Source organism: Archocentrus centrarchus, chromosome 2, assembly GCF_007364275.1.
Source record: "Archocentrus centrarchus isolate MPI-CPG fArcCen1 chromosome 2, fArcCen1, whole genome shotgun sequence".
Lineage (NCBI taxonomy): Eukaryota > Metazoa > Chordata > Actinopteri > Cichliformes > Cichlidae > Archocentrus > Archocentrus centrarchus.
In genome coordinates, this window is record NC_044347.1 from 3945722 (window position 1) to 4089267 (window position 143546).

Consider the following 143546-nt stretch of genomic DNA (forward strand, 5'->3'; position numbering starts at 1 on the left):
CCAAAAACCATGTTAGACAGAAGATGTTCTACCTTTAAATAAGAGCTGACATCAAAAATAAAACCGTTACCTTAAAAGTGAAGGAAGGCATGGTGCTTATATTTTAATATTTTTATATTTTATTTTCAGATTTATATATTTTTTTCATATTTATTTGTCATTCTGTGTTTGTTTGTTTGTGTAGTTTTTGTATTGTGGACTTTCATGCTGTAATTTTGTGTATCTGCTGTTGGAGCTGTTGACAGCGACTGCAGATGGAAAGTAGCCTTTCTGCTAATTCTGGTACATGTACATTCAGACGATCGTTAATATGCACCGTCCCTTTTAAACCAATAAATTAAAATAAGAGAAAATTTAATATTTAACAAGACTCATATTTTATTTCATCAAACCAACTGAACATGATGCAGAGAGGGCACACACGCCTGCTGTATAACACAAAGTGATACCTGAACCATGAGCTACATCTACTTTATTTATCCTAAAATATTTAATTCTCTAATCTGTGTGTTGCATCATGAAGGAATTTGATTTTGAATTTTAATATCAGGGTCGTCATTTTGAAGATTTCCATAATATGATATCACGTCGGCACTCATACAACAGTGAAAAATTATGACAAACCGCACGATCAGTGGACAGTGCAATAAAAACTAGGCTCAGACACGTGTTTATTGATTTATAGAACAGATGTATGGTTTCCTTTTATTATCTTTCTTTAAAATGATATTTGGATCTCATCAAACATTCGATCAGCGTCAGTCGTTACTTTAACTTTAATTTGATTCTGTTTCTTGTGCTTTGCTGCAAAGTGAAACATAAACACACCAACATTTGCTCGTACACTTATTTGGGAATGTTGCACTAAAGCGCGATCAACACTTTTTTATAATAAAACATTTTTTATAAATGATGAAATATCTACCAGCTTCTTCAGATTCAGCTTTTAATATGGAAAGAACAAAAACAAAGCACAAACAAACCCCACACTGTTACTGCTTTTGAGATAAGCGAAGAAGAAGAAGCTGCTTGTCAGTCAGCTGCTTGCTTGCAGCTGTTTCTGAAGCGCCTGAGCAGAGAGACCCCACAGCAGTACACCAGACTCTTCACAATCAGCACTGTGTACACCAGGCAGAGCAGTCTCACTTGGTTTGGAGATGGAGGAAGCTCCAATGGTGGACGCTCTGCTGCAGTTTGATTGGTGGAGAGAGTAACTGATGGAAGTTCAGTTGGTGGATGTTTAGAAACCCCTGAAACAGAAAAGTCACATTTGAGTTGCAGTGAAAAAAAAATCTGCTGAATTCCTGCAGAAACCTCACCAAGCTTTCATTACCGTCCTCTACTGTGGCCTCCACGGTCTCCCTCTCGTGTTTCACAGAACAGCCATATGTATACGAGCTGCCGTCTGGCTGATGGAGCAGCAGGATGCTGGCAGTGCCGCTCGACGCTCTGAGGTCCAGCTGCTCTACGTCAGCAGTGGGCAGCTCCTCTGGAGGTCCGTCTTGCTTTTGCCTTTTCCAGGAGATCTTGACCAGAGGAGGAACCATGTGCGAGGCCACACAGAGCAGAGATCTCCTGCCCTTTGGATCAGCGGAGGATGCTGCAGGGTACACGCTCACCACCGGCTTCTCTGTCGGCTTGTCTGAAGTTTGACAGCAGACACAGAAATTCATTCAAAGTGACCTGAACGGCTCGGCTGTGACAGGATATATTTCACATTTAATGTGTAATGCTTTGTGTTTTAAACACTTAATAATATTCCATGATTTATATTTGTAATATACAACATAATACATATTAATTTCATTACCATAAAATATTAAATAACCTTATAACGTGTACAAGTAAAAAAAAAAACATCTTTCAGATTATTGCTGCAATTAAGTAGAAATAAGCTACTTTATAAATTATATTTAATGTGCATATTTGTAGGATCATATTGTTGAGCGTCGCAAACAATTTACATTTACACTAAACGTGTTATTTTCAAATTTCACATTATAAGAATATTTGTGTATCATCTCTTGCAACATGTTGAAATTTCAATATACATTTATAGTCACTGTGTTTTTATAATTAGCGTCTGTTTATTCCTTTAAAATATAATCACTGTATATGAATTTAGTGATTTCTTCACAATGCTTTTACAATGAAATATTTGTACATGCGAAAACTGTTTGTCTCTATTAGGATTCTCATAAAAATAAATATTCTTACACTGACATAAAAACTATACAGTGTGTACTGCGTATATATATTTACATCTCTGCATCAGTAGATAACATTTTTCACTGCGTTTGCATTTATTCCCGTCATACTTTTTTGCACGCGTTTACACAATACCAATTATTCAGATACATCAAATATAACTTAATAACCCTACGCAATAAAATCTTTGTAACACACTGTACTAAAATAAATACTAAATTGTAGAACATACTATTTATTTTCACAAATCATCTTACTGTATGATCTGAAACATAAAATACTTTTATATTTGAGATCATGTTAAGTCAGCAGTATTCAGCGTGTTTTCCTCAAACCTGCCTTAAGACGTAAATAAAAGCAGTATTTTTTTTTCAGGTTTACCACATCATATGTGCACAATGCTTAATAATTTACAACTCCCAATGAATTATCTGTTCATTATGAGTTTGCAAACCAAGTACATTAATACATAAAGCAAATTTGTTACAGGATTAGCGGCTCTTATCAGATCTTTGGCACTTTTCAATAACTTACGCATGCAGAGATTAAAATTTTTTTCTACTTAATAAAATCATATTTAAAGCTTACACTGGATTTGAATGCATTTTTCATCCTAAGCATCTTGAGGACAATGAATTCAGTTGTTCTTACCTGTTACAAGCAGTTTAGCTCCAGGGCCAAAGATCCTGTCTCCTTCACACTGTGACACACACCCATACAAAAACCCGTCTGCTGCTCAGTGTGGCAGCTGAGGGGGGGGCAGTTTCAGCTCCATGATTTGTTCCTTCAATCTCCACATCAGTCTTCTGCTTTCTGCTTCAGTCGTGGTGAATTGGTCCCCAAACAGTTGGCTCCCTGAACGGACATCTGATTCACAGGTTTCCTGTTGCCCCACCAGCAGGTTTTCGTGCCAAGTGAAATGTCCCAGTGACATTTGGATGGAGTGGGATTGTAAAGGGATTCCTATGCAGGATGAACTTTGGTAATCATGTGGTTTCTCTTCTCAGACTGAATGAATGAATAAATCCTGAAAATGGCTTCTTCTGCAGTTTGTTCAGGATCACAATGAAACTGTTTTCACATATAGAGACTTGCTGCATGTTTTATATTTTTCTGGCATCTGCCTGAAATTTTAAACATGTTTATTTTTTCAGGGGTCCTCAAAGTTTTCTGATGCTACTTTCCCACCACCGAGGAACCGGTTCGCGTGCCGGTGCTGCTGCTGGTTTCAATGAACCGGCGAAACGCTTAAGAACGGGCCCGCGTTCCCACCGCGTTTCTGTGAACTGCTCCTTTACGTACGAGTGTGGGCGGGTCCTCGTCTGGACACGAAGCCGAAGCGCACAAACGTGGGAGAACACGCTCCCCTTTCTGTGCTGCAAATACGTTTTAGGGTCCAAACCAAACTACAGCAGCATCTGTGTGCAGCACAGACAGCGATTAGAGCAAGACGACAAGTACGCACTTTGTGTCCTTTTATCTGTGATATGAACTGATACAAAGCAGCAAGTTCAGCCTTAGAGCCCAACCTAATTCACAGCCGTGAAAATCGCTTCGCTTTTCTCATGTAATACACATGTAATATGGTAGAAAACTTGATGTTGAGATGGCAGAGTCACGCTGTTGCCAACTCCTCAGCAAGGAAAGTAGCTATTGGCTGTCCTAAAAGTCGCTAGAAGTCGCTATATGACGGTATCGTCTAATTTGCATAATTGGTTATTTGCATGTAGTTGCAATCCAGGATGCAGGAGAGAGGAATCACATCTTTAGAGAGACAAAAAGTGAAGAAAAACACCCCAAATATGTTTAGAACTACTAGGGCTGGGCGATATGGACCAAAATAATATCTCAATATTTTTTAGCTGAATGGTGATTTATGAAATATATCTTGCTATTTTTTCTTCCCAAAGGTATAAACAAAAAGGCACCTCTGAGTCAAAGCTACATGTCCCAAATGTCACAAAGACACTTTCATTAACATTCAGCTGTAGATGTACATGAGAAATTGCTCAAAAATAAACCACTGGCATATTTAAATAACAAAAGACTCACAGCTGTGCTATTAAAATGTAAACAGAAAAGATACCGAAATATATAAAATAGCAAAAGGCTGACTGATTCTTTACAAAGCCAGTCTGCAGTGAAGTAGACTTCACCAAAGAGCTTCCTCCTGTGTAAGATAAACATGTAACCAGATTGAATGAACAAACTTCCATCCTTCAGTCAGCAGGATTTGTAAATCCATAGACATATATGCTGACGTATCACAGCAACATGCCCCACCCGCTCAATGCGGCGTCGTATCCGCCGCCTGCATCACGAGGACACGAACAGACCCACTTCCGCTATTAAGGTCACGTGACTTACGGTACATGCCAACAGCCAGGTACTCTTGGGGGTCCAGGCGATGCAAAGCATCTGAACGGAAGCAGTACGAAGGTTGTATGTACACAAAACACGGTGACAGCGCAGGATTTCAGGTTAACAAAAAGCTCTCCAAAAGTTGCTGACGTCACCGTGAAAACTCGCTAAATTTGTTGCTAGTTGCTTTTTGGAAAAAAAAGTCGCTAAGGGGGTCTGAAAAACCGCTAAATATAGCTACAAAGTCGCCAAGTTGGCAACACTGCAGACTCACGCCCTTCTGTCACTTTCGTCACGCGTTCTTGGTTCGAGACCAGCTAGCTTGTGGGACCGGAGTCGAACCCGTTTTTCAGCCGAGCACCGAGTGCTTCCGCGGTGGAAAACCTGCCTAACGGTTCACCGGCTCCGGAAGCCTGTTGGTGGGAAAGAGGCTTGAGTGGTAATTTAGAGAACCAACAAATGAACCAACGATGTAACACTCTTTGATTTGATTCTTGTTGGTTGGTGGGTTTGAGGGCTTCATAAAAAGCCCATTACGCTTGTTGTATTTGCTCATCTTCAACCTGTATGATCTGGCCACACCACCTGTGCAAGGTTACAGAATTAAAGGTGGGTGATCAGCTGAGACAACACCAAAGAACAGATGTGACCCAACTTTTTGTTTGGGCTGCCATTCGTGAGGACAGCTATAATGTTACCCAGTGATGTCACCCAGCTGGCTATACTTTGAGAATCCTGCATGGAGACAGTCCTTTTTTTTTGAGTATCATTTGTTGAAACAACTAGTGTATGTTTCCTGGTTTCTGGAGTTGTGATCACCATTGTGGTGTGTTGTTTTCCCTGTCAGAGCAGGTGCTCTTGCAGAGGTATGTCACTTCTACAAGAAATGTAGACGCTTTTCTCTTGGATGTATGTCAGGAGAAGGTAAAATATTTGGATGTTTTGTATCTGCACAAGTTTTTTAAAACAAAAAACTATAAAATTATTGATGGGAACTTCTGTAATCTTCTTGGCTCTTCTTGAATTTGTTTTGGTCTTCATCACGTTGTCTTCTCTTAGAAATAGAATACAAACTAGTTATTACAGCAGTGCCGATGACGCCTCCTTCAGTTCAGTGTGACTCAGGCTCTGTTTGTGGGATGTGTGAACCTGGGCTGTGGTCTGTTGCTGTTCCTCTGATGGTTTTTGTTCAGCTGCCGGGGATCATTCCTCACTGTGAGAGCTTTTAGCACAGGAGCAGAAGTAAGCAGCTGAATGAGCACCACTAACTGCTTTTATCTCCAGCTCACAGTTAGTCTGGTTTTTTGAAGCTGAGAAATCATTTTGCTGAGGATGGTTGTACTCACGACTGACTTCACCAGTGCGTTTATTAATATGAAGAATCACTCTGAATTTATCATCATCTTTCCTCTGGTACCAGTGTACGTAACTGCCACTGCACTGGTCAATTCCCCCACAGCTGATGGAGACACTTTTTCCGGGCGTCCTGGTCAAAGTCAAGTCATTCTGGATCAGGTCCGCGGCCATGGTAACCAGCGCTGTGGAGACAGAGACAGAAGAAGGTCGGTGTGACGCTGTTTGTTACAGATGTGTTTGTTGGCTGGAAACACTCACCTGAGTGCAGGCAGCATAGAGCAGCAGCTGGGAGGAAAAGCATTGTGTGCAGCGGTGTTTCCTCTGGTGAACCGGGGAAAAGCGATGCTTCGATAGAACTGAGGCCAAACAAGGACAATTTATATGATTATACGAGGACCACGTGGTTTCTGACGAGACCTCAAACTTCCCATCAGCCCCTGCAGCTGCCTGATAATACTGCTGCTGACTGACAGCTGGAGCTGTGTTGTAGGTCTCCACTAAGTTTGAGGTTTCAAAAGAATTACCCCTCAAATATAGGAGATAATTTATTTGCTATTTCAACCATTTCTTTTTTTGACTTTCTATGATGGGATATTTCTTTCAGTTCATTAAAACATTTGCGTATTTCAGTTTAAATCAGTCATACTTCAGATTCTGCTGTTATATTACCCAGCTGAGTGCCAAAGCTAAAACACTGTCATGGTCCTGGGGTTGACCCGGCGTTGTGTTTTTTTTTTTTGACTTCCAAGTTTTGGTGTCAGATTTCTTCAGCTTGTTCCTTAAATTATTTTTATTGTTCTAGGCTGCTTTAAGTTTGTTGTGCTGTGCTTCTTCGTTATGGCTTTCTGTGTCCTGGAGTTCAGGTTTCCTTTTCCTGTTTTCTTATTGTCTGGTTCTATTCCTTGATCAGGTGTCTTGTCTGCTCTTGGTCTTTGCTACAGTAGGTGTTCACCTACGTCATGTTCTGTTTCCATGTTCAGTTCATGTGTTATAGTCTGTGAATGTGCTTCCTCATGTTTTGTCTAGTCTGTGTTTGTGTCATAGTTGGTCACTTCCTGTTTTATTTTGACAGTCCTGTGTCACGTGTGCTTTGTGTTCTGTTTTGCTTCCCTTGTGTCGTTAGTCTCATTTGGTTCACCTGTTCTACCCTGCTGTCTCCACTCTCCCTAATTACCTTGTGTGTATTTAAACCCTCAGTTCTGCGCTGTTCTTTGTTGTGTTGTCCATGGTGATTTGCTCGTCATGTGTTGCTTGTTATTTCTAAGAAATCCTAGTGATTGTATTTTTCTGGATCACAGCCAGCCCAGTCTTTTGTAATGTGAATCCTGAGTTTATCATCAATAAAGCTGTGACAGTGCCAAGCTACGTACTGCCCCGTGAGTCCTTCATTGGTGTCCTAACTTGATCACACACAGAGTGCTCTGTGACAACCACAGACTTCAGTGTTTGGACCTTGATGTACTTCATAGTAGTTGTTGAGACACTGATAAAAAAATCTGAAGCATCTGCACATTCTGAGGAGTCCTCATGTAGTTTCCATCAGAGATCAGAAAAGACCAGATACTAACTGGTACCGGACTTTTCAGACAGATACAACTACTCATTTCACCCTTTGATGACATGAAGAGTTTATTGCTATAACTTGTGAACCATGTGAACCTGGGCTGGGGTTTCCTGCTGTTCCTCTGGTGGTTTTTGTTCAGCCTGCAGGGATCATTTGTCACTGTGCGAGCTTTTAGAGCAGGAGCAGTAGTAGGTGGCTGAATGAACATCCTTAACCGTCTTTACCTCCAACTCCCAGCTGTCCTGCTTTTTCACAGCTGTGAAATCATCCTCCTCGGGGTGGTTGTAGCCTCGATTGACTGCTCCATTGTTCAAACTAATAGAGAGAAGCATTCTGAATGTATCTCTTGTGTCTGTCTTCTGGTACCAGAGTACAACATTACTGCTGCACTGGTCCGTCCCCCCACAGCTGAAGGAGACTCTTTCTCCAGCTCTCCTGGTCAAAGTTAATTCTTCTTGTATCAGCTCTGCAGCCATGGTGACCATTGCTGTAGAGACACACACAGGTTAGTACAGCAGTGTTTGTTACAGGTGGAGTGCTCCTCACTCCTCACTCACCTGAGCAGAGACAGCACAGAGCAGCAGCTGGGAGGAAAAGCATTGTGTGCGGTGGAGTTTCCTCTGGTGACCCTGGAGAGCAGCAGAGCTCTGATAGAGCTGAGGACAAACAAGGATGACTTATAAGCTACAGTTTGAAACCACGTGAGGAGGGTCACATGATTTCAAACAGGTCCTCAAACCTCCCATCAGCCCCTGCAGCTGAGAAACAGCTGAAGCTCTTTCCTACATTTCTCTTGAGTCTGAGGTTTGAAGAACATTCCCCTTCAAATGTTTGCTTGATGAAGGTCATATATTTGCTATTTCAGCTGTTTATTGTTCCTTTAAAGATATGGAGATATGATTTTAACTTTGGAAAATGTCGCTTCAGTTCATTAGTTCAGTCGTGTTCAGGTTCCTGTGATCATACTTCCAGTTTTTGTGTCGCACTGAGAGGAAAAGTTAAAAACTGGTTTCACTGTTTGGATCTTGGGATTCTTCATATCATAATTTGTTGTTCAGATGGAAGGTCTGAATAAATGACATTCGTGTGTCGACACGTTCTGATGATTGCAGGAGTATTTATCTGCTTTGTTCAGCACGGATCAGAAAAGAAAGAAGAACTGTTAGAATTCTGATTTAAATCTTGAGTTAGGTTACATGTAACAGAAAGGGACCTGATGGTGTCTGAAAGCTGCTTCTTCAGCTGTTTGTGTGTAAACCAGTGTCCTCACAAACATTTTTTCACACTCAGTAACATGATTGTAGAAAAGGTTTCATTTCTCCTTTATGCCCTTCACATATATGGAAACTCTTTCCTGCTCTCTGTGGGTTTTAGAGGTGATTAACAAAGATTAGCAGATGTTACTTTGACATTTCAGAATGAAATCCACTAAACACCTGCATCTTTGTCTCTCTTTGTTTTTAAGACAGTAAAAAAATTGAGCATTAACTGCTTTTATTTAGTGCAAATGTACTAGACTGGAAAACCTGCCAGTGCTTCCAGTCAGCCTTGATCACAGTTAGTCGTTCACTCTTTGTTTATATGAAGATTTTTGATTTGTGCAGATTTAAATGCTGAAACTGTCTTTAGCTCTTGTGACTGTGCCTCAGACTGAGGTGGGGGTGAACCATATGAACCTGGGCTGGGGTTTCCTGCTGTTCCTCTGGTGGTTTTTGTTCAGCCTGCAGGGATCATTTGTCACTGTGCGAGCTTTTAGAGCAGGAGCAGTAGTAGGTGGCTGAATGAACTTTCTTAACCGTCTTTATCTCCAACTCCCAGCTGTCCTGCTTTTTCACAGCTGTGAAATCATCCTCCTCAGGGTGGTTGTAGCCTTTAGTAATTGCACCATTTTTCTTGTTGATATAGAGAAGCATTCTGAATGTATCTCTTGTGCCTGTCTTCTGGTACCAGTCTACAACAGTACCGCTGCACTGGTCCGTCCCCCCACAGCTGAAGGAGACTCTTTCTCCAGCTCTCCTGGTCAGAGTTAATTCTTCTTGTATCAGCTCTGCAGCCATGGTGACCATTGCTGTAGAGACACACACAGGTTAGTACAGCAGTGTTTGTTACAGGTGGAGTGCTCCTCACTCCTCACTCACCTGAGCAGAGGCAGCACAGAGCAGCAGCTGGGAGGAAAAGCATTGTGTGCGGTGGAGTTTCCTCTGGTGACCCTGGAGAGCAGCAGAGCTCTGATAGAGCTGAGGACAAACAAGGATGAGTTATTGATGGACCACATGGTTTCTAACACGCCCCCAAACCTCCCATCAGCCCCTGCAGCTGACACAGATTTACAGCTGAAGTTGCAGAGAAAGAAATTTATTTGATCCTCATTGTCAGATTATTCTTGTGTTGTAATAAGGCAGAGTAGAGATACTGTTTCTAATAGTGTCGATTCTTTGCTTCACTGTATTCTGCTACTTTATGTGGAGTCTGACTCTTTATTGATGGTGAACTGTCCCCACCTGCTGGTGAAAGATTAAGTTTTACAAAGACACAATCATGATGGTCTCCATGAGTCACAGTCAGTCACTACATTCAGCACAGAGGTGCAGATTTTCACAGGTTTAGAAACTAGAAAAAATGCTAGAAACATGAACTGAAATGGTAAACAGAACAATTTGATAGTCTTTTTACTGTAGAGTATTTAATAAAGGCATATAAAGGCCTTAGTATTTAAGGATGGGTCTAAATCCTGGAGCTTTTAATATGACTCATTTCTCCAGCACATGTGATCCCTGATAGATTAGATTAGATTAGATTAGATTAGATTAGATTAGATTAGATTAGATTAGAATAGATTAGATTCAACTTTAATATCATTGTACACAAGTATACAATGAAAGTACGTTCCAGAACACCCATCCAAGAGATAAGTGTTCTGTGGCCTTGCTGCCGTCACAGGTGCTGCCACAGAACCTCATAGAACTGGAGCCTGTTACCTACCAGTACTCTTATCCTTTTGTTCAGTGACATTTTATATGTGTTAAGCTCTGAGGACGCCTGACACACATGCAGAGTGTAGGATAAGAAGGAATTTATTAATAAGCGTCTTTTGGTCAAACAGTCTTTGGAATTGGTCCATGAGCCATCCTCAGAAACAGCTCTCTCCAGAGTCCGTCTGGTTCTTAGGACAGAAGGACTGAGTGGAAACATTGTTAGCCTAATGGCCACCTCTGAGGAGGTAACCACTGAGTATAGAGGCACAGGCCAGTCTTTAAATACTGCAGGACTGATGAGCTGATGCAGAGCCAGGAAAACCAGAGGGCAAACTCTGAGAGGCAGCCCACTGCTCCACCTGAGAGGTGACAGAGCGAGGTCAAAGAGAGAGACAGGAAGGACGACAAACCCAGGACCACAGCATTCCCTCTAATAAATGCTGTTAATATGGGAAATGCACACATTTCATACAGGAGTCAAATATACCCAAACAATTTCATTTTCAAAATGTAAAACTTAATGAACAGATGATTCCAGTTCAGTTTGTTTGCTGTCAGTTTGTTTTATTTTCATTTTAATTTCAGCCTGGAAGAAACATCACTCACATACTGTTATACAACCAATGCTGTAAATTAATAAAACTATGAAATTATGCTACAATTGTAATATATGGATAATTCATCTAGACATTTGTACACAATTAAGTATAAAGTAAAAAAAACTACAGTTAACCAGATTTAAGCTGTTTTTCCTCCCCTTTTGAACATCTAGAGTATTTCTTTTACTCGTATACTGCATTTAGCAGTCTTCATTGTAGCTTATACATGTTGAATGTTTCAGTCTTTTACATGATATTTTTCCACTTTATAAACAATGAAACTCTCAGAAAGTCTGCTGGTGTTCATCTGTTTAAATCACATAGCTGTAGAACATGGTGAAGACCATGAAACAACAGTGGAAACTAGTTCATTAAAAGTAGTAACTATATTCTGATTGTTCGGAAAGGCCAGAGGGACAAAGATGGTTACTAACTGAGAGGGTCCCCCCAAGACTTATGACAGCCTCATCCAAGGTGTTAGTCAGAGACTTGGTCATCAGTCACACTGCCAGAAATCAGATAACTCACCCCATGAATGATCATGAGTGAAAAACAGAAGATACATATTGGAGAAAAAATATTTTTAACCACAGGAGGCATACATGTGACTATAACTGCAACTTATAGCAAACTGTACTGAGACTGGGCTCACTGTCACACTTACAGAAGACTGCACTAATGTGCACTGTGACCACCATAATATTTATGATAAGCATTCTCCCAACGTGTGCACATTAAAGGGGATTCTCTACACTAAACTCTGCACAGAATCACTGAGGAATCAGGCCAGAGTCTAAACCCAGGATAAAGATGTTCAGTGAATGTGGTGTTGTAGGTGTGGAGGTGGATCAGAGTGTCAGAGGAGATGTTATAGAAGGACACGGTGGCAGCAGGACTGTCCACATACACTCCTACTCTGTAATATGCAGAGGAGGAGACAGTGAAGGTGGGAGAGGGGAAGGAGGACAAGAAGCAGCATACCTTTCCATTATTGCGCAAGACACCATAATCATCAATAATGCAGTCCAAACTCCAAGACTGATCATTTTCTGCAACTTCACAGTCAGCTCTGATTCCACTCATTTTGATTCCTCTGTAATTCACAGATATTTCAAGGCATCCACTCCACTCGACTTCCCAGTAACAGCGACCACTCAGAACATTGCTACACAGCAGCTGAAGAGAGTTATCATCATCTCTGTATAGTGAGCGAGACCCCATATGTGTCACCTTCCTGTTGTTGTCAGACAGTTTGAGTTTTGTGTTCACTGTGTTTGTGTCGATTGTGAGTTGACAGGAATCTGATGGAGAGAACAAACACAATCCAGCTGCAGTTATTGATCCATCATCTGTTCATTGATTGACACTTTGATGATGACTCCTGACATCAGAGATGTGAATGAGTGATGTGACAGTTTGAAGATGGTTGAATGTGTGCTGCTTTGTTTTCATCAATCACATTAAAAACACACTTACACTTCCTCAGACCTGGGCTCAGCCATCGCACTCCAGCAGGCTCCGCCCTGAAAGGAGGAGGGGGGTCAGAGCAGCACAGTCTCTGTCAGCATGCACACATGGACATTACATCACTCTCAGACACACACTGTTACACACTGATAAAGGAACAGTCCAACACTTATACAGTAATTTTTATATGTTGACAATACACAACACATTTGTAAAAATCATAGTTTCTAGGTTATAAGGGTTTTTTGTTTGTCACTTTCTGACAAATAAATCAATAAGTTGACCTTGATGACCTTGGTGGATGTAAGGTTAAATTTAATGGCTTGTTAAAATGACCCCACTCTGGCCCACTATGAAGTTTTATGAGTATTCATTCTACTTTTCAAGTCATCATGTCCACAGACTGGCTGCCACAGATGCACTACCGAAAACATCACCTCCTTGGTGGCTGTAATTGAACCTTGTTGTGGTGTTTGTTGACCAGGTGATATGAGGTTTTTGTTTGTTTCCTTGTTTATTTTTTTTATTACATAATTGCATGAGACATTTGTATGTAAGAATGTTTAGTCGGATATTAATGAGCATAAGTCATCCGGTCAGTTCCTGGCAGAGAAGGAAATCTATCCTTCATTATAGTTTAGTCCATGATGGATCAGGCTGATAGTCGGCTTACTACAGCACACAGCCGCTAGTAAACCAATGCTGATGAAGCAATAACCTGTTGTGGCATCTCCCTTTAGCATAAAGGCCTACATTCTGTTTTGCAGTCAGATTTGTTTGGTTATAAAAGCATCACAGCCATTTTCAATTAGTCTCTTCAAATCCTCCATGTGTCACTTAGCTATGCCTTCTGAAAATCAGCTGACTCAGCCAGCCTAGGTATTGCTCTTTAAAATACATAAACGCGCTGCTTCACTTCATACCTCATCCATGAAATGTCAGCTGACTCTCCTGCCTGGCCATCTGTATATCTTATGGTTGCACCTCTTCTCTAGAGTGCTCAGTTTAGCCTCGTCAGTGCTGAATCTACTGTTCACACTCATTGGAATGAGTTGTTCTCAGTAAAGCTTGTCCTTTCTGCTCAATAACTGGTAAAGATAGCTACAGTAGCACTAACTAACCAATCTGCTAACTGTTTTTGATTCAATTTATTTCTTTTAATTTGATATCCCACATTAAAATTTATCCGATCAACGAATATCAGTCAACAACAGAAATTAATCTGTCAGCTGTCTACATCTTCCTCTATTAAATGGTGTTTTGTGCTGCAGCAGTTTTTTCCATACCTGAGTGTGTCCAGTCTCCAGTTTACATCCTGCAGCCCAGAATACAGCAGCTTCATTCCTGAGTCTCCTGGATGATTGTAACTTATGTCCAACTCTCTGAGATGGAAAGGATTGGAGCTCAGAGCTGAGGCCAGAGAAGCACAGCCTTCTTCTGTGATCAGGCAGCCTGACAGACTGTGGACACACAAAACATGCACAACAGATAATATGAAAGAACTGTTGTCAGTTATAATAACTGTTTCTGAAGTATTGATATTTAAGTAATTACCACATCCAAATAATCAACTCTTGTGATTTGTGGGTTTGACCTAATTTTTTTAACAAATGTTTAGAATTTTTCATTTTTATTTGACTGTTTTAGCTAATTAGATTTATCTCCAACCTTCCTTACATGTAAAACATTCTCAAATGCGTATTAAAACAGCTATGTGATCATTTGGTGGAGGAATGGTTAAAGTGAGGCAGTGAGAATGCTGGTGTCCTCCGTTTGGCCTCTGACAGTGGACTTTACTTCTCTGCTTGTTCTTTTAGGCATCAGTGCATCATTCACATGCTGATCACAACATTTTACAACAAACTTAAATGTGTGATTGTATTAAAGGAAACAGGCTGTGCTGGTTTGAGGAAAAAAAAAACCACAATTTAGCCATGGAGTTCCACATTTCCATTGATCTCTGTTGGTTATTCATGCCTCCCTTTGGTAACTACTAGAAAATGCTGCATATATTTCAGTTTCTATGCAGATGATTCCCAGTTATATTTATGAAAGCAGATGCACAAATTACTTAAACTAGAGAGCTGTCATAAAGACATTGTTAAATTGTCCTACAATTTTCTACTTCTAAAGTTAAACAAAACTGAAGATATCGTACTTGAACCTAAAAACCTCAAACATGGTATCTAACCAGAATCTGACTCTGGATGGCATTACTCTGGCAACACTGAGGAATCTTGGAGTAATTTTTCTCCCAAATGCATCCTTAAATGAGCACATTAAACAAATATGTAGGACTGCTTTGTTTCATCTGAGCAATAGTTCTAAAATTGGAAACATCCAGTGTGATGTTAAAAGCTTATCATACATGTTTTGTCCAAGGAAGGACTATTGTAATTCATTTTCAATCAGGCTGTTCTAAACACTTCCTGAAAAGCCTTCAATTGATCCAAAATAGGACACAAGAGTACTAACAGGGACTTTCTTCTTTGCTTATCTTTCACCTAAATCCCAACCAGTCACAGTAGATGGCTTCCCCTTAGTGAGCCTGGTCCTGCTAAACGTCTCTTCCTGTCTGGGTGTTGGGGGTTTGTCTCCAATATTGTAAAAATAAATTAATAATAATTCAATTTATTTTTAATTTTACTTTTGAGCTTACCTGAGTGTTTCCATTATACAGCGTGGGTTTGCCAATCCAACTGACAACATCTTCACTCCAGAATCCTTCAGGTCATTGTTACTCAGGTCCAGTTCTGTCAGACTAGAGGACTGGGAGCTGAGAACTGAGGACAGAGCTTCACAGCTTCTCTCTGAGAGGTTACAAAGGCTTAGCCTAAAGAAACAATAATGAACATGAATTTTAAAAAATGGTATTATAATAGTGTTATTAAGTTTCATTATGGTACTGTTAATTATTAGATTTGGTAAATGTATCATTATTTCAATGAATTCAATGATTCAGTGGAATCATTTTGTATCTTAATAATATACCCAGGTTAGAAATATATATAAAAAGCATTATTCAGTGGACACATTTAAATTTACTATATTTTATGCAACAGTTCTTATTGTTTGTTTTTGTAAAATAAAAACATCAAAAAAATAACCTGGGCTGACCTGAGGGTTTCTAGTTTACAGTGTGGACTCTTCAATCCAGCAGAAAGAAGCGTCACTCCTGAATCCTGCAGGTTGTTGTTACTCAGGTCCAGTTCTGTCAGACTGGAAGACTGGGAGCTGAGAACTGAGGACAAAGATTCACAGCCTCTTTCTGAGAGTTTACAGACACTCAGGCTGAAAATAAACAAGTAGACAAATACAATTTACACTACAGCATGATTAAATGTTAAAATGTAATCATGGTGCAGTCATTAGTTGCTAGTTTTTGCAATATTTAATCATCTTCCAGGTACAATGGAAACACAGTATAAAGGTAAAAGTTTATTGATAATAATATAAAAACAGATGGCATACCCTCAGCACTGATTAATTATTCTTGCCTTGCAATTACAAATACAGTTCTTACTGTATTTTTAAAAATATAATAACAAACATTTACAATATAACAGTGGTCTAACCTGAGAGTTTCCAGTTTAGAGTGTGGACTTTGCAGTCCAGCAGAAAGAATCTCCACTCCTGAATCCTGCAGCTCGTTATTAGTCAGGTCCAGCTCTTTCAGGGTAGAGGGCTGGGAGCTGAGAACTGAGGACAGAGCTTCACAGCTTCTCTGTGAGAGGCCACAGTCACTTAATCTAAAGACACCAAAGTTAGGAAACAGGAGTGATTTATTTTTCTCTGCATAAAAGAAACCTAATACCACCAAAGACAGACCTTTATTTACCAATGTCACTGGGGGAGAAAACATTTCAATATTTGAACCCTCTGGAGTGTATGGTATAATTGACTATTTCGGACCACTTTTGATTTTACCAACATATTACACCATAGAAACTGTTTACCTTGCCTATTTTGGCATTTTTTTCAGCACAACCTCACATGTGGGATTTACAGCTATTTATTTGTTTCATTTTGAGATACTGTATTAACATATTTATGTTCTAAAACAAGGATATACTGCCCATTTTCACTCTGTGCCTTCAGCAGTAAGTGTTTCTTTATTATTGGCTAGTAGCAATGAATTAGGAAGATGTAGGTATTGGCTGTTATGCAGGGGTTTGTAGAGCATTTTATAAATGAGGACTGTGTGGCGGAAAGCCTGTTGGTGCACAGGTGGTTCACCGTGAGCACCATGAGCTGGAGTCACACACTATTTGATTTTTCCTCATCGGGTCAGGTGTGCAACTAGTGGAATCAGCTGGGAAACCGGATGTCCTCCAAGTGCGCTCATCACTGTTTCATGCAATAATATAATGGCTTTTCCCAGGCATATCCAAACAGTTTACAATACATAACTAAGTTTCTAACTGAAGCATGAACAGATATCCATCAGTATGACTGCAGGGAAAACAAATAACAAACAATCTCTGTTACACTCTCCTTCACTTATATGTAGGCTTTGCTTTTCCTCACTTCTAGTATAAAATAATCCACTCAGTGAGATAATGTGAGATAAGACCCTCTAAACCAAAACAAGGAAATAAAATCTCTAGAAAGTATGGTATCTCTTCCTCTAAGGCATTTTTTTCCCCTTTGGATCCGTCACAGTCTATTCTGGCCATATCTGGCGATATTCTACCAGGAGAAATTGAAGTTAAATCTATCCCCGTACCTCATTTCGCCTCCTTTGAATGAATCGCCCTAGAGATAAAAGGAGCTATGCCCACACTTTTAGCAGTTTTGTATCGCCCACCTAAAAGAAGCTCGGATTTTATAAATGAACTTTCTGCATGTTTGTCTTCATTATCGACTATGTCACCATATTTTATCTTGCTGGGCGACTTCAGTGTTCATATTGATAATGCTGCTGATCCACTCGCCAGGGACCTTATATCCTGCTTGGACAGTTTTGGTTTGCAACAATGTGTTGACTCTCCTACACATGTTAAAGGCTACATATTGGACTTGGTTTGCTGTTCCGGAATAACTCCCTCCAACTGGACTCTATCAGATCTCACTATATCTGACCATAAACTGGTATCCTTTAATATCAACTTGCTGGTCACTAATGTTAATTTACCTTGCTCTATTCCCTTTTGAAATTTAAAAAATATTGATCATCTGACTTTGCTTGACAGACTTTATAGTCTTCCTAGTAAAGATAATTTATCTACTCTGGATGACCTGGTTACTCATTATAACAGTGAACTGCAGAACATCTTGGAGGATATTGCTCCTGTTAAAACTCAAACTGTATATTTTTCTCATCCTGCACCCTGGTATACTCCAGATCTTCGGCTCCTAAAAGCTAAGGGTCGCCGTCTAGAGCACCTCTTTAGGAAGACTGGACTTATGGTTCATAAAGATATGTATGCCGACCATATTCAGGCCTATAAAAATGCTCTGTCTACAACCAAGGCTGAGTATTATGCGAATCTCTTTACATCTGCTGAAGCAAATTCTAAAATACTGTTCTCTACTTTGAATTCTATACTCAAACCTCCTCAACTGCTATTGTGTGATATGTATACTATTGAGCATTGCAATAATTTTATGAACTTCTTCAACTGTAAAATTGAACAGATCCACCAGCAATTAACCTCTCAGAGCCATTCTGTACCTGCTTCATCCCAAATAGTCTCTTGTAATTCACCAACTGTTACTTTTTCTAGTTTTTTGCTTCCATCCTCTAGTGAAATATCTGCCGTTATTCAGAAATCCAAAGCTTCCACCTGCAAGTTAGATCCTCTGCCGACCTACCTGGTCAAAATCTGCTTATCACCTCTGTCTCCACTTATAACAAATATCATGCACCTCTCTCTTACTTCTGGTCAAGTTCCTTTGCCATTTAAAACAGCTATTATTTCTCCATTGTTAAAGAAGCAGGGGGCTGATCCCAATAATTTGAATAATTTTCTGCCCATCTCTAATCTTCCATTCCTTGCTAAAATTCTTGAACGAATTGTAGCCAACCAGGTTTACAATTACCTCTCTAATAATAATCTTTTCGAGGAATTTCAGTCTGGTTTTCGTCCTCTACACAGCACCGAGTCTGCATTAGTTAAAATCACAAATGACCTTTTAATGGCAGCTGACTCTGGTCTCTTAACCATACTCATTCTTCTCGACCTTAGTGCAGCTTTCGACACTATTTCCCATTCAATCCTCCTTCACAGATTAGCTTCACTAGGTTTTACAGGTATTCCTTTTCTTTGGTTTCAGTCATACTTTTCTGGTCACACCCAATACATTCAGCTCAAAACTGCCAAGTCATCCATCACCCCAGTCTCCTCCTATGTTCCTCAGGGCTCTGTCCTTGGTCCTCTTCTCTTTGTTATTTACTTATTACCTTTAGGACATATTTTTAGGACATTTTTTTTTTGATCCCGATGACACCCAGCTCTATGTCTCTTCTAAACCAAATGCTCTTCTCCCCCTGTCCTCCCTTTCTGACTGTCTTTCTGAAATAAAATCTTGGTTTTCTGACAATCTTCTCAAATTGAATAATGATAAAACAGAAATCCTGCTGATTGGTGCCAAATCCACCCTTGCAAAATCCAATCACTTCACACTCACCATTGATAATTTCACTGTCCCCATCTTCTCCCAAGTTAAGAGTCTGGGTGTCATCCTCGATAGCACTCTTTCTTTTGAGGCTCAAGTCAAAAACCTCACTCGGTCTGCTTATTTTCACTTACATAACATTAATCGTCTCCGTCCTTCTCTTACACCTGCAACTCTTGTCCACGCTCTTGTCACTTCTCGATTGAATTACTGCAATTCACTTCTCGCTGGTCTACCACTCAAACTTCTCTGTAAGTTACAGATGGTTCAAAACTCTGCTGCACGTATCATTACCCGAACCTCCTCTCCTCAACACATCACTCCCATCCTTCAGGACCTACATTGGCTTCCAATTGACTACCGTATCAAATACAAGATTCTTCCTCTCACCTTCACCTTCTCACTCTTCATAACCTTGCTCCCCCCCTACATTGCTGCTCTAATCCATTACTATACTCCCTCACGCCCACTTCATTCTTCTTCGTCACTGCTCCTCACTATACCTTCTGTCCGTTTAGCAACTATGGGGTCTAGAGCCTTTTGTCATACAGCACCCCATCTCTGGAATGCTCTACCGCAACCTTTAAAGGTCACAAACAGCTGATCTCTTTTTAAATCTCGTCTAAAAACCCATCTGTTCAAACAAGCTTTTGGCCTGTGACTGGGTGGGTTCTACGATTTTATCTTGGTCTTAACTACTGTTTTGCTTTTCTTCAATTTTTTGTTTATTGCGTAATTGTGCTTTTGCTGTTTTCATCTTTGATTGTTTTTATTTGTAAGGTGACCTTGAGTGCCCTGAAAGGCGCCTATAAATAAAATGTATTATTATTTTCCCTGCAGACATGTTGGTGGATATTAGGATTCCTGATCATGCTTTGCAAATATAGAGCTGATCACATCTTGCAGACATTTCCCTGCACACCAAACCCAATGAGAAAAAAACAAAACAGACTCCAGCTTTAAAAACACTTTAAACCTGTTTTATTCTTTTTTGTTTAACCAGGCTTTCTGTTGAGACTTTTACTCACAGTAACTACCTTTTACTTTATTCTGTCTTAAGCTGATTTTGTATTACTATTAAGAGCATGATTTTATTTATTTTACTCGATTTTGTTGTAAAGTGCTTTGTGACTGTCTGTGAAAAGTGCAATAGAAAAAACTTATCTTACAGAGCTTTGTTGGACACTTTGAACAGTGGAAGCAGCCCCTGAAAAGCCTCCTCTGAAGCAACATATTTCTTCAGGTCAAACACATCCACATTTTTTTCTGATGACAGTAAGATGAAGACCAGAGCTGACCACTGAGCAGGGGAGAGTTGGTCTGGGTATATAGTTCCTGAATTCAAGCACTTCTGGATCTCCTCCACTACAGAACAATCATTCAGTTCATTCAGACAGTGGAACAGGTTGATGATTTTCTCTGAAGACAGACTCTCATTGATCTTCTCCTTGATGTACTGGACTGTTTCCTGATTGGTCTGTGAGCTACTTTCTGACTTGATCAGTAGACCCTGCAGGAGAGTCTGATTGGCCTGCAGAGAAAGACCCAGGAAGAAACGGAGGAACAAGTCCAGGTGTCCATTTGGATTCTCTAAGGCCTTGTCCACAGCACTCTGGTAGAGGTGTGTTGCACCAGATTCTCTTGCTTTTGACCTCTTGGAGGTTGTTTGTTTTTCCAGCAGATTGAGTCCAGAGTTGATGAAGGTCAGATGGACATGAAGAGCAGCCAGAAACTCCTGAACAGTCAGATGGATGAAGCAGAACACCTTGTCCTGGTACAGCCCTCTCTCCTCTTTAAAGATCTGTGTGAACACTCCTGAGTACACTGAGGCTGCTCTGATATCGATGCCACACTCTGTCAGGTCTGATTCATAGAAGATCAGGTTTCCTTTCTGCAGCTGATCAAAAGCCAGTTTTCCCAGAAACTCAATCATCTTCCTGCTCTCTGGACTCCAGTGTGGATCTGTCTCAGCTCCTCCATCATACTTGACCTTCTTCACTTTGGCCTGAACCACCAGGAAGTGGATGTACATCTCAGTCAGGGTCTTGGGCAGCTCTCCTCTCTCTCTGGTTTTCAGCACATCCTCCAGAACTGTAGCAGTGATCCAGCAGAAGACTGGGATGTGGCACATGATGTGGAGGCTTCGTGATGTCTTGATGTGGGAGATGATCCTGCTGGTCTGTAAATTATCCTTGGATCTTTTCCTGAAGTATTCTTCATTCTGTGGATCAGTGAACCCTCTCACTTCTGTCACCATGTCAACACACCAAGGAGGAATCTGATTGGCTGCTGCAGGTCGTGTGGTTATCCAGAGGCACGCAGAAGGAAGCAGGTTCCCCCTGATGAGGTTAATCAGCAGCACATCCACTGAGGTGGACTTTCTAGGGTCAGTCAGGATTGTAGTTTTGTGGAAGTCCAGAGGAAGTCGACACTCATCCAGACCATCAAAGATGAACACAACCTGGAAGTCTTCAAAGCTGCAGATTCCTGCTTCTTTGGTTTCAGTAAAGAAGTGATGAACAAGTTCCACCAAGCTGAACTTTTCCTCTTTCAGCACATTCAGCTCTCTGAAAGTGAATGGAAACATGAACTGGATGTCCTGGTTGGCTTTGTCTTCAGCCCAGTCCAGAGTGAACTTCTGTGTTAAGAATGTTTTCCCAATGCCAGCCACTCCCTTTGTCAGCACTGTTCTGATTGGTTCATCTCTTCCAGCTGAGCCTTTAAAGATGTCTTCTTGTCTGATTGTTGTTTCTGGTCTGTCTGGTTTTCTGGAGGCCTTTTTAATCTGTCTGACCTCATGTTCATCATTGACCTCTGCAGCCCCTCCCTCTGTGATGTAGAGCTCTGTGTAGATCTGATTCAGGAGGGTTGGGTTTCCTGCTTTAGGAATCCCCTCAAACACACACTGGAACTTCTTCTTCAGAGCAGATTTAAATTTATGCTGACAAACTGCTTCAGAGTTTTCTGAACATAACAGAGAGAGAAAGATTAGAAAATTTCTTATTTATCCAAGAATTTAAGTTTTAAATAATAAAATGATGTCCTCTTACTGCTCTGCAGATGGTCAGCCAAGTCCTCCTGCTTCATTCGCCTAAGGAAATGCAAGGTGATCTTTAAAAATGCCTCTCTGCTATTTCTCCTCTTCTTTTCATCTTCACCCTCCAACAGCCCCTCATCCTCCATCTGACTCTCTGAGCATTCGGGGCAATCAAGACCCAGAAACCTCTTGATCTTCTTCATCTCGTTCTTCACAAAAGTCATGATGTTGTCCTCCAACATCTGGGAATCAACACATGAATCATATCAGACTGAAATGGAGCCAAACATGAGATCCATGTTGGACTCAGTGACAATCCACTCAACTACAAAAGATTATGATGGTTATGGCTAAGAACAGAATAGATGTAAAAGTAATTGCTGTACACGTACAGACCATAAAAATAGAGTCCAGCTGCAGGGCAGATTGACCACTGGGAAACTCTGAGCACTCCTGGTCCAATCTGTGAAGGAATTATGAAGAATTGGCTTACATTATATCCATCCACACAGAGACGAATGCAATGGTCCATGATGTTTGAATATGAAATTTGAATTAGATGACTCTTTACTTTACTATGAAAGGCTTGTAAGTTGTAACTCTCAGAATCAACAGCTTATCCAATTAGTTGCTTAAAAGCTCTGAACAAACAAGAGATCTGGAGTATAGCATTCAGAGTTATTTCAGACTGATTGCATTGGGCAATTTCCTAATGTGATTCACTGGAAAGCAGAGCACGGCTACAAGCAGTCTATGAACCCAGAAATTCTTCACATCAGTCCTGTTAGCATTCTGATATAAAGCTATATTTTACATGTGATTTTGTCCTGATTAATTTGCATCCATCCATCCATTTTCTTCCACTTATCCAGGGCTGGGTAGGTAGGTAGGAACGTAGATTGACCGATAAATAGACAGCTTCACTTTTACACTCAGCTCCCTCTTCACCACGATAGATCAGTGCAGCGTCCGCATCATTGCAGACACAGCCCCAATCCGTATGTCGATCTCCCCTTCCCTTCTCCCATCACTCATGAATAAGACCCAGAGATATTTAAAGTCCTCCACCTGGGGCAGCAACTCGTTCCTGAGTGGGCAATCTTGGAATCTCATCCACCCTAGGGGCCCTGCCACCAAGGAGTTGTTTAACCTCCTCAGTGACCTGACCCCCAGTGATGGGCAAGTCATCCCCCTCACCCCTAGATTCTGCTTCCACTACAGAAAGTGTGTTAGTGGGATTAAGGAGGTCCATGAAGTATTCTTTCCACCACCTGACAATAGCCTCAGTTGAAGTCAGCAGCACCCCACCCACACTATAGACCATGTGAGTAAAGGACCGCTTTCCCCTCCTTAGTCACCTGACAATTTACCAGAATTGCAGTCAGAAAGTTGTTTTCCATGGCCTCACCAAACTCCTCCCACACCCAAGTTTTTGCTCCGGCCTCTGCCCGAGCCGCATTTCAGTTGGCCTGCCGATACGTGTCAGCTGCATCCAGAGTTCCACAGGCTAACCAAGCCTGATAAGACTCCTTCTTCAGCTTGATGCTTCCATTCACCTCCGGTGATTACCACCATGACAGTCATGTTGGAATCTGGTGATTACTACAATGACAGGCACCACTTCACTTCACTTCACTTCACTTCACTTCACTTCACTTCACTTCAATTCAATTTTATTTATATAGCGCCAAATCACAACAAACTTTGTATTGTGGGTAAAGACCCTACAATAAAACAGAGAAAACCCAACAGTCAAAACGACCCCCTATGAGCAAGCACTTGGCGACAGTGGGAAGGAAAAACTCCCTTTAACAGGAAGAAACCTCCATCAGAACCAGGCTCAGGGAGGGGCAGTCATCTGCCGCGACCGGTTGGGCTGAGGGGAGAGAAAGACATGCTGTGGAAGAGAGCCAGAGATTAATATCAATTAATGATTAAATGCAGAGTGGAGGATAAACAAAGTAAATAAGGTGAATGAGAAACAGTGCATTATGTGAACCCCCAGCAGACTAGGCCTATAGCAGCATAACTAAGGGATGGTTCAGGGTCACCTGATCCAGCCTCAACAATAGAGATGCAGAAAATTGTCCATTCGGACTCAATGTCCTCAGCCTCCCTTGGAATGCTATCAAAGTTCTGCCGGAGGTGCAGTTGAAGATGTCATGGACGGGAGCCTCTGTGAGGCATTCCTAGTGCAGCCTCACGATATGTTTAGGTCCACCAGGTCTGTCCAGCATCCTCCCCTGCCACCTGTTCCAACTCATCACCAGGTAGTGATCAGTTGACAGCTCAGCTCCTCTCTTCACCCGAGTGTCCAGAACATACGACCGAAGATCTGATGAAATGATTATGATTGATCTTCAACCTGTGATCTAGGGTGTCCTGGTGCCACATGCACTTATAGACATCTTTATGTAGGGCATGGTGTTCATTATGGACAAACTGTGGATTGCGCAGAAGTCCAATAACAAGACACCATTCAGGTTCAGATCAGGCAGGCCGTTCCTCCCAATCATGCCCCTCCAGGTCTCACGTGCCCATGTGAGCACTGAAGTCTCTCAGCAGGAGGATGCAGACACCGGATGGAGCACCCTTGACCCCGTCCAGAAGGGTGGGTACACTGAACTGTTATTCGCTGCATAAGCACAAATAATAACTGAGGACTTGTTCCGCAGTCTGAAGGCACAGGGAAGCAACCCTCTCATTTACTGATGAAAACTCGGTAGGACTCATCTCAAGGGGAGATGAGGCAGGCTACAGAGAGGAGGTCCTGAAGTTGACAGCCTGGTGTTCAGAGAACAACCTGGCACTGACCACCATTCTGACTCTTGGTCAGATAACATCACAGCTGTTATCAAGAAGGCTCAGCAGTGACTTCACTTCCTGAGGGTCCACAGGAAGAACAACTTGGATTCAAACCTGCTGCTGACCTTCTACCGCTCATCCATTGAGAGCCTGCTGACGTACTGTATCACAGTATGGTACGGCAGCTGCACTGAGACAGACAAGGGGAGGCTTCAGAGGGTAGTCAAGACAGCACAAAGAATTATTGGCTGCCCTCTCCCCTCCCTGATGGACATCCACACCTCCCGCTGCATCAGCAGAGCCAGGAACATCACCAAGGACAGCTCACACCCTGGCTTTGATCTGTTTAACCTGCTGCCCTCTGGCAGGAGCTACAGGAGCATCAAAGCCAGAACAAACAGACTCAGGAACAGTTTCTTCAGCAGAGCAATCACCACCCTGAACTCTCACACTCACCCACTGTAACTGTGCAACACCCACATCTCTGTGCAATATTATATTATTCATACTGAACAATATCTATCACTCCTATATTGTGTAAAATCCAATATTCATTCGACTAAATCTACAGTCGATTCAGTCGACTAAAAAATAAAGGGTGTAAAATGTAAATGCTTTTTCTTTAGTTCCCTTGAATTAGTCATTATACACACTTACACAAAATTAAAAATGTATTAAAAGTTATGGAATATTATTAATGCTTTATTTACCTGAACTTGTTTATTGAGCATAAGAATAAAATATTGATGAGTAGGCCTACTCTGCCTGAAAAATTCACAGGCTAGTTTGGTCTTCCCGGGTTTAGATCAAATTTGTGCAACTGTGCGTTTGATTGGATGTTTTCCCAACTTGTCCCGCCCTGTCACAAAATTCAATCAGTTCTGACTGGATGTCATCCCCGCCAAGCATTTTCCTCTCGTTTTCATTCATTGATGAAAGTGTCAGTAAATTTCGTCATCGTTTTTATATCATTATCATCTTGTTTTCGTCATGAAAAAAAGGGTTGTTGATCAAAACTATGACAAAAATAGTTCGTCACTGAAATTAACACTGCTTAGGGCTCCACTAGCTTCCTGGGTTGGCTCCTTCTTTCTCTCCTTCCCCTCTTTTGTGTGTTTGACTATGTCTAGAGCGCAGGTTTAAGCAATGATGCATGCCTCCCTTCACACCTTGGCACATGTGATTATGCACATGAGCAATAGTGGGTCACAACCACCTCCAGGAGACTACGCCCACTGGGGTTTTAAATACCTGGGTCTTTCCACTTTTTGGTTTGAGAACTGAAGAAGCCTTTTGGATGAGAGGCGAAATGTCTTCAAGAAACAAAAAGAAGTCCAGTCGCCCTTTTTTTAAGCTCCAGAGACGACAATGACGTGGATGACTGAGACCATCTGAGCTGAAGTTCAGCTGCATTATTGTTGTAGTTTTTTGGTTTATTCATCCAAGAATAACAATTAAACAACTAAAAATAAAAGACAGAGTACCTCTCTGTAGCAGCAGGCTGTCCTTTATAATCAGCACCGAGACCCTTTGACCAGCTGCTCTTTAAGGACAAACAACTGGTCTCAAGTTCACGAGAGTCTGGTTTCTGTTGGATGCTGAAAGAAAAAAATATTTTGATTTCTGAAATACTTTAAAATATTTTTATAAAATAAACAGAGCAAAAACAATAGGGCCTTTGCACAGTTCGTGCTCGGGCCCTAATTAGGAGGAAAATTTTAAAATATTAAACTGCTAATATGTTTTTGTGTGATATGTAAATGTGTAAATGTGTGTATTGACATTGATATATATATTTATGTATATGTGTATAGTTTTTTGCTATTTTATTTTATTTTATTGTATTCTATTTTAGTTTTAGTTTAGTTATTTGTTCTTACTCATCCTTTTCATTTTTTCTCTGTACTGAGCTGCTGTAATGCGCAAATTTCCCCGACGTGGGATCATTAAAGTTTTATCTTATCTTATCTTATTTTATCTTTATTAAGTTGCTCATATGTGATGTCAGAAATAATAAATGATCCAAAGCTCAAATACAAGTGGGAGCTACTTACTCTGTCTCAGGGGAATCTCTTTGTTTAAAATTAGGAGCAAAATCCTTTGACTGGTCACTCTGTAAGGACACACAGCTGGGTCCAGGTCCAGGTCCAGGTCCAGGTTCAGGTTCAGGTTCAGGTTCAGGTTCAGGTCCAGGTCCAGGTGGGTTCCTGTGAATAATGATGCAGCAGTGATGTGAGTGCTGAGCTGTGACATGGAGAAGAGTCATGGACAGTTAGAGATGGTCATCTCACCTCTGAGCTTTGGTCTGGCTCTCATGTTCCCCACACAGAGTGGTTTTAGAGGGAGGGACTCCCTCCTCTCTGTCCTCACACTGATCCATGCTGCTGAATTCACATCAGCTCACACACACTTTCTACCTTCACCTGCAGAGGAAACACACATCATTCATGGTCACATCAACTTCATCATGTGTGCTGTTCAAATATCAGCTGCTTCTTTCCTGCTTCATCTCAGTGGCAGAGGAAGCTGCCATGAGCTGCTCTACTTCTTCTATTTTGACCAATTAACCAAACCGACAAACTGCATGCCTTTGGACTGTGGGAGGAAACTGGAGTACCTGGAGGAAACAGACACATGGAGAACATGTAAACTCCACAGAGAGGCCAGATGTTATTCTAGATGTGAGACAATTTAAAATTCTGCTTCTTATACACAAGGTCTTGAATAATCAGGCCCCATCTTATCTCAAAGACCTCATAGTACCATATCACCCCAACAGAGCACTTCACTCTCAGCCTGCTGGCTTACTTGTGGTTCCTAGGATACTTAAGAGTAGAATGGGAGGCAGAGCCTTCAGCTTTCAGGCCCCTCTTCTGTGGAACCAGCTCCCAGCTTGGATTCGGGAGACAGACACCCTCTCTATTTTTAAGATTAGGCTTAAAACTTTCCTTTATGATAAAGCTTATAGTTAGGGCTGGATCAGGTGACCCTGAACCCTCCCTTAGTTATGCTGCTATAGGCCTAGACTGCTGGGGGGTTCACATAATGCACTGTTTCTTTTCATTCACCTTATTTACTCTGTTCATACCCCACTCTGCATTTAATCATTAGTTATTATTAATCTCTGTCTCTCCCCCCTCAGCAGATGACCCCCCCCCCCTGAGCCTGGTTCTGCTGGAGGTTTCTTCCTGTTAAAAGGGAGTTTTTCCTTCCCACTGTCGCCAAATGCTGCTCATCGGGGGTCGTTTTGACTGTTGGGTTTTCTCTGTATTATCTTGCTTACAATAGAAAGCATCCTGAGGTGCGTTGTTATGATTTGGTGGTAACTGAATTGAATTGCTTTCAGTCCACTAGATGGAGACATGAATCTGCAGTCCAGCACACACTCAGTGATTCAGTTTGACTGGAAGCTTCAGTCAAATAAACACATCTGAGCAGCATTTCAGCTGATCTATGATTCAGAGAGGATCAGCAGTTTTATTAAAGCTTCACACTAATTATTACTGCTTAGTCTGAAATAGGAAATACAAGCAGATGTTCCATATCAGCTTCTGCAAGTAGTTTAATAAAAGTCTAAATATTTTTTCCTGCTTCACAGTAAAAACTAAAACTAAACAACACTTTGGTTTAGTTGAAAGGTAGTTCAGACTAAACCCCAAACCAACCATCACCTTCACTGTTATTAAATTATTTTCAGCATTTTATAGTTTGTAGAGTTCCCAGCAGCTGAATGCAGCATCTTCAAATGTTTAGCTTCATCTGAAAATCATCAACATCAAAGATGTTTATCAACATCTCACAGCTGGTGTTGGCGAAAACCACAAATGATTAGCTCATTTTAATTAATTAATACATTATTTAATCAATCATCTGATGGCTGCAGCTCTACAGTCAACAGTCTAAATCTACCTTCAGATATTTCACTAAATGAAAAACTTCCAGTCCCATAAACACTGATATTTTATTTTGAAAGGACAACCAGGAAACAGCAGTACACTGTTGTCATCACGTGTGACTTTAATAGTGAGATGACGGGTTTCTTCCAGGAAATAAAAACAGACCGCACGTTTCCTGAAAATAAATAAAAACATCAGCTGTTCCTCAAACTGATTCCAATCAATCAATAATCTGTAATCATGGATTTATCTTCAAATACAAATCAGAGCTGAACACGTGTCCAAACATCACAGAGCAGAAACAAACTGTAAAGTTCCTCAAACTGTTAAAGGAGGAAACAGCAAACTTACAGTTTCTGCAAACAGAGCAGCAGCAGCAGCAGAAGAAGAAGCTCCGCTCCACAATTCACACAATCCTGTCAAAGAGTTCCTGATTTAAACAGTCTAACAGGCTGTAACAGCTCAGCAGGAAGACTCAGTGCAGCTGTGAGCAGGAAGTGAATGAAAGTGTTTGTCTGATTGAGGAACTGTGGTCACATGACTGCTTTATTTAATGCCAGCTATCTATCTATGCAAGTCACAGACCCAACCACAGAAATGAGCTCCTATTAAGACTGTTGCTCTCTCATGTACTGATTATCTGTCTTTAATAAAGTAGAAGCCATACGCCATCATAAAAGCTGAACTACCTTCACGTCCTGATGAAAACCTGACTTGGATCTAGTTGGTTCTGTTTGGGTGGGAAACTTGGGCCACACAAAACCAGAGGTGGAAACAGCTGCTTAGTAAACTGCAGGTTGCTGGTTTGAGTCTCCAGATACTGGCATCTCTATGATTAGTGTTTGTGTGTAAGGAATGTGAGAAATACATCTAAACTGATTAAACTAATTAAAATAAATCTGGTCCAATGAAGCACAACATTCACTGCACAAATCAACGTCTGCACATGTGTCAGTAAACATTATTTATACCTCCAGAATACCGACTACAGTTACAGTTTCCATAAAAGCAAATACTAATCAGTGAACATATTTAATATTCACTGAAACACACTGTAATCTGTTTAATAATTAATGTCTTCAGAAGAACAAAAAGTTTTGGAGTTTCCTTACAAACACCTTTTAGTTAAAGGATTAGACGCTGCTCAAAAACTTAAAGGAGCATTTTTAATTACAAATCAATTAAACCTCTGGGTTATTGATCTGTCAGTTTATTAGCAGAGGAGTTATTAATGAAATAACAACAGAAATAACAATGGTTTTACAGGTGGGGGTCCTTATTTATTGCCTGATTCATATTTTACAACAATCTAATTCAGCTGATGGGACAGGCCTGCAGACACTCACAGCTGCTCTTTGACTCTTTCGGTTTTCGTAGATTTCTTCAGCATTCAAGTTTTCCATCTTCAGTGTTTCTGCTGATAATTCAGCAAACTTCAGTCTCCGAGCAGGAAGCGAATCCGGCGCTTGTTTTGCAGCCGTGGTTTAACGCAGCAAACGGAGCCTGTCCGAGGCTGCGGCGTCACTGCGTTAAAGGTGAACAGTCACACCGGAGCCTTCCTGCTTTGGGGAACACTTCTTCATTCAGCGGCAGAGACTTTGGGCTTTTTAATCTTCGGCTTTAAAGTTTCCTTTCCTGAACCGCGTGAAGCTCCGTGTGAAGGTAACGTAGCGGTCTGTGATGTTAACATCAGCTGTGTGCAGCTTAGAAACAGCACAAATCTGCCGCTCCACAGTTCACGGTAACGGACTCACAGCTGGACCACCGAGGCTGACCGTTTAACGCCCCCCCGCCGCCAGTGAGCTCATTACCGCCTTTTTTTCCTTTTGTTTACAAACTATTTAGACTTTTTAATGATGAACACGGTGATATTTGCTGATATTTATAAGTAGCGCAGCCAATAAGCCAAGTTATTCTGAGGCTGTTTCCAAACAGAGGCACGTTTCCATTATTCACATGGACAAAGTGATGGTGTCAGCCTGGAGTTAAGAACATGAAGTCAGCTGTGTGATGGTCTCCATCAGCTCTCTCCTCCCTGATGTGACCTAAAGCTCGCTGCTCTCTCATGTTGCTGCCATCTCTGCCTCACCTGCGGAGTTTGGGATCAGCGTTAAAATCAGACTTCTGCAGAGGTGGCAAAAGTACTGACATTCTGTACTTAAGTAGAAGTACAAGTACTTATGTTAAAAAATACTTTAGTAAAAGTTGAAGTACTGGTTCAACTTCTCTACTTAAGTAAAAGTAAAAAAGTACAGGCTCTGAAATGTACTCAAAGTAAGAAAGTAAAAGTAGTTTTTTGGAGGACGTTTCTACCTGCTATTTTTGTGTAAAACAAACCGAACCTCATTATATATTATTGTAATAATATAAAATAGTACATGAGAATACAAATGTTATTCCAATCTAAATTTTAATCCTAATGAATGCACTCAGCTTGAATCTGTTATGTAGGACACAAACTGTGAAAGGGAATTTAAACACAGCTCTGTTCTCTGTGTCCTCCATAGTAGAGGGTGACTGTGCCTCCACCTAAACACCAACATGAGGATACTCAGGGGTTACAGTGGGATTCAGAAGGTGGAGGAACCCTAAGATCAGCTGTAGTGGCTCTGCATGGGGAGAAGAACCACAGCTTTCTATTGTAGCTGCAGTAAATGATGTTGGTGTGCAGGCTGTGATCAGCTGACCTGCTGCTGCTGCTCTGAGGTTTACTGCTCTGTGTGGATGAAGTGAACTCACAAAGATGTAACCCAGTATTTCACAGCTATCTGAGCTGATCTCCATCCCCTACACTGACAGCATACAGGCTGTAGAAATGTTGGATTCAGTGAATGAATCTCAGCATCAGCAGCTTTGATTCAAACTCATGTAACTGCACTGATGTAACCTGTAACTCTGACCATGAACACAAACACTGTGCTCCAGTCCAACACAGAGCTTTACTGTAAATACAGTACAACAAACTAACCTATTTATTACACACTAAACTGCAGCATTTTCATACAATCTTTGAATAACACAAAGTCAGCATACTTCAGTTTATTTTCCAGTCCTTACCTTTAAATCTAACCTCTTCTTCCTCTCCTGTCCTCTTTCTCCATCTCTGAGTGAACTTCTCTCTCTTTGCTCTCCCTGAAATACAGCAGCTCTTCTTTTAGCTAGCAGACACACTGTGTGACAAACTGCACACACTTTGTGTGTTTGCTAATATTTGTTGAGCATTTAGAAACGTTGTATTTCCTGCCACACGTTACTCCCTTCATGCTCGCTCCTCCTCAGTAGCGCTAGCTAAGCTGTTTATGTGCCGCAGCGCAACTTACGGACTCGGTCCGGCCCGATTATAGCGCTATAAATGATACATTAATTATATGGGTTTGCGTATTTAATCCCTTTGTACGAGATAAGCCCCGGTGATGGAGGATACGCAGTACGATTGTCTCTTATATGTTATTATTCCTCCGTTTAGGCTCAGATCGTTTTATGTTTGAAGGCGCACTGACCGGAAATGCAAACTTCTCTCTGACGTGTTAAAAAGTAACGAGTCTGTTTGAAAATGTAAGAAGTAGAAAGTACAGATACTTGTGTAAAAATGTAGGGAGTAAAAGTAAAAAGTAGTCAGAAAAATAAATACTTAAGTAAAGTACAGATACCTGAAAAATCTACTTAAGTACAGTAACGAAGTATTTGTACTTCGTTACTTCCCACCTCTGGACTTCTGATATAAATGATGATATCAGACAGCTCAGGTGGAGGCAGAATCCATCCAGAGGAGAGCAGCTTTATGTAAACCTGACACCTGAGCACCAGCTGACCTGTGCGCTGCACGGGAACACAAACATTAGTTATGGTCCGATTCTGACGCGTTCATCTACTTAAGTTACACAGGAGGAAGTTACAGAATCCACACAGGAAGTGTGCTACGTGTGTAAATGTGCCTATCACTGTTTTACTGTGTCTCACAGGTTTGTACGGTGGCCCTGAAGTGCAAAGCACAACAACATTAACTAATCAGAATCAGAATCTTTATTGTCATTGTACACAGAAGTTGCACAACGAAATTTAAAATGCATTCCTTTCTAGGTGCCTCAGACAATAAATAATAAAATAATAAAAATATGCGTGATAAAAATGATTACTAAAATACAGTGCACAATAGTAAATTAAGACGAATCTAGCCCCAATACACACACCAACGCACGCACACAGTCAGCACTACCACCCCACATCACTGTCCAAACCACACAGAGTTCAGTTCAATGATAGCCCTGGCATAAAAGCTGTTCCTCAGTCTGTTTGTTCTGGCCTTCATTGTCCTGAAACGTCTGCCTGATGGCAGTAGCTGAAACAAGGAGTGTCCAGGGTGTGAGGGGTCCTGGAGGATGTTCTGTGCCCTCCTCTGGCAGCGGGCATTGAACAGTTCCTGGAGGGAGGGCAGGGGACAGCCTATGATCTTTTGAGCCGTGTTGATGATTCGCTGGAGTGTTTTCCTGTCTGCTGCTGTGCAGCTGTTGAACCACACGCACAGACAGTAGGTCAGGATGCTCTCTACAGAGCAACGGTAGAAGGACACCAGCAGATTCTGGGTCAGATAGTTGCTCCTAAGAACCCTCAGGAAATGCAGTCTCTGTTGGGCCTTCCTGACAATGCTGGTCGTATTGATACTCCAGGTCAAATCATCCTGCAGATGTACTCCCAGGAACCTAAAATCTGAAACCAGCTCCACTTCATCCCCCTCGATGAACAGCGGTTGAATGACATGTGTTGTCCTCCTAAAGTCTACTACCATCTCCTTTGTCTTAGTGGTGTTCAGGATCAAGTTATTCTCACTGCACCACCTTGACAGCCGCTGCACCTCGTCCCGGTATGCTGACTCATCCCCGCCTGATATGAGCCCCACCACAGTGGTGTCATCCGCAAACTTAATGATGCAGTTACTGGCATGTATGGAGGTGCAGTCATGTGTGTAGAGGGTGAAGAGTAGGGGACTCAGCACACAGCCCTGTGGAGAGCCGGTGCTGAGGCTGATGGCTGAAGAGAGGTGGGGACCTACTCTTACCCTCTGGGAACGGTCTGTCAGGAAGTCCTTGATCCAAAGACAGGTGGAGCGTGGTATCCCCAGATCTGACAGTTTAGTCACCAGTCTGCCAGGAAGGATGGTGTTAAACGCCGAGCTGAAGTCCACAAAGAGCAGCCGAGCGTAGTTCCCCCCCTGCTCCAGGTGAGAGAAGGCAGAGTGGAGGGCCGTGGCAATGGCGTCCTCTGTGGACCGGTTGGCTCTGTAGGCAAACTGGTGGGGGTCTAGTCTGGGAGAGAGACTGGAGATGACGTGAGCCCGGACAAGCTTTTCAAAGCACTTCATAACAATTGGTGTGAGTGCTACTGGCCTGTAGTCATTCAAACCTCTGATAGTGTTCTTCTTGGGGATGGGGACGATAATGGAGGACTTCAGGCAGGAAGGGACAGCAGCCTGGCTCAGGGACTGGTTAAAAATGCTGGTAAAAATACCAGCCAGCTGAGCCGCACAGACCTTCAGTATCCGTCCAGAGACACCATCGGGCCCCACAGCTTTCCTGGGGTTCACAGTTTCCAGCATACGCCTCACCTCTTGCTCTTGCAGCCTGAGGATGCTGCTGCTGCCTGCTGAGGGATGTTGGATGGCTGTCTCTGATTGCTGTACCTCAAAGCGTGCAAAGAAGCTGTTCAGCTCCTCTGCCAGATTGATGTTACGCTGATCAACTAACAGGCTGGGTTTGTAGTTCAAAATATGCCGAACCCCTTGCCACACCTGCCTGAAGTCGTGGCTCTGGAAACAGTCCTCAATCCTCCTCTTATACACAGCCTTGGCCTCCCTGATGCCCCTCTTCAGGTTGGCTCTGGCAGCGCTGTAAAACGCCCCATCACCAGCTCTGAAGGCGATGTTCCTTTCTCTGAGTAAGCTCTGCACCTTTCCATTCATCCATGGCTTTCTATTTGGAAAAACCCGGATATTCTTGTCCACAGTTACAGTGTCGGTGCAGAACTTGATGTAGTCCAGAACAGCCGAGGTATACTGCTCCAGGTCCTGGTGCTTGAATACGTCCCAGTCAGTTGTTTCAAAGCAGTCCTGCAGCTGTTGAGAGGCACCTTCAGGCCAGGTCTGAACAGTCTTAGATGTAGAAAGAGCAGTTTTGCTGAGGGGGGTGTATGCTGGAATCATAAGCAGGGACAGATGGTCTGACTGGCCCAGATGTGGCAGTGGCACAGCCCTGAAACCCAGCTTGATGTTAGAGTAGACTTTATCCAGTGTGTTGTTCCCTCTTGTAGGGCATTTAACATGCTGATGGAACTTGGGTAGAACAGTCTTTAAATCGACATGGTTAAAGTCTCCTGCAATGATGTGTACAGCCTCAGGATATCTGCTCTGTTGACTGCAAACCGTGTCATGTAAGAGACTAACAGCCGAGTTAGCATTAGCATCAGGGGGAAGATAAACAACAGTGATCAAAACAGCTGTAAACTCACGGGGCAGATAGATGGGCCTGCATTTAACAGTCATGTACTCCAGGTCCGGAGAGCAGTGGCTGTTCACAGTCATACTGTCTGTACACCAGCTGTTGTTTACATACAAGCACACACCCCCTCCTCTGCTCTTACCGGAGGTCCGCATTCTGTCATGCCGGTGCGTTGTCCTGCCGGCTAGCTCGATGGCTGCATCAGGAATGGATGAATGAAGCCAGGTCTCAGTGAACAGCAAAACGCAGCAGTCCTTCACGGTCCTGTTTGTAGCCACCAGCAGTCTCAACTCATCCATTTTATTCGGGAGTGATCTTACATTGGCGAGGAAAACACTGGGTAACGGAGGTCTATGAGGCCGTTTACGTAGCCTCTCCAAAACGCCAGCTCTGCCGCCTCTTTTCTGCCTCCTTTCTCTGCGCCGTCTCCGTCTGCGACCCCCCCTCACAGGGATGATGAACCACAAAGAGCCAGGTGGTCTGGCGATGTCCACCGGGATGTTGTGAGAGTGGAGGAAGTCAGCCATAACCGCCTGCTCACTTTGTGCTCCTATATGTAGGAGTTCGTGCCGTCTGTATGTTATAATGTCCGCCCGACATAATGGTGATGTGTTGAGCCACAGTTGAAGCACACATAACAACATACACAATTTCACAGAGCACCGAAAAGGAGAGCACTGAGCCGCTGCGACTATGCGCGCCGCCATCTTGAAAGATTGACTAAGCACAACTAAGCACAATTACAAATTACGAAAGCACAACAACATTAACGAAAGCACAACAACATTAACGAAAGCACAATTACAAATTAGGAAAGCACAACAACATTAACAAACCGGAAAAGGTAGGTCCCAGTGGGAAAACCTGGGAAATCGCAGATTGGACGACGCCACTTTTGGCTTTTGAACCGGAAGTTATGGCTTTAGCGCGGTTGTTGATAAAATGAATATTACTGGTAATCCAGACGTAGCTACCGCTATCCACGAATATTTTGAGTCAGGACATACATACGAGGTGATACTGGACATGCTCAGGACTAACCACGATGTTTCATTTAGTATGCGTACACTGAAGACGCATTTAAAAGAAGCTGGACTGTACAGACGACGGAACTACTCTCCACTTCCTGAAGTGAGACATGCCATTATGACAGAGCTGAGAGGACCAGGGCAGTTGTTTGGCTATCGGACTATGTGGCAAGTTCTCAAACAAAAACACAAGCTACGTGTCAAACGTGATGGAGTTATGAGACTGTTGAGACAGCTGAATCCTCAAGGAATCGCCATGAGGACTCGCAGGAGGTTTACAAGACGCACGTATCACTCCATGGGGCCCAATTACATATGGCATGTAGATGGTTACGACAAACTGAAGCCATTCGGCTTGGCGCTCTCAGGATGTATAGATGGTTTTTCAAGAAGAATGATGTGGCTTGTTTGTGGAGCAACCAACAACAATCCTTCTGTCATTGCTCTCAATTATATAAACTGTGTCAAGAGTCTTGGAGTGATACCAATGAGACTACGAACAGACCTCGGGACTGAGAATGGGACTTTGGCAGCAATACAGTGTACCCTCCGTCATGCGCACACAGACTATTATGCTGGATCATCAAGCCACAGTTACGGATCATCAACAGGGAATCAACGCATCGAGTCATGGTGGTCTTTTCTCAGAACAGGAAGGTGGGTACATCTGTGTTTGGTAGATGCGATGTACAGTGGAAGCTGCCCAGTATTGATTTTATAACATTTTCTTGTTTTGCCAACTATCATGCCATATTGAGTTTGATCCCCAAATTACTTACCATAAGCAAATGTTTTGTTTTCAAAATTAGTATTTTCCATTGTCTGGTTACAGAAGGTACACCGACATTTTTAAACTACTTGGAAAAGAAACTAATTTTTTGTTTAACATACATTTCTATCATACAATATCAAAATGAGCAGAAATTAACAAGAACAGAACCATTTTGAATTTAATTTATCCCCAGGTCTCAGTTTTGGATGGACTTGTTTGGAGATCTAAGAGACTTCGGAACCTTCAATGGAAGCCATGAACATCAATGCTTGCTGAGATTCTGCTTCAGCAGTGTTCTGCAGACCTGGATGAATGCAAAGACCTCTGGAACAAACACAGGATCCGGCCAAGCAGACTTGCATCATGTCCTGGGGGAATTCCAGATGAACTCTATCTCTTGCCTCACAGGTAATTGTCATCTTCACAGAAAGAAATCACCTTCTGCATTACATATTAATGCAGTATTCTTATAGCACAAGTTGGGAAATATATTTTAATCATTGTACGAGTAAATACAGTTCATTTATGAGCTATCACTTTCTGGTGCTCACTTATACAGATCCATGTAGCCAGCAAACAAATCTGACATATTAAACTATTTGTAGTACATGTAGAAAATATGCTTCACAATTCTATTATTAATTCTATTCTGATTTTGCAGATATGGTTCAAGAGACTGTGGATTTGCTGTTGAGGAGAGGGAACTGGATGTGTTCCCTGAAGCAAGGCAAGCGACTGAATTGTGTGGTGATCAAAACATTGAGGAATACCTACAACTGGCTGTACGACAAAATGGACTACAGCAGCCACAAGACTGGGAATCAGCCACAGAACTGTATTTATTGCTGAAAGATATAGCCAGGTTTTAGACAAACTACCTGAACCCAAATTTTTGATCTTTTGTTTCCTGTTCCTTCTGCTAAAATGAAAAGTAATACATTATTCAAAACATACAAAGCGACAGGTGGATTAAAACATTTAAAATGAACTGTGTATTCAGTCTTAACCCTGAAGACAGACTTGACACATTCTGAATAAAACTCTGTAACAACGTGTTCAGCATGTTTCAACTTGCCTATACTGTAAATTATTTAGCTCTGCGAACCAAAAAACACCAAAAATGTTTAGCAAAACACTAAAGTAGCTTTTCGCTTTAATGTGTTACAAAACTTGCTTACAGTGGTAGTATGCCAACAGCATCTGAACTAGACTGAACAGGAATCAGCAACTGGCATTTGACCTTAGATTTAATGACAGCCGAATCCTGGAGCATTTTGGATCCCAAAGTCCATGTTTGCCTTAAAAACACTGTATGATTCCAAAAGCAGCAGCTTCAGTGTATTTGCACAGGTGTTTGCAACTGGAAAAGGTGAATCACTTAAAAACTCGAGGCGTGGAGGTGGCATTATGCCTGCTGGTGGAAGTGCTGCCAGACCTGTAGCAAACATCAACAGATCTTCCAGAGATACAGCTGTCATTTTTTCTGAAAGAAGAAAGTAAACATTGTAGTTGGATTTTGCATTGAGGAAAATTAATTACCTTATTTCTTCTTTCCTTTCATTATAACTAAAAAAAATAAAATAAATAAATTCTAAACAACACACAATCTGTCCATGCAAACCTTCTGAATCAAGGAGATAATCTGCCCAAAAGCCCAGTGTTTTTCCCTCCTTCTGACGCCTGTTGCTTCCTGTTGCGCTGAGATCTGGTCTGAACATGGTCTCCAAGTCTGAAGCAGTCAGGGCCTTGGCAGAGAAGCATAAGACTGGGGACAGAACACTGGAATGCTGCTGCAGTGCAGGGAGGAAACCAAGACTGGCCAATCCATCTTTGAATCTGTTAAGGATAAATGCATAACAGTGTTAGAATTGATTTAAAGCATAGATATGAACTATTCCATATCCGTCAACATGTGTAAATGCCAATGACAGTTTTAGTTTAATATACCTGGACAAATTTAAAATGAATAGTGTCATACACCAAGTAAAGCTCAGGTGTTTATGTAGGACCACTCATACACAAAACTATTAACAGTGCTCAGAAATCATTAGTAAAAGCAAAAATAAATAATTATGATTTAAGCATTTTTAAAAAAATGTTTTCACACTGTTTGTCAAACAGCTTATTTTTTAGAAATCCCTTTTTAAAAGTAATCATGTAGCATGAATAATGATTCTAAAGCACTTTTAGAGTTATGGTGACAGACAAACTATTATACATACATTTCTTAGTGGATGATAAAAATGGTGAAACTTAAAATTTGGCAAGTATTGATATATTCCTAACATTTTACCTGAAGGGGGCAAAAAGATGGGTTAGCAACTGAAGATAAAAACAAAAAAAATTAAGGAAAGAAGCTTGTTAAATCTGATATGATCAGGTAATTTGTTGTTGCTGATCAGATTGCATGGTTGTTAATTAGCTTTTCATAATAAATAAAGGTCTCATGATATCAGTGGCTGCTGTAAACAACTGGCAATGCTTAATTCATATTAAGTAATGAGCTTAGAACCGCAGATTAGTTTTAAAATATTTTCAGCCATAAATGGCAGACAGGTTATTACTTACCGTTGAATGGCACTGTGGTTTCTGTCAATGATGTACCATCTGAGATACTCCTCCACAAAAGCTTGCTTCTCACATGTCTTCACACTTCTGAGGCATCCAGCAGTTTGGAACATGGTACTGTTTTGCAAAATTACATTTTGCAGAGATTCCTCTGATTCTGCTTCCAGGACCTTATAGAACAAGCAGTTTATTGTAAGGAAAACTACCAAGATATAAATTTGACAACCTTTTTATAATGAAGACAAATACAGGATTAAAATTATTCCATTTGTGACTTCACATTTGTTGAGAGAGGGTGAAATATGCCCTTTCAAAAACAGAAATAATTCGCTCAACCATAATCTTTATCTGAATGTCAAAATAATCTTTACTTGTCCTACAGTAAATCTGTTCCCTGAGCCTAGGTCATTTCCTACCTGCTGCAGAACTTTCCCTATCTCCTCATCTTGCACATCTTCTACAGTTGCGCTGAAACTTGGATTCCCTATCATGTGGTTGACCAGGTTCTTTGAGAGAAAATGTGGTGCTGGTCCCCCGTGTACAATGGATACAGCAATCATCTTTCCTGCTAAAAAATACTCATCTTCCCTGGCAGCTGTTATACAGAGCACATAATTATTGTGGTTATTACTACTTAAATCTGCCTATGATAAAAATATGAGATGTTTCTGAAAATTTTGATTTTAGTAGTACAACCACTTCACTATACCTAAAAAGACTCACCTCTTGAATTGCAGACAAGATAACGGTTTTCTGGGGGTCCATCGAAGATGGGGCGATTTCTCAGATGGCTCATGAGAAGTGTAAGGAATTCACGCCTTGGGCCGCCTGTATCCAACCCTTCTTCAAAGCAGCCAGCATCGTCATTAAACTTGATGAACATGTCATTGTTGTCAGAGTACGTGCTGCGTTGAAATCAGCGAACAGCTCCATCCCATACATCTGACCGACATATATTGAACCTGCTGACCTTCTTGCGGTCAATTGCCAGTGCCAGATGTGCAATAATTTCATGTGCCTGCACATTTGTTTTTCTAGAAAAAAAGAAAATATTTTAAACACAGGATGTACTTCTTTACTGATTTATCAAACTATGCATAATGTAATTATGTGCAGGAACAGATGCTGGTTAATTGAAGACAAAATGTCTAAATTACTAACACAGGCTCTTCTGTAGGCAGCTCTTTCTCTTTGTCATGAGTAAGATCTTCAACATCGTCTTCGTCGTCAATCAGAATGGGTTCAAACAGGTTGGTGTAGTTTCTGCAGACAAAAAACGTGCACACATCATAGATGAAAAAAGAAATACATAAGCCTGCAGTTCCAGCTTTCTAGAACCAAACATTTAATTTATGACACAAGTCAAATATAAAAGATTCAAAGTAAATATATTTATAATCATTATCATTTTGTCTCATCCCCTGTAATAATTACAGGAGATACAACACACCTGTAACAGGAGCTCTGGACAGTGAGACATTCACGGGTGCCTGGATCTTTTCTGTTATCCAAATCTATATCCTGAAAACACAAAAATGAGAATGAGTGAAAATTAATGTTTGGCCAATTTAGAACTATTTTAATATCCTAACAGTTTAAAGGATTGAGAGGAGAATCTGTGGATTGTGGTGCGAGATGAAGGTCAGTCGAAAAAAGTTCACATTCTGCATTTTACGCTGCTCACATCCAAAAATTGCTGTAAATGCTACAAATATAACAAATCTTTCAAAAATAAAAGAGTTAGTACCTGTTGTACTTCATTTGAAAGCACTAGATCCCCAACATCATCCCTTAGAGGGCAAAGAAAAGCATATATCATTGCGTATTATGAAAATATGCAGTCATGGAATTCATTATGAGACTGCCCCGTTTTCTTCAATGTCCTGTTTATTTTATTGCCCTGTAACTCCTCTGTGCATCATGTGACTAAAACAAACAGAAAAAAACATGGAATGCCTAAAAGCGCTGTTTTTGGCAGTATGGTACTATAGCTATTAAAGTGAAGTGATTTTTGTCATTCTCGCAAAGATTTTGTAGAAAATTAATAGATATAAGCTTTCAAAGTAAACTCTTATGAGCTATTTTTGTTGTTATTGTATTTGCCTAAACAAATGTACCTTTACTTGTACCAGACAGTAAAATGAACAAGACATTGAAGAAAGCAAGGGTGGTCTAATAATTATTTCCATGCCTGGATATTTGACATTTCAAAAACAAACAAGCATCCAGAAAATAAACAAGCAATACAAGCACTTTATAGGACATGTAACCACATACAGGACAAATAATCAAAGTAAATGTCATTAATACATACTGTATGCAAATACAGTAAAGGCTAAAATACTTTTGGTACACATGCACATGTCATGCTATGAAATGTTCTTAAAATATAACTTACTCTGTTTCTGCCACTTGTTGTAAAGGACTGCTTTCATCCAGAGGTTCCCATGGCTGACGTAAAGACACACAATGCATTTCACATAAAAACATTTACATAGTTCTATGGAGTTGAGGTAAAAGGTAAATGGTGCTTGTGATGGTCGAACAACCCAAAAAAAAGACAGACTAAATACATTTTAAATTGAACTTACCAGTGTATCAGCAAGATCAAACTCTGAGGATTTTTTAATAACAATCTCTGGGTCAGAGTCAGACAAGTCTGACAAATTTCCAACTGCAAAACATGAAAAACAACTTCAAAATTTATATTTGTTGAAGTTTAGGCGATGTGTGCCAAACTCCACACACAAACACCACAGCTTACCTTCTTCAAAGTCCCTTTTCAAGCAGATGAAAACAGTAATCCTTTGATATGGCTTGCCAACTTCAGCCTTATAAGCACCAAGGGTAAAAGGTCTTTGTGTCCCAGGGATATTAATAACCTCTGTCCCATCTGGATACAGAAGAAGGAAAGGCCCATCTTTTATATCTTTGTTGAAGTCCTTCATTTTTTTAACAGCCTGACTAAGCAGAGTTGTGGCAGAGATGTCTGGGTCTGTTGTAAGGGAAATATTTTTTCCACGTTGTGGCCTTAGACCACCCTTCTGAATGACCATCAAGCCAACATTTATCTGAAAGAAAGAAGATGTGAAAGACTGAGCAATGTTTAAAAATAATTGTCAAACTTGTTCTTTTTGTTTTTAAATCTTGTGTTACATGTTGCAATAACAACCAAATGGACCAATTATTTACTAATATCAGTCAAAGCACAATGATGGAAACCCTTACTTTTAAACCACAGATTTGGATACAAACAGTTCATAATAACGGTTGGTAATTTATTAATCAACAGCTGATTTACTATTTTGAATGATCATGAATTGACAATATGCTATTACTGGTTATCAATTATTCTGCATAGCTTTGTTCCGCTGAACTTTCTTCATAGATAAAAGCTGCTTGTTTTCAGTCGGAGCCATGATGAACCTACCCGAACTTTTATTTTTTCCTTGTGCTTTAACCCCTTTCTCCCTACAGAATACTTTTGCCGCTCCTCGTTTTTCTTTTGTTGATATTCTAGGAAGGTGCTGAAGGCTGGAGTCGGGCAGGGTGGAATAGTCTGTCGTGCTGAAGTCAAGGAAAAAAATGACAAAGTCGCACATCAGAGAGATGCATAGTCCTATAAACGACATGCCATACTAACCAGAGCAACACAGGTTTTCCAGGAAAATAGCGCCCAAGAATGCAACGGACATTTATATTTGATCTATAAATGCTGCTGTATTACTGAAACCTAGGCACACTTTTAATTCAGCATTTGAATTTACAAGGCCCATTTAAATGAGAACGGACACGGTCTGTACACCGCTAATGTTAGCAAGTTACTACATCCATAAGACAAATAAACCATTCTTCATGCTTATGAACTTACTTGAAGGCTGTGGAGTACTTCCGACACATATTTCTTGAATCCTCTTGCCACAGTTGCTGCAAAAGTTTGGTGACAGCTCAACCAGCTCTTTCCCGCAGTTAGGACAATACATAGCGATATGACGGTCTTGCCGCCGAGCGCACGCCATAACTTCCGGTTCAAAAGCCAAAAGTGGCGTCGTCCAATCAGCGATTTCCCAGGTTTTCCCACTGGGACCTACCTTTTCCGGTTTGTTAATGTTGTTGTGCTTTCGTTAATGTTGTTGTGCTTTCGTAATTTGTAATTGTGTTTCGTTAATGTTGTTGTGCTTTCTTTAATGTTGTTGTGCTTTCGTTAATGTTGTTGTGCTTTCGTAATTTGTAATTGTGCTTAGTTAATGTTGTTGTGCTTTGCACTTCAGGGCCACCGTAGGTTTGTATTAAAGTGGAAACACCACACGTGTAAAGGCACATTTACAGCACGGAGCCCTGCTCCAGAAAGGTTTAACTGTCTGTCAAGCTGTTGTTATGAAATGTTCTTTTTAGAGCACGTGTAGCGCCACCTTGTGCCAGCACATAACGTGACGTCACCGATTAACAGCCTTACATTGGTTTATGTTTACCTAGTACCAGAACCAGTAACTCAGTGGAAAACAAAGTCAAAAGCAGCCTAAGGGTCACTTTTGTGGTGCTAAACAAGAATATGTACTGTCCATATTCACTGAAACAGGAGACTGCACCTGTGAGCTGTAATGTTCCGCTTCGTAGAGCGCTTTATATAAATGAGCCTGCAGTCAGGTGCACCGGAGGTTCACCGGAGTCCGGCTTTCCGCAGTCTCGTTTCCCCAGAACATCCCTCCAGTTTACAACATAGCAGGTTACACGCGCACCTCAAACATAACTAAGTTTCATACCACGATCGGAAATCCTAGCATCCATCAGCATTTCCGTAGGGAACCCCCCCCCCCCCCCCCCCCCCCCCCCCCCCCCCCCCACAAAATTAAATAAATAAATAAAAATTTGCGCGTCGTTTTTCCGCTCGTCTAGTGTGACGTAAGAATTTCTAAACCAAAACAAGGACACGGGTCTTCAAAAAGTCTGGCATCTTTTCCTCGGAGGTTTTGTTTGTTTGTTTTTGTCCATCACACATAGTTACAGTCTAGTCACGTTCTGAGCAAGATGGCTGCACGTGCTCTAAAACCTTTAAACCCTTTTTTCTTAAACCCAGCTTCACAGACAGTTAGATCTAGGACAGGTTATTAGAGCAGGGCTCCATGGAGTGAATTAACCTTTATACATGTTATTCATGTTTCACCTCCACTTCAAAAAGGAGGAAGCTGTGGGTGTTGTTACGATGTGCAGGCAGGATGTCACAGGGACCCAAAGTAGATCAGCATATTTGATCAGAAAGATTTATCAAGTATGTCATCAGGATACATTCTAATCATGTAGGAACTGCAGAAAGTACTTTGGACCCCTTTGTTAGAGCCACAGAAGAGGGGCCTGAAAGCTGAAGGCTCTGCCTCCCATTCTACTCTTAAGTATCCGAGGAACCACAAGTAAGCCAGCAGTCTGAGAGAGAAGTGCTCTGTTGGGGTGATATGGTACTATGAGGTCTTTGAGATAAGATGGGGCCTGATTATTCAAGACCTTGTATGTGAGGAGAAGGATTTTAAATTCTATTCTAGATTTAACAGGGAGCCAATGAAGAGAAGTCAATATGAGAGAAATCTGCTCTCTCTTTCTAGTCCCTGTCAGTACTCTAGCTGCAGCATTTTGGATCAGCTGAAGGCTTTTCAGGGAGCTTTTAGGACAGCCTGATAATAATGAATTACAGTAGTCCCGCCTAGAAGTAATAAATGCATGAATTAGTTTTTCAGCATCACTCTGAGAAAGGATGTTTCTAATTTTAGAAATATTGCGCAAATGCAAAAAAGCGGTCCTACATATTTGTTTAATATGTGCATTGAAGGACATATCCTGGTCTAAATAGAAGTAGAACAGCTGATGGATAAATTATGCATTTTATAGTTGTTTATTTGTGTGTAATTTTTAAATCTTTTATCTTTGTAAATTTTAATTTTCTCTTGTCCAAAAGTGTTTTATGTACAGCACTTTGGTCAGTGGTTGCTGTTTTTAAAGAGCTTTATAAATAAACTTGGCTTGGCTTCCTCTGCCTCTCACTGCTGTCTGACTGCATTCAGCTGACACTGAGAAGAAGCAGCTGATATTTGGACAGCACACATGATGAAAGGAGGATTTCAGTTGATGTGACCATGAATGATGTGTGTTTCCTCTGCAGGAGAAGGTAGAAAGTGTGTGTGAGCTGATGTGGATGTAAATTCAGCAGCATGGGTCAATGTTTGGACAGAGAAGAGCCTCAAAGGTGAGATGACACCTATAAATGTCCATGACTCTTCATCTCACATCACTGCTACATCGTTATTCACAGGAACCAACCTGAACTTGGACCTGGATCTGATGTGGTCCTCTATGTTCCACTGAGTACGCTTTAAAATCAGCTCAGCTCTTTTTCACGTGGATGTTGTAGGAGGTGTTTGTGTAGTGCAGAGGCTGAGTGTCTGTAGGACTGCAGCTGCTCCAGCAGGGGGCTCCTTTGCTTCAAACAGTGTAGACAGGAACCTCCTCTCAGGTGTTGCTGGATGAAGGAGGACAAATAGTTTAGTGAGTGTGACTCTACATGAACGCTGCTTAGATGTCCTGCTGAGAAGTTTCTGGATCATTGTTGTGGATTCCTGCAGTGATAAAATGAAGAGTGTGCACTGTGAGCGCTGAACTTTCCATGAAGGAAGAAGTTTGGATTTGATCCTCATGTGTTTGTCTAACAGAGGACAGCTAGCTCATTAACTGTGGGGGGGTCGATCAGTGTGTTTGTTTGGACTGGAGCTCACTCTGATCTCTGATTGGTTCTCTCCAGTTTCCTGTTAATGAGCTAACTGCAGAGACCCTTTCTGCTCTTATTGATCCAAATATTTCTGATCAGGCTTGTGTTCTGATGTGATTCATAAAGGTTTGAGCTGATTGTGAGCTGCTGTCATAATGTTTGATTTGTGCAGATCAGTGATGTGTTTGTCGTCTGTGTGCAGTTTGTTCAGCTCCATCAGTTTCTCTGTAAGTTGTACATTAACAGCAGGCTTTTAGTTTGTCCTCGTTTATTGTAGTCTGCCAGTCTGTAGTTTATTAGCTCCTCTTCATACAGCGTTTGCCCCTTGCAGCAGGGTCAGCTTATTGATTTATCATTTCTCAAATAGGTTTTTAATTTAGGTGTGAATGTTTCCTGCATTAGTGAGCTGCTCATGCTGTGACTCTGTGGTGTAGTGGGTAACTCAGTTTGTTTGCATGTGAATTGTGATCATTCAGTTCCACTTGGAGACTCTCAAACTGATACATTTTTACAAAGTGTTCCAGCTTAAAAACCTGAAATCTAACAGCTGAGCTGTAGGATGTTCAGGAAAAGCACACAAACATTCAGTGCTGACTTTAAACAAAGACGTGTGAACAGAGTGAGTAATTCTCAGAATATCATCAGAGTCTGATCCTGTTTTACAGGGTAAAATGTCAGATAAGTAGTTTGTGCTTTGGATTTATTTCTAATCTAGTTTGTCACATGTCTGTGACTTTTTTGTTGTTTTGTTTGTTTTAATTTACATGTTTGCTTTTGTGAAACTCTTTAAGATATAAATGAATTTTATAAAAAGATGAACTGGAATAATGTTTTTTCTCTCTCTGTTAGCGCTGAATTCGGTCCACCTCTACCGATCTACGCACTTAGTCCTCCTCCAACGAGGTAATGTGTGTGTGTGTGCATGTTGTTCCTGACTCAGTGTTTCTGAATAAATTCTCCATCATGTTTAATGTCAGCTCAGCTCTTTTTCACACACATTTCTGTGTTCATATGTGAAGCGTGTGTGTTGGAGTTTGTTCCACAAACACAGCAGTCAGAGTGTAAAGATGTGAACTGTTCATGCTGTGACTCTGTGGTGTAGTGGGTAACTCAGTTTGTTTGCATGTGAATTGTGATCATTCAGTTCCTCTTGGAGACTCTCAAACTGATACATTTTTACAAAGTGTTCCAGCTTAAAAACCTGAAATCTAACAGCTGAGCTGTAGGATGTTCAGGAAAAGCACACAAACATTCAGTGCTGACTTTAAACAAAGACGTGTGAACAGAGTGAGTAATTCTCAGAATATCATCAGAGTCTGATCCTGTTTTACAGGGTAAATTGTCAGATAAGTAGTTTGTGCTTTGGATTTATTTCTAATCTAGTTTGTCACATGTCTGTGACTTTTTTGTTGTTTTGTTTGTTTTAATTTACATGTTTGCTTTTGTGAAACTCTTTAAGATATAAATGAATTTTATAAAAAGATGAACTGGAATAATGTTTTTTCTCTCTCTGTTAGCGCTAATTTCGGTCCACCTCTACCGATCTACACACTTACTCCTCCTCCAACGAGGTAATGTGTGTGTGTGTGCATGTTGTTCCTGACTCAGTGTTTCTCAATCAATTCTCCATCATGTTTAATGTCAGCTCAGCTCTTTTTCACACACATTTCTGTGTTCATATGTGAAGCGTGTGTGTTGGAGTTTGTTCCACAAACACAGCAGTCAGAGTGTAAAGATGTGAACTGTTCATGCTGTGACTCTGTGGTGTAACATCAGAATCAGAATCAGAATCAGAATCTTTATTGTCATTGTACACAGAAGTTGCACAACGAAATTTAAAATGCATTCCTTTCTAGGTGCCTCAGACAATAAATAATAAAATAATAAAAATATGAGTGATAAAAATGATTACTAAAATACAGTGCACAATAGTAAATTAAGACGAATCTAGCCCCAATACACACACCAACGCACGCACACAGTCAGCACTACCACCCCACATCACTGTCCAAACCACACAGAGTTCAGTTCAATGATAGCCCTGGCATAAAAGCTGTTCCTCAGTCTGTTTGTTCTGGCCTTCATTGTCCTGAAACATCTGCCTGATGGCTGTAGCTGAAACAAGGAGTGTCCAGGGTGTGAGGGGTCCTGGAGGATGTTCTGTGCCCTCCTCTGGCAGCGGGCATTGAACAGTTCCTGGAGGGAGGGCAGGGGACAGCCTATGATCTTTTGAGCCGTGTTGATGATTCGCTGGAGTGTTTTCCTGTCTGCTGCTGTGCAGCTGTTGAACCACACGCACAGACAGTAGGTCAGGATGCTCTCTACAGAGCAACGGTAGAAGGACACCAGCAGATTCTGGGTCAGATAGTTGCTCCTAAGAACCCTCAGGAAATGCAGTCTCTGTTGGGCCTTCCTGACAATGCTGGTCGTATTGATACTCCAGGTCAAATCATCCTGCAGATGTACTCCCAGGAACCTAAAATCTGAAACCAGCTCCACTTCATCCCCCTCGATGAACAGAGGTTGAATGACATGTGTTGTCCTCCTAAAGTCTACTACCATCTCCTTTGTCTTAGTGGTGTTCAGGATCAAGTTATTCTCACTGCACCACCTTGACAGCCGCTGCACCTCGTCCCGGTATGCTGACTCATCCCCGCCTGATATGAGCCCCACCACAGTGGTGTCATCCGCAAACTTAATGATGCAGTTACTGGCATGTATGGAGGTGCAGTCATGTGTGTAGAGGGTGAAGAGTAGGGGACTCAGCACACAGCCCTGTGGAGAGCCGGTGCTGAGGCTGATGGCTGAAGAGAGGTGGGGACCTACTCTTACCCTCTGGGAACGGTCTGTCAGGAAGTCCTTGATCCAAAGACAGGTGGAGCGTGGTATCCCCAGATCTGACAGTTAAGTCACCAGTCTGCCAGGAAGGATGGTGTTAAACGCCGAGCTGAAGTCCACAAAGAGCAGCCGAGCGTAGTTCCCCCCCTGCTCCAGGTGAGAGAAGGCAGAGTGGAGGGCCGTGGCAATGGCGTCCTCTGTGGACCGGTTGGCTCTCTAGGCAAACTGGTGGGGGTCTAGTCTGGGAGAGAGACTGGAGATGACGTGAGCCCGGACAAGCTTTTCAAAGCACTTCATAACAATTGGTGTGAGTGCTACTGGCCTGTAGTCATTCAAACCTCTGATAGCGTTCTTCTTGGGGATGGGGACGATAATGGAGGACTTCAGGCAGGAAGGGACAGCAGCCTGGCTCAGGGACTGGTTAAAAATGCTGGTAAAAATACCAGCCAGCTGAGCCGCACAGACCTTCAGTATCCGTCCAGAGACACCATCGGGCCCCACAGCTTTCCTGGGGTTCACAGTTTCCAGCATACGCCTCACCTCTTGCGTATGCTGGAAACTGTGAAACATTTGATCATTCGTGCTCTATTTTTCATGTGTATGACTTTTTTGTTGATTGTTTTGTTTGTTTTTTTTACAAAAGTATGAACTTGAATCATTTTTTCTCTCTGTTAGATATTTGCCGCCCTTACCACCTCCTCTTCCAACGAGGTAATGTGTGTGTGCATGTTGTTCCTGACTCAGTGTTTCTCAATAAATTCTCCATCATGTTTAATGTCAGCTCAGCTCTTTTTCACACACATTTCTGTGTTCATATGTGAAGCGTGTGTGTTGGAGTTTGTTCCACAAACACAGCAGTCAGAGTGTAAAGATGTGAACTGTTCACACTGTGACTCTGTGGTGTAGTGGGCAACTCAGTTCGTTTGTATATGAATTGTGATCATTTATGCTCTATTTTTCATGTGTATGACTTTTTTGATGATTTTTTTGTTTGTTTTTACAAAAGTATGAACTTGAATAATTTTTTCTTTCTGTTAGATATTTGCCGCGCCCACCACCTCCTCCTCCACCAGGGTAATGTGTGTGTGTGTGTGTGTGTGCATGTTGTTCCTGACTCAGTGTTTCTGAATAAACTCTCCATCATGTTTAATGTCAGCTCAGATTAATGTTATTCCAGTATTTGTTGGAGTTCCACAAACACAGTGAATTTATATTAAGTAATAATCTGTTATTAACTGGATTAATGTGTGAGACAGACTACTGACTGGCAAAACCTGATTTCTTCTTGTATCTGATTGTACCTCCCTCCTATCACATGTCAAGTTTAAGTTCAAACTGCATCTAGGACAGAAACATAATTCAGCAATCATAATGTGAGCTCTTTGCAAGTATCTGCACAGACAGCATGCTGATGCTAGAGAGGAACCCAAAGCGTTATTAAAGCCGAGTGCATGCCGACCACCTGCAGCCTCAGCCGATCTTCAAAGCTGTGATGAGCAGTTAGACTGTACCAGTGTAGCCTCCATCTGTACCTGTGCATGTTTGTACAGTAGAACCACTGGAAACAACTCTGGAGTCTCTGGACTGGTTTTCAACTTCTAAACACTAAATGAAAGATGGTAGGGATTTGTGTCATCCAGACCTTTAGGTCTTTAAGATGTGCCAATAGTTTAACTATATGACTTGAGTCATCTGGGTTCATGGATAAATATAACTGGCAATCATCTGCATAGAAATGATAATCTATGCACTGTTTTCTAATAATTTTACCTAAGAGAAGCATGCATAATGTAAAAGTCAACATTTAGAAAACCTCTTCACTTTGAGTGATATCAGAATCAGAAGGTTTTATTGCCATATGGGTGAACAGGTTCACAGCATTAGGAAATTGCTGCAGTACTTCGTGCTTACATAAAAAACAAGTAAGTATAAAAGCTATAAGACAATGTTACAAATATACAAATTACAAATATACAGAGGTATTAGAACTATAACTATAACACAATATTACAAAATATACAGTGCAGAGAACAATTAAAAGATAAAAGAATGTAAACTATAGTCCAGTAATATGTACATCAGTGCAAACAGACAGGTGCATAAACATAGGGTTCATCAGCATTTGTGGAGGGTGGTGGTAACAGTCTTAGTGTTATTGTTCATGAGTCCAACAGCAGCGGGAAAGAAACTGTTCTTATGGCGGGAGGTTCTGGTCCAAATGGACCGTAGCCTCCTGCCTGAGGGGAGAGGGTCAAAAAGTCACTACTAATTCAATTCAATTTTATTTATATAGCACCAAATCACAACAAACAGTCACTTCAAGGTGTTTTATATTGTGAGTAAAGACCCTACAATAATACAGAGAGAACAGGAAGAAACCTCCAGCAGAACCAGGCTCAGGGCCGGGCAGTCATCTGCTGTGACTGGTTGGGGCTGAGGGGAGAGAGCCAGGACAAAAGACAAGCTGTGGAAGAGAGCCAGAGATTAATAATAACTAATGTTTAAATATAGACTGAAGTATAAACAAAGTAAATAAGGTGAATGAAAAGAAACAGTGCATTATGGGAACCCCCCAGCAGCCTAGGCCTATAGCAGCATAACTAAGGGAGGGTTCAGGGTCACCTGATCCAGCCCTAACTATAAGCTTGATCATAAAGGAAAGTTTTAAGCCTAATCTTAAAAATAGAGAGGGTGTCTGTCTCCTGAATCCAAGCTGGGAGCTGGTTCCACAGAAGAGGGGCCTGAAAGCTGAAGGCTCTGCCTCCCATTCTACTCTTAAGTATCCTAGGAACCACAAGTAAGCCAGCAGTCTGAGAGAGAAGTGCTCTGTTGGGGTGATATGGGACTATGAGGTCTTTGAGATAAGATGGGGCCTGATTATTCAAGACCTTGTAGGTGAGGAGAAGAATTTTAAATTCTATTCTAGATTTAACAGGGAGCCAATGAAGAGAAGCCAATATGGGAGAAATCTGCTCTCTCTTTCTAGTCCCTGTCAGTACTCTAGCTGCAGCATTTTGGATCAGCTGAAGGCTTTTCAGGGAGCTTTTAGGACAGCCTGATAATAATGAATTACAATAGTCCCGCCTAGAAGTAATAAATGCATGAATTAGCTTTTCAGCATCACACTGAGAAAGGATGTTTCTAATTTTAGAAATACCGCGATGTGATGAGCATCCACTGTTATGCCTGCAGCAAACTTAATGATGCAGATGGAGCAGGATTATGTCTGTCAGCAGTGGGATTTACACAAGCAGATTTACAGTCTTTGAAAATCATTAACATAAATACTTTGAAAGCTAAAGTCAAAGTTTTAGAATTAACAAAGTAAATAAGTAACAAAATAATAAATAACAATGACAATATGGAAATAGTAAAGCATTAATGTACTTACTTTAGTGTAAAAGGCTTCCTCCAGTTGTGAAAAACTACACTGATGTTACTCCTGTTTTCTTGTATGTGTGTAATTTCTCCTTTTGCTGTCAGACAGGTTTTCGTGCTGGGATTGGGTAGCAGTGGTTAATGGTACCTCTCAGCCATTGTTTTTATTGTCTTGAAACATAACCGGCCCTACAGGGAGTCATCTAATTGTCTGTTCTTAATGGACCTTCATACTGTGTTTGTCTCTCTGTGGACAGATCTAATGTGAGCTCTTCTCCACAGCTCTTCACAGAAAGTAGATTTTTTCAGTGAACATGCTGTGAAGCAGAAGAAGCTGGCTGGTCACTGGAAGAAAGGTAAGATGATTTCTTTAGAACAGCTTTAGAACAACACATTATATTACTGACAAAGTAAAATTACTTTGCCCTGACCCTTTGGCTCACAGTGAGTCCTCATAATTCAAGATTTTTCACAGTGTTACTGGAGGCCACAGCAAAGAACAAGAATTTTAGTTTTATCTGAATTTAGAAGCAGGAAATTAGAGGTCATCCAGGTCTTTATGTCTTTAAGACATTCCTGCAGTTTAACTAATTTTTGTTTGTGTCATCTGGCTTCATGGATAGATAAAGCTGAGTATCATCTGCATAGTAATGAAAAAGTATCCAAGTCCTTCAAATAATATTTCCTAAGGGAAGTATGTATAATGTAAACAGAATTGGTCCTAGCACAGAACCATTTTGAACTCCATAATGAACCCTATTGTCTGAAGAAGGCTCCAGACTTACATGAACAACTGTAGCACTGTACCTTTAATACCTATAGTATGCTCTAATCTCTGTAATAAAATGTTATGGTCAACAGTATCAAAGCTGCACTGAGGTCCAACAGGACAAGAACAGAGATGAGTCCACTGTCAGAGGCTGTAAGAAGATCATTTGTAACCTTCACTAATGCTGTTTCTGTACTGTGATGAATTCTGAAACCTGACTGAAACTCTTCAAATAAACCGTTCCTCCGCAGATGAAAAGAAGAAATCAGCAAAAACTCATGTGTGCATAAACATTTATGAAGAAAGTAGAACATAGCATCCTCAATTGCACCATACAGTAATACAGTTAATTGTGGATTATTAAACATTAAGTCCATGTTAGCAAATGATTTAATAATTGATCAACATATTGATTTATTCTGCCTTACAGAAACCTGGTTACAGCAGGATGAATATGTTAGTTTAAACGAATCAACACCCCCAAGTCACAGTAACTGTCAGAATGATCGAAGCACAGGTCGAGGAGGAGGAGTAGCAGCAATCTTCAATTCCAGCTTATTAATTAATCAAAGCCCAGTTTTTTTTAAATAATATTTTTATTGAACATGTTAGGTATAACAGTCGAGCTTATACACTTATAAAGAAAGCACAGATCCATTACAGTGACACAAACACCAGATAACATATAGCATCACTTATAGGTCCTTTTGCATTGTCATTCTACATAGGATTTAATCTTTATCTGCATTCGTTTCAGCACCATACCAAACTTTGCTTTGAACAGATGATATTGTCCATTGACACAGAACCTCAGTTTTTCCAAAGTGATTGTATCTGAGATGATATTTTTCCACAATGGAAGTGATGGAGGCTCATCACCCACCCCTTTCCTCATCACTGCTTTCCTGGCCACCATAAGAAGAAAGTTTATTGTGTCCTTATACCTTTTTAAATGGATCAGGTAAAAGTCCCAGCAGACATAATAATGCATCAGGCTTTAGTTGCTGTCCAATCACGCTGCTGACCTCTTTGCACACAGCCTGCCAAAACTTCTGAATCTTTTCACATTCCCAGAGACAGTGGACTGTAGTTCCCTTTTGTACTTTACATTTTAAGCAGTTTGGAGGGGTCCCAGTTGTAAATTTGTACATGTAAGGAGATACATAAGCTTTATGTAATATATTATATTGCATCTCCTTATATCTGTTACATATTGATATCTTAGAAGGCAGTAAAATAATATCCTCCCATTCATTAGGGTCTATTGTTGTTTTCAGAAGTGTTGCCCAAGACAATCGTAATTTGATAATGTCATCAGTACGATGTTGTAGAACAACAAACTTAGAGACAAAGTGGTTTTGTTTCTGGCTGTCCAAAAGTGTCTTCTCAACCAAGTTAAAGTCTTCAGGTAGACTATACGTATGCATTTTGGAATATACATAGTGTCTTACCTGAAGATACTTATAAAATGCAGTTTTGGGTACGTTATATTGAGTTTTTATGGTTTCAAATGATTTAAATTTCCCTTTATCCCAGAGGTCATAAACACTATGAGTTCCTAAATCCTCCCAGTTTTTAAATTTGTCTCCATTGTCCCCCCCTGATAGGTCTGGATTATTTATGAGCGATGTAAGACAGCAAAGTGTATGCTGTATCCCAAATATTTTTTTTCAAACATTGCCAAGTTTTAAAAACACGTTTATTTGTTATTGTCTATCGTCCACCTGGTCTTTACTCAGAGTTTCTGTCTGATTTCTCAGACTTTTTATCTGATTTAGTGCTCAGTTCAGATAAAATCATTATAGTGGGTGATTTTAACATCCATGTAGATGCTGAGAATGACAGCCTCAACACTGCATTTAATCTATTGTTAGATTCTCTCAAAATGTAAAGGAGCCCACCCACCACTTTAATCATACTCTGGATCTTGTCCTGACATATGGCAAAAAAAATCCTCCGCTGATTATTTCTTAAAAATGTTTAAAACCACAATAATGGATCCTATCAGCAGTGAGGGAATAAATACAGTTGCTGCCTTTCTGAGTGCTGTAACTAAGTTCAAGGATATAATTCCTTCATTATGCTCCTCAATGCCATCTGCTAAAACAGTGCAGAGTATCTACCATCCACACTGTGTACAACTCTGGATACTGTGACTCCTCTGAAAAAGAGAGCATCAAATCAGAAGTGCCTGATTCTCTGGCATAACTCACAAATGTGCAGCTTAAAGCAGATACGCTGGAGAGGAAATAGCATCTCACTAATTTAGATGCTCATTCAGTCATTCATTGATAAACTGAGGTTGAGAGCTTGAATCTCAGAAAGCCTTTTAGAGATACAAAGTTTAATTGCAGCTTCTGGTCATTGTGGCACAAAATAGACTAGTCATTAAGTCATCCTTCTTTTTGACATTTAAAATTCTGTTTTGCTTTTGTGACATGAAAATATAATAATAACCCATATTAGGCCTAATATGAAGCCCAAACTGATCATGACCCACAGACCTGTCTAATTTCTATTATCTGATCAAAAAGAGTTGAAAGAGTTAAAAATTCAGATTCTCTCTTTAAAACTAACAAGAGTCTCATATTCTGATTTTTCCACTCTCTCATTTTATTTGGTTCCAGATTTTTATTGAATTGCTTATTATTTTGAAGAGTAATTTTAAAAAGCTCTTTTGACCATTAATGAGTAATTAATGGGTAAAAAGTTGGCACCCTAGTGTTTGAAGCATAAATAAGTCTAGTGGATGAAATGCAGACTAATGTAATAATGGTAATTCTTTATTTAAAGAACAGAGATTTGTCAACACAGCACTAATGTCAGCTGTTACAGCAGCTGCATGTCTCCTGCTAAGGTTAATAATTCAGTGAACTGGACATTTCATCTTGTATCAACAGAAAATTGTCACAAGCTGAACATGAAGCAACAAATTGCTGAGAAGTCATCCACTGATCCTGAGAGCCTCTGTGATCCAGACGCTTCTGTGTGCTCAAATTTAAAGGATTTTCAAAAACTTGCTCAGGACATCCAAGTGTTTGATCAGTGTGTCGTGGCCAGGCTGTAACATAAAACATAATGACAGCTAAAATATGAATATACAGAAAATTATTCTGACCCTGAATGAATTGTGCCTGCAAGATGAGCCGGGTATCAAAATAGGTAACATTTAGATCATTCATATTCTGTGACCTTAGCTGGAGATTTACAGTGACCATGTCTGATGTCAGCTTGTTGTCTTTTCCCATCAGATGACCCTCAGGTCAAAGTGGATCCAATCACAGCAGGCACAAAACCTGAAGAGGTGAGGAAAAAAACTCTACCCTGATACTCGCATATCCTACCGGGAAGGATGTGAGTTCTACAGCTGATTCTGATCTCAGCTGTTTCACACGTGGCTGCAAACCACCCAAAAAAGGTGGATGTCGCAGTTTGATGAAGCAGAAAAATGTTTGTTTTGTTCTGTTTAAAAAGAAGCTTCTTTCTTCCTGAATTCCAGCCCCCGGTCCTCTTTGAACCTGAAGTGGAAATTAAATCAGGAAAAGTCTCCTACAGGTAATCACATCATTATGGGTAAATTTTCTTTCATATTATTTTTATAACCACAATTAGGATTCTTCTAGAAGGGATGACACTGCTGGACCCTATCAGGTTTCAGCTTGTGTTCCAATAGTGAAGTATATTACCAAAGGTTTTTATTCACCAATCCAAATCATTAAATTCAAGTGCTCCATCCAACATCTCTGTCCAGAGGATAAGATAAGATAAGATAAGATAAGATAAGATAAGATAAGATAAGATAAGATAGTGTTTATTTGTCACATGCACAGTTATACACAGTACAATGCACAGTGAAATGTATTTTGTACCTGCAACCATATATACACACACATATAAATAAGGAGAATAAAAATAAAAAAAAGTAATTCACACTATACACTATACTCTATATACTATACACTATACACACTTTTTAAATTATAATATTTACATTGTGCAATAATGGTCCAGTTAGGGCTCAGAGTTGAGCAGACGGATGGCTTGTGGGTAAAAACTCTTCTTCAACCTTTCAGTCTTAGCCCTCAGGCAGCGGTAACGCCGGCCTGATGGGAGCAGGGAGAAGAGAGAGTGTCCGGGGTGGCTGGGCTGTTTTAGGATCTTCATGGCCCTCAGCCTGCACTGCTTGGTGTAAATGTCCTGCAGGTTGGGGAGGGTGGTTCTGATGGTCCGTTCAGCTGAACGAACCACCCTTTTTAGGGCCATGAAGTCCTGCTTGGTGCAGTTTCCCATCCAGGTGGTGATGCTCCCACGCATGATGCTCTTGATGGTGCAGGTGTAAAAGTTCCTGAGCACCTTGAGTGGGAGCTTGAAGTCTCTCAGCCGCCTGAGGAGGTAGAGACGCTGTCTGGCCTTCTTCACAGTGATGTTTATGTGATGAGTCCAGGACAGGTCCTGTGAGATGGTCACTCCCAGGTATTTGAAAGTGTCTACTCTTTCCACCTCAGCACCACTGATGACAAGTGGATGGTAGTCCCTCTGCTGCTTCCTGCTGAAGTCCACGATCAGTTCCTTTGTTTTGCTGACGTTGAGCAGGAGGTGGTTCTCCTGGCACCAGTTCTCCAGGCGGGAGACCTCTATCCTGTAGGCTGTCTCCTCATTGTGAGAGATTAGTCCCACAACAGCAGTGTCGAACACAATTTGTCTTGTGATCTACAAATTTATGATGGAGTATGATAACATTAGGTGGGATTTATTGCAGCACATAGTATCAGCATGTAGAAAACTTGAGGTGGGTCAGTGTGTTGCATATTAAAGGCAGGAGGCTGACCCTTTTTCTAGGACTGTCAGGCTGAGCACTGTAAATGTATGAGGGATGTCAGAGGTAGTGACTTGCCTCTCCAAGGCTACAATGAACTGCCCTGTTGAACGGTTCCCAGTTCTGATAGAACTAGACTTGATCCATTTGCTGGTGTTATTCCCCTTCTCCCAGAATTGTGGAGCAGTGTCTCAGGACAGACACACAGGTGTAACATCCACTGACTTTGATATTTCTTTGGATTGAACTTCACTTTCCTTCAACACTGAACAGTCTTCTTTTGATTCCATTCGTTTCCTATAGCGAGTCTTTTTTATCTGCTCTCTTGTAACATTTGTGAGGTTTTAGGCACATTATTTTTTTAACATAGTTAATAAAACTGTTTTTGTTGTTGCTTTTTTAGAGTTTAACGGGCTTGTTGAGATCATTCAGCCTTTCTGTGTCCTACAGGTTCAAGTGTCCTGGTTCAGGTCTGTTCCAGTGCTGTCTGACTGGACTGGTGTTTGATATGAGGCAAGAGGCGGAGCTTGTGTACAGGATTATCCAATGGGATCAGAGTCTCCTTCAGCCAGCTCACAAGACACCTGCAGGGCCCCTGTTTGACATCAAGGGTTGTGAGGCTGCAGTTCGTCAGCTCCACTTTCCCCACTGTGAAACAGAGAAAGGTAAGCAAGTTACTGGAAGTGACTGGATGATCTATCCTGAAGTGTTAACAGCGCCCCCTACAGACTGCAGTTCATTCAGTTACATTTCATTTATATAACATCAAATAACAGTCACCCCAAGGAGCAGCAAGGTTGGGTGCAGAGCCTTAATCATAGAAGGTGAGAGACAGGAAGCTAAACTAAAAGCAGAGCACAATCTCATCTGCAGATGCAGGTGGTGTCCTTCAGCTCGCAGTGGAACGGTTCACAGCCAGGTGTGAAGCAGATCTAATTCTGAGGCCGTGGTCCTCAGAGAAGGGTGGAGTGCCCACTCGAGCGCTAGGACAGCTGAGTGAAGCTGACACCCCACCCACGTGAAAAATTCCAGCAAATAGACTGAGCGGTTAGCGCTTCGTTTGTGCTGGTTTGTGCCGTTAAAACTAGCGTTTGTCCCAGATAGCAAAATGACTCCGCCCCCGATCCGCCCCGGATGTGCCACTGACTCCGTAACGGACCCGCAAAACCGGTCCGTATCGGAGTCCACTTGCACAGCGGGACGGATCAGTAACGGATCAGGATCACAGTTGAGGAACAGATCAGGACCGGATACAAATCGGACCCGTCCACGTTTCCGGTTATCCAAAACGGATCCTTTACGGAGCCGTCTGTGGAAAAACTGATCCGACACGGATCCGTTTTGAATCCGTTCATATAACAGCTTATTTTGGCCAGAATATTTTCAGGATCCCTTATTAAAAATTGCTGTAGCCATGCTAGCTACAGTTAAAGCTAAAATATCTATTTGGACATAAAGACTGATTTTAGGGAAAATGAAAAATCTTTAACAATTACGGCATCCTTATCTAAAGCCTAATTTTCCATTTGAATAACAAGATGAGCATATGAGTATTACAAAAATAATGGGATCATAAATGTATCAAGAATACTGTTTATTTGTCTGGAGTGGTGGCCTAGGGGAGAAGAAGAGGGTTCGTCACTGAGAGGACCCTGGTTCAAATCCTCGGGCTGGCATCACTGTGGGTCCCTGAGCAAGCCCACCCCCCCAGGTTGCTCCCCGGGCGCCCTTTGGCTGCCCCCTGCTCCATGCTGTGCTGTGTGTACTACATACTCCATGTGTGTGATGGGTTAAATGCAGAGAATGAATTTCACTGCATGTAAATGTATGTGACAAATAAAGCTCTTTCTTCTTCTTCTTCTTCTTATTTACTATAAATCCTTTAACACTTCTTTATTCTTTAACAAAATGCAGTAAAGGAAAAAGTAAAATGGCAAAGAAAGGAAATACTATCACAAATTAATTAAGCAGGTGATGCATTGATTCATTACTGTACTTCATTAAAACATTAACAGACAAATAACTGAAAGATAACCATTTTTGGAACAATAACAGTAACAATAACAAACTGAAGTCCTCAGCATTGATTCGGGATGGTAACAGGAGGACGCCGCCTTCTTCCTCTGTCTGCTGCCAGATTGAACCATCGTATGGCATGTTTCCGAATCTCCTCTTCTGTGGCAGCACGGGACACGTGGGTCTTTCTTACTGCATCTATACACACAAGGTATATGTTATATGAAAGCTTTGAAATCTTTCCAGCAGCTTGTTGAATCTATACCATGAAGAATTAAGGCAGTTCAGAAGGCAAAAGGGGGCTCAACCTAGTGCTGGCATCATGTACCTAATAAAGTGGCCAGCAAGTGTAGCATGTTGATTGTAAGCTTTGGACATAGTGGGGAAAAAACTCCAAAAATTTACAACTCATCTTTAATATTTAACAGCATCAGTTATTGCCAATCAATGCAGTCATGTCCGGGTATCCAACTATGTACCACAGAGGAACATCACAGATCTCAAAGGGGAGTTTTTCATTTGAAAGAGTGCTGTGGAATAAAGGTACACCTGAAAACTGTCCTCCAAAGCCCATAACTGGCATTATCAATGAAATGATACAATACGACTCTCAGAGTTAAAAGATTTGTGCTTCATTAAACCATGACAATCAAATCATTTGCAAAATCTATTACAATTACTTACCCAAGAGTACTGTTTTTGATGCCATCTGGGAGAAACCTCCCTTTCCATTGGCCCCTGTCCAATTTATCTTCTGTCCAATGTCACTGTGGAACATGCGGGAAAGAATGTTCCATGTGATACTTCTTGCATCAGCCCCCCGATGGCTGCCAGTGAAGAAATCTAAAAATGGAGAGGAAATAATGGGAAAAGTTTAAACACATTTCACAAAAAATAAGTTGCAGGCAATTAAACACAACAACAAAAGACAGCTTCATTTGTATTTGAGTTATCAAAAAGGTCCCGTGTGCCAGCTCAAATGTGGGTATATAGAAAAATTAAAAAATAATCATTTTACATTTTTCCTGAAAGGGCTATTCATTTTGCAATTCTTACTACTTATCCCTGGTCAAAATGGTAATATGAAAGTACAGAGTCTGCATAAAAGCACTTTGTGCTGCTGGATGGTCTTCCTCACTTTTATGACAGGTGCTTTAATTAATTTTACCAGTGCACATAAAACAGTTTAATACTTTTATTAAACATAACTGATTGTTGTCAGTGTGATTAAACATAAATTCACTTCAGCTGCACAGCCAACACACATAAATGCAAACATACTTTGTAAATTTATTTACACGTATTTCTCACATTTCATTTTAAAAAGTTAGGAATGCCATTTGAGTTAAGTGGAACATTTCCTTATTCACAAAGAAGCATTTCCAGTCTTTCAGTGAGAGATACAGATTATCAATTGAACACGGGTATTGGCAAATAACCACATCTTATCCGGACTGTAAAAACCTGGATCTGGCTGTTCGTAATATTTAACATTCAGCTTTTCATTATAAACAGCATCATTCGTATTATACAAAACCATGACATTGACAAAAGTGGGATTTCTTTGTGTAATCAGATGAAAACTCACCACACTCTGCTTCAGGTGAGAGTTAGCAGGATCTTTGAGCCATTTCTCAAAATTCTCCACTTCCTCCACTGATTGTAGTGGAAACTGTACAGGGTCAGGTATTTCTCTTTCTTGGACAGTTGAGTTCAGCTTGTTGGTCAGATAGTTTACTTTGGTGGTTAATTGGTCTTGTTGGTGTTTAATGTACTCCAGTAAGCTCAATATTTGAACTTCTGCAGCTGTTGGAAGAAGAAATGAGACAAATTTGCTGTAATCTTTTCCAATAACTGGATTACATGGCAAATGGCTATAGTGTAGTATTCATATTTACAAAGAATACAATATACCGATTATTCAAGCTTTACTGTATACACTTTTGGAAAAATCAGTGTACATTCAGGAAGAAATGCATTGTTGCATTCGATGAGTTTATTTTCACATGTTACACTGAGAATAACTGAATTTGTGATGTAATTATCAGTCATTGAAAGGTGAATACTAGCTGTTTAAGAGATTGCTTACCAGAGCAGGTAATTGTGTCTGAGCCATACCGTCCCCCTTTCCAAGTAGGCCTGTAGACATGGCTTGAAGAAGGAGTTGGCTCATCTCTTGGTCTATTTTCCATCTGGGCAAGCAGTGGTGGTGATGGAGTTTTTGCAGAAGAAGCAATTGTGTGGATGCTAGCTCCAGTGAAAGGTGGTGGTTGGATAACTGGAGCAGGTGGTTGTAGTGGGCGTCTTACTGCAGCTCTGGCTTTATTTTTCAGGTAAACTTCTTCTGTGTCACTGTCAGAGTCCCCAAAGAAATGACTGTCAAGCAGAATAGAAAAATAAAAATACTTAATACTTCATTTGTCATTATTAAAACATGTATTTTTTTACTTTACTCAAGCTGTACACTACTCTAATTGCTTTCGAATTCTGTGATTTGAATACCATCCATTCTCTTCTGCTTATCCTGTTCAGGGTCATGGGGGGGGGCTGGAGCCTATCCCAGCCTGTCATAGGGCCAACACAGAGAGACAGACAGCCATTCACACCTATGGGCAATTTAGAGTGACTAATGAACCTAACCCCAGTAAGTGCATGCCTTTGGACTGTGGGAGGAAACCCACACAGACACGGAGAGAACATGCAAACTCCACACAGAGAGAGGGAGAGAGAGAGAGAGAGAGAGGCCCGGGCCAAGGGGGAATCAAACCCAGGCCTTCTAGATGTTATTCTGTTATGTTAGTGCTAACCACCACACTACTGTGCTGCCTGTGTTTTGAATAATGATGACCAAAAAAAGCAAATCTAGAAAGAAAAAAAAAATGTATATACTAACATTGCCTTTGGCTTCCTTTTTGGTCGTATTTCCTCCTCTTCCTCTTCTGACTGAAGGTCTGATGTGCTGCATGTAAGCGATTTCTTCAGAAGCTGTCGTGCCTCAAAGTACTGATCTACAAATTACAAACTTGAGTTTACAACAGATAACACAGTTGTCTTTAAACACATAAAATATAATAGCAAATATATTTCAGTATTTAATTAAAATAGGCAGAGGTGTATAAGAAATTGCATACCACATGATTTGATAATTCTGATATCGTATGTCTTCCAGTCTGGTCCTGGTTCCTCTACATTTTTTACTGCCTTATCCACTCTTTCATCATTTCTATAGTTGGGCCAGTAGGTAGCACCATCACAGCACCAGTTTTCTGGTACTACTGCTACTGCTTTGTTGCTCTGGAACTCGACCAAATGGAACATCTTGAAGTGGAAAAAGAAATCAAACAACAACAAATAACAAAAAAAAGAGCTGCAACCAGCAACACTACCACAATTGCTTTGCTTAGAAAATAATATAACAAAATGGTATCATCCTCGACATTTTAAATGCCTGTTAGAAAAAAAACAGCCTTAATAGCTATTAAGTTATACTGCCAGCAAGGACAATAGACAGGTACAGAGAAAAATCTGATGTTTCCCTAAAAGGCATGGAACATTGGTATGGCCACAAAACCATCTCTATGAGGCAAAACAGTACATTTTACAACAAGCTCTGACACTTTAACACACTTGAATGAATCTGATGTTTGTGAAATTTTATAAATATTCAGATAGTCAGAGTTAAATGGATAATCAAAGAACAAAGATTTATCTGAGAATTCCTTGTATACCACATAGACTCCATCACTGCACTCTACAATGTTATGTATACAACAAATATCATTTCCAATAACAAAAACATTATCCCCAGTTGAAACTTTAACAGTCCACTTATCACAGGTCATTTCACCATACTGTGCTTTCACTGACAGTCCACCTATAATTGGTCCAACATAATGTGGCTTTTTAAAAGAGGTACAACTTAAAGGAGCTTCCATAATTCTAATTTCAGACAATCGACGGATTATTTGGGCAAGGGGGAACTCTGGTTTCCTGATGAGCTTTTTAAGCTTATGCAGATAATTTTCATAAGGAAATGCTGAAAATGAGTCCAGACAACCATGTAGTTGCACATCACCTGCTAGATGGACCAAACCATGTACATTATAAACAATTTGATCTTTTCCATATATTTCACCAAAGTGACTAACAAAACATTTCAGCAAAGTACGGGCATACTGTGTGTGGCAGGACAGTCTAGGACTAACTAAAATAGCAACACCAGAGAAGAGTAGCATGAAATTATAGTACATATTTTGATCCAGAAATGTGCCTAGCATTACAGGTCCTGTGTACAGGAGAAACTGTCTAAATTCTGTGGCCTTCCAACGATCCAATTCCCTCAGAGATCTGGGCTTCCGTGCAAACTCTACAGGAATAAAGGAACGCATTTCTAACAGTTTTGCTGACATTCTTTCCACTATGCTCGCAGGCAATCAAAAATTCAGAGGACCCCTGAGCCAGATGTGTAGCATTCTTCTAACAACTCCTAAACAAACTAAATGCATGTAATCTAGAGGGGACTGTGAAACCATACCCACACTACTGCCAATAAATGGATGTGGTCCTTCATGATGATGACTCTCATCGGCCATGTTTGTGAATGATTCATCTGTCCGTAGGGCATAGTCTGCACATGGGTATGTCATGCGTCTGTTAATATAGTTTCCAGGCTGCACACATTTGTCACATCCATGGTAGGCATTGTGGTTCTTTGTGTTTTTAATAAAGGACCTGGCTGGTGTGTCACAGATGACTGTATGCAGCTTGAGATTTAACTGTTTACCTTCTAAATCAAAACCATTTTCAAGCTGTTGTAACTCTGTAACAAAGTCTTCAAGGAAGTCTTTTGCTGAACTTGGTTTCTTTGGTCCACAGAACAAACCTATAACTACAGGTTCCTTCATGGGAACACTTAATAGTAGACCAAGGATGGGCCACAACTGCAGACAAGAACTCTTGAACAAAGGAAGTCCATCTATGTTGATTTGTAACTTCAAAGTGAAACTGTCTGCTAACGTGTGTTTGAACTTTAACAATGTATTTCTAAGAGAAGCCAAAATGCCAAAATAGTGGTACTGTCCTCCAGCCCTTTCAAGAATTGAGTATTCTGTCTCAGTTCTGAGGAGTGTCCTAGCATCCTTTGGAATATCAGAATGGTAAATGCGAAGTATGGCCAATAATGCTGTCAAAGCGACCAAGGAAATACGAAATTGTATGGCCCAGTGGGATAAACTGTCAGAGAGTGAAACCGAGTCTTGGAGTTCATCATCAAAATGATCAGACTCAGATGTCTGAGTCTGAACATCACAAGCAGCATCCTCAAAATCCTCAGACAGGCCTAGATCTATCTCCATGCCATCTTGCTCACTAAAACCAGCACCGGTTTCAGTGTCTAGACAGTGTGGATTATCAGTTCCAGTGTGACTTTCATGAAAATGCTCTTCACTGATGTGTCCATGGTCAAGGTTCCTCTCTGTTGTCATCTGAAAGTCAATTAAATTTGTGGCGTCATCCCGCATTTGTTTAAGTCGGTTTTCTACGTCTACACGGGCCCTCCTTCTTAAGGTGGAGTTGGAGACAGGTAGAGTCTTTCTATTCATTTTAACTAAAAATAAAAATTTTAGAAACACATTTTTGTTATTATTCTGAGACCAGACAGGATTTTAAAGCAGGCAAACAAGCCTCAACCTAGACCACAGGACAAAACATTGAAATGACAGAACTGTCATGTCCTGGGCCGTTGGCCCAGCGTTTTGTGTTAGTTTATTTCCTAGTGTTGTGATATGTCTGCGTCTCTGTCCTGAGTCTGTGCCTGTTCCCCGTGTTTAGTCAGTATGTTCCTTGGTTTGTCACTTCCTGTTTATTTTGACAGTCTGGTTTTCCTGTGCTTTGTGTTCAGCTTTGCTTCCCCTGTGTAATTAGTTTCATTTGCCTCACCTGTTGTTCCCTGCTGTTTCCTCTTGCCCTGATTACCCAGTGTGTATTTAAGCCCTCAGTTTCCATGTGTTCCTTGTCGCGTCGTTGATGTTTTGTGCCCGCATGTTCCTGTGTTCCCTGTGCCTGCCCTTCGTCTCCCTGTGCCTCCCTTCCAAGGTTTTTGTATTTGTGTTTCCCCCGTTGAAATAAATCCCCTTTTTAGTTATGTTTGCTTCTGGAGTCCTTCATGTGAGTCCTTCCTCGTCCGTTCCCTCCCCGGCCATGACAGAACGACGCGACCATACTAAAGACCCTGCAAGCTCCGGCCGCTACAACGGCACTCGCCTGGCGCTGGGGGGACCAGCTTTTTTGAACGGTCCCCGGCGACGCCGCTCACCGCCCCCGCCTAAACCGCAGGTCTGCCGCGTGGGCGGACTGTTTTTGGCGCCGGCCGCTCCCTCACCTGTCACTCCGCTTGCTGGTCCCTCCTTTTCTCAGCAGTCGCCGCAGCCACGGAGGACGAGATACCGGAGGAAGCGGAGAGACGTTTTCCTGGAGCCGGCGCCCGGAATGACTCCAGAGGAGTCATTTTTCCGATTCCTGGGTCACAGGGGTCCTTGGCCTCCCACCACTTCCGCGTCACCACTGCCTGCTGCTGACGGAGGAAGACCAAGCTCCCGGCAGCATCAGAGAGAATCGCCGCGGGAGCAGAAAGAGCAACTTCAGCCCGTCATGTACTCTGCTGCTTCCTCCCTCTCAGAGGAGAGCAGGAAAATTTTGATCCGAAGAGTGGACCGATTATGCTTGGACTTGTTATCTGACCCGTGTAAGGAGGAACAGGAAGCCATCACCACCAGGCTTCAAGACCTGATTGCCAGTTTCCCTTGGCTGTTGGACTCCTTGCACGGGTTAGTGAAAGACTTTGTAATCACCACCCTTCACCTACAGCCAGCACCACAGACCACTGCTGCAGCCTCTCAGCCACTCCTGTCAGTTCCCTTAGCTTTTTCCCAGTGTTCCCAGTCAGCTGTAGCTCCAGCTCCCCCTCAGTCGCAGTGTTCCCAGTCAGCTGTAGCTCCAGCTCCCCCTCAGTCGCAGTGTTCCCAGTCAGCTGTAGCTCCAGCTCCCCCTCAGTCGCAGTGTTCCCAGTCAGCTGTAGCTCCAGCTCCCCCTCAGTCGCAGTGTTCCCAGTCAGCTGTAGCTCCAGCTCCCCCTCAGTCGCAGTGTTCCCAGTCAGCTGTAGCTCCAGCTCCCCCTCAGTCGCAGTCCCAGACCCCTCAGTTAGCTCCAGCTCCCTCTGCTCACCCTGCTCCAGCTCCCTTAGCTCCAGCTTCCCCTGCACCCGTACCTGTTCCGCGGGTGGGGGCAGCCACGGACGGGCTGACCTCTGCACCCGTACCTGTTCCGCGGGTGGGGGCAGCCACGGACGGGCTGACCTCTGCACCCGTACCTGTTCCGCGGGTGGGGGCAGCCAGACCCAAGCCTTCGCATCGGTTTTCTGCGTTAGCTGCAGCAGCAGGGTCTCAGTCAGCTCTAGCTCCAGTCGCTCCCCCTCGCCTTCAGTCAGCTCTAGCTCCAGTCGCTCCCTCTCGCCTTCAGTCAGCTCTAGCTCCAGTCGCTCCCCCTCGCCTTCAGTCAGCTCTAGCTCCAGTCGCTCCCCCTCGCCTTCAGTCAGCTCTAGCTCCAGTCGCTTCCCCTCGCCTTCAGTCAGCTCTAGCTCCAGTCGCTCCCCCTCGCCTTCAGTCAGCTCTAGCTCCAGTCGCTCCCCCTCGCCTTCAGTCAGCTCCAGCTCCAGTCGCTCCCCCTCGCCTTCAGTCAGCCCCAGCTCCAGTCGCTTCCCCTCGCCTTCAGTCAGCCCCAGCTCCAGTCGCTCCCTGTCCACTCCAGTCTCAGTCAGCCCCAGTAGCTCTTCCTCGGTCCCCGGTGTCAGCTGTTTCTGTGCCCTCTCAGTCTGCTCCCTCCGCTTTAACGTCAGTTAGCTCCGTAATCCCCTTGGACCCTTCAGTCAGTTCGGTTTTGGTCTCTTCATCTGCAGTTTTTCCATCTTTAGTCGCAGTTCCCTCAGCTCCGGCTCCCTCGGTAGCTCCAGTAATGACAGCTTGCCCAGTGTCAGCTCTTCCTAGCTCTCAGTCAGTCTCCACGCAGACTGCTCCCCGTAGCGTTCAGTCAGCTTCCACGCAGCCAGATCTCCCTAGCTCTCGGTCAGTTTCCACGCAGCCAGATTTCCCTAGCTCTCGGTCAGTTTCCACGCAGCCAGATCTCCCTAGCTCTCGGTCAGTTTCCACGCAGCCAGATCTCCCTAGCTCTCGGTCAGTTTCCACGCAGCCAGATCTCCCTAGCTCTCGGTCAGTTTCCACGCAGTCGGCATGCTCTAGCTCGCAGTCTGCCTCCACGCAGTCTGCTCTCCCTAGCTCGCAGTCTGCTCTCCCTAGCTTGCAGTCTGCTCTCCCTAGCTCGCAGTCTGCTCTCCCTAGCTCTCTGTCTGGTTCCACGCAGTCGGCATGCTCTAGCTCGCAGTCTGCCTCCACGCAGTCTGCTCTCCCTAGCTCGCAGTCTGCTTCCACGCAGCCAGTCGTCTCCCGGCCTGCTTCCACGCAGCCAGTCGTCTCCCGGCCTGCTTCCACGCAGCCAGTCGTCTCCCGGCCTGCTTCCACGCAGCCAGTCGTCTCCCGGCCTGCTTCCACGCAGCCAGTCGTCTCCCGGCCTGCTTCCACGCAGCCAGTCGTCTCCCGGCCTGCTTCCACGCAGCCAGTCGTCTCCCGGCCTGCTTCCACGCAGCCCATAGCGTCAGCTCCCATGCAGTCCCCTGCACCTTGGCTATTCCCCGAGCGGCCCCTGCTGCTCAATAAAGCAGCAGTGTGCCCTGTTCCGCAGTCCCAGCCTGCGCATCCGGAGCCTCACCATGTAGGCCCCGTTCAGCCCAAGGGCTCAGCTCAGTCCGAGCCGCCAGGGGGTCCCGCTCAGGCCGAGCGCTCCGAGCCTGAGGGTCCCGCTCAGTCCGAGCCGTTGGGGGTCTCCGCTCAGTCCGAGCCGATGGGGGTCTCCGCTCAGTCCGAGCCAATGGGGGTCTCCGCTCAGTCCGAGCCAATGGGGGTCTCCGCTCAGTCCGAGCGCTCCGTGCCAGAGGGCCCCGCTCAGTCCGAGCCGATGGGGGTCTCCGCTCAGTCCGAGCCAGGGGGTCCCGCTCAGTCCGAGCCGATGGGGGTCTCCGCTCAGTCCGAGCCGATGGGGGTCTCCGCTCAGTCCGAGCCGATGGGGGTCTCCGCTCAGTCCGAGCCAGGGGGTCCCGCTCAGTCCGAGCGCTCCGCGCCAGAGGGTCCCGCTCAGTCCGAGCGCTCCGCACCAGAGGGTCCCGCTCAGTCCAAGCCGATGGGGGTCTCCGCTCAGTCCGAGCGCTCCGCGCCAGAGGGTCCCGCTCAGTCCGAGCCGATGGGGGTCTCCGCTCAGTCCGAGCGCTCCGCGCCAGAGGGTCCCGCTCAGTCCGAGCCGATGGGGGTCTCCGCTCAGTCCGAGCGCTCCGCGCCAGAGGGTCCCGCTCAGTCCGAGCCGATGGGGGTCTCCGCTCAGTCCGAGCCGGTGGGGGTCTCTGCTCAGTCCGAGCGCTCCACGTCACCCGAGGGTTCCCCACCAGAGCCCGGGGTCGCCCTTCTCCGCCGCCGCATGCCCCGCGGTCGGCCTCCAGTGTCTGCTCCCCGTCGCCGCCGCCGCACGCCCCGCGGTCGGCCTCCAGTGACTCCTCCTCGTCGCCGCCGCATGCCGCGTGGTCGGCCTCCAGTGACTCCTCCTCGTCGTCGCCGCCGCCGCTGGGAGCGCGGTCGGCCTCCAGTGACTCCCCCTCGTCGTCGCCGCCGCCGCTGGGAGCGCGGTCGGCCTCCAGTGACTCCCCCTCGTCGTCGCCGCCGCCGCTGGGAGCGCGGTCGGCCTCCAGTGACTCCCCCTCGTCGTCGCCGCCGCCGCTGGGAGCGCGGTCGGCCTCCAGTGATTCCTTCTCGTCCTCGTCGCCGCCGCCGCTGGGAGCGCGGTCGGCCTCCAGTGATTCCTTCTCGTCCTCGTCGCCGCCGCCGCTGGGAGCGCGGTCGGCCTCCCTCGTTGGGATTTTGCTTTGTGGCCCCTTGGCCTCTGCGGCCTCCTGAACTGTGTGTTTTTTGTTTTTGGATTTCCCACTGACTCCCCTGAACTGTGGACTGTTTTTTCCCCTGCTGTTTTTTGTTTTTTCATAGCTCCTGGACTGTTCCTTGTTTCGACCCCCTGTTTTGGACTGTCTCCGGCCTTGTGCCGTCGCCTTTTGTTCTGGTCCTGTGTTTTTGTTTTCTTCCGGTACGGGTTTGATTTGTTTTGTTCACGCCCTGTGATTTCTGTTTTGCTCCCTGTCTTTGTTTTTGTTTCGGGCCCTCCCTCCTGGTCCCCCGCCTCCCGCCCTTGTCTGGTTTTGTTTTCTGGTTTTGGCCGTCGGGAGCCGGCCTTTGAGGGGGGGGTACTGTCATGTCCTGGGCCGTTGGCCCAGCGTTTTGTGTTAGTTTATTTCCTAGTGTTGTGATATGTCTGCGTCTCTGTCCTGAGTCTGTGCCTGTTCCCCGTGTTTAGTCAGTATGTTCCTTGGTTTGTCACTTCCTGTTTATTTTGACAGTCTGGTTTTCCTGTGCTTTGTGTTCAGCTTTGCTTCCCCTGTGTAATTAGTTTCATTTGCCTCACCTGTTGTTCCCTGCTGTTTCCTCTTGCCCTGATTACCCAGTGTGTATTTAAGCCCTCAGTTTCCATGTGTTCCTTGTCGCGTCGTTGATGTTTTGTGCCCGCATGTTCCTGTGTTCCCTGTGCCTGCCCTTCGTCTCCCTGTGCCTCCCTTCCAAGGTTTTTGTATTTGTGTTTCCCCCGTTGAAATAAATCCCCTTTTTAGTTATGTTTGCTTCTGGAGTCCTTCATGTGAGTCCTTCCTCGTCCGTTCCCTCCCCGGCCATGACAAGAACTTACACATTATAACAGAGAAGAAGCTGTTATAGCCACTTATACTGGCAATAACAGCTATTTTTTTTAAATGAAGAATATATTATAACAGTCAAAGCTTAACGTCCATTACAGTTGCTTTTTAAGTACAGATGTGCGTGTGCAAGATTTCTGATAGCATATTACAAGCTCAGGTTTCCCTCCCCTTGTAACACACACATAATATTTCTGGCAGAAATTATTTGCAGTTTTAGAAAAAGTGTCTAAATGAACTCTAAGATTGAATTTTGGCTTACTTCAGTGAGGTAGCAGACAAGGTGGAGGGGGGAAGGCAGGCTGAATTGATCTGTAACAGAAGACATAAATAAAATTAATGATTATAATGATGAAACTACAGAAAATCTTTCTTTTTGTGGCATGTTGGATATTAAACTTTGGTAATTTAAAGTATTTTAATTGTATCAATAGGGACTTTCAGTAAGTCAGAGTCCAAATATGCATTGTGGAAAAGTTTAAGGTCAAGCAAAGACAATAAATAGGGTTCATACACTTTCAACGCACAGGAGTTGTTGAATTTACTCGCGAGAAGTGAATACCTACGCTTGGGGAATTTGCAAGGATTGTTTTCTTCTGACTTAATTATAATTCCATACTGGTCTTATCCATTACTGGAATTTGCGGTTTTCTAGCCAACCAGCCAACAATAATTACAAGCCCCACTCTGGCCGGTTAAAAAAATGTGACCTCCTAAAGGTCCGCTCACTCTCTCACAGACTGTCTTCTGGGGAGATGCTCATATGCAGACGTGCAGGTTCGTTTCCATCTCATAAGTTAACTATTCAGATATTTTTTAAGGCAGTTACAGTTTTAAGCAGTTTCAAGCACTGTGCCCCAAAATCAAGCACTTTTCAATCCTTGAAAGGACAATTTTAAAATGGAAGCATTTTCAAGGATAAGAAAAAAAGAATTAAATTTGAATCAAAAAGTCTTAGCAGAGACATAACTAAATCCATTTCTAAAGCTTATTAAATACTTTACAGCAACACCTGAAATCGTGAGACCCACTTTAACCTGATGGATGCTCTCAGATTAAATTTGGAGAACAATAGGCTGTGTTAGCTTAACTTTACCTGCAGTCAGTCCTGGAGAGGCTCAATGAAATCCTTCATGTGCTCAGTCTGCTGTAACATCAGCTACCTGGACAGTTAACCAAATCACATCGCCTTCCCCACCGAAATAAATCCCGGAGGAGCTTTTTTTTTCTTTTAACCTCACAGCTTCCCGCTGTGTTAGCTAATAGGCCAGTAGCTAATGTGCTATAAGCTAACTCCGCTGCCACAATCTCACATTTCTGAATAAAAAATAAATAAAACCTTAATTATCTCCTACCAGGATAACTTTACTGTACAGGTAAAGCCATGAATGAAGAATATTTAACAGAACAGCTTACAGTTCTTACCTTAGAGAAGCTCTGCTCCTGCGCTCCTTATGACAGCAGTCGTTGACTTTTGAAAAAGAAAAAAAGAGGGGGGTGGGGAAAGGCGCGAGTTCGCTGAAGGGCTCCGCCGTGGAGCCGTGGCGGAGCCGCGTTTTGATAATCCGCTGTCAGTAGGTGGGGCGGGCCCAGTCCGGAGAGCAAGAAGGGTGGGGCGGATCGGCTGACTTGAAGGCGGATCCGCCCCGAAGTGTTTTGCTATCTGGGGTGCTGCTTTCGTTTTTGAGTTATTAAAAATTATTTTTTAGGTCACCCAAAGGTCACCATCCCCCCATCATGCTCCAAAACAAACCAGAGTGGTCTACTTTTTTAGTGCTTCGTTTGTGCCGTTAAAACTAGCGTTTGTGCTGCTTTCGTTTCGGAGATATGAATTATTATTTTGGCCGATAATGTCACCCCACCACCACCACCACCACGTTTTTTCAAAACGTGTGTAAAAATATAGTAAATAATAAAGTTATATACAAATATTCTCATTAAAAAGCAGGAAAGACCTCAGGTACAACTATTTGCAGCGCGAACAGAAACAGCACTTACCGAATGTCCTTTCCTGCGTTGACCTGACAGTAAAACATAACACTGACCGGTAAGCAGCACAAAAGAATTAAAGTACCGTATTTTTTATAATATCATTATAATATCAATGAACGGATCTATTTTCATATTACGCACAAAGATACGGGCCAACATAGATGAAAATAGGCCATCATGGTTTTCTGCGGTTTACAGTTTCTATTTTTGGAACAATGCTTCCACTTCTTGTTGAATTTATCTCCGGCAGCTTTGGCTGTTTTCCACACCTGCTGCGCCGCACTCACAGCTTGTTCCTGTCTAATATCGTCAGTAGAGTCATTTTGTGAATCTATGATGGACTATTTTACAGAATTCAATGAGGCCTTTGAACTGATCTGCCAGACCGGAGGAAATATCGCTGCAGACCACAGAGTGGTGCAGCGGTGTGGATTCCTCGGCCATCGGCGGTCAGACGGCAGCGCTCAACTATTTGAACGCTGGGTGTCCCCCCCCCCCCCTATTGTACGCTCTGGAAAATGTCGATATTTATTAAACGTCCGTCACCAAAGTCGCACCAAACGTTTCGACAGGTTTTTGAGCGCAGTGTACCACATAAAATTGTTTCAAGGTCAGTAAGCACAGCAAGAATTCATACATAAGGCGCACTGCCGATTTTTGAGGAAAATTTATCAGACAGTATTTTGTTATCCTAAAATTAACACATAACCCTTGAGCGACATTCTGGTCCACACTCCATACCAGTCGGTGACGGTAATGCACCAATTTCCTTGCCGGGGGGGGTGACATTATCGGCCAAAATAATAATTCATATCTCCGAAACGAAAGCAGCACAAACGCTAGTTTTAACGGCACAAACCAGCACAAACGAAGCGCTAACCGCTCAGTCTATTTGCTGGAATTTTTCACGTGGGTGGGGTGTCAGCTTCACTCAGCTCTCAAGGACGGGTTGCTGCCCCGGGAGGAGGAGTTCAAGTGTTGTTCATGAGTGATGTTAGAAGGGAATGAGAGATTGACAGACAGATCGGGTCTGCAATGCATGAATTAGTTTTTCAGCATCACTTGATGAGTTTTGAAACCTGACTGAAGGATGGATGGAGATTGGCCTAATCAGTTAAGACAGCTGGGTCAAGTGATGGCTTTCTAAGTAACGGTTTTATCACTGCCACCTTAAGGGACATTAATGGAGATAGATTGATCATATTTAAGATCAAAGCATTAATTAATGGTAGGGCTTCTTTGAGCAGCCTTGTAAGAATGCGGTCTAAAACTTCATTATAGCTACAATCTGAAAAACAGCTTGTGTAGCAGCATGTTTGTAGTATTTTGTGCTTTCATGTGCTCTTCGGATGGTTACATTTTCTGAGCTGGAAGCAGAGAAACATTCAGTAGCACAAACTGTTGCAGCAGATGTGTGAAAATGGAAGAGAGAGAGAAGCAACTTTTTCTTTAATAGCTAATAATATCTAGGTAATATCTCATCAGGCCGATCACTCCTGAGAGAGAACATATGGAACAGAATGCAGTGCCACTCTCAGACTAGGACGCAGCTGTGGGCTGAGTGTAATGTGACTGTTAGACTTTTGTTGATGTGAAGGTTAATTGGCTACACTAAATTGCCCATAGGTGTGAATGTGAGTGTGAAAGGTTGTTTGTCTCTCTGTGTTAGCCCTGCGACAGGCTGGTGACCTGTACAGGGTGTACCCTGCCTCTGGCCCTTTGACAGCTGGGATAGGCTCCAGCCCCCCCGCAACCCTGACAGGATGGATGGATGGATGGATGGATGGATGGATGGATGGATGGATGGATGGATGGACTGACTGAATTCTGTTTTTGTTTACATTTTACACAGTGTCCCAACATTTTAGAATTTGGTTTGTATTTTGTAGATTAAAACTCTCCAAATGAGAAGGAAACATAGCTTGTATTTAACATAAGGACACATATGTAAAGCCAGTTACTGTTTAACCTGTAGGCAGCTGTGCTTAATCACTTGTCTGAAGGTGGATTTCACATATTGTTTGGAGAACTTCATCCAGAGCTAAACGGGGCCAAACCTGTCTCTGTGTTTCCACAGTATCTCTCTCTGATGACTTAATATCTGTCATCCACTTCACCGATGATGGAATGAGCATCCTGGAGGTGCTGAAGATCACAGATACTCATGTTATTGTGGACGTCCCCCACCTCTCTGCCTTTGGCCTTGTCTGGGATCTCATAGAGAGGTTTTGGGGAATCAAGAATCCCGTTAAGGGCCAAGTTTTATTGTTTCTCAGAACAATAAAACATCCTGAAACACAGAAGCAAAACCTCGATGTGTTTCTCCTGCCATGCAACATCCCTCTGCAGGAGGTAAAAATGCATCAAAACTTACAGCTTCATCATTTTCAGTACTGCCAACAGAGGTTGAATATTGTATGTTTCACACATTTTTGTGTAGATTAGTTTTTTTTTCCTCCAGATGTTCATGATGATGCTGTCTACCAACAGATGCATGCACTCAGTAGATCAGCTTCTTTCAGCTGAAGTATTCTCTGGTGCTGGGGTCTCCTTTATGAACAGTAGCTGATTGTAATTACTTAAGCATGAGATGGTCTTTATTATTTATTAAGCTTTTAAATCAAATGATCTGATGTCTTAAGGTGAAAGCACAGCATCTATATTCTGACTACATACCAGTGCCTTCCAACTGTAAACTCATCCAAGATCAGACGTACACTGTTCACTGTCCTACAGCCAAGAAAATCCAACCAGAGGTAAGTAAAATAAAATGAGTATTTTTACTGCTGCAGAGAATAGAACTTTTTTTTTTAAGGTTGGTGTGCTGCTGAATTTAAATATTTGCAGAGATGTGAAGGATCTTGATATTTTTCTGGTCCAAACACCTACAAAGTATAGACTTATCAATTGCTAAAGAAATACTGTTAGAAAGTAACATAACATACAGCAGTGGTCCCCAAACTTTTTCCTGCAAGGGCCAAATAACTTTTCCCTTCTCTGATGGGGGGCCGGGTCAGTTTGAAATAGAAAGTGTGACAATTGCAGGGGTACCTCAACATAAACATTTATTGTTTTCAGAAAACGACACATAACCAAACATTAATAACCCTTTCCGGGATCTTCACAGAAAAAAAAAGTCAGGAAATAAATAATAACACTATTAACAAACTAAATAACACTATTTACAAAATAAATAACACTATTTATGAAATAATAACCAAATAACCCTCTCTGGGTTCTTCACAGAAAAAAAAGTCTGTGGAACATTAATTTTATGTTGTGCCGTGCACATCTTAACAGGTAAAGTTGTCAGAGCAGAATCTCTTTCTTAAATGACTCATATGAGCAGTCTTTCAAAGTTCTTGTGTTCCTTCCTTATAAGGAAGGTTCCAGAAGGCTTGTAGATACCGCTGTTTGCAGCTTTCTCTCTCATCAACTTCCCTGTGAAAACCACAAAGCAAGCAGGCTGAGAAACCAAACTCAGTGATACAGCACCTACACAGCACATTACATTTTACTACCAGTATAGTTGTGGGGATGGATTTTATCCCAGTAGATTTTATTATGATCATATTTGTTTATACTCAGAATGACTCATTCAAGTCCGAAAAGTGAGCTTACCTATGTATGTTCATCAGTGTGAACTGTGGGCCTGCATCTGGCTGGTGAGAAGTTGAATGTCAGGTTCCATTCTAGTCACAGCTAGTCTCAAACACTGATGCAGATGTTCATCTGTCAATCTTGATCTCATCGGAGTTTTCAGGAGTGTCATGTGTGAAAAGGTTTGCTCGCAGATATACGTGCTACCAAAAAGTGTGGACATCTTCATTGCGTGTTTTTTTATGTTAGGGTACGTGTCATTTGGGAGGGCGGCATAGAAGTCAATAAGACTGTTGGGCTTGAACGCGTCTTTCAGAACATCACAGTTCTGTAACTCGGCCAACTCAAACTGATAAGAAGGCTGGGCTTCATCGATGTCGGCAACAAAGGGGTTCTGGAAAAGACGGATTTCTTTTGCATTAACATGTAGTTCACGGAATCGCACACCGAACTCCGCCTTCAGCATTTCCAGTGCTTCCACACACTTTTCAGTTGGGAACGGGACCGCTGGGTTCTCTGCAGAGAGGTTTTGGGTAGCAGGGAGATGGATGAAGTTGTGCTTTTTCACTTGTTCCAAAAGCAGCGCTAGTTTCACCTCAAATGCTTTTATGTGGGAATACATGTCGCAAATGAGTTTCCCCTGGCCTTGTAGCTGCAAGTTAAGGCTGTTCAGCATTTCTGTCACATCTGTTAAAAATGCCAGGTGCCATTTCCACTCTGGGTCTATCAGCTCTGGGACCGTTTTGTCTTTTGAATGAAGAAATGCGTTAATTTCGGGTAGCAGCTCGTAAAAACGCCTCAAAACTCTGCCCCGGCTCAACCATCGGACCTCTGTGTAATACAGCACGTCGCCGTGCGCAGACTCCAGCTCAGACAGGAATTGTTGGAACTCCCTGTGTTTAAGTCCCTTTGCTCTGATGAAGTTTATGCATGACACCACAACCTTCATGACAGAATCCCACTTCAACACTTTGCAGCACAGTGCTTGCTGGTGAATTAAGCAGTGGACTTGTAGCGGGGCGGTGAGACCCCGCTCTTCCATCTCCCGCTTGACGCGTCCTGTTAGACCCCGAGACGCGCCCACCATACTAGGAGCCCCGTCAGTCGTGATGCTGGCAAGCTTTGACCAGTCCAGGTCCAACTCCTCCATGGTTTGGCATACTTTGCCGAAAATATCCTCCCCCGTTGTAGTCCCTTTGAGACTTTGGAGGGCTGCCAGCTCCTCGCACATCTCAAAGTTTGCGTTAACTCCACGAATGAAAATTACCAGCTGCGCTGTGTCCTGCACATCTGTGCTCTCATCCAATGCTAATGAAAAAAAGTCAAATTCTTTTGTCTTCTGCTGCAGCTGTGCATACACATTACCCCCGATTTCTTCGATGCGTCTGGTGATTGTACTCGCTGACAGACTCACTGCATTGAAGACATCTTTCTTCTCGGGACACACCTCCTCCGCGACAGCATTCAAACATTTCTTAACAAACTCTCCATCCGTGAAAGGTTTACCGCTGCTTGCTATCATTTGAGCAACCCGAAAGCTGGCCCGAACGGATGACTGGTTCAGCTGAGCTTGGCGTACAAATGTATTCTGCTGAGCTAACAGTCCACTTTTTAACTTTGACAGTTTGTCTGCCCGCATTTGGCCTTGCAAGCTATCATATTTGTCTTTGTGATGGGATTCATAGTGCCGTCGCAGATTGTATTCTTTGAATACCGCCAGCGCCTCTTGACAGATGAGACAAACAGCCTTTTCTTTGCATTGAACAAAAAAATAATCGTTTGTCCACTGCAGGTTAAATACCCTGCATTCTGAATCGATTTTTCTCTTACCTAACCTTTTCGCCATTACAGTGATCCCTCACCTATCGCGGGGTTACGTTCCAGAGACCCCCGCGATAGGTGAAAATCCGGGAAGTAGCGGAGTTATATTATTATTTATATATATTTTAAGGCTTTATAAACCTTTCCCTCACTCATATAAACCTTCTCCACTCTCTTACTACAACTTGAATGATGAAGATGATGAATTATGTAGCTGGGCAGTACTGATGGCGATGAAGGTGGTGCAGTATCTTCGCCCTCCTTAACTTCTGTTTCCACTATTGGCGTAGGCGTAATTGATCTCTTTGTCCCAGTGATGAACATAGTTATGTGTTACAGAATATCTATATACCGCAAATCCCGCAATATAATGAAAACTCCGTGGAACAGAATTTGTAATTTTATTTTTTTTTAAATCAACGATAAAGTGAAGCCACAATAAGTGACCTGCAATATAAAGAGGTACGACTGTATTACATTCTCTTTGACAGGGGGCAATATTTTTTTCCCTTGGGGTGGGGGTAAGGGGGGTGTTCAGGGGGCCGGGCCAAATGTGAAGGCGGGCCGTATCCGGCCCGCGGGCCGTAGTTTGGGGACCACTGACATACAGTAATAAAACATATACCTGCATGTAACCACTCTGCTCTGCTGAAAGAGGACTTCATGCTTCCTACTGATTTCCACAGACATTTATTTCTTTTACAGGTTGTGAAACACTCATGAACACAGTGAAAACTAAAAGAGAAGATAAATTAAAAAAAACTCACATTTGCATCCATATTAAACATAAAGCATGTGTTTCAGTTGTAACAAAGCAATAACAGCTTTGCAGATATTACCGTGTGTGCCTGTTTGACCAGTAGTAGAACGATATCGTAGGAAGATTTTGACTCTTATCGATATTTTCTCATATTTCTGACTTCTCATCTGTTCTTTCCGCTGCTCCCACTACTGCTCACATACCCTTCTGGGTCCTGCAATCATGGAACTGATTACAAGAGTAATTTTCTCTTTAGCATCTGTAATCTTACAAATAAAATAAACACATCAATCTGAAATGGCATGTAACTATACAGTCAATTATAGCATCAGCTATACTAATAGATAAATGAGACACTGTCTCCATAATTGAGTCAGTCTGTGTCATCTGTCTTTAAACCACTGACATCTTTAAACTCTACAGAAAATCTTTACTTTCAATTTTCAAATTAAAATATTGAATGTGAATCACTTTCTGCTGTTTATTAAAGTGAAGTGGGTACCAAGTAGGGATGCGCAGATTGAATATTCAGTATAGGTCTGATCTTGACCTAAATTAGTGGACTGGATATCAGGAAGGAATAAAAAATGCAGTCCGATCCATTAAATATCACCAAAATGCTGGATGAAATTTGTAACATGCTATAAGCCAATGCAGCACCTTCTCACATAGGAGCAGCAGGCTTCAGGTGATAGAGCAATCACTGTGTGCGAGACTGCTGACTTATGTAAAATGCATCCATTCATTTAAGAACAATTGTTTTTTAAAAAAAGATCAGATTTGTATCGTTATCTGCAGATATCCAAATGTAAAATACCAGCATTATCGGACATAAAAAAATGGTATTGTTCCATCCCTAGTACCAAGTAGAGTGTGCTGGCGTAACAGTCAGGGACTCTCAAACACAATCAGGGTGTGGAACATATAAAACTGTGTCATCCATATGAAATGTGCACTCACATACTGAGTAAAAGCCCCCTTTTGATCCATTGTGGCTAAAGAGGACTGAACTGAGCACAGTCTGCATTAAATCACTTAATAAATGCTTTGGATAAAAATACTGACTCTGTGCTTTTGGTTTTCAGAAAGCTGAATTTGATGTGGAGTTCGGACCAAACTACTATCCAACATTTCAGATCCGTCTTGCTCTGAACACCAGTGAAGCCCCTCTAACAGTCCAAGAACAACAGGCAGAGTGGTCTGGAAGCATGACGTTGATCTGATGGGTAAAGCCTTTATTTTGACCTCATAGTAAAACAGACATTAAAAAGAATACTCCCCATTCAATGCTGTGTGTCCATTACTGCCATGCAGAAATGAAATGGGTATGACTGATCTAACAGACAACTCACACACACAGTTGTGTGAGTGGTTGAGAACTGATGAAGCCTTTCGGATGAGAGGTGAAACGTCTTCAAGAAACAAAAAGAAGTCCAGTCGCCTTTTTCAAGCTCCAGAGACCACACACACACACACACACACACACACCAAAATAATCTATCTGCAAGGGTCTTTGTAAACAACAGATCACATCCACAAAAAAAAAAGGACCCCACAGGAGTAAGTGACACTGAGAGGTGCCTCTCACAGCAGAGAGAGTGCTGTAGGAGCTAAAGGTTTCCACCATAGTGTCACTGCAAAAACAAAAACATGAAAATCCAAGCACACAACTGGCAGATGTCTCAACACCCACACAATTTGTTGCACAGGTCTTTCTCAAAATTTGTTAGTTTGGAAATCCCCAAAAGAAAAAGCATTTATTGGCTGATATTAGTTCAGATAAATTCAATTGAGTTCAGTTTTATTTATATAGCACCAAATCACAACAAACAGTCGCCTCAATGTACTTCGTATTGTGGGTAAAGACCCTACAATAATACAGAGAAAACCCAACAGTCCAAACGACCCCCTATGAGCAGCACTTGGTGACAGTGGGAAGGAAAAACTCCCTTTAACAGAAGAAACCTCCAGCAGAACCAGGCTCAGGGAGGGGGGGTCATCTGCTAAGGGGGGGGGGGGGGGGGGGTGGGGGGTGGTAGGGGGTGTGGGGGGCACAGGACAAAAGTCAGTGACCAAAGTGCTGTACAGTAACATCAAACAAAACAGACCAGCACAGGCCAAAAGGCAATGAGATACAGAAACTAAACAAAGGTGTAAGAGATTAAATAAATAAATAGATAAATTAAGGACTATAGAACAATTTCAGTCAAAGTCTCACACTGGGTCGAAGGCCAGGGAATAAAAATGTGTTTTTAAATGAGATTTAAAAACAGCAAGTGAAGGAGCCTGTCTGCCATACAGCAGCAAATCCTTCCATAATACTGGAGCCACAATATAATCCAGCATCTTCATTGTAATGTGTGTGAGTTTCCACAGCCAAATCTGTGTGAAATCTTATTTAAACAGCTGTCCTCACACAGGCAGCATGTATTACCTTCAGTTTGTTCCTGTGGCTGAAGAACTGTTCACAGTGAGGCATTGGTGTCTGTCTTCAGCCCAGTGTGGTTTCTTCAGAACTCCTCTGATCCCTGTCTTTACTAGCTCTCTATTTGATATTCCTTATTTTCCTCTGAAGGTGAGTTTTCTGTAGTCTCTGGTTCTAGTTTTACTGTGTTTGTTCTTCCTCTGTGATTGTCAGCCTGGTCCTGATTCTCTTCACTTGTCTTAATTACTTTCAGATGTGCATCAATCCCCCATTGTTTCCAGTGTGAATTTACAGGATCTTCATCAGAGTAATTCTTTAGAAAGATCCTCTTCAGTCGCCTCAGGTAAATATTTATTGTATACATCTCACATTGTAATTGATGTGTTTTATTTTCTACTTACATGCTTCTACTTGGCCAAATTACTCCATGACTCATGGACACAGACCTCCATATTAACCTCTATGATCACAATGCAGGACTTTGGTAGAAAATCATCTTCTAGGCAGCACGGTGGCGCAGTGGTTAGCACTGCTGCCTCACAGTTAGAATAGCATCTGAAAGGTCTGGGTTCCATTCCACCTTGGCCCAGGCCTCTCCCTCTCTCTGTGTGGAGTTTGCATGTTCTCCCCGTGCTTGCGTGGGTTTCCTCCCACAATCCAAAGAAAGACATGCACTTACTGGGGTTAGGTCAATTGGCTACTCTAACTTATAGGTGTGAATGAGAGCGTGAATGTGAGTATGAAAGGTTGTTTTTCTCTCTGTGTTGGCCCTGCAACAGGACAACTGTTCAGGGTGTACCCTGCCTCTCGCCCTATGACAGCTGGGATAGGCTCCAGCCCCCCCCTTTGCCTGAGCGGAAGCAAATGGGTGGATGGACAGTACAGTATATAAATATAGAAAATCATGTGTACGCAGTGACTGAAGGGATTAACTTGGGTGACCAAAGAGCCTAGCTTTTTTTTTTTTTTAGATGATCTCAGTGATGTCAGCTGTTGTTGGCCAATCACATCCTGTTGGTCATACAAACCACATCATAATGAATGTGCACTCGCTCCTCTGTCTGTGTTGGAAAAATGAGTTCTCTGATAGTATGATGACCATTTTTGTATAACAATTATGCTTATATTACATGTATCTGTATTACCCATTTAAGTTGACTGTGTACGTGTGTGTGTGTGTGTGGTGTGTGTGTGGGGGGGGGGGGGGGGGTTCTTTAACCTTATGACCTTTTGTACAGAGTGTGTTTCTTTGTAATGAGAAGTATAACAACAGAAGTGTGAAGATTCATATGTCTGTGACCTTCCTCCGACCCGGCTGAGTTTCATATCTATGGTAGTGCCTGAAGGTTGATAGACGTGAGTGGTTATACTGTCATGTGATTAATTATAGCTATAATAAGGTGCAAATAAATAAGTTCCGTTAGAGACTGCGCTGAGTGGAGCACTGAAGACGTCAGTGTTTCTGCTCCTTCCTTTGTTTATGTGCTTTCCTGTTTCCTGTTTCCTGTGAATAGAATAGAATGCTTTTACTGTCGTTATGTACATTGAGATTGGAGGGCCACTCCTGTTCAGTGCCCTGCAATAGAAAGTCAGACTTTCTAAAATATAAAATATGAATTAGAACTTCTAAAAATATACAGAAAATAAAACTATGTATAAAAAATACAGAAAATAAGAGAATGTATAAAAATATATACGTTGTAAAAATAAGTGTATACAAGTGTGTGTGTGTATAAAAATGGCTCAGAGCAGAGGGCAAACTGAACATGCTCCTTTACTTTTCTCGTAGGAGAATTAAAAAATGTTTTCTGGAGATTTGATCGCGTTGCTTCTGGTTTTTGATAAGTTTCTGAATTTATCCAACAGCCTGTTACCAGAAACTACAACAATATAAAACTAAAAAGTGTGAGATTATACATTCTCTGCAGATTATTTTCTAAGTAGCATGTTTTTGTCTCTTTGCAGCAAGTTTTAAAAATTTAATTCCAGGAATTGTGTATTCATAATTACCCCCTTCACCGGTTCCTTCCTTCCAGGTCCCCCAGAGAGGAACGTTCCACCAAAGGTGAGGCAGTTCTCTGTTCAACATGTATTGTAAAAGCTCATTATAGGTCATTGGCTCTGACCTCTCTGTGTGGAGTCTGCATGTGCTCCCTGTGTTTGCTCCAGGTTCTCTGGGTTCATCCACAGTCTAAAGACGTGCAGGTGACTAACACTCACCTGTACATGGTGTACACCACCTCTCACCTTAAGATAGCTGAGAAAGGCTCCAGCCCTCACAAACCCTGAAAAGGATAAGTGGAAGAAGATGGATGAAAATAAATCCTCAGTGCATCATGGGAACCCCCCAGCAGCCTAGGCCTATAGCAGCATAACTAAGGGAGGGTTCAGGGTCACTTGATCCAGCCCTAACTATAAGCTTGATCAAAAAGGAAAGTTTGAAGCCTAATCTTAAAAATAGAGAGGGTGTCTGTCTCCTGAATCCAAGCTGGGAGCTGGTTCCACAGAAGAGGCGCCTGAAAGCTGAAGGCTCTGCCTCCCTTTCTGCTGCCTAAGATTCATTTTTTCTAACTGGGGAAAAAAAAACCTGAACAACCTGCAACACTCTTCTATCTCCTTCAAAATTTATAACCCAACAATTCCTTACATACTGATTTAAAAACAAAATTATTTCAGTGACTGCATTTATTTATTTTTTGAAGCAGGAAGTCTTGAATGACCTACTCGGCATCCTGAATGATTTAAATGATGAAGACTTCAAGACCTTCAAGTGGCACCTCAAGTCTGAGTCATGGGGGGACACTGAGCCCATCAAAGTGAACCAGCTGTCAAAGACAGAGAGGTGTGAAACCGTGGATCTGATGATACAGAACTATAAGACGAGCGGAGCCGTGCAGGTGATGGACAGCATCTTAAAGAAGATCAACAGGAATGACCTGGTGGACAAATTCAGACTCCTGGCTATAAAAGCTGGATTAGATATTGGTGACAACCAGCAGCTCTAAGGCCGACTCATTCACTTCATTTCACTTGTTCACCTCCACCTGTTCTCTGTGTGTGTGTGTGTGTGTGTGGTGTGTGTGTGTGTGTGTGTGTGTGTGTGTGTGTGTGTGGTGTGTGTGTGTGTGTGTGTGTGTGTGTGTGTGTGTGTGTGTGGCAGTGCTGTTTGACTGGTTAAACATGTTACTGTCCAGAAACAGGAGTGGTGAGGAAAAAGAGTTGCTGCCTATTTGCTGCAGTAAAAGCTGATTTTTAGTCTGATGCATGAAAAATAAGAAATTAAAATCCTGTTCTGTTGATATTTTAGTCCCTTCAGTCATGAATATGTTTTCATTGAGGTTCATGTCGTAAGAAGAGCTGAGATATCCTGACATCCCTCCAGCTCGCCTTCAGGCTCTGAATACAAACTGTTCTCATGCTCACCAGCAGCACCTCTTAACAATTGTGTGCTCTCAGTCCAGAATGATGAATACTTTATTTCCTTCTATTGCCACTGAATGACTCCATATCACTGTACTAAGTCACTGCCCTCACCTATGCTCACAAACTCTGGGTATGACCAAAAGAATGAGACTGTGGATGCACACCTTTATTTTTTGGATGCACATCTTTGGAAATGAGCGTGCTTCCAAAGGTGGCTGGTGGGGTTCAGTCATTCAGGAGGGGCTCAGAGTAGAGCTGCTCCTCCTCCACATCTAAAGGAGCCCATTGAGGTGGTTCAGGCTCTGACGCCTCCTGGGTGCCTTTGAGCATGTCCTACCAGAGGAAGCACCGGTCAATAAAACTGTTACGGTTGACTGTAAAATGTGCCAACTTTCATGAGAGAATATTAAATCAACTTTTCACACCCTGTTAGTGTTGCTGCAATATCTGAGATGTGGATTAATATGGAGAAAGGAGTGGACTTTGAAATAGAAATGAGCTTTATGTTTGATGAAGAGAGAGAACAAGAATGGAGGAGGTGCTGCTTTATGTGTGGATAAAACAATTTAAATATGAGGTGGTAGAATAAATGACAGCAGTGAGGGACATTAGAGTGTATAAGAAACTATTAAGAAAAATGTTAGTGTGTATTTAGAGCATCAGGCTCAAACACTGAAGGAGTGGATGATAAGACATTTACAAAATCAAACCATAAACTTATGTTTACTTGTTGGGGTTTCAGCATAGACATATTAAATCAAAGCAAACATAGTATGACTGTAGTGTTTATCAGTACAACACAGCACTCTGACATCAGTGATCATTTACAGTTTATGATGACAGCAGTTACAGGAAGGAGAAAGACAGGTGAGAACAACCATGACTGCATTCAGAGGTGACCTGCTTAAGCAACACTGGGAGGGGGTGCATGAGGGACAAGATGTTGATAAAGCTTATGAGACATTCTTAGAAACATGTGAATTATTATATGATAGGCACTGCCCAACAATATGCAGAGTGGATCACAAAAAGATTACAAAATGCCTGTAAAAATAAAAAAAAACTACCTTATATAGAGAATTAATAAAGTACAGAAATAGAGGAGCTGAAAATAAATACAAGAAATATAAAAATTAATTAACCAGTACTTTGAGGTCATATTTTGGCTGAAGAAATCTCTGACAATGGACTGTGTGCAGCTGAAGTGCTCAAAGATAATCAGTCAGTGTTTTTAACAGTGGGAGAAGAAAAGGAAATAACTGACAGTCACAAAGTAAAACTTCTGCAGACTGGAATGACTTTGATATGAAAATTGTTATAAAGTTATTGATGTATCTCAACATGTTTAACATGCATCTGCAATTTCACAACTAAATGAAAATAGCTAAAGTTATACCACTGTAAAAAGTGGAGATAGACACTAATTCACAAATCACAGGCCTGTTTCTCTACTTTGTCAAGTCTCCAGAATACTGGAGAAAGTTTTCATTAACAGACTCGAGAAATCAATCATAAAATATTGAAGGACACTCAGTATGGTTTCTGATCAACATATATGGCATTAATGGAATTCATTGAAGATATCACTATTAATAGATTAATATGTACATACATATATATTGGTTTTCTGTTTTATATGTAATCATCATCATCATCAGCCCAGGACACGCTGGAGTGATTATCTCTTAGCCTGGGAAGCCCTCTGTGATTCCCCACTGGAGGAGGTAGCTGGTGCTGACCTCGTGACCCTGCCCCTTGCAGAAGATGGAGGGATAGATGTGTTTAGCATTTTTCCAACACACAACAACTGCACAGAGATTTTTAGAGTAGTTGATTTCTAACCTTTGTCTCTAACTGAGCTTTTACATCCAACAACAGAGAAACATCAAATACACATAAACAAAAACAGAACTACAACAAAAACCAAATGAGATGCATGAATATTCTTTTATGGCCATGACTATCTGGTAGTCTAAGTTTAACCTTTCAATAAAACATTATTATATTTGACACTTGGCCTCCTTTGACCATTTTGACTTGGATGGTTTCCTCCCTCATCTTGTAGCTCTCTGTAGGGAACAAAGCAGAGGGGACATGTCACCCCAAATAATACATAATAGAAGCAGAGGAATGACCTGGGGGGAAAAACACCTACTCAAAGGTGAATGCTTCTGTTTGTTTGTTTATTCTTATAAATATGAATAAAGAGTTCTGACACCCACAGATGGAGGTCAGAACTCAGAGAAAAAGTCTGAAAACAAAGAGGAAGAGAAGGATGGACAGATGAAGAAAGAAAAGCAGATATCAGCAGAACTGCTGACTCTGCACCAGGAGGACAGAAGAGTGAATCACGTCTGTGTTTCAGCAGCAGGAATATTAAATATGGGAATCTAAAAATTTTACATTCATTTTTTTCCAATTATTTGTTTTTATTCCATTAAAAAAACATTTTTTTAAATTAATACAGAAAACCTGAGAATCTCACTGCATGAAATTCTAGCTTATATTAAATCCTTAAAGTGTCACTTAATGTTTTCTTTGCACACAAAGAGTCTTTTTCACAATAATGATGGACAAGAAAATGAAGAGAAAAAATGCTTCATTAAAAAAATCACATAAGTGAAGGGATGTAAGTTTTTGACACGTTTCCTTGTGCATGAACACCAAACTCCTCCCACTGACCGTGTCCCCTCCGCCTCCTCTCTGGGTGTTTGCTGCTCAGTTTACTTCCACTTTCCTGATCTGGTGGTGCAGGTTGTTGTGTCCGTGTGAAGCTCCGTGTGAAGGTAAGGAAGCAGTCTGTGAGCTTTTCCTGGCTAACATCAGCTGTGTGCAGCTTAGAAACATCACAAATCTGCCGCTCCGTGGTTCACGGTAACGGACTCACAGCTGGAACACCGAGGCTGACCGTTAAACGCTCTTCCGCCACCGATCGGCTCGATTAAAGCTCTGCTTCAAATCCGTACATGTTCATCTGTTATTTATTATAATGTTACATGTTAAATGGTGATGGTTACAACTTATCAGAATTAACTCCGACCTGTTAATTACGCACCTACATAGTAGTGAATGGGTCATGTGCTGCATTTAGGTGCACTTCGGAAAATTACAATTTTTTCTCAAACATCCGGAAGTTTTGTCAAGAGGTGATTTATTTATTTATTTCCCCTGATTTCCCTCTGTGTTTAATAAATAAAGAAATTAAGACAAAAAACAAACAAAAAAAACCCGATAGATTATTTTGTAAAAAAGTTTGAAGTTATTACACCCTAAAGTTAGACTATGATCCTGTTTATGTGGGACCTAGAGATATTCAAAATTCTATTACAAAAATTCAAATAAATTTGTTTGTAGTGAACTCCGTCTAGATAACTTGTATAAATGCAGCATTTTGACATGATTGAAAAAGATTTTCAGAGACTCTGAACAAGAACATGGTGGAGTTACTGATAACAGCCTGGTTAGCTTAATCTTTGAAAAGTATAAATATGCCCATAAAGAAATGCTGCTGCTCAGTTTTTATAGAAGATGAAATCCATGACAGCAGGTGATGTGTTACACAAACATCCTTGGAGTTTACAAAGAAGAATCTGAACTGTTTTGATGCATAATTTGTAGAACACACCAGTATTAAAAAGTGTTTATAATGACTTTAATATTGAAATATACTTCTCAAAAAATTACAGGAACCCTGGGTAATATTAGGAATGAAAGGATGCCACATCATTTGATGGAAATGAAAATGATCAGCCTGCAGAGGCTGAATTCAAAGACACTGAAAATCAAGGCAAGCTCATCCATTCTGGTCTGATTAACACCCCCCTCTCTGCTACTTGACTGATCAGATCAATATCCCAGATGTTTTATTGACTTGCTGCTGAACTCTGATAAAAAGTGATCCTGTAATTTTTTTTGATCAGTATAGATCACAGTCTTCACTGAGAGAGATTATATAAATTTATGTTTAGACAAAGCATCACATGGACAAGAAGTTGTCACAGCTGGTGCAGGCAAGGCAGGGAGGACCGCAGTGCAGGACACGACGAGAGCGGGTTTATTTAAAACAGGCTTCAAACAGGATACAGGCGGATGGGGAGCCCGCAACATAAAGACACATACAACTCAAAAACTTGGAAAATAAAACACACAGCTGTTGTCACACACACGTGGACAAGACGAGGACCCGAACCAGGAACAGAGGGAAAACTAAGGGCTTAAATACACACAAGGGGATTAGGGCAAGTGGAAACAACAGGGGACAACAGGCGAACCAAATGAACCAAATGAACCAAATGACAAAGGGGAAGCAAAACTAAACACAAAGCACAGGGAACACAAGACTGTCAAAATAAAACAGGAACTGACTAAACATAACAGACGCAGACCTAACACTGAAAACTTAACAAAGTGAACATACACAAAAACAAGGGAAACTAAACAGCATGCTCCACAATATATAAGAAACACAACCTGAAAATACAACAAAAGAAAGCTACACAAAAGAAACTCAAAACGCTGGGCCTCCAGCCCAGGATCATGACAGAAGTGTGTTCAACTGTGTATTTGACAGCCTGTTGTTGAAAATTCAAACTATTTTATCAGGTTATGGCATGAAATGGAAACTACAATTGTAATTAACGTGTATATAATGGCGCTGCTTTTTCAGTTTTCCTGATCATTTTTGATGAACGTTGGATGGTCCGTCACTATGAGCGCTGAAGAAGGTAATAAATGAAGCATTAAAGGTCCTTTCCTTGGTGTTTGGAGCATTCAGACAGATCTTATTACGTCACCATGCTCATACTTCTGGATCAGGTCACCCAGTTAGGAACTGCAGCCATTTTATATATAGGCCCAATTTTCTACATTAATTCCACAGTTGACTGATGAACATTTTCAGGCCAAGTCAACCTGTTTCTTTATCATTCCATCATAAATGAAGCAAATAAACAATATTGAGTTGATTCTAATTGTTTGTCTTACATTTGGCATCTTTAACTGCAGCTCTCAATTTGAGGACCAAAGATGCAAGTGAAGAAGGCCATCATTAGGCTGAAATAACCTAATAATAATAATAACAACCTTATCAGAAACAGCAAAAATATGAGGAGTCGCAAAATCAAAAATCTGCTACAAGCTTAAAATGAATGAACACATCAGCTGGGCAACAATAAAAGGCCTGAAAAAAACAGAAACGTAACAGGATGATCAAAGATTTTATTTCTTTGTTAAGTAAAACATCTTCACAACATCTGACCAAGTCAGTCTGTAATCAGACAATCCTTTAAAGAATGATCAATTACTCAGCAGGAAAAGAATAAAAACAAACAGCTGTACATTATGACATCATGCAGAAGCACTGTGTGACAAACTAAGTGCACCCCAATCATTCATATATACACACTTAAGGTCCCACCACAGCTTTTCAGTCACGTTGGTGTCTGCACTTTAACTTTAATGGCAGCTCCTTGATTTGTTTCTTTTTCAGCCATTCTGTTGCAGATTTGCTGCTGTGTTTGGGATCATTGTCTTGACCCAGTGTGGGCCGAGCTTTAGCTGTAGGACAGATGGACTCACATTTGACTCCAGAATACTTTTAAAAACATCTGGGTTTAGTTCATCTAGCCAACAACATCATGTTTTTATCATTTTGTAACGTTTTTCCATAAGAGAAAAATTTAAGTTGCATGTTTGTCTCTTGGTTTTCCATGTAGAGCTTGAAAGAGTTCAGAAAAAGTTTGTGTGGAGGGTATCAAATGAAGTCCTTGCACAGCTTGTTGAGGCCCTTGTATCTGATGGTGTGTTGAACCATTGGGAGAAAAAATATATGATATTGGAGGAAGACAGAAACACACATGAAAAGGCACACCATGTCATCAAAACAATAATGAAAAAAGGAGACAAAGCCTGCTGGACAATGATCGAACGTCTCAAATCCAGAGATCCTCTCCTCTCCTCTGAACTGGGTTTGTCCTCTGCTCCATCTTCTCCTTCAGGTGAGGCCACATCTTTCTGTAGAGATGACATTGTTCTCTAGCTATGAGAAAATCATAAAACAATCTATCGACACAAGATGTAACAGATAGAAAAACATAACTCTGAAATATCATCTGGTGTCAGTGATGCTTTTTTTCTTTTGAAGACATTTTAAAAGTAAAAATTTGTCACTGAATATTTTTGAAAATCTCATCAATGACGTTTTCTTTCAGATCTTAATGAACTATTAACTTTACTTATGGATGTGGTATAAAAATTAACACACAGCCATCATCAAGTCAGTTATGCATCTGCAACAACACTGAAAGGTTCTGTGTGCAGTACCTGGGAGAGGAGGAGTCTGCTGTAAAGCCGTCATTCAGAACCAGTCACGGCTGCACTTGTGGTCAGAAAAGATCTGCTAGCAATAATCAGTTAAAAACAAGTCGATCAGCTAATGAATAGTTTTTTTTTTCTCATTTCAAATAGTTTCTGAACTGTTGGTGCTGGAGCCTCAATTCTCCAGCTTCTCTCCCTCAGAGCTCGAGACTTTCATCAACATCCAGCCTTTAAAACGTTCACCGCTACGTTTAATGTCTGCTCGTTACAAAATATCCCAATTAAAGGCAAAGAGACATTAACTCATTGTGTTTCATGTCCTTCTGCTCAATTTCAACAACACAGCACAGCTCGAAAACACTGCTTATAACCAGAGATTTCATTTACACTACAGGAGACGAGAGCGCATTTACCTCCAAAACAGGTGTGTTTGATTTAACGGACTGCATCATTTTACATGGGTGGTGCACAGACGTTCAAAACCTTGCTTGCACTGGGACAGGACGACCAATAGATAACTTATCATCTACAGACTTTTAAATTAAACACGTGAAAACAACTGAAGTGACAAATTTTGAATTCAAACAAAATCAAAACAAAAAAGTTTGGTGATTATTTCTTTCCAGACGTTTTGTATTAGTGCACAGAGCCAGAATGAGTGGAGGTGGTCATCAGCTGTGTGAAGAGTACAGTGTGTGCAACAAAGTTATTATAGTTAACAAAATGAATGAAATAAAGAAAAATGAAATTGAAAAAGCATTTTGTTAACTGACATAAATAATAACGATAATTAAAAGGAAAAATGATAACTAACTAAAAGAAACTGAAATTATAGATAAAATGACCTTCCAGTTCATTGTTTTATTTTAAAGCCTTGTGGATTGATATGAAATCGTTTTTTCCACTCCAGTATTTTAAGCGGGGAGCGCTGCAACTGTGTGTGTGTGTGTGTGTGTGTGTGGTGTGTGTGTGTGTGTGTGTGTGTGTGTGTGTGTGTGTGCTCACCACGCTGTCCATAAAGTAATGGCAGCGGTCTGCGAGAAAGCAGCAGAGTCCAGTATGGAGTTTCTTTGAGTCTGATAGCACAGACAGATGAAAACATGTGAGGAACACTTCTCAGTCAGGAAAAAAAACCCATCAAAATCCAGCTGAGAAGTGAACACAAGGCAGCACCCACAGAGGAGAAAATCTTGTTGATGATCTGGCTGAGGGGATTCAGGCCTATGCAGAACAGCAGTGGGGACAGAGCATCTCCTTGGTAAATCCCACACTTCATGCTGACTTGTGCAATGGGCTTGGAATTGGCCTCTAGTGTTGTTCTCCACATACCCATTGAGTTCTTGATGAAGGCTCTTAAGGTCCTGTTGATCTTATACAGTTCTCGGCATTTCAGGATCCATGTGTGCAGCATTGCGTCATAGGCTTTCTTGTAGTCAATCCAGGCGGTGCACAGGTTGGTCAGCCGGGTCTTACAGTCTCGAGTGACTGCTCTATCTACCAGTAGCTGGTGTTCTGCTCCTCTGGTCTCTCTGCCTATCCTTTTCTGGGCCTGAGGCAGGTTATGGGACTGGTCCCTTCTGGGGGTCCTTGTGGACTGAGGACCGTCCGGCCCTCAGTCACCCATTCTGGGTGTGTCTTAGCCTCTAGCAGCTGGTTCGTTTGTGCTGCCAGGTGCTCGTGGAGAGCAGTTAGCTTCTTTAGCCAGTAGGTGTGAATCATATCATGGCCTGGTGCTGTCCAGGTCTTCATGTGTGAGACTCTTTCTTGGATGTCTGCCACTGTGATGGTTACTGGGGCCTGTTCTGGGAGGTTGCTGTGGTCTGCTCTTAGATCCACTAGCCACTGAGCACTGGTATTGTGTGACGCATCCTTCTCCCATATGCTCTTCCAGTATTGCTCTGTCTCCAGCCTCAGTGGGGGTGCTGTTCTCATATTGTATGTATGGTTCGGTGGAGAATATCCGGTTTATTTTCCTGGCTTCTATCTCTCTGGTATACCTCTTTAGGCGGTTAGCCAAGGCTGTGAATCTTTGCTTGGCAGTCTCTAAGGCCTCAGGTGTGGACAGCCCACACCTAGAGGCTAAGATCAAGGCAGGGATCTTAGCCTCTAGGTGTAGCTAAGATCACTGCCTTGATCTTAGCCTCTAGTCTGCGTTTCCATGGAGGGTACTGCTCTTTATTGCTGTTCATCTTATCCGTGTTATACATCAACTGATTGATGTACTCACTGGGATTACATGTGTAGTAGCGTTCCAACAGTTCCCGGTTCTAATCACGTGTCCACTTATGCCATAACCTTCTAGTTCCAGTAGCCCACTTATCGTCAGAATGCCCTGGCGGACCTTGTTAATCCAGGCGACGTCCGGATATATATAAACAGGGGTTGGACAATGAAACTGAAACACCTGTCATTTTAGTGTGGGAGGTTTCATGGCTAAATTGGACCAGCCTGGTGGCCAATCTTCATTAATTGCACATTGCACCAGTAAGAGCAGAGTGTGAAGGTTCAATTAGCAGGGTAAGAGCACAGTTTTGCTCAAAATACTGCAATGCACACAACATTATGGGTGACATACCAGAGTTCAAAAGAGGACAAATTGTTGGTGCACGTCTTGCTGGTGCATCTGTGACCAAGACAGCAAGTCTTTGTGATGTATCAAGAGCCACGGTATCCAGGGTAATGTCAGCATACCACCAAGAAGGACGAACCACATCCAACAGGATTAACTGTGGACGCAAGAGGAAGCTGTCTGAAAGGGATGTTCGGGTGCTAACCCGGATTGTGTCCAAAAAACATAAAACCACGGCTGCCCAAATCACGGCAGAATTAAATGTGCACCTCAGCTCTCCTGTTTCCACCAAAACTGTCCATTGGGAGCTCCACAGGGTCAATATACACGGCCGGGCTGCTATAGCCAAACCTTTGGTCACTCGTGCCAATGCCAAACGTCGGTTTCAATGGTGCAAGGAGCGCAAATCTTGGGCTGTGGACAATGTGAAACATGTATTGTTCTCTGATGAGTCCACCTTTACTGTTTTCCCCACATCCGAGAGAGTTACGGTGTGGAGAAGCCCCAAAGTAGCGTACCACCCAGACTGTTGCATACCCAGAGTGAAGCATGGGGGTGGATCAGTGATGGTTTGGGCTGCCATATCCTGGCATTCCCTTGGCCCAATACTTGTGCTAGATGGGCGCATCACTGCCAAGGACTACCGAACCATTCTGGAGGACCGTGTGCATCCAATGGTTCAAACATTGTATCCTGAAGGCGGTGCCGTGTATCAGGATGACAATGCACCAATATACACAGCAAGACTGGTGAAAGATTGGTTTGATGAACATGAAAGTGAAGTTGAACATCTCCCATGGCCTGCACAGTCACCAGATCTAAATATTATTGAGCCACTTTGGGGTGTTTTGGAGGAGCGAGTCAGGAAACGTTTTCCTCCACCAGCATCACGTTGTGACCTGGAAACTATCCTGCAAGAAGAATGGCTTAAAATCCCTCTGACCGCTGTGCAGGACTTGTATATGTCATTCCCAAGACGAATTGATGCTGTATTGGTGGCAAAAGGAGGCCCTACACAATACTAATAAATTATTGTGGTCTAAAACCAGGTGTTTCAGTTTCATTGTTCAACCCCTATATATATATATATATATATATATATATTACTATGCCTCGCTGGTATACAAATTAACAGGACATGGTTTTCATCAACATTATGCTCTGCAATTGTAACATTCATATATTTTATTGAACAATAAAAGCACAATATGATATGTAGAATTTTGGCCCACTCTTCTTTTTGTTGATATTCACTTATCCACACTAATGTATTAATTTCTAAAATGCTCTGAAGCCTCAGTCAGATTAAACAGGATCTGGTTTAGTTACCTATTTTGTTTCTATTTCATTTTCTTTGTTAATTTGTGCCTGTCAGATTTGTCGCCCTCTGCTGATGTAGGAAGATGTCATTTTAAGGAGCCTGTCTGCTTTCCCGTGTTATCTCTACATTTTTATCCTGGAGCCATTTGTGCTCTGACTGCTGTCTAGTGGAGTGTTGAAATATCTTGTTGAATTACAATGTGTTCATTGTTTTGTATTTTAGACTCTATGAGCGGACATCACAAAAGCGTAGATCCTTCCCTCTCCTCTAAACTGGGTTTGTCCTCTGGTCGATCTTATTATTCAGGTGAGGCCACATCTTTCTGTGGTGATGATTTAAATACATTGTTTTGGTTTTTATCCATGAGAAAAATAACATAGCACAACATGGCCCCTGTGATCACTGGGGACCCCCCCCCCCCCCCCCCCCCCCCACCACCACCACCACCACCACCCTGATAAGACAGGGATTTGTGATGGGGCAATCTTTTATTTTATAGTATAAACACTATTAATAAATTACCTACTCTGAAAAATAAAGTCTCTTTTCAGCTTATTTCCATCTTCATGTTTTCTTTTGCTGGGACTCGAGTAACTTTGCAACATTTATAAGTCTCAGTAATCCTTTATCTTATGGTGTGTTTTGGTGCAGAGCCTCACTTTGTTTGACTCTAGAATACTTAAAACATCTGATTTTAGTTCATCTAGCCAGCAACATGTTTTTATCATTTTGTAACACATTTCCATAAGAGAAAAATTTAAGTTGCATGTTTGTCTCTTTGTTTTCCTTGTAGAGCTCGAAAGGGTTAAGAAAGAGTTTGTGTGGAGGGTATCAAATAAAGTCCTTACACAGCTCCTTGACGACCTTGTATCTGATGGTGTGTTGGACTATTGGGAGAAAAAACCGTGGGAGGAAACCAAAACCACGGTATCTAAGGCACTCTGTGTCATCGACACAGTGAGGAGAAAAGGAGACGAAGCCTGCAGGACTATGATCAAACATCTCCAAACCATAGATCCTCTCCTGTCCTCTGAACTGGGTTTGTCCTCTGCTCCATCTTCTCCTTCAGGTGAGGCCACATCTTTCTGTACTTTTGATTTGACTACATTGGTCTCTAGCTAAGAGGAAATAAAACTTAAAAAAAGATCTATTGACCCACTGAGATGCAACAAATGGAAATACATAATTCTGAAATTTCATCTGGTGTCAGTGATGCTTTTTTTCTTTTTATAAGATTTTCAGAATAAAAATTTATATTACTGAAAAGTTTTGAAAGTCTTATCAAAGATGTTTCCTTTCAGATCTTAATGAACTATCAAGGGACTCTATTCATTAAGAAATCTTAATGAATAGAGTCCCTTTAATTATGGATGTGTTACAAAAATGAACACACAGACATCATCAAGTCTGTTATGCATCTGCAGTATTCACGTCTCCAGCATTTTAGCTTCCATTAAAGCAAAACACTAATACATACAGTATATATAGATATATATATATATCCTGGAAGTTTGTGTCATATAATGCTACATAATGCTTTTGTAAAAAAAGAAAAAAGAGAAAATTCAAAGATTTTTGGACACAGAGGAAAATAAGTTTACTTTTTTACCACTGACCACAGATTAAATTTCATCTGACTACAATTATCATACAACCCATGAGAGATAACAAAATCTCTCAGTTCACATAAATCTTAATTTTTGATAAATCTTAGAGCTGAAATGATAAGGTTTCAGTGTAGCAATAAGCATTACTCACATTTCACTCTGCCTTGCTGGTATAAGAATTAACATCAGAAAGTTGTCATCAACAGTATGTTATGCAACTGTAACATGTAGATATTTTAACAAATAATAAAAGCATAATATGATATTAATATTCTAATATGTACTTCTCAGCCCCCCCCCCCCCCCCAACTTCCTCTTTTCCCCTAACTTCCTCATTTTTCATACGGCCACGCCCCCCTCAAAACTAAAACTACCACCCCCACCCCACTTACCCACCCACCCTCAAACAGACAACTGCACCCCACACCCCTCAGACTGGGAAGTACATTATTAGACTACTGATATTACTATAGAGCATAGCAGTCAGGAAGGGTCAGTAAGCACAGACTAGCTTTAGTTAGCCTAATGTGAACAAACCTGTAGATAGTTGCAGATGTGTCCATGTGGACTTTGTCCATGTTAGCAAGCATCCCAGCACTGACTAAAAGAAAGACAGCTGTAAGGGTTGAATTTGATACTTAAAAACTAATGACAGAAAGCTTTGGGCCTCTGCAGTCACACTGTGTAACATCCTAACATCTGTTTGTGTTCAACCATCAGGAGACTCACAAGTCAAGCTGGACCCAGAGGCAGCAGCCACAAAGATGATGCAGGTGATGGAGGTGATAAAGGTGAGGAAATACAACAAAGATTTGATGGCTCTTAAAACTTAGAAAGTGCTGGAAAATAAATTTATTAGCCTAAATATACATTAGTGGGATTCCCTCGGTTACCCTTGGTACTGTGAGTATAACGGTTCTGAAAATGAGACTGCATGAAGCTGTACTTTTTATGCCCTGGGTTCTCCTCCCAGTCGGACAGGCCCAAAACCCCTGACCAATTAGGTGTCCAGGATGTATCCTGATCACATGATTTAAGACAATGTGGCTCCTTTGAGTGTGGAGGAACAGCAGCTATTCCCTCTGACTATCCACAGGTTATTCCCAAAGGTGTGGTTTAGATTGTAGATCAACTCACAAATCAACAGCTTCTCCTTCACACTTGGCTCTCTCTTCACTACAACAGACCAGCACAGCATCTGTCTCACAGCTGATGCTACTGTCAGTCTCTGACTCCACTCTTGTCCCACAAGATCCCAAAAGATACTTGAATTTATGCACTCGGGGCAGCAACTCGTTCCCAGCCCAGAGTGGGCCATCCGGCCTTTTCCAGCTAAGAGCCATGGACTTGGCCTTGGAATTGATAATTCTCACCAACAATTTAAAGCTTTGCTGCAAACCAGTCCACTCTCTCAATGAAGCCAACAGGACCCCATCATCTGCTAAAAGCAGAGACGAGATCCTGAGACCACCAAACCAGAGATTTTACCCATAAAAGTAAAACTGGTGACAAATCGAAGCTCTTCTGGAGTCAGATGCTCATCATGAATGTGCCTGACTTATTGTGAGCACTGTGGACCAAGCTCACACTGTGCTTTACAGGAGCAGAATAGTCCTGTGTGCATGTGTGTGAAGTTGCCCAACCAGGCTAAATGTGTTATCCCATGAGCAGTTCTGTAGGGGGTGCTTCAGTGGTCTGGGGTATCAGGCCATTGGATCCATGCACAGCAAAGCTACAACTTTATACCCAAATTCAAGTTCCAACCTGTAGTGATGGACAGTTATGTTTATGTTTTTCTTCACTGAGCACATTTGTAACATTGTTTACGTTAAAGAAATGTGTCTCTTTATGAATTCCAGCCTCCGTCCTGCTTCACACCTGCAGTGCAAACTGAATCTGAACAGATCTCCTACAGGTAATCACATCATTCTGACTAATATTTTATTTCTCAGTAGTTTGATGACTACAATAAGGTTCCCATAGTGCTTTTAGCCATAACCACATTTTAAAGGGGAATATTTAGAGATGATAATTTGAGGATGCCTAACACTGCTGGAGCTCATCAGAGGAAAGTGGAGCTTAAAGTTTTCTGTGTCTTGATGATGGCTCTTTTTATTGGGCTAAATCATCCTAGTAACTTATGTTGAACACATAACCTGGTCAGGAACAGGTTATGTTTCACTGAGTCTTTTAATTGCAGCACATTTTAAGCACAATATATATTCTCTGCTGGGGGAATGTGTTTTATATGTGTAAGTTGTTAAGCAGTACCTCACTGAAACCACTGAATGATGTGCAAACTGTACATCACATTGTCATGTATTAATTACATGATGCAGATGCACTCCTCTAAGCCCTGTGAGAGTTTTATAATACACTAAAGAAAGAACGTCTCCTGCTTCTGTTACTTCCCTAAAGTTTCCCTTATCTGGAGTCTGATTTGGGGACATCATTTTTTAATACTGTTGATAAAACAAATGAAACAGGTACTAAAAATGTTTTTGTTTTTTTAAACTGGGTTTTTTTTGTTGAGTTCATTCTGACTTTTTCTATCCTACAGATTCAGCTTTCCTGGTCCAGGTCTGTTCCAGTGCTCTCTGACTGGACTGGTGTTTGATATGACCCAGGAAGCAAAGCTTCAGTACAGGATTATCCAGTGGGACGAGAGCGTCCTCACACCAACTGGGAAGACGCCTGCAGGACCGCTGTTTGACATCAAGGGTCCTGAGGATGCAGTTCGTCAGCTTCACTTCCCACACTGTGAAACAAAGGAAGGTGAGCAAATCATTGATCTGCTGTAAGGTGCTATTAGTGCCCCCCACAGGCTGCAGAGGTTATTACATAATACAGCTTCTGTGTTCTCAGAAACTCCTGCACCAGCTTTCTCTTAATGATCAAATACTTCAGAGTCACAGATCAACAGATACATTATAAACCATAGAGGGGAGGAGACATGGTCTCAGATTCAGACTATCAGACTTTTTCTGCATGTGAACATTTACATGATTAACTGTGCATATTTTATAGAGTAAAAAAAATAATTTAATACAGAGACAACTAATTACTGGTTAGAAATTAGCTGTTTTTTTCTGAACAAGTAACAAAATGTTGTGAAGATTTCACATTTAGAGAATTTCAGCTTCTGTAACAAACTGAGTAAAAGCAAGTGACAAAAACTGTGTTTTCACAGCTCTGCACTCTGGTAGCTTCCTGTCTGTCATCCATTTCTCTGATGATGAGACGAGTGTCCTCAAGCCGCTGAAGATCACAGATACTCATGTGGTTGTGGAAGTCCCCCACCTCTCTGCCTTTGGCGTTGTCCTGGATTTGATAAAGGATTTGCGGAAAACCACAATTAGAGGCCAAATTTTATTGTTTCTCAGAAAACCAAATGCTGAAGCAAACAAGAAATATGTTGACATGCTGCTGCTGCCAAGGAATGTTCCTCTTCTGGAGGTAAATACAAACTGTACAAAAGTGTTTTTTTGCCACCTGTGATTTCCTCATATTTTGGTAGGGAAATTGGAAATAGGTGCAGCAGTTTATTGAAACATGATCTCACACTGCTTCAATAATCTTAATGTCCATGACTGATCATGCTCCATTATTTTTCTATTCAGATATGCTTTTACTGCATTGGCAGTATGTTTGATCATGCAGAAAAATGAAGCCATCGCCAATATTTTAATGTTTTTATTAGGGCTGCATAAATCGATTATTTTAGTAATCGAGTATTCTATCGATTATTCCAGCGATTAATTGAGTAATCGGATAAGAAATACTTTTTTATTAACAGTTTTTCTGCATATTTTAACTTCCGTACTGCAGTTTTTCGCCATGTGAACAAACAGCGGTGAATGGAGCAGCTACAAAGTTCTCTTTTCTTCACCTTAACACTTGCTGATCAGGTGCTTGATGAAGGACCTCCAGCTGTTTCACAGATTTAATGGTGGTTACTAAAAGAAAAAGCTGCTGTTTTGGACGCTGGAAAAACGTTTCCTTTTTCACTACTTGAGCTCACCGTCACAGCTTCGCCTCTTTGCGCCTGCGCAGTTAAACCGCTGCCTGCTATGAGTGTTTTGAAAAACTAGTGGCTGTGGGAGCCATGGCGCATGTGTGAGTAATGGTGTAATGCTTTGTATTCACAAGCATTCTCGAAAATACGTTTCTACTGCAGGTCTACATTTAGTCACTAATAAGGGATTAAAGTATAAAACATATTTTGAAGGAGCCCCTCGGTCCTGGGGGGCGGCCTCAGTCCCATCGCCAGATCTCAGTCTTAAGGGGGGCTTATGAAATCCAACAGGGGGGCACCACTATTATTAGCTTATTTTACTATTCACGCAGCCCTAATCCCTCACAATAATCATCACATTACATGACCGGACCAGCGTGCGCTTTCTCTCTCTCTCTCTCACTCACACTCACACACACACACACACACACACACACACACACACACACACAAAATGAACATCTTTTCACACCAAAAGATCTCACGGGGTATGTTTTCAACAAAACCTGATTGGATTTATCCGTGCCGAGGTCATTCACAGATCCATCAGTGGGGGCAGCCACAGTAGTTGACCTGCTCGTGCTAGCCTCCTCTACGTGGTCGCTGCAGGTCTGGCTGGCACGGTCAGGATCCACGGAGGTAGAAATGGGTCCAGGGTTTTCTTCGCCAAGGACATCATGTGTTGGTTTATCCGAAGTTACTGATGTTGGGGTTTTAAACCAGTTATGTATATCCATATTTAGGAAAGCACAAAAACTAGCTGCTGTCTGCTGGCAAAAAGTCACACTTCATTTCCCGCCACAAACACGGTAACTGATTGTTGCTGGGCAACACTGATGTAATTACATACGTAGACAAACTTTACAACAAACTCACACGGTTTTAATATATTTAATGTCTTAATGATTATGCAACACTGTACATTTTAACCCAAAGTACAATAAAATGAAATTAGGATTTTATTTATCTATTTATTTATTTGAGATCTGTGACTGTGATCTGGCTTGGGTGGGCGGGCCAGGGCGGCCCAATCTATTATTAAAAGTAGCTGATTTTAATTCTAGCATCTTAGAGTAAACATCTGCTTGTCATCTTGTGGAGGTTGAGATAATTTGTCAGTCAGACTCTGCTGCTGTAGATTTACATTAGATCTAAATAAAATATTCTCGTGTCTCTTCAGGTGAAAGAACAGCATCGAAATTCTGACTACATCTCAGTGGCTTCCAACTGTAAACTCATCAGAGACGAGACTTACACTGTTCACTGTGAAGCAGCCATGAAACGCCAACCCAATGTAAGTACTTCAAATGAATACAGCAATATATACTGCAATGAGACAATGAAAGGGTTAAGCCTGTAAGCAGTGCAGTTCATTTAAATGTGTAGAGGATCGGAGACCAGCTCTAGCCAGGATAGCGGGCATATTGGATACCTCTGAGGCATACCTGTCAAGTCTCTCGTTTTGGCCAGGAAACTCCCGTATTTTACCCCTCTTTCCCACCATCCTCCTGTATTTTTATTTTCCCGTAAATTTCCCATATTTTATTGTAATAATTTTGAAAAAGTATCGGCTCCAAACTGATTTCTGTCACTAGCCTCGCGAGAACTGCTACCTGCAGTAGCTTGGGTGGCAGTTCTTGCGAGGTTAGTGCCGACAGCCAGAACAAACCCGGAAAAACAACTGCACCTCGGTGGGCTCAGTGTTGCCAACTTAGTGGCTTTTTTTCCAAAAAGAGACTAGCAAGCACATTCTCGCCGTGTTCTGTGCACATAAAACTTTCTTACTGCGTCCCTTCATACACTTTGGCATCGCTCAGCCCTCCCTCACTTCGACTGCACCCTCAAACCCCCGAACCTTCATTTAAACACTGAACCTGCCTACTCACTCCCTCCGCTCCCATCCCCGGTCCTCGCTTCGGCCTTTATCAATTTTTGAGACAGCCGACAGCGAGTTTTCTTACACAAGTTGGCAACAGTGGCCCGGATAATGGAGGAGGACTGAACATAGCTAGCAGTCTCACCCCACAGCATTTTCGTTAAATTTGTTATTCTAACATTAAACAATACGGGACAAAATTGATTTATGTATTGTGGATCTAGGCAAAGCATTAAAGTTATTAATTTATTTCATACATAGTACATATAGGGCCTTGGTGGGCAGGTGTGTCACAGTGGGTGGCGCTGCTGAGGTGACGCCACTTGTCTGTTCACTGCTGCCTGCTCCTCAATTTTATTTACATTTTACACATTGAGGGCCTTGGGGGGGCAGTGTGGATGGGCGCTGTTATTCAGTGTTCATATTACATCTGTCCCTCCAATTTTAATAGCACCATAGCTTTCACACAGTCAGAAACATTCTTCTCATTACATACACTCGCATCACCCCCCCCCCCCCACACACACACACACACACACACACACATTGGGTGGGAGGAGGCGGTGGGCGGGCCTTCTCACACCCCAGTTTCTTGCACCCTGCCTGGGGTGGGGACTGGCTAGTTGTTCGGGGCTGGGTTGGCTGCCTCCCTGGGTTGCCGCTGAAAGGAAAGGAGGGTCTGCCTGTTAGTCGAACCTTGGATCCAGGAGGAACAATGCGGTTTTCATCCTGGTCGCGGAACGCTGGACCAGCTCTTTATCCTCTCAAGGATATTCGAGTGTGCGTGGGAGTTTGCCCAACCAGTCTACATGTGCTTTGTGGACTTGGAGAAGGCATTCAACCGTGTCCCTCGGGGTATCCTGTGGGAGGTCCTGCGGGAGTATGGGGTGTCTGGCCCTTTGTTGCGGGCCATTCAGTCTTTGTACAACCACAGTGAGAGCTTGGTCCGTATAGCCGGTAATAAGTTGGATTCATTTCCTGTGGGTGTTGGACTCCGTCAGGGCTGCCCTTTGTCATCAATTCTGTTCATAATTTTTATGGACAGAATTTCTAGGCATAGCCAGGTGGTGGAAGGCTTCTTCCTTGGTGGCCTCAGAGTCTCATCTCTGCTCTTTGCAGATGATGCGGTTCTGTTGGCTTCATCAGGGGGGGGCCTCCAGCTCGCAGTGGAACGGTTCGCAGCCGAGTGTGAAGCGGCTGGCATGAGAATCAGCACCTCTAGGTCTGAGGCCATGGTCCTCAGCTGGAAAAGGGTGGAGTGCCCTCTCCGGCTCAGGGACGAGTTCTTGCCCCAAGTGGAGGAGTTCAAGTACCTCGGGGTCTTGTTCACGAGTGATGGGAGAAGGGAGAGGGAGATCGACAGATGGATCGGGGCTGCTTCTGCAGTGATGTGGACGCTGCACCGGTCTGTCGTACTGAAGAGGGAGCTTAGTGTAAAAGTGAGGCTCTCGATTTACCGGTCGATCTACGTTCTACCCTCACCTATGGTCAAGAGCTTTGGGTAGTGACCGAAAGAATAAGATCATGAATACTAGCGGTGGAAACTATTTTCCTTCAAAGGGTGGCTGGCCTCTCCCTTAGAGATAAGGTGAGGAGTGCAGCCATCTGGGAGTGGCTCAGAGTAGAGCCACTGCTCCTCCACATCGAAAGGAGCCAGCTGAGGTGGCTCGGGCATCTGATCAGGATGCCTCCTGGCCGCCTCCTGGGTGAGGTGTTCTGGGCATGTCTCACCGGGAGGAGGCCCCGTGGTAGACCCAGGACACGCTGGAGGGATTATATCTCTCAGCTGGCCTGGGAACACCTTGGGGTCCCTCCACATGAGCTGGAGGAGGTGGCTGGGGAGAGGGAAGCCTGGGCTTCTCTGCTTAGGCTCCCGTCCCTGCGACCAGGTAAGCGGAAGAGAATTGATGGATGATGTTGAGGAAAAAGCCCCTGTATTCTGACCATTCAAATCATATTGCTGATTAAAATGATTTTTAATTCTGTTTGGCCCATGACTCAGACTGCCTTCAATTTTGGCTTTTCATATGATTGAGTTTGACACCCCTGCTCTAATATCTCTGGGCTGCACAGTAAACAGTAACCTGGCTGTGACAGCAAAGTCATTGTATAGGAGTGTAAAGTCCCAGGCTGCTGGTGGTTAAGAAGGCTGATACTGCTCCCTGAACCACTCTCCTCCACACCCCAATAACAAACTTCATGAATCTTTTTTTTTTTTAATTTAAAGTGTTGATTTAAGATGTTGAAATTGAGCCACAATAATCTGTCTGAACACATTTATTAAAGTGAAGTAAGATTTGCTGGTAGAACAGTTAAGAAACTACAAACAAACTGTTTTCCATACAAAGAGTCATTAAGAGAAGAGAATCTGAATAAAATGAAGTCCTGTGGAGATCTAGTATGGATGTTAAGAGGACTGATAATCAAAATTATATCATTAATAAAACTGCCTTGATTAAAGGTACTGACTTTGTGCTTCTGGTTTTCAGAAAGCTAAATTTGACATGGAGTTTGGACCAAACTACCACGCGACCTTTGTGATCGACTTTGCTTTAAACACAGAAGAAGCCACCATAACTGTTCAAGATCAAAGAAACACAGAAGTCTGGAAGCATGACATTGATCTGACAGGTAAACTTTATCTGCTTCATTCAACCTGACAGGTAAACTTTATCAGCTTCATTCAACCTGACAGGTAAACAGAATAAACAGAAGACTGCAGCTTCACTTCACTTGTGCAAACAGATCAGAAACGTGTGCAGCAGATCTGACAGGCAACACACACACACAACAAATCAAGCTGTCAGTAAGGGTGCATCCCTAAATGATGGCTCACAGCCATCATCACTCACCAGCTCAGTTACTAAAAACAACATTAATCAGCTGTCTGAATAAATCTCTGCTGGCCAACCAACAATTCACTGATTTCTTGAAGGAGGTCACATTCTTTACATAATTAATGGGAGGCTGGCAAAGCAGCATTAAGGTCATCCTCAGTGTGGAAAAAGAAGAAATAAGTCAAAGAGTAAACAAAAATTAACCTTTGTCTCTCAGTCTGAGAAAGTAACCTGTGAATTAATAAAACCTTAAATTCTACAGATATGAACTTTTTAAAAAATACATTTCTATATGAAATTATACACCTCACATCATGACCTGAATACTGAAGGTAAATCTCAAATGAAGGCCTTATATAAATCCATATTTCCTGATGAATGTTTCTGCACTATTAACAAATCATGTAGACCAGATGGCTTCGCTCCTGACAGTTTATCAACTTTGTCTCAATGTTCATAAGAATATTTTCAGAATTTAGATCCTCGCTTGAATACCTCCAAGTACTACTAGATAAATATACTAATAGTACAATCTCCTTCCTCCTGAAAACAACGATCCCACCCACCCAGCCAATCATAGCCTACTCTGATAGTCTGTTCATTACTGTACTCCAGGTTATACAACTAAACTGTGGTCTGCAAAATCTAACGTACATTAAATCAAGACAGGCAATTAAAACTCTAACTACAGCAAAAGTTTCACAAATCAGATTTTCACTGTAGTTGGACGGCTTCTGCAGGTCCCCATTGTTCCTAAGCCCCATCCCCTTTAATTCCATTAAAATCATCACCTAAATCGGACCATACAAGTGGGATTTTCAGCTACCTCGGATGAAAAAATCTGGTCCCATTGCAATATATGTATAATTGATTGTGATCACATAAGTCGGATCAGTTTAGTGCTAAAGCCCTCCTTAGTTCCCTGCCATGCTCAATTCCAGTATGTACAATCTACACAAACTCCATGTGTCGACTCATTCATGCACAACTACACACAATAACTACACCTGCAGATCACATGAGTATCTATACAGTAACATGATGTCTGGATTGGCCGCTTGAGGAGAATCAGTTCATTTCCCCAGAGACAATCATGGCAAGCAGAGGAGGAGAGAAAGCTACAAACTCACACTCATGAGCAAAAATATGAAATTATAAAATTTGTGGAAACAAATCCAGGGATGAAGCAGAAAGCTATTGCTGTGAAATTTAATATTAAACCCCAACTGTCTGATATTGGAAGAATTTTTTTTTTTTTTTGGGCCACAGCACCTTTTGTTAGCAGTGGAGAGAGACAGGAAATGGGGGGAAGATACAGGGGAAGACACGCAGGCAAATTGGCGACAGGCCGAGACTGGAACCCACACCACCCACACCACCCACACCGCAACGCGCGGCATACGTATGTGGTCACCGGCTTCACCACTAAGCCACTCGTGCGCCCATTTTGAAGAATTTTATCCGACTTGCACATAAGATGGATTTTTTTTTTTTTTTTACAAAATTCCATGGGCCATTTGTATCTGAATTTGGTCATTTTTACTGTATCAAAAAATTAAATGGCCACATGAAAAAAGTAACACGATTAGAGTCTTGTTGTGAAATAATTTTGCTCATATTTTCTTAAATCTTCCTTCAAGTATTTGAAAACTGCCCATTAAGTTCTAAATAATGTTTTTTCTATTCCTTCAATATCCAGAAATCATGTTTAGTTATCCTGTCATTCTTCAGTATTTGTCCTTTATTATTCAGTTTTACTCTGAAGGTTTTCTGTTTCTCATTGGTTTTATTTCCTGTTTTATTTTGTTGTCTTGTTTCTGCGTCCTCTGTGATCGTCAGCTCTGCCCTGATTGTCTTCATTTGTGTTAATTACTTTCAGCTGTGCCTCGTTCCCCACTTGTTTCCAGCAGTAATTTACAGGAGCTTCATCAGAGTGGGGACTCTTTAGAAAGAACTCCTCCAGTCACCATAGGTAAGTGTTTATTGTATGCAGCTCAGATTACCTTTATATTTTATTTTCTATTTACATGCTTCTCCTTAGCCAAATGGCCCATCATTTTTATTGCTTTGCAGAAAGCACACAAAGCTTCATATTAGACTGAGTGACCTGACTTTGGTTTTAGATTATCAACTGTTGAATGGCACACTGACTTTAGTGATTGTAAGAATGTAGTTAAACATAACCTGTCAGTTATACAAACTGCACTGAAAGTATCCTTGCTCCATTGTCTGATACCTGGAAGTAGTCCAATTTAAAACTTAATAAATTAACAATATAGATATCCATCTCTACCCACATGTTTATCAGATATTATTTAGGAATTGTGGATTTATGATTTATATATATATATTTTTCTTCTCTTGTTTCTTCCAGGACCTGTACAGAGGAATGATTCACTATTTTTTCTTTCCTGGTTTCTTCCACGACATGTACAGAGGAGTGTTCCACGAAGGGTGAGCCTATAGACCCTTTTACTTTTTGTAAACAATAATGACGTAGGTAGTGATGCGCGCATTTTGGAAACGGAAGTACGGTGGAGTTCAACAGCGTTTCAATCTACGAGAAGGAATTATCAACGAAAGATCGTGAAAACTACCTGCAAAAATTAATTTTGACCACCGGCAACCAACTCCGATGCCTGTGGTATGTTAGCAAGTGGACCAGTCTCCGTGGGCGGATATATACGTGTGTTTGGTGGAGCAAGCAACTGCACAGTGATCACTGCAGCCCGCTGCATTATGTAGAATAAGATGGTAACATGTAACTGATCAAAACAGTTCAGACAAAATATCATTAAAAACTGTCATGTTGTTGTTAATGTCAAACTCTGAGAAGATTACAACAAATAGTAAGTAAATATAACACAGAAGTACAGAGTAGTGTGAGATACAAATAGCTAACACTGTGTTCTGATATTTATCAGGATGACAGAAATCAGCTCCTCAGCATCCTGGAGGATTTAAATGGTGAGGACTTCGCTAACTTTAAGTGGTACCTTAGGTCAGAGTCATGGAACAACATCGAGCCCATCAAAGTACACCAGCTGTCAAGGGCAGAGAGGCGTGACGTGGTGGATCTGATGCTGCAGACGTATGAGATAACTGGAGCTGTGAAAGTGATGGAGAGAATTTTAAAGAAGATCCGCAGAAACGACCTGGTGGAGAAATTACGAGCTGAACGCCGTACAGAGTGGTGCTCCTTTTTATAGATGTAGAGGTGAATGTAAAGGTGCTCTGCCACAGTAACAGATGGAAATGAAACTGACTGGTGCTGCTTACTTACAAGATTACAACAGTGTCAGAGGCTGTAGAAAGCTTTTAATCAAACACAAAGGTTTTTAAATTGTACATTTACAGCGAACGTGAAGCAAAGTTTCACCTTTCATTGTTCCTCCCGGCTGATGGCTTGAATTAAGATAAAGAAACAATTTCCAGAATATTGTTTTTCTCCAAGCTCTCTCCTTGTTTTTTTGTGAACTTGAAATGGGGACGATATCATTTCTCTCTGTGCCAAAAAAACAACAGTATGGAGCAATAATCTCAGCTGACAGGCTTTTATGGCACAGCATAAGGTTAGAGAGGCAAGGCTGAGATGGTTTGGATACATGCAGGAGATGGGGTGAGGTGGAGAGCCCAGAGAGACTCAGTGGATACTCTGAACAGATAAATTATGGTGCTGCTGTTGGGAGTTTGACACATACTGCAAGTGATTATGCAAAAAATTAATGTTAAATATTTGAATACTCAAGCTAACATTTGTGGCCTGAGGGCCTCTACCTTATCTACATTTATTCATCCATCCATTTACTTCTGTATACAGTACTTTTCTACTTGAGCACTCAGTGCTCTTTATGTCACATGTCTCAGTTATCCATAAATCAAAGTACGGTCTTCTAGGCCTAAGTGCTTTCTAACATTTACACTCCAATGACCACATCCAAGAGCAACTTGGGCTCCAGTATCTTGCCCAAGGATACTTTGGGACACAGACTGGAGCAGCCAGGGATCAAACCACCAACCTTCCAATTTAATGACCTGCTTTATCTCCTGCTACAGGAGCCACCATCCACATTTATCTCAGACTTTATAGGATATACTTTGGATGCAAAGTGTATAACACTTCTGTGACAGGGTTGCATCATTTTGACATTTTTATGCCTTATGAATTATAGTAATGACTGTCTGTGATAGTTTTACACACTGAATTAATACGATTTAAGTTTTTTTTTTTTTTTTTTTTAAATCACAGTCCAAACTGTCCCTAGTTGTAAAATTGTCCACATTAATTGGCACTAACTGTAAATCTGTCACAGCAGGCCGTTGGTTCTGACCCTGTCTGCTGACTTGGACCATAAACATGTCAAAGTCACTGATGGTGGGATTTGGAACGGCTGCCAACAAATTATGTGAATTTACTGTTATGTTTTGCAGCAGAGACAAAATCTTGTACTGACTCGCTGATCAAGCTAAACAAGCACATCTGAATATGAATCTTATAAAAAGATTTCAGACACAAATTGGGGAAATAATTGATGCCTAAAATTAAAAGGTTCCATAATTAAAACCATGGAATAGTTCAAAGGTCTTATTTGAGTGATGGTAGTGGGAGACTGACAGATGGATCAGGGCTGTGGCTGCAGTGATGGGGACGCTGTCCTGGTCTGTTGTGGTGAAGGTGGAGCTGAGCATGAAAGCAAAGCTGTCAGTTTACCCGTCCATCTACGCCTCTACCCTCACCTGTGGTCACGAGCTTTGAGTAAAGACTGAAAGAACGAGATCGCAGATACAAGCCGTGGAAATTTGCTCTCTGCAAAGGAGGAGCCACGAGGCTCAGCAGGACCCTGAGCAGTGTTTGTCTTTATCTGTGGGCTTTTGACCTACATGTGCTTAAAGCTCACACCCTCAGAGAGCTTCTCTTTCTTCCCCGTGTTTGGGTTCAAATTAAGTCTGAATCTGCAGCTCTTTGGGCCGAAGAAGTTTAGGAATTGTGCCCCGACTCTGTTACTCCTTTGTCCTTTTTACAGTGTACCTGTTTTCTATTGTCACTTTGTATATGCTCATTTTAAGTGCTAAACCATTTTTTTATACAGTGTATCTCATCACCTTTTGGGGTGTGTGTGTGTGTGTGTGTGTTTTAGTGTATATTATGTCATTTGCAATAAAAGGACATTTTTTACTGTCAGTGGTTCAAATTTGGTTTCAGTTGACTTGATATTCTGATAGACCTCCAGAACAAGAATATCATCAGACATTGTTGGAACAGTTACAGTCAGGTAGGAATTATCCAAATGTTCATCACACTGAGTCATATTGAAGATGGAGTGTGTAACTGATTTCTTCTCCTGTGAGGAAATCGAGTAAAGAAGTAAGTAAGTAAGTAAATTTTATTTATTTAGCGCTTTTCACAGACACTAGTCACAAAGCGCTGTACATGCAGAAAACACACAAAAACAGACAGTAAATAAACACCATAATATCTAAAAACCAATAATGTAAAGCTAAAAACAATTAAACACCATAATAGCTAAAAGTAAAATTCATTAAAATTTCTCAATAGAAGGCCTTTTAAAAAGGAAAGTTTTTAACTGCTTTTTAAAAGAATCCAGAGTCAGCTGAGCGTAGATGTAGAGGCAGACTGTTCCACAGCCTTGGTGCCACTGACTGAAAGGCTCTGTCCCCCCCGGTCTTTAGTCGAGTGCAGGGAACAACTAACAAATTCTGAGCCTGCGAACGAAGACAGCGAGAAGCAGTATATTTCATGAGAAGCTCGGAAATATAATCTGGAGCCTGGCTGTTTAATGCTCTGTATGTGAAAACGAGAATTTTAAATTGAATCCTAAAATCGATTGGAGCCAATGTAAGGAATGTAAAATCGGAGTAATGTGAGCTTGCTTGCTAGAATTTGTTAATAATCTGGCTGCAGCATTTTGTATTGCTTGGAGATGTGAGAGAGATGATTTGTCCAAGCCAGTAAACAGGGCATTGCAATAATCTAAACGCAAAGACACAAATACATGAATAATTTTTTCCAGATCAGCCTTGGAGACCATATGTCGTAATTTAGAGATGTTTCTTAAATGAAAGAAGCAGGAACGAGACAGAGATCTTACGTGTGAGTCAAAGCTCAAAGAGGAATCAAATATTACTCCAAGATTACGGATGCTGGACTTAGCGGTAGGACAAAAAGAGGCAAGAGTCTGACTGACTTTTATATATAATTCAGGAGGAGCTATAATCATAGTCTCAGTCTTATTGGCATTTAAAACAAGGTAATTACTGGAGAGCCACTCACTGATCCGGGTTAAACACTGGACTAGGGTGGACAACCTATCCAGCTGCTGGGGCTTAAAAGACATATACAGCTGAATATCATCAGCATATAAATGGTAAGAAATCACCTTAAAAGACTGAATGATGCCAGCTAAAGGGAGCATATAAAAAGAAAATAATAATGGACCCAGGACTGAACCCTGTGGGACCCCACAATTTAGGGAGGCAATGGTGGAAGTGAATTTGCTGGTCCTAACAGAGAATGTCCTATCAGATAAATAAGAAGAAAACCAGTCTAGTGCTGAGCCTGAGATACCAGCCAAAACCTGTGACCACATGTGGGTTTTGAAATAAATCTTTTTTCTGTTTAACCAAAGCTTTGGATTCTCAATGAGCAACAACTGGTCAGATTCATGGTCACTCTTCATGGATCTTCAGTTTGTCCCTGTGTTTGAGGTCATTCTGCATCATTCAGAGTGGACAGGAGAGTGGTCAGTCTGCCAGGCAGCTTCATACACAGCTGGATTCCATATTTAACATCTGTACATGTTCAACAACCACTCTGACACCTGTTTCTGGATTTAATATGGTGGTAGAACAGCATATATTTCTCACTTAATATGAATATATTTATTTCAAAGATAAACTACAATATAATAAAGTCACATTTCCAGTTTCATATTTTTATTCTAAGGCTCTGCTAGAGCAGGTTTGCTTTATTCATAGTTTACAATGATATTTATTTACAAACCACTTCTAAAAAGTTTGGATGCTGTTTAAAATATAAATAAAAGCAATGCAATATTCACAAATCTCATAAACCCATATTTTAATTACAGTCAAACACAGAAAACATTAAATGTTTGAGACATTTTCCTATTTCATGGAAGGTTTTGAAAGGTTTGTGATCGTTCCATGACTGAAAACAGAAGCATGTTAGAGGCAGCTTCTCAGGAGTGAAGATGGGCAGAGGTTCACCAATCTGCAAAAACTGTGTCTACAAACTCAGAATAATGTTTGATTATTGTTAATGTTTGATTCTCTGACTCATCAGAATCAGGAGAAATCTTTGTGAGCAGGGAAGCAGATCCAGGATCAGTGCTGGACGTCTGTAATCCTCGGGCCTCAGGCAGCACTGCATTAAGAACAGCCTCCATGCAGATGTGCACGACTCCACAGCTGCAAACATGGCTCAGAGCTAATGTTTCTGAGCTGTTCCTGCCATCAAACCCAAAATCACCTTCTTCCTGACAGTTTAATCATTTGATAGAGTTTATGTTCTATTGTGAAGAAAATATGGGATTATAAGAGCTGCATTTTTAAACATTTACACTTTGCACAGCCCCAAAAAGTAGTAACTGAGGAAATATATATTGAATGGGAATAACATAATGAAATAATCCAATCCAATCCAATCCAACTTTATTTATAGAGCGCTTTAAAATACAACAAAGTTGAACAAAGCACTTTCCAGATAAAAGACAGCAATACAATACAGCACAAAAAAAAAACACATAAAATAATAATAATTTAAAAGGATAAACCATAAAAGGAGTACTTAAAAAAAAAAGGAAAAAACAGTTCCCAAAATGACTCAATACTAACTAGAGACTATTATTTTGAAATGCCTCAGAGAAAAGGTGTGTTTTTAAATGAGATTTAAAGACCTCTAGTGTTGGGGCCAGCCTAACATAGAGAGGCAACCCATTCCATAGTTTAGGCGCCACCACAGAAAAAGCTCGGTCACCTCGGTGTTTCAGTCTCGACTTGGGGACAGTAAGAAGTAGCTGGTCAGCCGACCTGAGGGACCTTTATGGGGTGTATGTATGTAAGAGGTCTGTTAGGTATGTGGGGGCCACGCCACTTAAGACTTTAAAAGCAAACAATAAAATTTTAAAATAAATTCTAAAATAGACAGGCAGCCAGTGTAGAGAAGCAAGAACAGGGGTGATGTGCTCGCATTTACGTGTCCCTGTCAATAGACGAGCAGCAGCCTTTTGGACCATTTGTAAGCGCGACAGTGAAGCCTGGTCAATACCAACATAAAGTGCATTACAATAATCAAGACGGGTGGTCACAAAAGCATGCAAAACCCTCTCTAAGTCTCGAAAAGATACAAGAGACTTAATTTTGGAAAGCTGTCTCAGCTGAAAAAAGCCATGTGTTTATCTGTTTGTCCATTTTAAAAGCTGTATCGATTTTTACCCCAAGATTGGTCACAATTGTTTTTACACAGGATGTAAGCAGACCCAGGTCAGATGGAGGAACACCTGGGCCACTTGGCCCAATTATAATGACCTCTGTTTTCTTATCATTACAATCCAAGAAGTTCAGAGCGAGCCACGCTCTGATATCTTTAAGACATTCTAACAAAGGTCTAAAAGAGTTAGGGTCTTTACGCTTGAGTGGTAAGTAGATCTGACAATCATCTGCATAAAAATGAAATGACACCTTATGTTTTCTGATAATGGAGCCAAGGGGAAGTAAATAAATGCTAAAAAGAATGGGCCCAAGGATGGAACCTTGGGGAACACCACATGACAGAGCAGCAGATGATGAACAAAATTTACAGACAGCGACTGTCGGTGAATAAGTCTCAGCATCTCTTTGCTCTTTGCTTGGTCAACTGCTCCGTGGCTGCTTTCTGGCTAATCTCACACCCACAGGTTAATAATCTGGCTCCTCCTTTAGCTGAAAGATTTAAATTTGTCCTCCCTCCACATTCACCATATTTCATGGTTTCCTTCACATCTACACCTTTGACTGTCCTCACAAACTGCTGCCAAGATTGTACCACAGACTTTACTCTCAGATTCAATCAAGGAGGGCACGTCAGAGTCTGGCACAGGGGTATATAACAGGGGTCCAGAGGGACTTTGAATGCAGTGTGTCAAAGACAGTCATTATCCAGCTCCTTAATGAGTGTTTGCAGGAAGGTGTGTTGAGTGATTCACTGGCTGATTCACTCATTAGGATGGTTTATCATTGGTTTGGGGCTGTTGGCTCATTTGCTCTGCTTCATTTGAACAATTTCTTTCACAGGTACAAATAAATCAAAATAGTCTCTCTATTGTTCACAGTACTGACAGAGTGAAAAGCAGAAGGTCTCAGAATCTGTTTAAATTTAAACTCAAACTGCACAGTGCTGTCTGGAGGGGATAGTTTTACTTCCTGTGAGTTGTGGGAGGTGTTTGTGTTTTTTTTATAATCAGATGTCGCACTGACCAAAGTCACCATGAGAAGAAGGAAGTGTAGATCACATCTCTGCCAGAGCCATCAGAGCTGAGCTGCTGTCAGACCACTCCGATCATGGTTCTCCTGTGGATGATCCTGCTGGAGGTTCTGCTCTGTGCAGAGGCTGAGAACGTGACCAAGGTCAGAGGGCAGCTGGGGGCAGAGGTCACTCTAACCTGCTCCAATGGGAGTTCAGAGACACACTGGTACATGGAGATCTCCAGTCAGTTCAGAGCAGCTATCGGTCGCAGTTTCTCTTCAGTCCCTTCCTACTACTCTCCTGATTTTGAGACCAAGTTTTCAATCCTGGGAAACAGCCTGATGATTAAGAACCTGACAGCAGAGGACTGCAGGCTTTACTACTGTGGCATCAAGAGAGACGGCAGCATTCAGTTTGTGGAAACTTTCCACCTCGTCTCAGGTAAGTATCAGAGTTTTATTTCACTGTATTGCTGTAAACTGTAGGATTAATTAGTGTTCAGGTCCAATGATCTGCAGCAGAGCACATTTTGAACTAACAGGGTCTGTTTTCTGTTTTGCTTCTTTTAACTTGCTTCTAATTTATGACCAAATCCTTTTACTGCTGATTCTACTCTGTTCTTCAGTCTGACCCTCACGGTCATCGGTATTAGAAACTGTGAAAATGAACACAGAACGAGCACAAAAGGAAATGAGCTCATGTGGTTTTCACAGGCCCAAATTTCCCACCACTTTATTTTTATACTTTTATTTTTACTTGGCCAAGCTGTCCACGTTAAAGGTGCAGTGGAGCGGGTCATGTGCTAAGCTAAAAGTTGTGATACCTGCTTCCACTGCATACATAAGAGTTATCTCATGAGCGAGAACACTTTCAGAGTTAGAAAGTTACAAGAAAAGTCTGTCCTGTTTGTGAGCTTGGTCTTTGATTTATTGATTGATTTATTTTCCCTTTGGGAACCCATGCCTACCAAAACCTACTCAGTATTAGGAAGGATATTGGTCTGTAAAATGAACAATGACACCTACCAAATGCACTTAAATATGACACCAAGAGTTCTGATGGAGCCCATCTCTGTTTCCAAATGTTCTTCCAGTCTGTAACTAAGTCATTATTGGTGTGAAGCAGCTGGTTTGGACCTGATCATGAATCCTCTGCAGAGATGATTTTATGAGGCAGTCTGCTGCATCTACAAACATTTGCCTGCTTTCTTGATTGGAAGCTGCCCCTGATCCACTCCCATTATCTGGTTACAGTGGCTATCAATAAGATGCATTGTTACAGATACCTGGGTGTTTCTATCATGGCTGTACGCTCTCATTGTACAGTGACAGACTGTAGGCGTGTTTTACTGTGGTGCTGTGAAGCAGTTGATTATTTTTAAAGATAACAGGTTTTCAGTTCATCTTTGTCCCTTTTCCTTTGCAGACGTCACTCTGCCTCCCAACAAGCCACACAGCAACTGCTTCATGAGTCAGCTGATCCTCGTCTGCGTCTCAGTTTCTGCCTTTATCGCTCTGATAATCAGTGAGGATGTTTTTGTAGATCATTTTAGAACAATCTGTGGTTTGAACTGTAAATACCAACAGCTACTGCTACACATCACTATAAATAAGACGCATTTATTCCAATGAAAGGCAACATGACATCATTTATATGGTGTTTTTAGCAGAGCATACTAACTCGTAGATCAGGAAGCAGCCATCAGCTGCACAGAAATCAGTGTGTACTAAGCATCAGGACAGTTAATTTGCACATTTTTAATATTTTCATCATGAGACATCCTGTAATGCTGTGAGTTTAGAGGTGAAGTGACTCAGTGATCTGCTCCTAGGTTTTGTGTTAATATTGCTGTGCTTGAAGAGCAGGAGCTGCGGCAAGTGATGCTTCAGTTCAGCTGAAACCAGTGCAGGTAACTAACCCACTGAGTACTAACTAAACTGGAGCTTTGAGTACTGCATAAACTAGTACTGATAACACTAGCTGCTGCTGTCTCACCTGAATGACCTCATATAATGGCTTCAATAAATGTTCAGCTGCTCTAACCAACATTAACAGGCACTGAGTCATACTGACAGTTCATATGAATGAGTGAGTCCAAACCTCTGACTGCTGCTGTATGTGCAACTCTAACTCCTGTTGTTTCCATAGGAGTAACAATTAAGCATCAAATGCACTTATAAAAGCAGATGTTTTGTCAGTTTTGCTGGTCCAGACCATTCAAGTGTGCATTATCACAATGCTACAGTTTCCTCCCAGAGTCAGACCATGCACTGCAGACCAACCTCACCTCTGCATGTCCTATCAGCATTGCCTCTAGCTTTTAATTTACTCCATCTTTAGTGTTTCTGCATGTGGATGTGCTCCATCAAGCTCGACCTGAGCTGTCCCTCTGACATACTAATTTCTAATCCTGTCCATCCTGGTCACCCCAGCAGCATCTTCAGCTCTGCCTCTTGTCTTTATATTAGTGCCACCATCTCCAACCATACATCATAGCAGGTCTCACTGCCGTCTCACTCTTGCTGTTATACTTCTGGTAAAAATCACCCCTGACACTCGTCTCCACCCACTCCACCCACTCCACCCTGCCTACACTCTCTTCTTCACTTTTCTTGTGCTCTTTTTGTTGCTTTGGTGGTTGATCCCAGATATTTTAGCTCGTTCACCTTCACTGCCTCTGCTCTTTCATTCATCTTATCTCCAGATCAAACCTCCACCTCTTCAGGCTCCCTTCCACCTGCTCCCTACAGATCACAATGGTGTCTGCAAGCATCATAGTCCATGGAGACTCCTGCCTGACCCCAAGCTGTCAGCCTGTCCATCAAGAAGGGGTTCAGAGCCGATCCTGATGCAATCCCACCTTCACCTTGAACCCACCTGTCACTCCTACTGCACACCTCACATCTGTCTCACTGTCCTCATACATGTCCTTGACAGCCTCACATACTTCTCTGCTGCTCCTGACTTCCTCATGCAGGTCCACAGTTCCTCTGTTGGTGCCCTATCACACCCTATCCTCAAAGACAGCGCTGCTCTTTCTGACCTTCTCTGTTCTTCTTTATCAACTTTATCAAAGCTCTTTTTCAGCATGAAGCCACGCCGCTGCTGCTGCTGATCATCACCTCTCTTCTTAGCCTACCTTCAGCAACTCTTTTCCATAGCTTCATAATGTGGTTCATCAGCTTCATCCCTCTGCAGTTATTACAGCTCTGCACGTCACCCTTGTTCTTGAAAATCAGTACAGTATACTTCATTCCTCAGGCATCCTCTTACTGTCCAAGATTTTGTTAAATAACGTGGTCAAAAACTCCACTGCCCTCTGTCCTGTGTATGCCCACAGGTATTTTATGTGGACTAACCACCTTTCCAGTCTTCATCATCTTCATAGTTGCCCTCGCTTCTTTCTGCACTTCCTGATTCACCAACCATCTCTGATCCAGCCTCCTCTTTCTCTCTCATTTTCTACATCCATCGCCTCCTTCGGTGCTCCTCCCACCTTCTAACCACACTCGTTAGTACATTTCCGTCTCTATCCTCGATCACTCTAACCTGCTGCACATCCTTTCCAACTCACTCTCTCTGCCTAGCCAAGCAATACAAGTCCTGCCCCTCATACAAGTGTCCAGCCTCATTATAAACCTTTTCCTTTGCTGCTACCCCCCCCCCCCCCCCCCCCCCCCCGCCGTATCCCTAGCATCCCAGTACTCCTGTCTACTTTCTTTATCTCCCTGACTATCCCACTTTTTCTATGCTAACCTCTTCCATTGAATACTTTCCTGTACTCCCTCATGCCACCACCACATCTGCCTGTATCTATTCCTCTGTCCAGAGGTTACACAAACACTTTCTTGGTAGTTTTCTCAGCACTACAACTGTACTTTCAGCTGATAACTCTTTCCTACCACCCAGAGCCTGGCTCAACTCCTCCCTGAACTCTGTGCAACATTCGTCCTTCTTCCAAAGTCGTCCTACAGACGACCAGCAGAGTTAGTCTAGCTACATTCTCCCCTGACACCACCCTGTAGTCTCCTACTTCAGACTGAACCTTCTCCATGAGATGTAGTCCACCTGTGTGCACCTTCCTCCACTCTTATACATCATCCTGTGTTACTCTTCACACAAGTGTTCACTACAGCCATTTCCATCTTTTTCACAAAATCCATACCATCTGCTCTCCTGGTTTCTCTCCTGAACACCGTACCTACCCTTTCCTTTCACCTGCATGTCCATTAAAGCCACCAATCATAACGCGTCGCTACCACGCCATCATAACCCCCCCCTTCCCAGCCTACCACAACACAACTACCCTTCCTACTGCTTTTCCCTGCTTTGAGTGTGCATTTATGCTATTGGAGAGTTTTTTTGCAACCTCATACTGTGTATGTGTATGTATACAAAGTATGAGATGATTTTTTTTCCCCTCATGTGTATCACTATTGTTTTTTTTCATCTTTTGTAACGGCAGCGCCTCTCGGTGACGGCAGCACGGCCGCATACACTTACCTCCCTGTGTTTGTCTTGGATGGGTGTTCTGTTAACTATAATTTCCCCATTGTGGGATCAATAAAGTGTCATCATCATCATCATCATCATTACAAGCTGTTCAATCATGGATTTTACTTCTTTGTATATTATTGTTTTAAACATGACTCTATCCGGTGAGGTCAGTAAACACTTTCCTGAGTTTATAGCCTCAGTAGAAAGTTTCAGGTCTCACTGAATAAAATATGACCTTTATTTTGGAAAGTACAGTTTCATTAGTGCCAGAAAAAAGAGATCAAGTAGGGGCAGGGCTGCCTTTGTGATTGATAAATTGCTACTCAATAGCGGTGTAAGGTTTCCTCAGATGACAAATACCAAACTGGGAGTCCAGAAACTAATAATATCAACCGGGAATGAAAAGTTCTCCTCAAAATCAAAGTCAAACTGACTAAACTGCTTTTCCACTAATGTTTACTTGAGTCTGGCTCTAAAAACTAGTCATTTCCCATTGAGTCCCATATTAAACTGTCCACTATTACAGCAGAAATAAGCAGTCTGCTATTTTACCCCTTCATTGTTGCTGCTAATGCAAATCACTCTGACTGTTAAAGTACTGCCATAGAACTACTTTGTCGCTGTATTCATTACTCATGTTGTGTTTCAGGGTAGACGATCAGCTCCTCACCACGAAGACGTCATCTCTGGCTTTTGTTGAAGCCTCTGGTGTATCATCAGCATTGCTTGGAAATATCTTACTTGCTTTAAAACTTTAAAATCATATAAAAGTTTTAGGTTTTACTTTGAAAATAGATGGCAGGCTGAACATGTAACAAAACTGTAACAAAGTACATTTAACAACAGCTAAGAGAGTCTGAACCGTGCACGCTTTCAAACTAGGGTTCACTTTACTGTATTATGTGCTGTAAGGAGAGGCAGCAACAAGATTTATGATAGTTTTGTTGTTAAAGCTTTAACAGTTTTAATACTAATGGGATCAGCAATAACCAGTCATAGGAACTGTAGTTTTCATAGCAGTACTAATAATATAGGATAGACTTGTAGTATCAGTACTATCAGAGAGTGTAGTTCATGTTGAAGAAGTGCCACAATCATTTGTCGGTTTTGCTTGTTTGTTTCAACATGCAATAAAATTGCAGTTTAAGTCAAAGTTTTTAATTATGCAATACTTTTTCAGTGGATTTCGATTTGATTTTTTTACATTTTGGATTAATGCTCTCTTCAGGGTTGGTATTTTTTTAAGTCATTTGAATGAGTGGGGATTTGTCAGTGGAATTTAAGAAGTTCAGATGACGCATTACAATCCAGACACAACAAGTTCTGTCATGTAGGCACACACAGCGAAGCCCTTTGGTGTTTATTGGGTTCATAAATTAAACAATAATGAGGAAGACTAAAATTTCAGACTGTTATCAAATGAAATGATCAGATTTCCTCTTTATTTTTAACTTTAGTGAGTTGGTTAGAAACCACAATGGTTTAGGCGCTAACTAGCTTTATAATATACTTGTCATGGTGGCCGACGGAAAACGGACCCAGACGCAGAGGCAACAGTTCACAGGAAACAGTTTTTATTCCAAAAAATAAATGTAAATAGATAAAACAGGTGAGAGTGGAATTTTTCACTGAGAATCTGAAAAGAGAACAAACAGCGTCAGGCAAGAATTAACTAACTAAAAAGGTGATGGTCAGGGGGGAAGGTGAGGTGTCTTACTCAGAACTCAGGTTTTACAGTCTGGTCAAGGACGTGGCTGTCAGAGTGAGGCGGGGCCGAGGTGGTCCGAGTAGATGTGCTCCGGAGTGATGGAGGCTGGAATCACCGCTCTGATGGAGGTGATGCAATTGAATAGAGATGATGAGCAACAGGATCAGCAGAGTGAATAACAAGAACGCAAGACTCTGATTCCTTGATGCAAGCAGCTAGGTTCACCCCAGGTAGAGCAATCTGTCAGCGTCTCAGCCCCTCCTACATACTCCAGACCTTGATGGTCACCAGGAAACAGCTGCCTGCCCCAACACCTGGAAGACAAAACCACTCCCACCAACCATACAGCCCATGACAATATTATTGTATTATTATCTCTAAAGCACATCAGCCAGCTGCAGAAGAAAGCTGAATATTTGTAATTTCAACCTAACCAAGGCTGGGTTAAACAAGTTTGACTTCCTGAACATTTCCTGGTATTTGTGTCTTCGTTGTCCTTTTAATCAGACGTTACATCAGCTGAAGGGACCGTGTGAAATAGGAAGTGTAAAGCACTTCCCTCTTAGAGTCCCATCAGAGCTGAGCTGCTGTCAGACGACTCAGTCTTGTTCAGGATGAAGCCGATCATGGTTCTCCTGTGGATGATCCTGCTGGAGGTTCTGCTCTGTGCAGAGGCCGAGGACGTGACCGAGGTCAGAGGGCAGCTGGGGGCAGAGGTCAATCTAACCTGCTCCAGTGGGAGTTCAGACACACACTGGTACATAGAGATCTACAGTCAGCTCAGAGCATATATCGGACACAGTTTGTCTTCAGTCCCTTCCTACTACTCTCCTGATTTTGAGACCAAATTTTCAATCAGGGGAAAAAGACTGATGATTAAGAACCTGACAGCAGAGGACTGCAGGCTTTACTACTGTGGCATCAAGAGAGAAGACAGCATTCGGTTTGTGGAAACTTTCCGCCTGGTCTCAGGTAAGTACCACAGTTTTACTCTTACTTTAATACTATAAGGATGAGGACCAAAGTATCAGACTTCAGGCCTCATGATCCATTTGGAGCAAAGATCATGCTGAGCTGGCTAACAAGGTCTCTGTTTTCTGTTTTGTCTATTTAAACACATGTTTAGGAAAACTGTGACCAAATCCTTTTGCTGGTGTTTGACAATTAGAGATTTTTGCATGTGCATATTTTTCCCCCATCAATGCCCCCGCGCTACAGTTACAGTCTTAATGCCATGTGGATGTGAGCATGGGTGGGCCTGGAGGTGGAATCTAACATCTATTTGAATACATTTATGAACTAATGCTTCAGTGTGCTTGGACTTCATCATTCAATTAAATAACAACAGATAAAACAAACAAATAAAATGTGTTTGATAATAATAAAAGAAAGAATGAGGAAATAGAGTATTAATTATGCAATAAAGGTAAAAAAAACTGTAGTAATACTCAGGAAGTATTCAAGAGGATGTTGAATATGTATAAGTGAGTGTGTTAAACAAAAGGGGTTTGCAGCTGTGATCCACAGTACAGGGACCTGTTTACACAATCACAATAGTTTTCTCTTCTTGTGCGTGTGGTTATTTCTTTGTTTTATTGGTGTTGATACATGAGTTCCAGCATCTATTAAATGAATCTACTCATTGTTTTAGGTGTGGACAGGAGCTCATGTATGAGTACTTGTTGAGTTCATGATCAGTCCATGATGGCTCTGTAACGCATGTGTTCAGTCTGCCATCAGTCTGCCATCAGTCTGCCATCAGTCTGTCATCAGTCTGTCATCAGTCTGTCATCAGTCTGCCATCAGTCTGTCATCAGTCTGTCATCAGTCTGTCATCAGTCTGTCATGAGTTTGCATCAGTCTGCCATCAGTCTGCCATCAGTCTGTCATCAGTCTGTCATCAGTCTGTCATCAGTCTGCCATCAGTCTGTCATCAGTCTGCCATCAGTCTGTCATCAGTCTGCCTTCAGTCTGTCATCAGTCTGTCATCAGTCTGCCATCAGTCTGTCATCAGTCTGTCATCAGTCTGTCATGAGTTTGCATCAGTCTGCCATCAGTCTGCCATCAGTCTGCCATCAGTCTGTCATCAGTCTGTCATCAGTCTGTCATGAGTTTGCATCAGTCTGCCATCAGTCTGCCATCAGTCTGTCATCAGTCTGCCATCAGTCTGACATCAGTCTGTCATGAGTTTGCATCAGTCTGCCATCAGTCTGCCATCAGTCTGCCATCAGTCTGCCATCAGTCTGTCATCAGTCTGCCATCAGTCTGCCATCAGTCTGTCATCAGTCTGTCATGAGTTTGCATCAGTCTGCCATCAGTCTGCCATCAGTCTGTCATCAGTCTGTCATCAGTCTGTCATCAGTCTGCCATCAGTCTGTCATCAGTGTGCCATCAGTCTGTCATCAGTCTGTCATCAGTCTGCCATCAGTCTGTCATCAGTCTGCCATCAGTCTGCCATCAGTCTGCCATCAGTCTGGCATCAGTCTGGCATCAGTCTGTCATCAGTGTGCCATCAGTCTGCCATTAGTCTGTCATCAGTCTGCCATCAGTCTGTCATCAGTCTGCCATCAGTCTGTCATCAGTCTGCCATCAGTCTGTCATCAGTCTGTCATCAGTCTGCCATCAGTCTGTCATCAGTCTGTCATCAGTGTGCCATCAGTCTGTCATCAGTCTGCCATCAGTCTGTCATCAGTCTGCCATCAGTCTGCCATCAGTCTGTCATCAGTCTGTCATCAGTCTGTCATCAGTCTGCCATCAGTCTGCCATCAGTCTGTCATCAGTCCGCACTCAGACTGTCATCAGTCTGTCATCAGTCTGCCATCAGTCTGTCATCAGTCTGTCATCAGTCTGCCATCAGTCTGTCATCAGTCTGTCATCAGTCTGTCATCAGTCCGCAGTCAGTCTGTCATCAGTCTGTCATCAGTCTGCCATCAGTCTGTCATCAGTCTGTCATCAGTCTGTCATCAGTCTGCCATCAGTCTGTCATCAGTCTGTCATCAGTCCGCAGTCAGTCTGTCATCAGTCTGCCATCAGTCTGCCATCAGTCTGTCATCAGTCTGCCATCAGTCTGTCATCAGTCTGTCATCAGTCTGCCATCAGTCTGCCATCAGTCTGCCATCAGTCTGTCATCAGTCTGTCATCAGTCTGCCATCAGTCTGTCATCAGTCCGCAGTCAGACTGTCATCAGTCTGTCATCAGTCTGACATCAGTCTGACATCAGTCTGCCATCAGTCTGTCATCAGTCTGTCATCAGTCTGCCATCAGTCTGTCATCAGTCTGTCATCAGTCCGCAGTCAGTCTGTCATCAGTCTGTCATCAGTCTGTCATCAGTCTGCCATCAGTCTGCCATCAGTCTGTCATCAGTCTGCCATCAGTCTGTCATCAGTCTGCCATCAGTCTGTCATCAGTCTGTCATCAGTCTGCCATCAGTCTGTCATCAGTCTGTCATCAGTCTGCCATCAGTCCGCAGTCAGACTGTCATCAGTCTGTCATCAGTCTGCCATCAATCTGCCATCAGTCTGTCATCAGTCTGTCATCAGTCTGCCATCAGTCTGTCATCAGTCTGTCATCAGTCTGCCATCAGTCTGTCATCAGTCTGTCATCAGTCCGCAGTCAGACTGTAGGTGGAGGATAATGCAGGCTTCAGAAAGCGGATGCAGTGATCTCTGTCAGTAGGTCCCCCCACCACAGCGATCCTCCGCCATCCACAATGCACATGCTAAGCACATCAACACGCATGTCGGCCACCTCTTTGCAGGATTCTCTGCGATCTGCATGTGTTCTGTATGCGTCACACGCCATCAGGTTGCATGATGCTCACGCAGTGCGCAAGGTGCTGTTTCCATTTCCCAGCTGCCACTGGGCTGAGGAAAGTTTTCACAGATACATGTCGCTCCCCTGCAGCCACTCTCAGTGGAGATGTGAATCTTCTGCAGTGATGGATTTCATAATTATTACTTCCAGTGAACGCTGCATCTGTCACCAAAATCCCCTGATTTCATTGGAAACATTATGATAACTGTAACTGTTTTAAAGAAAGAATGTTTTCCTTTTACTTTCTCTTTTCTCAGTTCTTCTTTGTTCCTCTTTTTCCAGATGTCACTGTGCCCACCAGCTGCATCACGGGTTGGCTCGTCCTCATCATAGCTGTCTCAGTTGCCGCCCTCATCATTCTAATAATGGGTGAGTGTGTCACTGCCACAACCCACTCATTCTGCCCTGATATACTGATCTGTGCTTTTCAGACTAACAGTGTTGGTTACAGTTAACTTGAATCTTGAATCATTTTAGCCCTGTTGCTCTATCATGAATGAATTCCAGTGCTTTGGTGTACTTTGCATATTTTTTTAACAATTGAAGATGGCTTCTCCAAGAACTCGTCTAACAGAATTATTATAGTTTGTATTTTCAGCTCATTTTCATTTAGTTTGTTTTAGTTTCTGTTTCTGAGTTTCCTGAAATTGAAACTTGTGAAATCCAGAGTATTGATCACGGGGAGGCTTCCAGAAGAAGAACGGATATTACAACACTTTGTGACGACGGTTGGCTCTTAGTCATGTAGCCACTCTGAGTCTCAGTAAACACATGATGCAAAGCTTCATCAGAGAGGATGTGTGAAGAAATGTGTCCAAATTCTAAAATTACAACATATCCTGCACATCATGAGTTTCGTTTACAAAGTGGACGATATCATTCTCTCTTTCACAGTTTTATTTTCAGTTTTTTGTCACTGCAACAACCTGCTCCTATAATTTGCTGCTGGTTGTGAATCACAGCGGTGCTCGGAGCTCGATTTGCAGGACAGATTATTTTCATACGTTCACCACGAGACATCCTGCGAGGCCGTGAGTTTGAAGGTGAACTGACTCACTGGTCTGTTGGCAGGTGGAGTTTTGATAGCGCTGTGTTTGAGGACGAAAGGCAGCAGCAAGGAGGAGGAAAATCCTTCAGTTCACATCTACGAGAACGCAGAGACGCTGTGGGCTATGCAGGTAAACAAACCGCTGCTGTTCCTGACGGGACTCATACTGTCAGTGCTCCTAATGATCGATGCAATTACCTGCTTTAATCTATAAATGTTCAGAAAACATTCAGCCTCTGTGAGAAGCACCAGCTCCATCTGATAAATTTAATCTGACTTTACCCTTGGTGGAGGTCCACACAGGCAGATGCTGTCACACTGTTTAGCCATGCTTCACCCTGTTGTCCAGTTATGGTCACGTCTGGCTCTAATGGCGATGGCAGTGGTGAAAATGTTACATTTAAGGGTTGAGGTCACTGCTTCAACCTTCTGAGCCACAGCCACCCTAATATCATCATTAACTGTTCAGTGTTTGCAGCTGGTAATGTCATTGCTAATGGTACTGGCACTGTCACTACTGCTTAAAGTATTACCGCAGTTCTACTCCTTCCCTGTACTCATTATTTGTGTTCTGTTTCAGGGTAAAGTCATCCAATACCCAGCAAGACGTCACTGAACGACTTCCTGCAGTTATTTGTTGCTGTCAGCCGAAAGTTTTCTGGCTTTTCCCTCTGCAGCCAATAAATGAACCCCTGTGTAGTATTATAAGGCGCATTATGTGTATTGCTAGAAGATACCTGAGTAAAACTTTAAGTTCACATGGAGGTTTACTGTGCTTTAAAAATGAGCTGCTGTCATCTGAGAATGTGAAGTGGGTTTTGTACTAAGAGTTTCAAACTGTTGAAGGTGGGCAGTCTTTCAGACTTTAAGGGCTCAGTTTGGAGTACTGGTACTATGTGGAGGTGGTAGTAATATTTATGATAGTAGCAGAAATTTAGCAGTAGCACTCAGGAGTAACAGTTAGTAACAGAAGACTAACAGTACTGACAGAACTACAAACACCTGTTTGTAGTTCTGTCAGTAACCTGGTAATAGATGTAGTAAAGTAGTAAAGTCCGTGTACTGCAGTACTGTGAATTGTGGGTAAAAATGCTGATACTTCTGTTAGTTCTGTGACGATTCTGCCGACTTCTAAAGATAAAGCACAAAAAAAGGAAAGCAGCTTGATGTGCTCATTTTGCAGAGGTTTCCAGGGAAACACAGCTACTCAGAATGACCTCACTCTAAAAATCCTGCTGTCATCATTGCTTCCTGACTGTAACCCTAACCCTAACCCCATCCCCGGGGTCCTCAGTGATGCACATAGCCAAGTGCAGCTAAGAGTGTTGGCAGTGTCCTCAGGCCCTCTTTGAAGGCCCGTTCACATATAAATGATCCCCTCGCGGCCCATCACTCTGTATCTGTGGTGTTTACAAGTGCGGCTGACCTCCAAGACACTAATGTTACAGATGGCTGCTGCAGTCGTGAACAACTGATGAAGACTTGATAACCCCAACCTCAGGCTGGAGATGGAGGGCAGACGATCTTACTAAAACTTTCAGTTTTTACAACAGACGTCTTACAGTCATAGCAGTAACTACTGCAACTACTGCAACTCCTGCACTGTCTGTACTTCTGCTTTTAGTCTTCTGTTAGAGCATGGATGGTAGCAGAGCTTCTAATTATTATAGTAAATGTTGTCAGAGAGCTATTAATACTAAAAGCTATAACCAGGATTATGGGTGTTTGCACATGTAGTAGGACCTGTAGCAGTACTAATAGTACAAGATATAGTTGTATTTGTAGTATCAGAGTGAGTAGTTTCTGTTGTAGCAGTGTTACAGCACTAGAAGTACCACTCCTGCATTAGCTTGTTTATTTCTCTGTGTATCAAAAAAATTGCAGTTCAAGTCAAACTGTCTGTAATGTAATATTACCCCGAGTACTACCACAGGGTGTATTTCACATTGTAGCAGTGTTACAGTACTAATTACAGTACTACATGTGTCACCTTGTGTACTATTTTGACTTCATGTTTGTGAAATAAAAACTATACTTGTAGAAATGTTTGAGTTTTTCTGCAGTAACAGCTCACAGACACAAGATGGAGCCACTTGAACTGATGGTGACATCAGCTCTGATGTTTAACTATACAAACTTATCTCTGTATTACATCTGTTTGTTAACGTCTACTAAAGCAAGTACAAGTACTACTTTTTCTACCCTTAGTCAGTACTGCTGCTCACTGGCCTCACTGCCAGCTCAGGTGCAGGCAGGCTGCTGGTGAAGGTGCTGCTCTTTCCTAGTTTTTTACTGGATTAACGTCATTAACACGTCACACACACACTGTCCTGAAAGCTCTTCTTCCTCTAAGCTCAAAACAAAGTCTGTCACACCTGACACCTATAAGAGCTCCCCCTTGTGGAATAGTTACACTCAGCTCTATTCCAGTACCACTGACAGGAGAGCAGCTGGCCACCCTGCAGTCCTACAGTCACATTTCCCATCGAGTAAATGTGGCACATGTTGAAATACAAAATGTCCTCGTCCTGTTAACTGTGGCCTTCTAAATATAAGGCCCCTGTCAATCAAAAGCTTGACACTAAATGAATTTATATCAGCTGAAAAGATGGACTTTCTCTTCTTCACACAGATATGAGTTTGAAATGATTTTGTTTGTTTGTTTTTTCAGAAGTATTGCTATACCGATGCTCACCAGTTCTGTGTCTTGTTTAGTCCAAAAAACCCACTAAAATCTATATGGCTGGAAATCTATAACAAAGGTGAAATGTCTAAAATGCGAAATGCAGTTCATTAATTATTCCATTCATTCATTAATGGAACTGTGTCAGAGTGTTACATGTTGAAGGTTGCAGTGTGTTGGTGGGTAATTACAGGGTGATGAATGCATTTATCCACATGGTGGAGTAACAGCACCTCCATTAACACAGGGAACCCCAATGATCTGATGGTAAATAATGTTTGGTGATCTTCCTTTGGATTAACCCTGAGCTCCACCTGAGCGTCAGGCCTCACGACACCGTGTACAGTGATGTCTGTCAGAAGTTATTCCATCCATCCATCTTCTTCCACTTATCCTTTTCAGGGTCATGGGGGGGCTGGAACCTATCCCAGCTGTCATAAGGTGAGAGGGTGGGGACACCCTGTGCAGGTTGCAGAGAGACAGACACCCATTCACACCTATGAGCAATTTAGAATCACCAGTTAACCTAACCCCACTAACTGCATGTCTTTGGAGTGTGGGGGGAAACAGAGTCCCCAGAGAACAGCCATGCAAACTCCACACAGAAAGGCCACAGCCTGGAGTCAAACCCAAGACCTTCTTGCTGTGAGGCAGCAGTGCTAACCACCGTGCCACCTTGCTCCCAGCTCACTTTCAATTCTAATTACATAGTCAGGAATAAGTAATAGTCAGGCCTAAGTCAGGAAATGCAATCACTACATGTGCATCTATCTAGAGTATGATGGCAAATATTGTCTCATATTTTTTTATCCTTCCTTCTTCTTTCCTGCTCTTTGGCAGCATGGCTGGGAAAGCCATCAGCAACCACAGACTGTGATTAAAAATCCTCAGAATGTGGCAGGAAGCAGCTTTTATTAACTTCTTTAGAAAGGAAAAACTGAGAAATGAGAAGTCACTGGGTTGACAGTGTCCTGAACTGAACCATATTCTTTGCTCATTAAAACATCTCAATGTTTTTAGGAATGTTTCAGAGAATGTAAGTAATTCAGGACTGATAGCTGTAAGGCAGTATCTTGTGGTTTATATATACAGAATTCCCTCTTCCTTGTTATTGTGAGCTGATGTTAAACATCTTGATCATCACTATAGAACTGATTTTTAAAAACTATTTCTCACTGGCTTCAGTCAAATGAATGAATGAATGAATGAATTAATATCTTTATTAGTCCCACAATGGGGAAATTACAGTTAACAGAACACCCATCCAAGAAATACAAACACAGAAACAAACAGGGGGGGCAGGTGTCTGAGGTCATGCAGCCGTTTTACCAGCGCTACCTTTAGCAGGAAAACAATTCAATTCAATTCAATTCAATTCAATTCAATTCAATTCAATTTTATTTATATAGCGCCAAATCACAACAAACTGTGGCCTCAAGGCGCTTTGTATTGTGGGTAAAGACCCTACAATAATACAGAGAAAACCCAACAGTCAGAACGACCCCCTATGAGCAGCACTTGGCGACAGTGGAAAGGAAAAACTCCCTTTTAACAGGAAGAAACCTCCAGCAGAACCAGGCTCAGGGAGGGGCAGTCATCTGCCGCGACCGGTTGGGCTGAGGGGAGAGAAAGACATGCTGTGGAAGAGAGCCAGAGATTAATATCAATTAATGATTAAATGCAGAGTGGAGTATAAACAAAGTAAATAAGGTGAATGAGAAACAGTGCATTATGTGAACCCCCCAGCAGACTAGGCCTATAGCAGCATAACTAAGGGATGGTTCAGGGTCACCTGATCCAGCCCTAACTATAAGCTTTATCATAAAGGAAAGTTTTAAGCCTAATCTTAAAAATAGAGAGGGTGTCTGTCTCCTGAATCCAAGCTGGAAGCTGGTTCCACAGAAGAGGCGCCTGAAAGCTGAAGGCTCTGCCTCCCATTCTACTCTTAAGTATCCTAGGAACCACAAGTAAGCCAGCAGTCTGAGAGCGAAGTGCTCTGTTGGGGTGATATGGTACTATGAGGTCTTTGAGATAAGATGGGGCCTGATTATTCAAGACCTTGTATGTGAGGAGAAGAATTTTAAATTCTATTCTAGATTTAACAGGGAGCCAATGAAGAGAAGCCAATATGGGAGAAATCTGCTCTCTCTTTCTAGTCCCTGTCAGTACTCTAGCTGCAGCATTTTGGATCAGCTGAAGGCTTTTCAGGGAGCTTTTAGGACAGCCTGATAATAATGAATTACAATAATCCAGCCTAGAAGTAATAAATGCATGAATGAGCTTTTCAGCATCACTCTGAGAAAGGATGTTTCTAATTTTAGAAATATTGCGCAAATGCAAAAAAGCGGTCCTACATTTTTGTTTAATATGTGCATTGAAGGACATATCCTGGTCAAAAATGACTCCAAGATTTCTCACAGTGTTACTGGAGGCCAAAGTAATGCCATCCAGAGTAAGTATCTGGTTAGACACCATGTTTCTAAGATTTGTGGGGCCGAGAACAAGAATTTCAGTTTTATCTGAATTTAGAAGCAGGAAATTAGAGGTCATCCAGGCCTTAATATCTTTAAGACATTCCTGCAGTTTAACTAATTGATGTGTGTCATCTGGCTTCATTGATAGGTAAAGCTGAGTATCATCTGCATAACAATGAAAATTGATGCAGTGCTTTCTAATAATACTGCCTAAGGGAAGCATGTATAATGTAAATAAAATTGGTCCTAGCATAGAACCCTGTGGAACTCCATAATTAACCTTAGTGTGTGAAGAAGACTCCCCATTTACATGAACAAATTGGAGTCTATGAGATAAATATGATTCAAACCACTGCAGTGCAGTACCTTTAATACCTATAGCAAGCTCTAATCTCTGTAATAAAATGTTATGGTCAACAGTATCAAAAGCTGCACTGAGGTCCAACAGGACAAGAACAGAGATGAGTCCACTGTCAGAGGCTCTAAGAAGATCATTTGTAACCTTCACTAATGCTGTTTCTGTACTGTGATGAATTCTGAAACCTGACTGAAACTCTTCAAATAAACCGTTCCTCTGCAGATGATCAGTTAGCTGTTTTACAACTACTCTTTCAAGAATCTTTGAGAGAAAAGGAAGGTTGGAGATTGGCCTATAATTAGCTAAGGCAGCTGGGTCAAGTGATGGCTTTTTAAGCAGAGGTTTAATTACAGCCACCTTGAAGGTCTGTGGTACACAGCCAACTAATAAAGACTGATTGATCATTTTTAAGATTGAAGCATCAATAATTGGAAAGACTTCTTTGAACAGTCTAGTAGGAATGGGATCTAACAAACATGTTGCTGGTTTGGAGGAAGTAACTATTGAAGTTAACTCTGAAAGATCAACTGGAGCAAAAGAGTCTAAACAAATAGCAGCAGTGCTGAAAACAGCCGAACATGAAGAATAATCTTTGAGATGGTTATGAATAATTTTTTCTCGAATGTCTAAAATTTTCTTTGTAAAGAAATCCATGAAGTCACTACTAGTTAACGTGAAAGGAATACTCGGCTCTACAGAGCTCTGACTCTTTGTCAGCCTGGCTACAGTGCTGAAAAGAAACCTGGGGTTGTTCTTATTTTCTTCAATTAATGATGAATAGTAAGATGTCCTAGCTTTACGGAGGGCTTTTTTATAGAGCAACAAACTCTTTTTCCAGGCTAAATGAGCATCTTCTAATTTAGTGAGACGCCATTCCCTCTCCAGCTTTCGGGTTATCTGCTTTAAGCTGTGCGTTTGTGAATTATACCACGGAGTCAGGCACTTCTGATTTGAAGCTTTCCTTTTCAGAGGAGCCACAGTATCCAAAGTTATACGCAGTGAGGATGTAAAACTATTGACGAGATAATCAACCTCACTGGGAGCAGAGTTTAGGTAGCTGCTCTGCACTGTGTTGGCACATGGCACTGAAGAGCATAACAATGAAGGAATTAGATCCTTAAACTTAGTTACAGCACTTTCAGAAAGACTTCTACTGTAATAAAACTTATTCCCCACTGCTGTGTAATCCATTAAAGTAAATGTAAATGTTACTAAGAAATGATCAGACAGGAGGGGGCTTTCAGGGAATACTGTTAAGTCTTCAGTTTCTATGCCATATGTTAGGACAAGATCCAGAGTATGATTAAAGTGGTGGGTGGGCTCCTTTACATTTTGAGAGAAGCCAATTGAATCTAACAATAGATTAAATGCAGTGTTGAGGCTGTCATTCTCAGCATCTACATGGATGTTAAAATCACCCACTATAATTATTTTATCTGAACTGAGCACTAAATCAGATAAAAAGTCTGAGAAATCAGACAGAAACTCTGAGTAGGGACCAGGTGGACGATAGATAATAACAAATAAAACAGGTTTTTGATTTTCCCAATTAGGATGGACAAGACTAAGAGTCAGGCTTTCAAAAGAATGAAAACTTTGTCTGGGTCTCTGATTAATTAATAAGCTGGAATTGAAGATTGCAGCTAATCCTCCTCCTCGACCTGTGCTTCGAGCATTCTGACAGTTACTGTGACTCGGGGGTGTTGATTCATTTAAACTAACATATTCATCCTGCTGTAACCAGGTTTCTGTAAGGCAGAATAAATGAATACGTTGATCAATTATTAAATCATTTACTAATAGGGACTTGGAAGAGAGAGACCTAATGTTTAACAATCCACATTTAATTGTTTTATTTTTTGGTGCAGTTGATGAAGCTGTATTATTTATTGTTTTTGAATTTTTATGCTTAAATAGTTTTTTGCTGATTTTAGCTTTGGTTTTTGGTGGTCTGGGAGCAGGCACCGACTCTATGGGGATGGGGTTTTGGGGGGATGGCAGGAGGAGAGAAGCTGCAGAGAGGCGTGTAAGACTGCAACTCTGCTTCCTGGTCTCAACCCTGGGTAGTCAGGTTTTAGGAGGGTTAATAAATTTGGCCAGATTTCTAGAAATGAGAGCTGCTCCATCCAAAGTGGGATGGATGCCGTCTCTCCTAACAAGACCAGGTTTTCCCCAGAAACTTTGCCAATTATCTATGAAGCCCACGTCGTTTTTTGGACACCACTCAGACAGCCAGCGATTCAAGGAGAACATGCGGCTAAACATGTCGCTCCTGGTCTGATTGGGGAGGGGCCCAGAGAAAACTACAGAGTCCGACATCGTTTTTGCAAAGTTACACACCGAGTCAATATTAATTTTAGTGACCTCCGATTGGCGTAACCGGGTGTCATTACTGCCGACGTGAATAACGATCTTACCAAATCTACGATTAGCCTTAGCCAGCAGTTTCAAATTTCCATGAATGTCGCCTGCTCTGGCCCCTGGAAGACATTTGACTATGGTCGCCGGTGTCTCTAGCTTCACGTTTCTCAAAACAGAGTCACCAATAACCAGAGTTTGTTCCTCGGCGGGTGTGTCGCCGAGTGGAGAAAAACGGTTAGAGACGTGAACAGGTTGGTGGTGTACCCGGGGCTTCTGCTTAGGACTACGCTTCCTCCTCACCGTCACCCAGCCGGCCTGTTTTCCCTGCTGCTCGGGATCTGCTGGGGGGGAGCTAACGGCGGCTAAGCTACCATGGTCCGCACCCGCTACAGGGGCCTGGCTAGATGTAGGATTTTCCAGGGTGCGGAGCCGAGTCTCCAGTTCAGAAAGCCTGGCCTCCAGAGCTACAAACAGACTACATTTATTACAAGTACCGTTACTGCTAAAGGAGGCCGAGGAGTAACTAAACATGTGACACCCAGAGCAGGAAACTGCAGGAGAGACAGGAGAAGAAGCCATGCTGGTAGTGAGTCGGCTAAGGGCTAAGCTACTAGCTAAGCTAAGCTAGCGAATTTCTAAAAACAAATAAAGTGAGTAATGTGAATACAGGTGATTCAGCAAAGAGTATGCTATTTAAAGTAGGTGAAGATTACACTAAAATATGTTATTATCCAGATAAATCTAGTTATACAGATATAACAGCTAACAGACAGCAAAACACTGTGCTCCGAAACAGGAACAGGAAGTGATACAATACCGCAGTGAGAGCCAACACCAAGTGACAGCCAACACCAAGTGACAGAAAACAGAAAGAGATACACTGGGATAGGTAGGTTCAAAAAAATCATCTGGTACTGTGTTCATTATGAACACCTTACGAGGTTCCAAAAAACACCTCAGCAAAGCAGCAGCACAGTTAAAGCCTGGAGAGCACTAGGGTGGGTAGGGTGGGACGAGCAGGATACTGTGATGGCCAATCAGCTTCCAGACCAGCAGTTCATGATAATGTTCATGATAAGATGGTACAGTCAGCCTTGGTTGCCAGGATACCAGTTCATACAGGTCACAACACGGGGCGGGGGGAAGAGCATCTGTTTCAAACATCTCCAGGAGGCACTTTAGACAGACAGCATCCAAGGCCGTCTGGGAGGCAAACTCCAAATACTGCAATTGTTTTGGTTCAGGCCGTCATAACTATTTGCTGACAGACTTACAGTTTTCTGTTACCTCTCAGAAATCCAATCATCCAAATTTGGTTCTACTCCGCCATGCAGAACAGAGACTCCAACACTCCTAAAAATGTAATCCACTTCGATTCAGCTCTACTGAGTCTGATTGAGTTCGTACTGTTTCTGCATCCCTCATAGGCAGCCTTACTAGAGCCTGAACAGCTGCCCAGATGCCAGGTATCCCCAGGTCCAATTCAGGAAAAATCCTGGTATCAATATATATGCCACGTCCACACAGTGCAGCCAGGAACGTTATCTTCCATCCCCACGGGAATCCATAACATAGCCAGCCGGGTGTGTAGTCGGACCAGAGGAAAGAGGGTTCCCCTTCTCCCAATCTCCTCGTGATGAGAATTTGATCATCAATAGTGTTGAGAGACCAGCTGACCAGATCCATAATTTAAATTCCAGTTCAGAGATGTGTGAACTGGAAATGAAATGATGTATGAAACTGACATTTCTAAAGCAGTAAGGAGTTCAGAGGGACGCAGGACACAGAAAACAGGCAGCAGCAGCAAACAGCTGATGCAGTCATTAGGATGGTTTATCATTGGTTTGGGGCTGTTGGTTCATTTGCTCTGCTTCATTTTAACAACTTGTTTCACAGGTATAAGTAAAATAGTCTTACTATTGTTATCACGGCTGAACAGCAGAAGGAAGTATGAAGGTTTAAATTTAAAATCTCTTATAAGCCAAAGTGCACAGTGTGGAGGTGATAATGCTTTACTTCCTGTGAGAACTGTTTTTGTGGGTATTTTTAGGAGACATCACACTGCATGTAAAGTCCCATCAGAGCTGAGCTGCTGTCAGACCGCTCCGTCTTGTTCTGTATGCTGAAGCTGATCATGGTTCTCCTGTGGATGATCCTGCTGGAGGTTCTGCTCTGTGCTGAGGCTGAGAACGTGACCGAGGTCAGAGTGCAGCTGGAGGCAGAGGTCACTCTAACTTTCTCCAGTGGGAGTTCAGACACACACTGGCACATGGAGATCTTCAGTCAGGTCAGAGTATGTATCAGCCAAAATTTGTCTTCAACAGACTCTACCTACTGCTCTCCTGATTTTAAAATCAAATTTTCAATCCAGGGATTCAGACTGGTGATTAAAAACCTGACAGCGGAGGACTGCAGGCTTTACTACTGTGGCAGGAAATCAGATGTTAACTTTCAGACTGTGCAGCCTTTCTGCCTCGTCTCAAGTAAGTATGTTTTATTTTACTTTATTGCTGTAAACCATAGGATTAGTTCATGTTACAGTCTCCTGCTTCATTTGCAACAAACACATTTTGAATTGGCTGACAGCATCTCAAACACAGAGATGCTGTGAAACGTTTTTGTTACCTTCTGAAACTTTGTATGTTGAGGAAAAATGGCACCACTACTTATACTGTTGTGTGACAAGAGTATTGCAGGCAAATGCATGTTCTTAAGTCTGAGTTCTATTGCTTTTTTTATTGCTATTTTCCAGATGTCATTCTGCCTGCCAGCAACAGCACCAAGAACAACAGCAGCAAGAACAACTTCACCAAGAACAACTTCACCAAGGACAACTGCACCAAGAACAACAGCAGCAAGAACAACTTCACCAAGAACAACTTCACCAAGGACAACTGCACCAAGAACAACAGCAGCAAGAACAACTGCATCATGAACAACTGCACCAAGAACAACTGCATCATGAGTCAGCTGATCATCACATTGGTCTCAGTTGTTGCCTTCATTGTTCTAATGATGAGTGAGTGTGTTATTTCAGAACTTTAATAGATTACAGCCAGCCTTACAAGCTGGTATTTTTTTTCTAATAAATCTCATTAAAGGAAAAACTCATTGACACAAATGCTAAATGAACAGTAAGAATCAATCCATATACCTAAATACTTGAGCTCAGCCACAGCCTGCACCCTTTGTACTGATATCATGATATTCTGGTATTTGAATAGTCTATAGAGTTTTCATGAAGTGCAAATAACAGTTTTGGTCACAGTTAACTTGAGTCAAGATTGATTTTGCACTATACTCAGTCAGTGTTGCAGGTAGCAAAGTATCTTTCTGCTTTGTACAGCTGTGCACAGAAATCAGTGTATCATCAGCATACAGCCAAATCTCCATCAAGCAGTTCATCTAATTTGCATTTGCTGGGAATTACAGCACTTGCAGCTTAAAGGTCATTTTCACATATTCATCATGAGATCCTGGTACACCAGTGAGTCTGAAGGTGAAGTGACTCTGTGATCTGTTGCAGGTTTCATTTTTATATTGCTGTGCTTGAAGAAGAAAAAGTGGAGCAACCAGGAGGACAATATGTCACTTCACATCTATGAGACTCCGATGTCTGTGAATACTGTGGAGGTAATTAAAGCACTGCTGTTACTAACAACACTTTCGCTGCCAGGCAGAAGTGTTGGTGACATGCACCTTTACACAGAAAATATCACCGTACACTGGTGTTATGCCACTTGTGTGTTTAGGGGTGCGTGTGTGTGTAGGGGTGTGTGTGTGTGTGTGTGTGTGTATGTGTTAGATAGAGTTTGTGTGTCCTTTGAAGGAATACAGTAGGGTAGGTAGGTTCAAAAAAATCATCTCCTTCATTATGTGTTCATTATGAGCACCTTACAAGGCTCCAAAAAAACACCTTAGCAAAGCAAGTAGCACATTCAAAGCATGGCAAGAATAGCCTGGGATAGCAACATGGTGGAGAGGGTTGAGGAGGGGGGTACGGGGAGCCAACAGAGATGGGTGGGTCAGGGGCATTATGGAGCCACGACCTAGCTCCCCACCTAAACAGTTTGCTGATAATGATGGGTGTTCACCAGCGGTCATGGTTCACCAGATCCCAGTTCACACAAGAGACACACAAGAGAAAATCTAACTACATTGTTGCTGGTTCCGTGGGATATACGAGCGGAAGTAGCAACCAGGTGCTGCTAATCAGATGCAGTTGATTCAGCAAGTGTGACAACCTCTGTAAAAGCACAAGTGTTGGCAGTTTGCAGGTCTGAAGCATTCAGTTGTGTGTTAACAATTGTTAACACAACTGGTGTTAACATTCCAAGTAATTCACCACCAGTGATGTCAGTAACACATTACTTAGTAACGTACTCAGTTTTGGCTTTTATATAGTGACCTTTATATGTTGTTTTTTTTCAAGGTAAAAACTGTTATTGGCATTTAAAACCTCTTTTTAAACAGAAATGTGGCTCAGAAAGCTGCATCAGAACAAACATCACAGATCTATAAAGATATTTGATGTGGCCGAAAAGCTCTGGATTGATTATAATGTAGGTACAACAACACAGACTCCTAAACATTGTTGAAAAATGGGTTAATACCTTAATTTTATATATAAGCCCTTCATAAATCATACTGACTGCACTCTGTTTACCAATATAAGCAAAGACATTACACATAAAAACTAATAAAGTAACTTGTAATCTAACTTAGTTACTTCTAAAATTAAGTAATCAGTAAAGTAACTACGTTACTTTTTAAAGGAGTAATCAGTAATCAGATTACTTTATCAAGGTAACTATGCCATCACTGTTCACCACAAGGTTGGAGCACAAAATGCTCAGATACTGCAGATACTGTGTCTGTGAATACCAAATGTGGTTATATATGGCTTCCTCCTGTCAGGGTGTCTGGCTTTGAAAACCAAAATGACTAAATACATTTCATAATGAAAGTTTAAACTTAAAGGGAAACTACCTGTACTTTTCAATCATGAAGTTAATAGGCCCTGTAGAACCTTCAGAACCACTTATTAAAAGATTTGTGTGTGTGTGTGTGTGTGTGTGTGTGTGTGTGTGTGTGTGTGTGTGTGTGTGTGTGTGTGTGTGTGTGTGTGCGTGTGTGTGTGTGTGTAGACCTTTGACCTGTTGTCAAGTAGAAAAAATTCAAAATACAAGCAAACATTTACCCTCACTGTCACAGTTAGTCTGTGCGGCTGGCAGAGCTGGACCCAAATGCAGGACGTGAGGTGGAGCTAAACTCCAGCAGCTTTTATTACTGAAGGCTCAACAACACTTAACCAAGCCTGGGAGAAAAAAGGAAAAACACTACACAGGGGAACACACAGCTAGGGAGAAACACACACGATGATGCAACAAAGAACTAAACAACACTGAGACCTTAAATACACACACTAGGTACAGCTGGGGAAGACAAGGCACAGGTGAACAAAATGACACTAATGACACGAAAGAAGTAAAACTAAACACAAAATACAGGACAAGGAACTGCCAAAATAAAACAGGAAGTGAACATGATGAAATGGAAAGCTAAACACAACACTGGAAAACAGCAGGAGGTGAAGCTACACACAAACCACGCCAACACACGTGGACACAGCCACAGGAACACTGAGGCTTCTAATGCTATTTAGATAGTTTAACAATGGATGATTTCACTGGTTCCTTGTCCACCTTTAAGCGCGCTGCAGTTGCACCTGATGATGCTGCAAACACTACCACTCTCACTACTGCTGTTCCGTAGTACTGATACTTCCCTGTACTGACTGCTTATGTTCCCTTTTAGGGTACAGGCATCCCCTGCAAACCAGAAAACTATCACTGAAAGACGTCTTCAGCCTTCATCAGAAGTTGGCCTGATGCTTTTCTGTGCATTTGTTGCTGTTGTTGACTAGTCTTTGTGTTATCAGCATTGTTAGAAGATATCTGTGCAGTTATGATGTCAAACTTTAACAGGGGTTTGTAGGAGCTGTAGGTTTTAGTACTGACAGTATGCAGTAGAACTGGATATGTAGTATCAGCACTATCATATTTCAGTGTTACATTAATAGAGATGCCACACTCATCTGCTCTCCGTGTTTTGTTGCTTTTCCCACTGTCATAAAGTTGTGGTTCTAGTCAGAATTTTGTTGTTTGTTCTTTGTTTTGTTTTTTATTAGTTTTCATTTTAATTTTCAATTTATTTTGAATTTCCAGAGTCGGTTTACTTGTTTCAGGTCAGTTTTCTTTTGTTTGTTTTGTTGGAGTTTGTGCAGGGACACATTTGAGAAGTTCAAACAAATATTACAAATCCAAACACAACATTTGTCACATAGACGTGCTAGTCACAAACCGCACACCCAAGCTTCCTAATTCTTATTGAGCTGATAAATTTAACCACACATCCGCAGGTTTCATTTACAGACATTTCCCTCTTTAGTCTTAATCTTGTTTTTAATAAGTGCATCATATTTACCTGCAATAATCTTGGTTAAAGGTGTAGAAATGTGGAGACACAAGATGGTGCCACTGGATCAGGTCAGACATGTTGAAATAATTTTTTAGACATTACTTCCTCTCCTGGGGTGACTTTAAAGATATCACCGTCACAGCTTGTGATGACCGAGCAGCAAAAAGCGTCTCCAAGTCTGTCATATTGACACAAACTGCTGAGTTCAGGCTGTGGGTGAACAAGTTTGACATCCCATCATGCAAAGTGACCACATGAGAAAGGAAGTGTGGAGCACTTCCCTCTCAGAGAGGCTGCCTCGTTCTGGATGCTCTAATAATGAGTGAGTGTGTCGATTGTGATGTAGATAACTTCAGTCACAGTATTGACCGCTGACAAAACATATTCTTCTCATTTTAATGAAAGGGAAGATCACAGCATTCATATATTTCATAAAGGTGCCAAAGACTGATCTCTCTCAGCTGTGGGTGGCCGTGGCTCAGGTGGTAGGGCAGATCTGACAGCTTTCTTAATACACAACATTTCAGTTTTTGTTATTTCAGTTGACTGTAGAAACCTTTGAGTCTAAATATGATTTGCAGCTGTGTTGGGAATGGCAGCAGTATTTAGAGCTTGATTTTCAGATCATTTCCAGCCATTCTGCATTGAATGAAAAGAAATCTGTTAAAACAAAATCTGTAAAAACAAACAAAATATTCTGGCAGCTGGGGCACCAGAAATTATTATTATTATTTCTTTTTTTTAAAGGAAATTTTTTTTGTTTTCCATAAAAGAAAAATGCAATTAGTCCAGCTGACCAGAACAGGTAGGGATCAAACTACCAACCTTCCAGTCATCTGCTTTACCTGCTGAGCTACAACCACTCCTAATGGTACCTGGTGTTCCCAGGTGGTCCTCCACCCATTAGTATGCAGTATGCTCAACCTCAGACGAGCCCAGGTGTGCTCAGGGTGGTTGAGCTGTAACAAACCTCTTCCTCAGCTCAGCTCAACTCAACTTTATTTATAAAGCCCTTTAAAATTAAATGTTGGCCAAAGTGCTGCACACAACTTAGAGCAAACAAGCAAAAACACAGACATAAGACAAGGAAACAATAAATAAATAAATAAAACCACAGCTAAGAAAATAAACAAAGACCAGCATCTCAAACTGAGTCAAAAGCCAAAAAGAAGAAACGTGTTTTAAGAGAGGACTTTGTAGGTTACATTTTAGGGGTCTCCGTGTTCCTTTTTGACTGCAAATTAAAACCCAATTAAAACCATAGTTACCAACAAATCACAGGGTTGAGCAGGTTCTGATGCAGACTGTTTATTAGCACACAAAAAAGACACAGACAGCAGCATAGTGAAGACTGAGACACACACAGAGTAACAGGAAAGAAGAAAGAACCTGTTGATCATGCCCCGGCTTCCTCGTCACACCCTCCGACCGAGGAGAGCCCGCGCTGAGATGAAGTATGAAGTATGAGTCCAAATAAAATCAAACTGTCCAAATGATCCATGGTACTCTTTCCAAAACATTGCAGAGCATTTTTAATTCATCAACATAAAAAAATTCATCACAATAATTGTCAGAAACAACCTCCTTGTGGCCATCCTATGGTACTCCTGGAGAAGGATTTACAACTGCCCACACTGACACAGACCAGGTATGAGGGAGAAAGTGGGGCCCAATTTGCCCCTAGACCTGTTTATTAGACAGATTTACATCTTTTTTTGATTTGCATTTCCAAAACCTTTGGCTGTGCTACATAAGCAAGGTAGCCTATGGCTAGGTCTACTGGACAGATTTATCCCTATAAATGGTATACATTGAATACTGGGCAAACAGGATGACTGGTGTCCTATACATGAACTCAAAAAGGGGCAGTTTTATGAGCTGAGACCCCTAAACATGAATTTGAATGAGCAACAGGTTCAACACTGGGCTAGAGCAGAAGATGAGTATGCTTTGAGAGTGATCTGAGAGGGCCTGCCTGACCACAGCAGACTGCTAGGGAGGGGTAGCAGAGCTTCTGGGGCCTGAACACAATTAAGAGCAATTCAAACAGGCCTCAAATCAATATGCGTTTTATTACAGTGTAGAAAGCAGTTTAGTTACAAAATAACAGAAGTAGGAATAATAACTTTAAATATCAGTCTTTGGGACAGCCAGCAGTGCCAGATCAGCTGACCTGAGTGAACGTGAAGGAACGTACAGGTGGAGCAGATCAGACAGATGTGATGAGGTGAGGCCATGAAGACGTTTAAAAAGAAATAAAAGGAATTTTAAATCAATCCTAAAATGAACTAGGAGCCAATGAAGTGAGGCCAAGATCGGAGAAATGCGCTCACATTTTTTGACCCCAACTAAAAGTCGTGCAGCAGCATCTGGAGCCGGGCAAGCAGTGTCTGGCTGAGCCCAACATTGCAGCAGTCTAAGTGAGTGGTGATAAAAGCATGGATTAAAACCTCAGAGTGATGCCGTGAAAGAAATGGTTTCACTTTGGCCAGTTGTCTTAGCTGATAAAAGCTGGACTTGACTACTGACTTAATTTGCGCATCAAGTTTAAGTTCACTGTCCAGCTTTACACCTAAGTTTGTCACTGTCTTACTCAGATGTTGGGTTAAAGAACCCAGGCCAATAGTCATTTTAAAAGTATCACTGGGCCCAAGCAACCACACCTCTGTCTTTTTATTTTTTAGGTGCAAAAAGTTAGTGGACAGCCATGCCTTGATCTCTCCAGTGCGCCCGAGGAGATGGTTAGCAGAATATGCATTTTGCTGCTTCAAAGCCACATAAATTTGGCAGTCATCAGCATAAAGGTGGAATGCGATGTCATGTCTTCTGAGAATTGATCCCATAGGACAGGGATCCTCAACTCCAGGCCTCG

At 42.0% G+C, this 143546-nt stretch overlaps 6 protein-coding genes and 1 pseudogene across 8 annotated transcripts; 3 read left to right on the top strand and 4 right to left on the bottom strand.

Moving 5' to 3' along the window:
* Positions 1-957: 957 nt before the first annotated feature.
* LOC115799319 (immunoglobulin lambda-1 light chain-like) lies at positions 958-8127 on the bottom strand. The gene is made up of 5 exons (XM_030756420.1): positions 8047-8127; positions 7650-7976; positions 2860-2898; positions 1334-1642; positions 958-1250 (listed from the first exon to the last, which is right to left on the bottom strand). Exons 1-5 carry the CDS (start codon positions 8087-8089, stop codon positions 1033-1035), a joined length of 936 nt encoding a protein of 311 aa, XP_030612280.1. The 5' UTR covers positions 8090-8127; the 3' UTR covers positions 958-1032.
* Positions 8128-11019: 2892 nt separating this feature from the next.
* On the bottom strand, positions 11020-29369 carry LOC115799221 (NLR family CARD domain-containing protein 3-like). Of its 2 annotated transcripts, XM_030756255.1 has the most exons (13): positions 29238-29369; positions 27282-27413; positions 27045-27197; positions 26475-26588; positions 22582-22648; positions 22199-22427; positions 20318-22112; positions 16106-16279; positions 15648-15821; positions 15190-15363; positions 13817-13990; positions 12540-12586; positions 11020-12364 (listed from the first exon to the last, which is right to left on the bottom strand). In XM_030756255.1, exons 2-13 carry the CDS (start codon positions 27368-27370, stop codon positions 11817-11819), a joined length of 3738 nt encoding a protein of 1245 aa, XP_030612115.1. In that variant the 5' UTR covers positions 27371-27413; positions 29238-29369; the 3' UTR covers positions 11020-11816. The 2 variants fall into 2 exon arrangements, with proteins under 2 accessions (XP_030612115.1, XP_030612124.1); XM_030756264.1 differs by lacking the exons at positions 27045-27197; positions 27282-27413; positions 29238-29369 and having other exon boundaries at positions 22578-22648; positions 26475-26682.
* A 6884-nt stretch (positions 29370-36253) lies between these two features.
* LOC115799291 (uncharacterized) lies at positions 36254-38232 on the top strand. Its single transcript, XM_030756376.1, has 3 exons — positions 36254-37062; positions 37371-37585; positions 37839-38232. Exons 1-3 carry the CDS (start codon positions 36320-36322, stop codon positions 38024-38026), a joined length of 1146 nt encoding a protein of 381 aa, XP_030612236.1. The 5' UTR covers positions 36254-36319; the 3' UTR covers positions 38027-38232.
* LOC115799240 (uncharacterized) lies at positions 37657-43747 on the bottom strand (annotated as a pseudogene).
* A 78-nt stretch (positions 43748-43825) lies between these two features.
* LOC115799297 (uncharacterized) lies at positions 43826-82311 on the top strand. Its single transcript, XM_030756388.1, has 14 exons — positions 43826-43844; positions 45897-45980; positions 47349-47402; positions 48017-48070; positions 50013-50048; positions 50376-50411; positions 52998-53071; positions 56736-56788; positions 56984-57039; positions 58751-58965; positions 75277-75551; positions 75842-75955; positions 80466-80606; positions 82059-82311. The coding sequence occupies exons 2-13, from the start codon at positions 45946-45948 to the stop codon at positions 80601-80603; spliced, it is 1140 nt and encodes a 379-aa protein (XP_030612248.1). The 5' UTR covers positions 43826-43844; positions 45897-45945; the 3' UTR covers positions 80604-80606; positions 82059-82311.
* LOC115799303 (uncharacterized) lies at positions 60202-72769 on the bottom strand. 2 transcript variants are annotated; one of them, XM_030756409.1, is made up of 8 exons: positions 72633-72769; positions 71470-71519; positions 63448-63634; positions 63210-63324; positions 62406-62692; positions 61905-62122; positions 61001-61159; positions 60204-60514 (listed from the first exon to the last, which is right to left on the bottom strand). In XM_030756409.1, exons 3-7 carry the CDS (start codon positions 63632-63634, stop codon positions 61064-61066), a joined length of 903 nt encoding a protein of 300 aa, XP_030612269.1. In that variant the 5' UTR covers positions 71470-71519; positions 72633-72769; the 3' UTR covers positions 60204-60514; positions 61001-61063. The 2 variants fall into 2 exon arrangements, with proteins under 2 accessions (XP_030612261.1, XP_030612269.1); XM_030756401.1 differs by lacking the exons at positions 71470-71519; positions 72633-72769 and adding an exon at positions 64851-65921 and having other exon boundaries at positions 60202-60514.
* Positions 82312-87924: 5613 nt separating the features above from the next.
* On the top strand, positions 87925-110944 carry LOC115799246 (uncharacterized). Its single transcript, XM_030756300.1, has 14 exons — positions 87925-88014; positions 89895-89952; positions 90943-91224; positions 95656-95739; positions 96227-96502; positions 97761-97831; positions 98900-98955; positions 99601-99815; positions 100231-100496; positions 102236-102349; positions 105421-105562; positions 107648-107740; positions 108143-108222; positions 108693-110944. Exons 2-14 carry the CDS (start codon positions 89913-89915, stop codon positions 108975-108977), a joined length of 2004 nt encoding a protein of 667 aa, XP_030612160.1. The 5' UTR covers positions 87925-88014; positions 89895-89912; the 3' UTR covers positions 108978-110944.
* The last annotated feature ends 32602 nt before the right edge of the window (positions 110945-143546 follow it).

What these genes read in the sequence shown, in the direction of transcription:
- LOC115799319 (XM_030756420.1), bottom strand. Translation starts at nt 8,089, where the DNA reads ATGCTTTTCCTCCCAGCTGCTGCTCTGTGCTGTCTCTGCTCAG. An exon ending in TCTGTGCTGTCTCTGCTCAG is followed by an intron (nt 7,977 to 8,046) that starts GTGAGTGAGGAG and finishes GTGTCTCTACAG; the next exon opens with CAATGGTCACCATGGCTGCA. An exon ending in GGAGGCCACAGTAGAGGACG is followed by an intron (nt 1,251 to 1,333) that starts GTAATGAAAGCT and finishes TTTCTGTTTCAG; the next exon opens with GGGTTTCTAAACATCCACCA.
- LOC115799221 (XM_030756255.1), bottom strand. Translation starts at nt 27,370, where the DNA reads ATGGATCAGTGTGAGGACAGAGAGGAGGGAGTCCCTCCCTCTAAAACC. An exon ending in GGCTGACCATCTGCAGAGCA is followed by an intron (nt 22,113 to 22,198) that starts GTAAGAGGACAT and finishes TGTTATGTTCAG; the next exon opens with AAAACTCTGAAGCAGTTTGT. An exon ending in GAGCCCAGGTCTGAGGAAGT is followed by an intron (nt 12,365 to 12,539) that starts GTAAGTGTGTTT and finishes TCTCTCCATCAG; the next exon opens with ATTCCTGTCAACTCACAATC.
- LOC115799291 (XM_030756376.1), top strand. Translation starts at nt 36,320, where the DNA reads ATGAATATTACTGGTAATCCAGACGTAGCTACCGCTATCCACGAATAT. An exon ending in TCTTTTCTCAGAACAGGAAG is followed by an intron (nt 37,063 to 37,370) that starts GTGGGTACATCT and finishes ATTTATCCCCAG; the next exon opens with GTCTCAGTTTTGGATGGACT. An exon ending in CTCTATCTCTTGCCTCACAG is followed by an intron (nt 37,586 to 37,838) that starts GTAATTGTCATC and finishes CTGATTTTGCAG; the next exon opens with ATATGGTTCAAGAGACTGTG.
- LOC115799297 (XM_030756388.1), top strand. Translation starts at nt 45,946, where the DNA reads ATGGGTCAATGTTTGGACAGAGAAGAGCCTCAAAG. An exon ending in CAGGCACAAAACCTGAAGAG is followed by an intron (nt 56,789 to 56,983) that starts GTGAGGAAAAAA and finishes CCTGAATTCCAG; the next exon opens with CCCCCGGTCCTCTTTGAACC. An exon ending in CCACTGTGAAACAGAGAAAG is followed by an intron (nt 58,966 to 75,276) that starts GTAAGCAAGTTA and finishes GTGTTTCCACAG; the next exon opens with TATCTCTCTCTGATGACTTA.
- LOC115799303 (XM_030756401.1), bottom strand. Translation starts at nt 64,940, where the DNA reads ATGCCCTACGGACAGATGAATCATTCACAAACATGGCCGATGAGAGTC. An exon ending in ATTTATTGGCAGTAGTGTGG is followed by an intron (nt 63,635 to 64,850) that starts GTATGGTTTCAC and finishes TTCCACTTCAAG; the next exon opens with ATGTTCCATTTGGTCGAGTT. An exon ending in AAAAGGAAGCCAAAGGCAAT is followed by an intron (nt 62,693 to 63,209) that starts GTTAGTATATAC and finishes TCTGCTTGACAG; the next exon opens with TCATTTCTTTGGGGACTCTG.
- LOC115799246 (XM_030756300.1), top strand. Translation starts at nt 89,913, where the DNA reads ATGAACGTTGGATGGTCCGTCACTATGAGCGCTGAAGAAG. An exon ending in CACTATGAGCGCTGAAGAAG is followed by an intron (nt 89,953 to 90,942) that starts GTAATAAATGAA and finishes TTTTCCATGTAG; the next exon opens with AGCTTGAAAGAGTTCAGAAA. An exon ending in TGCTCCATCTTCTCCTTCAG is followed by an intron (nt 91,225 to 95,655) that starts GTGAGGCCACAT and finishes TTTGTATTTTAG; the next exon opens with ACTCTATGAGCGGACATCAC.